At 40.2% G+C, this 137,001-nt stretch overlaps 2 protein-coding genes and 1 long non-coding RNA gene across 6 annotated transcripts; 2 read left to right on the top strand and 1 right to left on the bottom strand.

Moving 5' to 3' along the window:
• The first annotated feature begins 14,147 nt into the window (after nucleotides 1-14,147).
• On the top strand, nucleotides 14,148-20,677 carry LOC134293582 (uncharacterized). The gene is made up of 3 exons (XR_010000536.1): nucleotides 14,148-14,518; nucleotides 17,329-18,631; nucleotides 20,134-20,677. It is a non-coding gene; the product is annotated as an uncharacterized LOC134293582 (long non-coding RNA).
• A 22,800-nt stretch (nucleotides 20,678-43,477) lies between these two features.
• On the top strand, nucleotides 43,478-112,233 carry adarb1 (adenosine deaminase RNA specific B1). Of its 3 annotated transcripts, none has more exons than XM_008109206.3 (11): nucleotides 43,478-43,652; nucleotides 67,066-67,102; nucleotides 68,875-68,949; nucleotides 78,639-79,567; nucleotides 88,012-88,126; nucleotides 91,469-91,637; nucleotides 98,154-98,302; nucleotides 99,700-99,868; nucleotides 104,525-104,706; nucleotides 105,015-105,193; nucleotides 107,139-112,233. In XM_008109206.3, exons 3-11 carry the CDS (start codon nucleotides 68,922-68,924, stop codon nucleotides 107,313-107,315), a joined length of 2,097 nt encoding a protein of 698 aa, XP_008107413.2. In that variant the 5' UTR covers nucleotides 43,478-43,652; nucleotides 67,066-67,102; nucleotides 68,875-68,921; the 3' UTR covers nucleotides 107,316-112,233. The 3 variants fall into 3 exon arrangements, with proteins under 3 accessions (XP_008107413.2, XP_062817697.1, XP_062817686.1); XM_062961616.1 differs by lacking the exon at nucleotides 43,478-43,652 and adding an exon at nucleotides 43,894-44,265; XM_062961627.1 differs by lacking the exon at nucleotides 67,066-67,102.
• A 3,998-nt stretch (nucleotides 112,234-116,231) lies between these two features.
• pofut2 (protein O-fucosyltransferase 2) lies at nucleotides 116,232-135,069 on the bottom strand. Of its 2 annotated transcripts, XM_062961578.1 has the most exons (9): nucleotides 134,859-135,069; nucleotides 132,386-132,636; nucleotides 131,212-131,356; nucleotides 129,869-129,976; nucleotides 128,588-128,654; nucleotides 124,990-125,115; nucleotides 121,088-121,268; nucleotides 118,816-118,939; nucleotides 116,232-117,077 (listed from the first exon to the last, which is right to left on the bottom strand). In XM_062961578.1, exons 1-9 carry the CDS (start codon nucleotides 135,014-135,016, stop codon nucleotides 116,924-116,926), a joined length of 1,314 nt encoding a protein of 437 aa, XP_062817648.1. In that variant the 5' UTR covers nucleotides 135,017-135,069; the 3' UTR covers nucleotides 116,232-116,923. The 2 variants fall into 2 exon arrangements, with proteins under 2 accessions (XP_062817648.1, XP_062817655.1); XM_062961585.1 differs by lacking the exon at nucleotides 132,386-132,636 and having other exon boundaries at nucleotides 134,859-135,068.
• Between the last annotated feature and the right edge of the window lie 1,932 nt (nucleotides 135,070-137,001).

Below are 137,001 nucleotides of genomic sequence, written 5' to 3'. Positions count from 1 at the left end.
CATCTTGCCCTTGGTCAGCCCTTCTTCCTTTTTCCTTCCTTTTCCCCCAGCATCATGATCTTTTCCAAGTTGTCCTGTCTTCTCATGATGTGGCCAAAGTACTTAATCTTTGCCTCTAATATCCTTCCCTACAGTGAGCAGCCAGGCATTATTTCCTGGAGGATGGACTTGTTGGATCTTCTCGTGGTCCAAGGGACTCTCAGAATTTTCCTCCCACACCAGAGTTCAAAAGCGTCTCTCTTCCTTTGCTCAGCCTTCCTTATGGTCCAGCTGTCACATCCATAGGTTACTACGGGGAATTCCATTGCTTTAACTACACAGACCTTTGTTGCCAGTGTGATGTCTCAGCTCTTCACTATTTTATTGAGGTTAGTCATTGCTCTCCTCCCAAGAAGGAAACGTCTTTTGATTTCCTGGCTGCAGTCTGTGTCTGTAGTAATCTTTATTTATTTATTTATTTATTTATTTACAGTATTTATATTCCGCCCTTCTCACCCCGAAGGGGACTCAGGGCGGATTACAATGAACACATATATGGCAAACATTCAATGCCAACAGACAAACATATATAGACAGACACAGAGGCATTTAACATTTTTCCCCAGCTTCATGATTCCGGCCACAGGGGGAGCTGTTGCTTCACTGTCCACTAGTGGCTGTACTTCCTTGTTCCATTCCTCGTGTTTTGCTGGCAGTTTTATGATGTTGTAAATTAATTAAATTAGCCTCCCGCATAAAGCGTACCTAAATTTCCCTAATTGACAGACGCAACAGTCTTTTGGAGCTGCATAGGTCAACAGCAAGCCGGGCTATTTAATGGTCGGGGGCTTAACCCGACCCGGGCTTCGAACTCATGACCTCTCGGTCAGTACTGATTTATTGCAGCTGGTTACTAGCCAGCTGCGCCACAGCTGGCTAGGTGTATTTCTTTGCACCTAGAAATACAAAGTCTGTTACTGCCTCCACATTTTCTCCCTCTGTTTGCCAGTTATCAATCGGTCTGGTTGCCATAATCTTGGTTTTCTTGATGTTTGACTGCAACCCAGCTTTTGCACTTTCTTCTTTCACCTTGGTGATAAGGCTGCTCAGCTCCTCCTCACTTTCAGCCATCAGAGTGGTATCATGTGCATATCTAAGGTTGTTAATGTTTCTTCCAGCAATTTTAACTCCAGCCTTGGATTCATCAAACCCCGCACATCACATAATGTATTCTGTGTACAAGTTGAATAGGTAGGGTGAGAATATACAGTCCTGCCGTACTCCTTTCCCAATCTTAAAAGAATCTGTTGTTCCCTGATCTGTTCTTACTGTGGCTACTTGGTCATTATTCAGATTCCTCAGGAGACAGACAAAGTGACTTGGTATTCCCTTACCACCAAGAACTTGCCACAATTTATTATGATCTACACAGTCGAAGGCTTTAGAATAGTCAATAAACAGAAATAGATGTTTTTTCTGAAACTTTCTGCCTTCCTCCATTATCCAGCGGATATTGGCAATTTCTCATATTATTGGGACTATGTCATCATATTATTATTTAAATCTGGCTCTGGACTTCTGTGGTTTGCCATCTCTGTTGCAAGGTGCACAGCCTTTACCGCAGAAATGTCAATGAAAAATCTGGCATCCTCAGTGTCGCATAAAAATTCTTCTCCAGTGAAGAAAAGGGGGTGCAAGTATCAAGCATACATCTGATTCCTCCACTCTCTAGATTTTTGTCTTCAGATTTGTCCAAAAAGGTCTGATTCGGAGTCACCTTGACATTTCCATTCAGTTTATTACATACAGTTTTATTACATTGACCCATAATGTTGCAGTCAGTTTTTCAAGGTCTTTTGCTTTCCAGAAATGTTTCTGTCACTAGGTTGAAATGCTTCGGGAGCCTTGCTTCCAGCTTTCTCTATTCATATTCAATTCTCTCTCCTCTCTCTTTCTCCCAACTTGTCCTTTTCTTGCTTTTTTTGGTCTACTAATTTTCACCCTAAGACAAACAAACTGCTCAGGTGAGTCATTATTGCTTTGTCTTAGGACCAGCTCTCATTATAGTTACAGGGTGCTAGTTCAATGGTATGATTTCTTATTTAGTTTTCCTGTGTTAAGAATAGCACGCTAAGAGAGCAATCCATCTGATGCACTGTTGGGGCATGCAAAAATCAGTTGGTGTGTGTGTTAACTGAAAATGCAAAGCATGAAGCTGATTGGTTGGGCTACACTTAAGGAGCTAACTGAGCCTGGGATTTTTGGCAACAATTACAGATGGCTTTCTGTGAAGGAGGTTAGCAGAAGAGGTTTTGCTCCTGGGCTGTGTGAGTCAATGCAACTGTTGAAATGTATGTGTGTATGTGTGTGTGTGTGTGTGTATGTATATATATATATATATATATATATATATATATATATATATATTCACATTGCTCTGCATTTTAAACAATAAACTTCTTGTTCTTTATTGATCTGCGTGGCATATCTTTTCTCTGGTAAGACAGTGTGTGGACTGGTCAAACGTGAACTATGCATGATTTTCATTCTGTCACATGCATTATCCTCAGAACAACGCCTTGGGCTAGCCCTACCATGAAATAAACTTGCGTCAAGCAGCAGATATTGAAGGAGGAACAGCAGCATAAAGGTCTTGCAGAAAACAAGTCTGCCCGTGACCTGATGCCCCCAGCTTGTGTGGTAGATAATGTCCCTTTGTTTGTTATGAAGCAAGCTTCGGCTACCAATTTGGTTGGCTTCTGTGCATAGCAGTGCAAACATATCTTTATGGGTGTGCCCACAAACAACATACACTTAATGACTCCTCTTCCCCTTGGGACATCTTTGTTGTAGCCTTTATGACAGTGGTTCTTAACCTGTGGTCCACAGCCCAGCAGTGGGCTGTGAGAACGAAAATCTCTGTGTACCTCCTTCCTCTTTATTTTATTTTCACTCCTTTCTGCAGACCTGGCCACTGCATTGGATTAACCACATCAGCTCTTGATTATTAAATATGGTTTTCTGTGGATGAGCAGATGGCGACTATTGCATGGCACATGTTCTGTATCATAAAATAGAGCTAATGTGGTCTATCCAGTGCAATTTTCTGTATCAGCACCCCAAATAACCAAATCGAATCTAAAGTTGACAAAAACCTGGTCCGTAAGCCTTTTGGTACTGATGTTAGAAAGTGGTCCCTGGTCAAAGTGGGCCCTGGGAACCACTGCTCTATGGTATATGCTAATGTGGTAGGCTGTGCTACTATGGTTAAAATGAAGACAGATTGGCCTTTTGGTCATAACCCCTTGTTGCTCTGTGAGATATTTATGCCCTGGAACAAAAATCCTCCTATTCCAAGCAGTGGTAGAACATTTATTTAAATCAGTTTCAGGGCAGGTATAAATAATATTATTCCATACTAGGGACATTTTACCAACATAAATTCATCCAGCTCACAGACACTTTTATGATTTCAGTGAAAATGAAAGTCTTTTGTGTGTGTATGAATTTCTTCTCAGAAGTTAAAAAAAATCATTTGTAATTTTTAGTGCTGGAGTCTATGCATAGTATGCCATTACCTTATTTTATTATGTTTATTATGCAGGTGAAAAACAGATCTAAGATAATAACAAAGAATCTGGCATGAAGTAAACACAAGTAATGCCAGACTAATTTTTATCTCTCTGGCTTTTATGCAGTTACAAACTTGGTAGATCAGAGGAAGACTGTAGATGTAGTGTGACTTGGCTTTAGTCAGGGTTTCTCATTATGTTCTTGCAGAAGAGGCAACAAAATGCAAACAAGACATTGTTATTGTTAGATGGACTTCCAGTAGGTTGACAGGTCAAACCCCACAGTTGCTCCACAGTGATTTCTCTTCATCTTGGAGGGTGCTGCAAGTTTCCTTGCTTAGATCTACTACTGTTTAACATCTTTATATATTTATTGAATGATGGGACACAGTGTAAGCTGATCAAAACTTCAATAGCATCAAATTAGGAGGGACTGCTAATAAATACCCCATAAAACAGAATCAGGATTTAGACAATTACAGATTGTAGAGATGAACAAAACAAAACAAATGAATTTCATCTAAGATAAATGGAAGGTTCTCCAATTAAGCAGGAAAAATGAACTGCACAAATATAGACAGGTGACACCTTACTTGATAGTACATGTAAAAATCGTGTAGATTCCTGTACTTGGTAGACCACCAGTGAGAAATGAGACAACACTGAGATGCAATGGCAAAAAGCTAATGCAATTCTACACTGTATTAATAGATGTATTCTGTCCGAATCAAGGGAAGTAATATTACTTTATGTTCAGCTTTATTCAGACATAACATGAACTACTGTGGACTTTTAAGATCTCACAATGGGGTTTATATCCTAAGAGGGACAATTATCTCAAACAATTTCAAGCTGTAGTGCAGTGGTTCTCAGCCTGTGGGTCTCCAGCTCCCAGAAATCCTAACAGCTGGTAAACTGGCTGGGATTTCTGGAAGTTACGGCCAAAACACCTGGGGACCCGCAGGTTGAGAACCACTGCTATAGTAGAATATGACAAGGTACATAAATTGTATGAAAACATCATAATTTGAAGAGCATTATAAAGTTATTATTTATTCAGGGAAAGACAAAATGCATTTCTTTGAAAACACTTGGGTTTAACATTTTTGAGAAAACTTGTGTGGGCCCTTGTGCTATAATGAGTTGCGTGTGCCTAGTTTTACCTCTGACAGGTTGAAACCTTTTATCTCCAGACTTTAGGGAGTAAGATTGCTTTTCTTTTGTCTTCCTGTTCTGCTGGCGTGAGTTTACATAATCTTGCTGCCACCAACAGGAGCAACAGCAAACACAAGAAGAATTTATAGGCTGATCATTTGACTTCTTCAGATGAGACGTGGTGGGATTCAATGCCTAGGCTTACTCCATTGCAATAATTTCCCTCTGCCTCTTTCCCAGACAAGACAAGATAAAGGCAGACTCTTTTCTAGTTGTGCTCTTTTCAGATTGCTAACAGAGTAGGCTTTTCGATTCATTGTCACGGTAATAAGGCATCACTGGTTTGAAGTGATTAATCAGCTACTAACATATTTCAATAGGTACCATTTCTGTGGGAAGGTAGCGACACTCCATGCACCCACATGACCTTGGAGGCATCTATGGACAACACAGGCACTTCAGCCTAGAAATGGAGATGAGCACCAACCCCCAGATTCAGGCACAGCTAGACTTAATGTCAGGGGAAACCTTTTACCTTTACCTTACTAACATCTTTCAGTCTGAGGAATGTCTCGAATGGCCTCCATATCAACAGAATTTGCATCCATGGATTCCACCCTCCACAGCTTGAAAATATCCCAGAATTTCACCCCCCACCCCCACCCCTTAAAAAAGCAAGCCTTGATTTCACAATTTTATATAAGGGATGCCATTTTATTACACCATTGTATTACACCATTTATTACACCAGTGTCCACAGATTTTGGATTCTCTGTGAGGTCCTACAACCAGATCCTGGCAAATACCAAGGACACCATATATTGTATATACACATGAATCAATTTTGTTTCCAGAGCATTGCTATGCTGATTTTTCTGCCTGCACATGGTTGTTCTCTGTAGTTAGATCTTACAATAGATCTTCCCAAAAAAGATCCTAAGATAGGCTGTAAGTCAGAGTTGACAAGGAAGTTATATAAAAACAGCAACCATTACAAGTCAATGAAAATACAACAGTATTACATAATCAAGAAGGTCACAGAGAAGTGTAAGGAGTGTGAAAGGTAGTGTGATTATTTTTGTTGTTGTCAAAGCAGCTCACAATACTAAAAACAATACAAATGACAATGTAAAACCTTAAAATAGAATTAAACATAGGACTCGCTTAAAACAAATACAGTAGAATCTCATTTATCTAACATAAATGGGCCGGCAGAACGTTGGATAAGCAAATACGTTGGATAATAAGGAGGGATTAAAGCAAAGTCTATTAAACCTCAAATTAGGTTATGATTTTACAAATTAAGCACCAAAACATTATGTTATACAACAAATTTGACAGAAAAAGTAGTTCAATACGCAGTAATGCTATGTAGCAATTACTGTATTTACGAATTTAGCACCAAAATATCATGATGTATTGAAAACATTGACTACAAAAATGTGTTGGATAATCCAGAACGTTGGATAAGCGAGTCTTGGATAAGTGAGACTCTACTGTAGTTAAAATCACAAAATCCCACCAAATACTGAAAATACTACACGGCACTCCCTGTGTCCTCTTTTAAAAGCCTGTTTGAACAGAAAGGATGAGGCTTGGTGCCAGAAGAACATCAGGGAAGGGACCGTTCTGGTTTCCCTGGGAAGAAGGGAATTCTAAAGTCGAGGAGCAGCCACCAAGAAGGCCAAATCCAGCATTTCAAGGAATGGGTGTAATTGGTGCACAAGTTTAAATGTGAAAAAGCACTCCTCACCACTACAGATACCTGGGCCACCACGTTCAATGTCATGGACCTGTGTCTTTAGGGTGTGTGTGACCCCATCCAGTTTGTTTGCCCTTATCCAGTCTATTACAGATGAGAGACACTAGTTTGGGATCAGGACAGCTTCCTTGGCTTTAGATGGAAAGGAGTAGTAGAGTTGGGTGTCATCTGCATATAGATGTCACTGCACTCGAAAACTCTGGATGATTCTCCCAGCAGTTTCATGTATATGTTAAAAAACTTTTCTGGGTGGGATGATGGATAGGTGTTAGTTTTGGAAAACAGAGAAGCATATGTGGTTTGTTGTTGCTGTTTATTCGTTCAATCGCTTCTGACTCTTCATGACCTCATGGACCAGCCCACACCAGAGCTCCCTGTTAGCTGTTGCCATCCCTATCTCCTTCAAGGTCAAGCCAGTCACTTCCATCCACCTTGCCCTTGGTCAGCCCTTCTTCCTTTTTCCTTCCATTTTTCCCAGCATCAAGATCTTTTCCAAGCTTCCCTGTCTTCTCATTATGTGGCCAAAGTACTTCATCTTTGCCTCTAATATCCTTCCTTCCAGTGAGCAGCTGGGCATTATTTTCTGGAGGATGGACTTGTTGGATCTTCTTGCGGTCCAAGGCACTCTCAGGATTTTCTTATAAAGGACTGGGAGGAAATTCAAAAAGATTATAAGAACATTACATGGCTCCAATACTATCAATTAAAAGAATGTTATAAAAAAGACAAAGCAATAGGCTTTAATACAAATACTAATTTCTGGGATAATTTACTTAAAAGGGAAAAATTATAACAATACTATATAACAAAATATTAGAATGGGACACGGAAACGGAAATTATTAAAGATTCAATGACAAAATGGTCTAGAAATGTGGGCAGACCAATAACAATGGATGAATGGAATATTATTTGGAATAAAAAGACTAAATTGTGCTACTCAATAGAATTAAAGGGAAATTGGCTAAAAACTGTACACAGGTGGCATTTGAGACCAAAAAAATTAGGACTCATGTATAAAGATAGAGATAATATTGGCTGGCACTGTAGAAAACAGGTTGGATCATACTTCCACATGTGGTGGAACTGTAAGGTAATTAAAAAGTTTTGGAGGACAATACATAGGGAATGTAAAAAAATCTTTAAAGTAGAATTTGACTGTAAACCAGAATACTATTTATTAGGATTATATAATTTTAAAAAAGAGAAATAAATAAATTTGGAAAGAGAAAAAGATAATAAAGAGAGAATATTTACTTATGCTATCCCAGCAGCCAGAATAGTATTAGCAAGAAACTGGAAAGATGGGGAAAAACTCACTAAAGAATCGTGGCTGGAGAAGTTAATGGATATTAAAAACATGGATAGGTTGACCTTTTTGCTAAAAAAAAAAAGCCACTGGAAGACCAATGAGAGGAATGAACTGGTCACTTCTAGAAGAATACCTGCAAGAAATGGTGACTTGTTGAAATAATTGAAATGGAAGTTAGAAGATTGGAAGTCTACCCCCCCCCCCTTGTTAGGGCTTTTCTTCCCTGGGAACTTACCCTTCTTTTGATGTCCTATTCTATCCCATTTCCTTTTCTATCTATATCCCCCCTTTCCCTTCTTTTCTCCTAACCAGTGATCCATACTCACCCTTCCCACACAGTTTTCCCTTAGATTACCCTTTTCCCCTGTAACACTGCAAAAACTTAATAAAAATATTTTCAAAAAGAATTTTCCTCCAACACCACAGTTCAAAAGCATCTACCTTCCTTTACTCAGCCTTCCTTATGGTCCAGCTTTCACATCCATAGGTTACTATGGGGAATACCATTGCTTTAACTATGCGGATCTTCATTGCCAGTATGATGTCTCAGGTCTTCACTATTTTATTGAGGTTGGTCATTGCTCTCCTCCCAAGAAATAGACGTGTGGAGCATGGGTAATTTTTATTTGTGTTACTATCTTGATATTGTGCAGTAACATTTCAAATGTGTAAACGAGCAATGTCAAAAAAGGCACACAATATACAAAAGGTTAAGATTAATTGCTTGCACTGTAGCTGCAACCTCTTCTTCAGATCCCCCTCTTGCATTCTCTCAATTTTTCTCTCTTTGCAACCGTAGTCTCTTCTGGTTTCTGATGTCCTATTTCAACATGGAGCCTGCAGCTATTGCACACTCACTGGAATCATATTTTCATCTGGCTATTCTAGTTATCGGGCCTCTTCTGACAACATTACATACATATACTGATTCAGAAATAACAGTTGGAGAGAGTATAGAATCAGTCATTAGAACTAGATGTTGAGATAATCAGGGGAACTGAACTTCCTCATACTCACTGAAAAACGATGGTATGTTGGTAGAAAATGTTTTGCAGAGCTGATGATCCCAGCGATACATGAATAGTGTTTCTTCATATTCACAACTGTCCTGAATTTCATTTTTTTCAGTTTGGAGTGAGGAGGGGGGGGGGGAGTAGTATAATGCTTTGAGTGCTGGACTAGGATTGTGGGAGACCAAGGTTCATCTCCCTGCTTAGCTATAGAAACCCACCTGGGAAAGTCACACCCTCTGAACTTCAGAGGAAGGCAAAGGCGATCCCTTCTGAACAAATCTTGCCCTGAAACTTCTGTGATGAGATCACCTTAGAGTCGCCTCAAGTTGGAAAAGACTTGAAGGCACACAAACAGAGGTTTCTGTTTGAAATTATGGAGGAAATCTGTACCATAGCAAGCCAATCGATACTACTGAGGGTTTGGTTACCAATACTATTTGGAAGCTACCAAATACCGTTCTTTACTAAACAACAGCAGAACAGATTGAAGTAGGAAAATCTACAATTACTGAAACTGTCCCTGAGCTATGCCTTGTAATGGAGTTTGGGTTACTGAGACCTATTGCGTATCAAGGGGATGTTAACAGATGTGACATTTCAACATCTAGCTCACAGATTCGACATTACACAACTGTGCAGAAATAGTGTATCATTTCCCCTCTTATTTTTCAAATAATGGGCGGATTAGGAAAACCTGAATTTCCCTAACTGCATTGCAGATTGCAATGGACAGTAATGGACAGCCCAGTTGGTCTGAAGAGTACTTTACATAGTATGCCTTTGTAGAAAGTTTCCAGTATAACTAACCTTATAAGGACTGTTTTAATACTTTTTTGTATGGTGGCTATGGGGAGGCAACTGTTGTTTTGTGTAATTCAGAATGGTGGCTTGAGGAGCAAGAGTACAGACCATACAATGACATCCCATAGCACCCTGAATGCACTCAGCCTCATAAACCGGAGTAATATGTGTATTAAAGAACAACTGTACACTGGAAAAAGGGAAAATCTGTCTCATGAGTTTGAAGATGGCTAGCACATGTGAACAATCAATATGCTGTATCGTTCAAAGACATAACAATGTTAGTTTGTTCCAGAACAGAGCAATATAAAATAACCTCTAATGCTGAGAAGAATAATTGTCTAGCAAAAGTAGTTGTGGACTCTAGTCTGGCTATCTGATAAAGTGGATTGAAATCTATTAAAGCTTATGCTGGAAAATTCTTCTTGATTAGGGCTTCATTGCACTGCCAACATGTTTAGCTGAAAGCAAGGCAATGAAACAAATCTATTATATTTAGAATATTAAGGGACACTGTGTTCCGCCTGCACTTGTCTAAGGCACATTTCATATTACGTTGCAATGAAATTATGAGTGGAAAAATATGCCCATATATAATGTAACAGTGTTTACAGAATTGCATCCTTACAGTGTTATTATTATAGCATCAACACATTCCATTCTTTCAGGACTAGATAAGTACGTTCCTCAAAAAACTGTTTTCCCTTAACTCTGCAAACATAGACTGGACTATTGCAATGCGCTCTACGTGGGGCTGCCTTTGAAGATGGCCCGGAAATTACAACTAACTAGTACAGCGTTCAGCAGCCAGGCCTCTAACTGGAGCGAATTACAGGGCGCGTTCAACGCCCCTGTTTAAGGAGCTCCACTGGCTGCCGTTTATTTTCCGGGCCCAATTCAAGGTGCAGGTTATCACCTACAAAGCCCTAAACGGTTTGGGACCCACCTACCTTAGAGACCGCATTCCCCCCTATGAACCCACACGTTCTCTTCGCTCGTCGGGGGAGGCCCTCCTCTCACTCCCACCACCCTCGCAGTCGCGGTTGGTGGGGACGAGAGAGAGGGCCTTCTCCGTCGTGGCCACCCGGCTTTGGAATTCGCTTCCTAGAGAGATCAGGCAGGCCCCTACCCTCCTCTCCTTCTGAAGGAGCTTAAAAACCTGGCTCTTCCAAAAGGCCTTTGACACTTAATTTGTTGTTGGACTGATCTATCTGCCCATTTTATAATAGCTCCATTCTTGAGGTGTTGCCAATGTTATTTTGCACTGTATTGTCCATTTCAATCGTGAAATACTTTCCCCATTCCGGCACATTCTGTACTGGGTTTTATGAATTAGTCTTCTGTTTTAATATTGTATGCTTCATGTCGATTTTATCGATTGTTTTACGGATAATTGAGGTTTTATTGGTATAATTGTTTTATTGTTTTATCATTGATATTTGATTGTTTTATCGGGCTAGGCCCCATGTAAGCCGCCCGAATCCCTTCAGGGAGATGGGGTGGGGTATAAAAATAAAGTTATTATTATCAACACAACGACGTTGTATGGCACAGCAAACAAGATAGATATGCTGGATTTCGTTTCGCAAAACCACAAGTCGAACACTTCCCAAGTGTCTAGGACTGTGTGATGTATTTTCTGATGATGTGTGCAGATCCCAGTAGGGTGGCCTTTTGCAGTTGGCAGAAGGTGATTTTGTCAATGTCTATTGTTTCCAAATGCCGGCTGAGATCTTTTGGCACGGCACCCAGTGTGCCCATCACCACCGGGACCACCTGCACTGGTTTCTGCCAGAGTCTTTGAAGTTCAATCTTGAGGTCCTGATAGCGGCTGAGTTTTTCCTGTTGTTTTTCATCTATGCGACTGTCCCCTGGGATGGCGACATCAATGATCCAAACCTTGTTCTTTTCCACAACTGTGATGTCTGGTGTGTTGTGTTCCAGAACTTTGTCAGTCTGGATTCGGAAGTCCCACAGTATCTTTGCGTGCTCATTTTCCAATACTTTTGCAGGTTTATAATTATTATTGTAATAATAATAATAATAATAATAATAATTATTATTATTATTATTATTATTATTATTATTATTATTATTATTATTATTATATGTGCATACTGCTTCGCAACCTCAAATGATTCTGCTCTTTTTAATCTATTCCACTTTCAGGAGTCAAACACTTTTCATTACTAATAATGCCTGATTTTTGTATGTGGCATGTTTAATTTTCAGCAAAAGCCCCCAGATGGCGTAGTGGACTAAGTGACTTGAAGGTTGGGTTGCTGACCTGAAAGCTGCCAGGTTCGAATCCCACCTGGGGAGAGTGTGGATGAGCTCCCTCTATCAGCTCCAGCTCCATGCGGGGACATGAGAGAAGCCTCCCACAAGGATGGTAAAAACATCAAAACATCCGGGCGTCCCCTGGGCAACGTCCTTGCAGACGGCCAATTCTCTCACTCCAGAAGCAACTTCGGTTGCTCCTGACACGAAAAAAAAAAAGCAAAAGCTATAAAAGGTTTCAGGTTGCTAGGTCAGCAACGAGCAGGGGCTATATTTTATTTTTAATTGATGGGTGCTCACCCCGCCACGGGCTGGCCTCGAACTCATGACCTCATGGTCAGAGTGATTTATTGCAGATGCTCAACAGCCTGCACCACAGCCCGGCCCCTCTATATATAGATTTCTATATAGATTTTTTTGCATTAGTTATATTCTTCCTTAAGATAGTCCTCAAAAGCCGTCCAATCAGTTTCCTTCATTGCTCTCCCGTTGTGTTTCTTAATCAAAAAGGTTAATTTGTCCATCTCTTTTATTTCCATGATTTTGTCTATCCAGAGATCTTTTGTAGGTAAATTTTCTGATTTTCATAATCTTGCTAACACCATTCTCGCTGCTGTGATAAAAAAAGTGAAGGGTTTATCAGTATTTGTGTCAATCGAGAGTTGGGGATCGTATAGCCCTAGCAGGAGAAGCTCTGGTCTCATCTCAAATTTAAATTTTTTTTTATTGCATTCCTCATTGATTAATTTCCAGAATTTCCCTATTTTTTTACAGCTCCACCACATGTGGAAATATGATCCACTCCCTATAATTAGCTCCAGTTAGCAACCTGGCTGCTAACCTTTGCACCAGTTGTAGTTTCTGAGCTATCTGTTGATAAGTACATATCTATTTATTGCACAATATAGATGCCCCCTATACAGTTGTTGTCACTTGGAAATGAGGAAGGCACTGATTCTCTACACTGATCTAAAGCCAGCCAACAAAAAAAGCATGTTCCCATTGTTTTACCATTTCCTTTAGAAGTTTTCCAGGATGCTTCCTATTCCTGTTCTAAGTTCATCTTTTTGGTCATAACCTCTTGAGAGGATGGGAAATAAAAATCTTAGTTGGCTGACTGGCTAGCTAGTAAGCCACAATGTTCAACTAAAAGCAGTTGTTCACCTCTGTTTATCCTCCTTGCAAGTGCTGTAGTTCTTCTCTTGGAGTTTCCTCCAACTCTTACAACATTCTGATGGAGTTTAGGATTAAGAAAGAGTTTAGGGAAAGAAATATTGATTACATGGATCAACTCTGCAACTGTTTAGTACCTTTCATCTCCTTGCCTAATTACATAAATGTGTAGGTATATGTACCTTTCAGTTGACTGTCAGTTTATGGCAACCCCATTAATGTCATTGGGTTTTTTTAGGCAAGGAATGCATAGGTGGTTTTGCCATTTCCTTCTTCTAAAATACAGCCCGCAACACCTGGCATTCATTGACAGGCTAACAAGAGTTGAGCCGGTTTATCTTTCAAGAACAGATGGGATCAACTACCTTAAGTGTATTTCTGCTCTTTGGAGACAACACGCTTGTGTTACAAAAAGTTATTCTGCCCTCACTTCTGTCCTTTATGTGACTTTGAACGTTATCCCACACTGCCCTCCAACCCATTTCGAAACACTTAGAAAACAGAGAGATAATGATGGATGATGGAGCCCCTCTTGTCTGAACCCTTGATAAACCCTTAGGAAAATGTCTCAAAAATCCTAGATGGGGAATTGGGTGTTTTAGTGGAGGAATCGGTATATAACTGGAGAAAACAGCAAAAAACATGTGGATGGGATCTATCAAATTTGCCTGTATTGAATCTCTTCAATGATGTGGAGTAAGGGGCTGTCCTGTGGGTGGTCCCCTACCAAGCGTTGACATTTCTCTCCCAAAATCCTGCTTCATGAATCTAGCATGGTAATTTTTTAAGATTAATTTAATCATTAAGGTAAAGGTAAAGGTAAAGGTTTTCCCTTGACATTAAGTTTAGTCGTGTCCTACTCTGGGGGTTGGTGCTCATCTCCATTTCTAAGCCAAAGAGCTGGCATTGTCCGTAGATGCCTCCAAGGTCATGTGGCCAGCGTGACTGCATGGAGTGCCTTTACCTTCCCTCCCAAAGCAGTACTTATTGATCTACTCACATTTGCATGTTTTCAAACTGCTATTGTTGGCAGAAACTGGGGCTAACAGCAGGAGCTCACCCCGCTCCCCAGATTCAAACCGCCGACCTTTTGGTCAGCAATCATGAATGCATTTTCAATGTGGGATGGTTTATGTAGTTTGTTTGTTGCTTAGCAACCTGAGCCAAAGCTGATGGCACCAATTTAGGGGTTTTGCATGTGAAGTGGGAAAGGGGCGTATCTTTCCTGGGGACATACAGGAAGTGACGTACACCTTTAGAATTTGGGGTATATAAGGGGAGACTTTCTTTTGTTCTCTCTCTTGATCCTGCCATGCGGCTTGCTGTTTCTCTCAAACACACGCAGAAGAGATATGTAATATCCTGATAAAGATAGGCCCTACATGATCCTGGCCTACTATATATTTTGTATCCTGAACTATATGCTTTGGAAATAAGATGTTTTACCTGTATGACCATCATCATACAAGATTGTGAGTAACATACTTTTACTATTTTAATTTTGGTGTCTCTGATGTTTATTTTTATGCGCATGACTCTTTAAAGAGAAAGTGAGGCTGGCTATTTTGTTTTTCTCACCTCTGCTCAAATAAACACCTAGTCTTCTGTGTTTTTGGCTACTCTGCACCAATATCTAACCATATTGGTATCATAATTCCAACAGGTTATGAACATATTTTCTAATATCAGCAGTTTAATCTGCTGTGCCATCGGGGACTCGGTAATGTAATCATTAGAAATTCCAAAACTTTGAAATATCTTTCTTTTTCCTGACATTTTCTTCCATGAGTTTGGGAGGGAAAGCCCAGCATCCCCACAGTGGTGTCTCTTTAAGATCAGTGCCTGGAGTCTCCTCAAGAGTGGCAGGATTGGAGGAGAAAGCCCAGTATCCCCAAAGTCTTTTTTCCCAAGGTTTTCTTTAAAAAAAAATGAGTGCCACTCGCTCGTGTGATAAATCTGAAAATGGATGTATTCAGGAGAAAAGGCAAGAAAGAACGTGTGATAAGGAATGACAAGCAGTGCTTAGTAGCGCCACAGGACTAAATGCTGCGGTTATATGATGCTCCCCCCACACACATGAGATAATGTCCTTAGTTTTAACTACATTCCTGTGTAGTTATGATGAGTTCAGTAAACTATGAAATCCTCAGTCTAGAGATCTTCCCTACAAATCATAAGATATTTGAAAAATATTTCACACTCTCAGCTCTCTTGTTCATTCTGATATGATGATACACTGAGCTACTGTACAGGAATTTTATTTCAGGACTGCTAAAGTAACCAAACCCCTGAATAAAAGATGTACAGGAAGGGTAAGGAGGACTGTTTTACCTGTGGTTAGCTGACAATCAGCATCACAGGGTTAGAGTAGATAGATTTCAAGGTCAGTTTTCAAAATGAAAAACCCAGTGGAAGTAGAAAAGAACGCAAGCACCCACCCAGCTTTTAGATGGGCAAAACATTGCATGCAACTTATTTTGCGGCTACTAATTTATTAAATAATAAATGAAGGGTGACAAAAAAATCTGAGGAAGGCATCAAAGATAATTGATAAGTTATCTGGGACAACCTCCTGCTATTTATTTTCCAAAACTGCAGGAAATTATGGTTTTTGTCCTGTTTCCCTGGGAATATCCCCTAATGTTCCCTATTTATGTTTATCTGAATATTTCTATTTCTATCTCTGTGTTGGGAAAATACAAAGGGACAAAGATAGCAGACAGACATAGTCTGAAGTGATCAATGGCCTAAGAAGAAGGCATGCATAGCTGTCTCCACAGCTGAATGTCGGGTGTTGGTAAAATTGATTAGTCTTCGGTAAAACAATAAAATGGGGTATTAGGAGATATTCGGAACATCTTCTATTTTAATAAGATGCATCTCGGCCAGCAGTTCTCAAACTGTGCTCCGGGGAGACCTTGGGGCTCTGTGAAAGGTGCTTGGGCTCCGTGGGCACCTCACCTCCTCTGGGGTTTATGTTGTTGTTGTTGTTGTTACAAAGGCTCGGTGGTCATCTGTTGGGGGTGCCTTGATAGTGTGTTTCTTGCATGACAGAAGGGGGTTAGACTATGTCCCTGGGGGTCTTCCACTGAAATACTGTTAAGTTTATGTTGGATAAAGTGTTCTTCATTTAAAATATTGTATTTCTTTGCACTGTGTGAAGTAGTTTACACAAACACTCTACATCCATCTGTCACTGGCCCAGCCCATGCCTGATATATATACATTATCTATATACGTAAATAAAAATGTAATGTCCATTTGTGGGGGCCTCATATCTTCCAAACTACCAATTGCTACGAAATTTGGACACACGAACTGATGAGCATTTTAAGGTATTCACATGCCTACTACCACAAACCTGTCACACCTGACACAGGTAAAACCATGACCCTTAGCAATGGCCAGTCTCCTCCTCCTCTTAGCAACCATCATAGCAGACGGCTCCTTCCCTTAGCAATGGCTTTACCAGTGGCCAAGCTGTTGCCTCCCTTTAGTAATCGGCATAGGTGGGGCTGCAAGGGACGGCTAGGCCTGCCTCCTTGCCACTCAGTTCGGCTTGACAACTTACATGAAGCTGAGACTGTGGCCTAGCCATTGAAAGGAGGGATATTGAGAGTGAAAATCCTTTTTGTGGGCCCCAGCAAAGTGAACGAGAAATACCACTGCTTATTATATTATTATAATTGTATTACTATTATTATATTTTATTATTATACTTATATATTATAATATTATATTATAATTGTATTGCATCATTATTATATATTATTATAATGTTATAATATATTACAATATATAAGATAAAGGTAAAGGTTTTCCCCTGACATTAAGTCTAGTTGTGTCTGACTCTGGGGGTTAGTGCTCATCTCCATTTCTAAGCTGAAGAGCCGGCATTGTCTATAGACGCCTCCAAGGTGATGTGGCCAGCATGACTGCCAGAGCAGTACCTATTGATGTACTCACATTTGCATGTTTTCAAACTGCTAGGTTGGCCGAAGCTGGGGCTAACAATGGGAGCTCATTCCCACTCCCTGGATTCAAACCACCAACCTTTCGGTCAGCGAGTTCAGCAGCTCAGCCACCGGTGGCTCCATATTACTATATGTAACACTATTATTTTTGCTCCTAGGTTTATCAATGTCATTATTTCCTTAGGGTATCATAAAAACATGGGAAAAGGTTTACTAAGCTGCAAAAACAATTGTCATTGCGGGACGTCCTGCAGCACATTTTATTATTATATTATAATTTATTTTTACTGTATTTTTTTCCGTGTCAGGAGCAACTTCAGAAACTGCAAGTGGCTTCTTTCCCATTGAACCAGACTGGGCCACAGCAACATGTGGCTGGGTACAACTAATATATTATAAACGTAATCCATGTAAGGTGGAATCAGGTGTCAGACAGGGATGTGTTATTTCCCCAACTTTATTTTCCATCTTCATCGCTATGATACTTCATCTTGTTGATGAGAAGCTTCCCACCAGAGTGGAAATAATCTATCAGACAGATGGTAAGCTATTTAACCTCAGCAGACTGAAGGCCAAAACCAAGGTCACAACAACATCTGTTATAGAACTCCAATATGCCGATGACAACGTAGTCTGTGCGCATTCAGAAGAAGACCTACAAGACACTCTAAACTCCTTTGCAGAAGCATACAAGAAGCTCAGCCTGTTATTGAACATCGATAAAACCAAAGTACTGTTCCAGCAGTCACCAGCCAATCCTTCTGCAATGCCAGGAATACAACTTAATGGTGTAACATTAGAAAATGTTGACAATTTCTGCTACCATGGCAGCTACCTCTCCACAAAAGTCAACATTGACGCTGAAACACAACATTGCCTGAGCTCTGCAAATGCATTTTTCCGAATGAAGCAGAGAGTGTTTGAGGATTGGGACATCTGTTGGGATACCAAGGTGCTTGTTTATAAAGCCACTGTTCTCCCAACCTTGTTATATGCCTGCGAAATGTGGACCATCTACAGACGTCACACTCAACTCCTGGAATGATTCCATCAGCGTTGCCTCCGAAAAATCCTGCAAATCTCTTGGTCAGACAGGCAGACAAATGTCAGCATACTGGAAGAAGCAAAGACCACCAGCACTGAAGCTATGCCCCTACATCATCAACTCCGCTGGACTGGCCACGTTGTCCGAATGCCCGATCACCGTCTCCCAAAGCAGTTACTCTACTCTGAACTCAAGAATGGGAAACGGAATGTCGGTGGACAGGAAAAGAGATTTAAAGATGGGCTTAAAGCCAACCTCAAAAACTGTGGCATAGACACCGAGAACTGGGAAGCCCTGGCCCTTGAGTACTCTAGCTGGAGGTCAGCTGTGATCAGTAGTGTTGTGGAATTTGAATAGGTACGAATGGAGGGCGAAAGGGAGAAACGTGCCAAGAGAAAGGCGTGTCAAGCCAACCCTGACTGGGACTGCCTTAAGTCTGGAAACCGATGTCCTCACTGTGGAAGAACGTGCGGGTCAAGAATAGGACTCCACAGTCACCTATGTACCCACCGCCAAGACACTACACTTAGAGGGCCATTGTACTTGGACAACGAGGAATTACCTTAGTAAGTAAGTCAGTAATATATAATATAATGTATAAACATTTATTGGGGCTCCATGAGAAACTTTTGCTTCAAAAAGGGCTCCATGGTTGAAAAAGTTTAAGAACGCCTCATCTAGACTGTAGAATTAATGCAGCTTGACACCACTTTTTGATTCAATGCTATGGAATCTAAAGCTATGAGCCATGTGACAGGACTTCTCTTTTCCCAATACTTTGTGGAGAGGAAGGAAACTGCCCCAACATGCAGGATATCTAAGCCGGATTCCAATGGCATATCAGTCATGACTATCCTGCTGGCTCATCATGGCTGCTGAACAATAAAACTAGTTGAAAAATTAATACAGCAAGACAATCCCATGCTGAAATTAATACCACTCATGGGGGACTCTTTCAGATGACACAGCATGCACTCCTTAGAACAATAATCACAGTGTTTAAGGATATTAAGAGACCTAAGAATTTTCCTTCAGTCTTTCCTTACAATAACAAAGGGGGTGGCCTCGTACCATCTGCCCGGGTGATGGAATGAAGCCACCCAGAGAGAAATAGGTGATTTCTGCTTCCCTAAATGATATCTCAAATAAGCATACATTTGCTGAGTCTGGGCAGCCCCCAAACTGGAAGACCAAGGGTTTAACAAAAGAGCAGAGTGAAGGCAAAACACTTCAAGTATCTAAGTCAGTAGTTCAAGTATCTAAGTCAATCTGTGGGTCCCCAGGTGTTTTGGCCTACAACTCTCAGAAATCCCAGCCAGTTTACCAGCTATTAGGATTCCTGTGGGTTGAAAGCCAAAACATCTAGGGACCCACAGGTTGCGAACCACTGATCTAAGTTAATTAGAGTAGGGCTTCTAAAACCTTTTCCACTCACAACCCCTTTCTTCCATAAAAATATTTATGTGATACAAGGTATATAGGTATTTAAAATAAGTATAAAATCAAACATTTACTGATAAATCAGAATTTGCAAGTCTTGCTAAACAGGGAGATTGTTGTGAAGTACAGCTGAAGCATCTTCTGCAGTCAACTGTAAATGCTTCATGTTGTTACTAAAATTTGTGCAAATGAGTCGTATTCCTAAGCCTTTTAATGCTGCATTTTGGTGACCCCAAAATTGAGTTAAAGGGACCCCATTTGGGGTAGGGACCTACAGTTTAAAAAGCAGCAAACTAGAGGAAGGAAACCGGGGAAGGCAAATGAGTGATGTAAACAGATAATTCCATTCTCAGATCTTCCATTCTACACCATTGTATTGCAGGAGTCAGGTATGTTTCATGCATACTCTGGCAAATCATCTATCAGATGAAAGTAACGTATATAAATATTTAAATAAAAACTGTAATAATGTTCAGCAGTTCTAATACTAACACTTGCTGTTTGCAAAGGCATGTGACAAACCTGAAGCAAAATAGTTTTGATGGAGTCAGAAGTGTAGTAAGTCATCTAACGTTTCCTCGATTCAGACAAACATATCCTGCCTAACAGATACTTTTTCTATTCACAGATCCACTTACAAGTGACTAGCAAATGTCAGGTCTAGTGCATAGTCACTTCATGGGTTCAGGGCTTTCCAGTCTCTTTGCATTGCCTCCATGGAATAGCAAGAGTCATTTCATATTTCCATTCATCTCTGATCGTTTGGCAGAGAGATCACAGACAGATGACAAAGGAAATGACAGATCTACTGAGCTCTGTGGTCTATCTTTTCCATATCTCATTAGCAACCATACATCTTGGAGTCTGCAACTTGGGATGTGAATTGCCATGTGGCCAACATATCAACAGAGTGAAAGGCACATCTTGAAATGCATCAGCTGGGGAATACATCGAATCTTTGAATGATGCTTCTCGAGCTAACACAGTATGTAACATTTTATTTCAAAGCAAGGAACTGCAAGGTTTTTTTAATGTTTGAGGACATGAGATTATAAAAACAGTCATCATCAACTGAGAAATCCTGGAAAACTAAACCAAAAACATACAGCACTCATTGCAAGTTGTAAGGCCTGCCACTATGTTGTCAACCCTGAAATAAAACATGCAAAATACTCCAAAATTGTTCACATGGGTAGCTGAAAGAGCAGTTCAATGTATAGGTAAAGGTTTTCCCCTGACATTAAGTCTAGTCATGTCCGGCGCTTGGCCTTGGTGCTCATCTCCATTTCTAAGCCAAAGAACCAGCGGTGTCCGTAGACACCTCCAAGGTCATGTGGCTGACATGACTGCATGGAGCACTGTTACTTTCCTGTCGGAGTGGTACCTATTGATCTTCTTATATTTGCATGTTTTTGAAGTTCTAGGTTAGCAAAAGCTGGGGCTAACAGCAGGAGCTCACCCCACTCCCTGGATTCAAACCGTCCACCTTTTGGTCAGCAAATTCAGAAGCTGTGGTTTAATCCGCTGTACCATCGGAGGCTCCAGTTTCATGTATATAAACTATATACGTACATTGATCCAAGATGTACATGAAAAATAAACTGATTTTGTGTTTAGAGTTCCATTTCCAAGAGATCTTGTTATGTATAAACAAGTATTCCAAAATCCAGGAAAAAAATCCAAAATACAGTACATCTCTGGTTCCAAGTATTTTGGATAAGGGATGCTCAACGTGTAGATATTAATAGTATTTTTGAATATCATTAAATGCATACTTCCATACATTTACTAACCTACATGCTTCATACTAGTTATCAGGTGTTCTTTTTAGAGCAAATTTTATAGATTTTACATTAATATCTCCAAAATTAAACTAACAGGAAAGCCTCACATTTCGAACAGAGTGGTGATGGATAGAAAAAACAAGAGTCTGAGTGTGGGGAGAGAGTGGCATCAAGTAAGAAATCCTCCTCTGCAATTGCTAGACATCTAGACTCTAGTGTCTTACGCTTTTAGTAAAAATTGTTCAACCAACCATAAAGACTGAAAGCTAGCTGTTATTTTAAAAGCTAAAATAAAATGATCCCAAAGAGGACGTAATCAGTAATTCACAGCAGGCTGATGGACATGCACTCATATATCAATCGTGGGTTATACAAGAGAGCTTGAAGATTATATATAGTCAGGAGTATCCAGAATTATGAAAATGTGACCATTGATGTAAGAATTCTGGAAAATTAATTATTTATCTGTATTAAAATATCTGTTTCTAGTATTTGTATCTAGCCCTATGTTAACCCAGCATGGTATAGTGGTTTAAAAATTGAACTACAACTCTGGAGAACAGGGTTTGAAGTCCTGCTCAGCCATCTATATATATAAAAATGTAATGTAGCAGTTTATTATGGAGTAAACAGCAAAACCACTGAACCAATCACACAAAATTTGGCCACAAAAAACATAGTCATCCAAGGTGTTTTTCAATAAAAAAATCTAGAAAAATAGTCCAAATTACAGAGGATGAGGAAGAGCCTTTCTCCCCCTAACTGCCAGTTAAAAAGGTAGGCTCTGCTGCCTTTAGCCCCCCCCCCCCCGCTGCTTTAGGCACCGCCCCCTTCGTGTCTTAGCAACTCCCTCAGCCAAGATGGCGGCCAGGGCACAGGCAGAGTGCACTTAGGCCAGATCCACACTGCCTATAAATTACAGATTATCTGATTTGAACTGGATTATATGGCAGTGTAGACACAAGGCCCTTCCACACAACTATATTACCCAGAATGCCAAGGCAGGTAATCCACAGTACCTGCTTTGAACTGGATTATCTTGAGTCCACACTGCCATATAATCCAGTTCAGTGTGGATTTTATACAGCCGTGTAGAAGGGGCCTCATATAATCCAATTCTAAGCAAATAATATAAGATTATAAATATAATATGTAATAATTACTGTGGTAGAATTAATACAGAACAATATAATCTCTAAAACCAGGACAATAAATAAAGAGCAACACTCTGAAAGCAGGGAAATTCGGAATTCCAGAAAGGAAACAATCAGGGCCAGCTAACACCTCCCAACAAAGGATTCCCCCAGGCAGGAAGCAGCCATGCTTTGAAGCTGCAGGCCATTAAATGCTAATCAACGTGCCTAATTGCAGCATTCATACCTGCCACACCGAGATTATTAATTCCTATTCAAACTGGCCAACCAAGGATTCCGCAAGGTAGAAAGTGGCCAGGCTTGCAAGCAGCAAGGCTATTCAGTGCTATTCAACCTGAAAAATCTCCAGGCTTTGAAGCCATGAGTCTACTCCATCCCATTCAACCTGGCCTAGAAAGGATGCCCTATGTAGAAAGCGGCCAGGCTTTTAAGCTGCAGGACTATTCAGTGCAATTCAATCTGGCCAAACAAGGATTCCCCTACAAAGGAAGTAGCCAGGCTTCAAAGTGCCTCTTTGATTGAGGGTGCTACTCTAGATACTCCAGGAAACAGCCAGGCTTTGAGGCTGCAAGGCTATTCACTGCTATTCCACCTGGCCAACAAATAACTCCCATAAGCCACAGCAACGCGTGGCCGGGCAAAGCTAGTACATTATATGGACAAGTAATATATTCTTAGCCTCAGAAACCCTTGTGACAATGTTATTGAAAACGACCCCAAAATGATGAACTCCACAGTCTTCTGTTCCATAGGGATGAATCAGTGTGCCTGTATGGAGCTTACTCCTAGTTTTCAGAGTTATAGAATCATAGAATCACAGAGTTGGAAGAGACCTCATGGGCCATCCAGTCCAACCCCCTGCCAAGCAGGAAATTGCATTCAAAGCACCCCCGACAGATGGCCATCTAGCCTCTGCTTAAAAGCTTTCAAAAAAGGAGCCTCCACCACACTCTGGGGCAGAGAGTTCCACTGTTGAACAGCTCGCCTAGTTAGGGAGTTCTTCTTAATGTTCAGGTGGAATTTCCTTTCCTGAAGTTTAAAGCCATTGTTCCGCATCCTAGTCTCCAGGGCAGCAGAAAACAAGCTTGCTCCCTCCTCCCTATGACTTCCCCTCACATCTTTATCCATGGCCCTCATCATGTCTCCTCTCAGCCTTCTCTTCTGCAGGCTAAACATGCCCAACTCTTTCAGCCGCTCCTCACAGGGCTTGTTCTCCAGACCCTTGTTTATTTTAGTCGCCTTTCTTTGGACACATTCAAGCTTGTCAATATCTCCCTTAACTTGTGGCACCTAGAACTGGACACAGTATGATTCTGATCACGTGTAGTCTGACCAAGGCAGAATAGACGGGTAGCATGACTTCACTGGATCTAGATACTAGACTCCTATTGATGCAGGCCAAAATTCCATTGACCTTTTTAGCTACCGCATTACATTGTTGGCTCATGTTAACTTGTTGTCCACGAGGACTCCAAGATCTTTTTCACATGTACTGCTGTCAAGCCAGGCATCCTCCATTCTGTATCTTTGCATTTCATTTTTTCTGTCTAAGTGGAGTATCTTGCATTTGTCCCTGTTAAACTTATTGTGTGTGTGTGTGTGTGTGTGTGTGTGTGTGTGTGTGTGTGTGTGTATATATATATATATATATATATATATATATATATATATATATATATATATATATTCAGTATAGACTCCTGTGCGGTTTGATGGATCTGGACCAAATTTGGTACACATAACCTTCATTATCCAACGTAAATTACTGGTGGGGGTTTACACTAAAATCCACCAATTTGGTTTCCTGCCTTATTTTTAAAACATTATTTTTATCTACATTGGTGGCCCATGGACCTCACGCTGCAGCGCTCAGATGCTTACTTAGTACTTACTTAGGCTACCCCTTGTAGCCCAAGGATGATGGCCCTCCAAATCTTGGAGGTGGATGGACATTCTAAGTCAGGGCTTCTCAGAGGATCAGGCAAATATGGAAGCAAGTTGGAGAAGGGAGAAAGGAAGAGAGTGATTTTTCCATGGAGATGTTTTAAAGCAGTGGTTCTCAACCTATGGGTCCCCAGATGTTTTGACCTTCAACTCCCAGAAATCCTAACAGCTGGTAAACTGGCTGGGATTTCTGGGAGTTGTAGGCCAAAACACCTGGGGACTCACAAGTTGAGAACCACTGTTTTAAAGGAACGCAGTGGACTCTGAGGGGAAGGAAGAAGGGGAGATGGGCCACCGTATTTTTGTCACCTCTATGATTGAATCATTAATCAATTTAAAAAAGGTAGCAATGAATACACAGGCAATGTTGGATAGATATACAGTCAGCAATAAAACAGAATGAAAAATATTATGTGGTTAAAGCATAAAAGTGTTTTAAAAATCAATTTTCCTCTGTAAATGGGATGTAGTAATATTTTAACTATTCAGCTAGTTACACATATAATAGAGGTCAATTTATCCATTCTTACTTGTTGATTTATGTATGCCTGTTGCACCTGGATTTTAATACAAAATACAGTGTTTCCTCACTACTTCACGGTTCACTTTTCGCGGATTCGCTGTTTCTCGGTTTTTCAATAAACTCTAAAAGACTATTATAAATCATAAAAAATTACAATTTACAGCCTAAGGAAGGGAGGGAGGAGAAGCCAAAGGGAGAGAAAAGGGAGGAGAAGGAGGCAATTTATCAACACCCGATTGGTTGATAAAGACTTAAAATAGTGTATAACTACTAAAATAATGTATAAATATTGAAATAAATATAGCGTCCCTACTTCGTGGATTTTCACTTATTGCGGGTGGTCTTGGAACCTAACCCCAGCAATAAGTGAGGGAATATTGTAGTGTGCTGGTGTCGAGAGAGAATTGGGGAGTATGGGGTTCTGCTACTGGAGAGAAATATAGGTGGGATTATTTAATTTGGGGGGGGGGGGGAATGCCCATAGAAACTTCCAGAAAGCATCAACAGTCGACACTATTATAAAAAGACGAGCCCTTATCCATCTGAGCTGTGAGCCGGTTAAACCCTTGTGCCGACAAGACTGCTGACGTGAAGGTTGGGTTGCTGACCTGAAGGTTACCGGTTCGAATCCAGGGAGAGCACAGATGAGCTCCCTATGTCAGCTCCAGCTCCCCATGCAGGGACACGAGAGAAGCCTCCCACAGGATTTTAAAACATCAAAACATCTGGGCATCCCCTGGACAATATCCTTGCAGATGGCCAATTGTCTCACATCAGAAGCGACTTGCGGTCTCTCAAGTCACTCCTGACACACACACACAAATCCATCTGGTCTGGAAATTAGGCTGAAATAATGCAAAGATGTACAACACACGTCTTCCTTGGACATAAAAGGAAATAACCCTCCCAGCCTACCTTCTGTTCCACCACCCAAAAAAACCTCATGGTGGTGCTCGTGCATCCCCCTGTAAAGGTTTAAGAGATCTCCATTTACTCCTCTTGAACAAATAGGTAAAGGTGGGTATAAATCTAGAAAGAGGAGCATACAAAATATCTGTACTTATAATTGAATTGACATTCTTTTATACTGCTCTGAGGTCTTGTGCTATAGCAGTGGTTCTCCACCTGTGGGTCCCCAGATGTTTTGGTCTTCAACTCCCAGAAATCCTAAGAGCTGGTAAACTGGCTGGGATTTCTGGGAGTTGTAGGCCAAAACACCTGGGCACTCACAGGTTGAGAACCACTGTGCTATAGGGTGGAATATACATTTTTTCATAAATATCCTTTACTTCAGTTCCCTACATGTTACTGTTTTACTGAGCTGAGTAAGAGCATATAAAAATGTGTACAGACTTCACTGTGACTAACCTACATTCCGGAAGATGGGATATTTTAGAATAATACTGAAATCATACAGAATCAGAGCTACATGGCAGGTACTTGACATTTTCATCTAAAGTGTTGCAAATAGTATACTTGGACTTCAGCCACCTTTCATGTAGAGTGAACTAATTAACCTGAGCAAACTAACTAGAAATGGCTAGGACAAAAATTGTCCCATAACATCCAAAGCACTCGAAGCAAACATTCCACCTCATGTTCCACACTTACTCCTGTATATATGGGGTATATATGCAACATCCAACATATTGGAATTTTCATTGGGTCACATAATAACCCATTCAACTGATTTGTTAATTTTCTGACATAGTTGTGTTTAATTACAATATATTTAATTGCCTTAAATATTCAGTGTATTCCTTGCCTAAAAGAACCCTGTGGAGTTTGGGGATAGTGTGTCTCTTCTGAATGAATGCCTGGAGAAGGTAATGGGCTGGATGAGGGAAAAGAAATTGAAATCCAGATAAGACAAGGGCCCTATCTTGCTGTCAGGGGTCCTAACCTAAGGATGGAGATGTGTCAACCAGTTCCAGATGGGGTTAGACTCCCCCTGAAAGACTGTGTTTGCGGCTTGGGACTGGTCCTGGATCGATCTCTCTAAATATCAGACCAGGTAGATGTGACGCCCAAGAGTGCTTACTTCCAACTTTGGCTGATACACCAGCTGTGCCCCTTCCTAAGACCTAAAGATGGTAGTGTACACACTGGTAACCTCAAGGTTGGACTTCTGCAATGCTCTTTACATTGGGCTATCTCTGGACCAAGTTGAGAAACTTCAATTAGTTCAAATCATGGCAGTCAGACTAATTACAGGAATATCCAGGAGTGAGCATATTACGTCTTATACTAAAGTCACTCTATTGGCTGCCAATTATTTTCCGGGAAAAATACAAAGTGTTGCTTTTGATCTTTAAAGACCTACAAGATTACCTACAGGATTGCTTTTGCCTGCACAATCTGCCTCTAAGGATACTGAGATCCCCTGGGGGACATTTACTCCAATCAGCCAGAACCCAACTCACAAAACATCACCCAGAAAACCTTTTCATTGGATGCCTCAAGACTGTAATGATTGCCTGGAAGAGAGCCGAGAGTTAAATCAGCTCTCGGAATTTAAGACGCAACTGCAGACCCATTTCGTCTGGCAGGACTACTAGGTCAACTCTGAATCATGAATTTTCAATTTGTATTCTGTTGCTGCTATATGTTGGTTTTTGTACCGTGTTTGGTGTACACTTTTTATAATGATGTGTTTTTATCTATTTTATTGTATTGTTTTATGTTAATATGTTTTGACTTTGTTGTATCCCATCTCAGGCTATTAGGAGAAGCAAATAAAACGTATTATTATTATTATTATTATTATTATTATTATTATTATTATTATTATTATTATTATGAGGTGGGTTTGATTATCTGAAAAGTTGTCACTCCTGATCAATTTCTGGAATACAGATAAGCAGGAAAAAGTAGTTTTTTAAAGAATGTTTTTGGGTAGTAGCATTTCTTTCACTAATATTGTGCAAGTGGTGAACATGGTGGGTATTACCACATCAGACAGTTGGCCAACTTGGGCCAAGGGCATCAGTGAAACGTAATGGTCAATGAAACTTGTTAATCGTTAAGCTGGCACAAGTCTCTTTTGTCATTTTTCCTGCAAAAGACAAAGATAATTACTTGAAAAGGTTTAAAGATGTAATTCGTTGATGAGTTTTAAATATGTTACTTTGTGTAAGGATATATGTCACACACACACAGAGGCATAGAAATTGACAAGTGTAAGATTTCAAAGCATGTCACAATCCTATGTGGCAGACCCATTAACACCATCCTCCCATACATTATTTCCACTTCTTAAAATAAATCCTTCCAGTTCTGTCTCACCCCATGGCTGTATCTTTCTCTCCCACGAATCATATTAAAGTAGGGAGTGAGATTAAATCATAGTTAATGCAAACACATAACTCATATTTTGGTCTATGTGTAAAGGGTTCAGGGACATGTAGAATTAGCCCTTTGAAAATAATGTCATTTATTTATTATTTGCAATTACTTACAAGAAATCCAAGATCCACAGTAAACATCTAACTGAACTTAAACAAGCGTCTCTGTCTATCCATCTGTCTATCATCTCTTCATTCTCTATTTTTAGGAGCCCCCAGTGGCACAGTGGGTTAAACCCTTGTGCCAGCAGGACTGATGACTTGAAGGTTGAGTTGCTGACCTGAAGGTTGTTGGTTTGAATCCAACCCGGGAAGAGTGCAGATGAGTTCCCGCTATCAGCTCCAGCTCCATGAGGGGACATGAGAGAAGCCTCCCACAAGGATGGTAAAACATCAAGACATCAGGGCGTCCCCTGGGAAATGTCCTTGCAGACAGCCAATTCTCTCTCACCAGAAGCGGCTTGCAGTTTCTCAAGTCGCTCTTGACATGAAAAAATCTCTTATTTTGCTTTTTCTCATCTCCTTTCCACCTGAAGTGACAGTTCAGCTCTCATGAAACCTAGGAAAATAAAATTCACATTTTTCTGGAAACCTAATAAAGATTGCCACGTCTTTGAACTGTTTATGGCAATGCTGACACCTCTGTAAGAAAACATTTCTGCTCTTTGCAAAGAGACTAGGTTTTTGTTCCTGCTGTGAAATTTGAGCTTTTACCAGGGAATGATGCTGTGCTACCTTGTTCATTAACAGACACAATAGCAGGCTCTTTATGAAAATGAATCTCTCCTGTTTATGCAGTCAACCTCTGCTTTCCAAAAGACTGGGGACTTACTTTTTGTTTCAGGAAAGTTTAGAATCCTGTCCAGCTAAGCATCCCAGCTGTACTGGGCAGGATGGTTGGAATCTGGATTTTACTTGACTGAACTGGTCACGTGGCACCCTATGCATTCTTAACATGCAAGTGGAAGAGGCTATTATATCCTTTAAATGTGAGAATGGTTGGCTTGCTAGGTAAAATAATGAGTAGTGACACAATTATGTCACAATGGGAGAGTTTGGCTTGCCTCCAAACTGTCGCCAGTTCAAATAACTTGGATAGCCTTGGCAACAGACTTCCTGGGATGAAAATGCATTTGTTCAATTACTGGTTAGTAAATAGAAAAACAGCAGCAATCCAGGACTTGATTGAAGATGAGCACGCAGACCTGGCTTGAAGAGACCTGGATGGCTGAAGTATCAATGGTCATCTGTCTGCTTGGGTTTGCTATGCAGCAGAAGGCAAGGTTGTGTGTGTGTAGAGGTGAGCTTGTAGTGGTGAATTATGAGTGCTCCTCTAGTGCTCCATCTTGTGATCTAATGGATAAAGGCAAGAGGCAGACATGCATAATCTGGATGGCCGAGAGAGTATATTGGGGGTGGGGGTGGGATCCATTGCTAAATGACCTAAAGATATATTGTCTCAATTTGCAGATTTTTTGTGTGTGTCAGGAGCGACTTGAGAAACTGCAAGCCGCTTCTGGTGTGAGAGAATTGGCCATCTGCAAGGAAATTACCCAGGGGACACCTGGATGTTTGATGTTTTACCATCCTGTGGGAAGCTTCTCTCATGGCCTTGCATTTGAAGATGGGTGGCAGGTACAGAACAGACATTCTCTTAATGTACTTGGTGCTCAACAGTTTAGCATTCATTAGTCTTGGCAATAGCGCTGGTATCCTCTTAGCTCATCGTGCTGAGAACATCGTGCTGAGACCACTTTGAAAGGACCACCTCAAGGCTTCAGGTCCTTCTTGATGAGCACAGCTATTTCTCAGCTATTATTGGCTCCATACATGCTGCTGGCCACAGCATGAATGGGGCAAATAGCATGTGAGAAGATCATAGAATCATAGAATAATAGAGTTGGAAGAGACCACATGGACCTTCTAATCCAATCCCCTGCCAGGCAGGAACAGCACAAAGTATCCCTGACAGCTGGCAATCCTCCATGCCCAGATCACTAGCATCCCTCACAGTTTTCTGTTCTGGGTGGGATGCTGGTGATCTCAGTGTCATGAACAGAGCAATACCTGTGGGGTTAAGACCCCTGGAGACTCATGGCATCTGTATAGCAATGATTAAGATGGTCTGTTTTAAAGGGTAGATTGATCCCAGTGATTTCCTATGTCTTTGGCCTTGGGAGGTTTTCCTGTTGAAGCCCTGTCTGAATAGTGAAATGAGCAGGGAGGTAGATACAATCACCTTTTCCACAGAGAAGAGCCTAGGTGACTAGGAAAGTGCTGGTTATTAAACAAAAGCCCATATGATGTCTTACTCTATGTTGGTAGTGATCTGCTGGGTCATTCACTCGAGCTATATTAGATTGTCAAAAACCTTTTGTACTTTGCCTTATGTGAAGATGACACAGACCAGTTGACTGCCAGCAGTAAAGAATTTGCACAACACTTTGAAGGACTTGCTTAGGTCCATTCCTGTAAAAGCATTGGATCACCATGCTGCTATTGCAGTTGACGTTGCTCTGCTTCAAAATGGACCTGTCATCTGACTTGAAGTGCTTTTGTTTGAGAAATGCACGCCAAGTGGCCTTGTGCCATCTAACTAGTTGAGAAGGTCTTTGGATTTTGGCCATGTGTGGAAATAAGTCCAAATGATTTAATGTGTTTAGAATCAGAGAGCCCCCCGGGTGTATTTAAAAGTACAGTAAAGACACATAGCAACTAAACAGCATTATTTATCACCCAACATATATACTAACACTGACAAGGAGTAATTTTCTGGAATCATATCCCATAGTAACTCTAGGATAAGGAGCCATTATATAAACACTTGCAATTCCACATTTAAAAGAAATCTAATTATACAAAGAAACTTCCCATCATGACCACAATCCTACCCATCGCTAGATATACAGTTTTAAACATATGGCAATCAAAGTTATTCAATTCTGGGATGCTTTTGGAAACTGACTGCACGGAGGTATAACTAGAAGATCATTCAACTTTTGGACTATACTCTTATCTTTTATCAGCTGGCATATAATTAACTTGGCCACTGCTATCTTTATATTTCAAATGCTGGAAGTACTGTTTAGATTAAAGTAAGTTAAAGTCTTGCTTTTTCAGTTCTAATACTATTTGATCAAAAACAAACCTGATTATTTAACAGAAATTGAAAATAAATCTCATTCCATTTAATATGTTTTTGAGATTCGATGCACACTGTTTCAGAAAACAAATGCACAGGTAAACAATTATCTGCTATTTAATCAATCATTCTGCCTTTGCAAAAGGGGGTTGAAATGATAAAAAACATCACCCCTTCTGAATTTTCTGTTATGTTCTTGTTACAGCAGAACAACATAACAACAGATGCTTCCTCTTCTAAAGTTTCCAGTAATAATTATCCTCCTATAAAATTTTCTGATATTAGAATATATGTGGCTGCTTTCACCACCTCCAAGCATTCTCTTCCCAAACATATTATTTCAATGAAAAACATTTGTTTAGAAGGAATGTGATTTCCCTCTCACTTAAGCAGAGCGATGGTGGTGATGGGGAAATCATTTTGCTGACTTCATGATTTTGATGTCCATGGACTTGGAGGGGAAAGGGGGGTGGCTTTGGCCTAGTTATGGCAGCACCACCCTCATTTCATCCTCTTTAGATTTTTCAAAAGTTCGAGATGTTATCAGTTCTACAACCACAAAACCATCCAGTTCAATTCCCTGCCATGAAGAAATAAATAACATACATACATACATACATACATACATATCCCTGACAAATGGCCAACCAGCCTTGGCTTAAAAACTTCCAAAGAAGTTAACTCCACCATGCTCCAAGGAGGAAGCATATTCCACTGTTTAACGGCCCTTACCATCAGGAAGATCTTCTTAATGTTTAAGTAGATTCATTTCACAGTTTGAATCCATTGTTTTTTATGATATGAATGGTATGAATGAATTTTATTGATTAGCCCTTAGGCCATATCACAATATCAGACCAAACAACAAGGCTTGATAAAACTTGATTACACTCTATGTAATAAGTTAAAATAAGGCACTTATAACAATGCAGTAAATAAATATGATAAAACTGAATATATACATCATATTTGCTTATCACCCCTACAATTTACCTGGACCAGCCTCACATATGTGGTTATCAAACATATTGTTTTGTTTAAATACAGAGCTGTTTTATATGTTATTTTGGGGTCTTGGCCACACATAAAATACGTTGTGCTGATGTGAGATTCCCAGGACTTTATCTGTTTGATATATGGACCAAGGTAGAAGTCTCTCACCTTCTGATACATTTTACAAATAATATGTGTGCTATATCTTCAATTTCAGGTGCTCCACAGATACAAATCCATTCATTATAGGGGATGCTATTAAATCTCCCATGTCTGACCATTGTTTCAAGCAGATCAAATCTAGCTCGAGTGAATACTTCTCTAATGTTCTGGCATGGTGATACATGGTGAAATAGTTTTTCTCTATTCAGCAAAATGATGTCAGGTATATGTATGAAGAGTGATTGACAAGTATGTCATCCAACAAGGATACCTTCTCCTGCAGAGGGGAGCTAATGGAGAGAAGTGATGTTGGAAATGCAGAGGGAGTGTGAATGTGTTTGTGTTTGCCAATATTTGGCCAAAGAAATATCTCACGGATTGATTTCAGGTGGAGAATTGCCACAATGTTGTTGCCACGCACACACACCCCAACCTCAGACTTAAAGGCATCAATATAAAATTTAAAAACATAAGAATGGTGGATTGTGCCAAATATCTATTTAGCATCACAATTTGATTCCCTCTGCCGACATCTGTACACAGCAATGCAATAGCTTTTTTTTAAAAAGATATTTGTTTGGGAGGTATGTTTCTGCCAAGGAATATGTGTCTTCTCCCACACATTGCTTCTGCCAAAGCAAGGCTTTTTATTGTATAAATGTTGGATAGCTTTGTTTCTGGACCTGCTCTGATGCCGTTAATAGCAACATGATGCACAGATGAAGACAAAATGTTAACCTGTTTAATTTCTCTTTGACAAATGCTGTTTAAACACACAAACACTGTGTTTTATTTTTAAAATCTATCTTTAGAGCTTATTTTAAATGCAACTGTGATTTTCAGTATCAAATGAGAATAGTTTAATAAACATGAATTTTCAGTGCTACCTGAATTCATATTTAAGGTAAAATGTGACAAAATTACAAATAATAAATGTTTTATGAACTTTTGTTTAAATTTCAAGTCAAAAGGGTGACACCATGGAATCAAGTTTCTTAGAATTCTCTTAATAAAGTCTATTCTGCCTGAATGCAACAAAGACCTTCCACATGAAAGTTTTGTGTTGTGGCCTTTATAGCTGGGAACAGTTTTGAGGATAAATTTAAACACTCCAACGTTTTTTAATCTTTATCTATCATAAGCATCTTTATTTATTACATTTCATCTTCTTCCAAGGAAACAAGCAGGAAAGAAGTCCCCCAAACAGGACTTTAAAAAACTCTGAAGGAAATGGCAAAAATGTGAAAAGGAAATCCTTTTGTTCTGTGACTCTTTGTACAAGTGTAAGGCTGCAATATATTGTTTTTGGAACACAGATGGATAGCAATCTGCAACTGTTCAGCAATTTCAAGATTGTTTTGAAGCCCCAGAATTATTATTTTTTGAATGTATGTGTGGGATCCTTGCATAACGAGTACCTTACCAAAATAAAAGGAAAGTAATAGTTTAGTGGCTACTGAACTGGCAGTCTATTTAAAAACACATTTCACTGAAAATGCATCCTGCTGCTTGGCAAGCAGAAAGAAAAATAAACCATAATTGTGAGTTGTTGATCTGGGTCAAAACAAAATTGTTGAAATGTTGGCTACTTAGGGGTGATGGTATTTCCAAACATCAGAAGAAATTATTTCAACAGCTGTAACAAAACACTTAGGAAAATGAAGTGTGGTAGATGTATTACATGAGCTTGTGGGACACAGTTTCATTTATAGCCAAACACCATTGGTAGTTGATCACAGAGTTGCGCTGGAGGCTTAGGCCCCACTGACTCTGCCATATAATGTAGTTTCAAACTGCATTCTATGGTCAGTGTAGACTTATACAAAGCAATTTAACTACATTGAACTGCATTAAATGAGCTTACACTGGCCATATAATGATGTTTGAAACTGCATTATATGGCAGTGTAGATGGGGACAGTTTCTAGGCATTTTCTAGGTCCCTCCAAAATGATTCTATGGTATGGTTCTGTCAGAAGTCCAAAATATCATTATTTTCAGATAAGAAAAAAAGCTCTTGATATTACTCAAAGGGTTTTGGAATGGATTCCTCAAGTAATACACAGGCCTTCACATTGCCAACATAAAAAGGCACATGCAAAGACTAACTACAGATGAAACCATAGCAGTTTGCTTCAAATATTGAGACAATAGAACATAGAAATAGTACGTCTATAAATTATAGACGTACCCATGCAAATTAAGTACTGACTTCAACAGGAAACATACAAGACTTTTAAAAAAATTATAGTTATTAGCTTTGATTGGCATTTATCCTATGGTTTATTACTCAAATGTGTTGTTGTCTTAAACATTAATAAAAATATGTATGCACACCCAGGATATAATTTTTAAGAATGCTTATAGTCTGTACTTTCAATATTCTGTTCTGTGTAACTAGTGAAGCATGGATTAAAGGGATTAGCATATGAAACCAAAAGTGTTAGAATTATATATTTCAGAGAATTGTTGGATGTATTTATGTTCTTCTTTTATGATGTATCAATGTGGCATCACATCGTTACCTTGTCGTGGTGCTGGGGCTTGCAAGCCTCGATGATGCCATGAGCTAAACTGTGCAGGGCCACCCAAGACAGGAAGGTCATGGCAGAGAGGTCAAACCAAGCACGATCCCCGGGGAAGGTAATGGCAACCCACCCCAGTATTCTTGCCATGCAAAGTAAATGGATCAGTACAACCAGAGACATGTCAGTATACCATCAGAAGATGGGATTCCCAGGTCAGAAGATGGTCAAAATGCTACTGGGGAGGAACAGAGGATAAGTTCAACTAGCCCCAGATGTGATGACGCAGTTAGCTCAAAGCTCAAAGGAAGGCTAACGGCTGATGGTGCTCGAGGTGAACGACAAATCCGATGTTCTAAAGATCAACATACTATAGGAACCTGGAATGTAAGATCTATGAGGCAGGGCAAACTGGACGTGGTTATCGTTGAGATGTCAAGGTTAAAGATAGACATTCTGGGAGTCAGTGAACTGAAATGGACTGGAATGGGCCACTTCACAACAGATGACCACCAGATCTACTACTGCGGACAAGAGGAACACCGAAGAAATAGAGTAGCCTTCATAATTAATAATAAAGTTGCGAAAGCAGTGATTGGATACAACCCAAAAAAGGATAGAATGGTCTCAATTCGAGTTCAAGGCAAGCCGTTTAACATCACAGTGATCCAAATATACGCCCCAACCACAGCTGCTGAAGAAGCAGAAGTAGATCAGTTCCATGAGGATCTGCAGCAACTACTGGAAAATACACCAAAAAGAGACATTATTTTCATTGCAGGAGATTGGAATGCTAAGGTGGGCAGTCAAATGACAACCAGGATCACAGGCAAGCATGACTTGGGACAACAAAATGAAGCAGGATGCAGGGTGATAGAATTTTTCCAGGAAAACTCACTGTGCATGACAAACACTCTCTTCCAACAACCCAAAAGACGGCTTTACACATGGACTTCCCCAGATGGTCAACACCAAAATCAAATTGACTACATCCTTTGCAGCCAAAGGTGGCAGACATCCATCCAGTCGGTGAAAACAAAACCTGGTGCTGAGTGTAGTGCAGATCACGAACTTCTTATAACACAATTTATAATCAAACTAAAGAGAATGGGGAAAATACACAGACCAATTACATATGATCTCACAAATATTCCTAGTGAATATGCAGTGGCGGTGAAGAATAGATTTCAGGGACTAGACTTGATAAATAGAAGAACTATGGACAGAAGTCCACAACATTGTTCAGGAGGTGGCAACAAAGTACGGCAAGATTGTTGTCTGCTAAGACACTGGAAGTAGCCCAAGAAAGAAGGAAAGCCAAAGGAAACAGTGAGAGGGGGAGATATGCCCAATTAAATGCACAATTCCAAAGGTTAGTCAGAAGAGACAAGGAACTATTTTTAAACAAGCAATGCATGGAAGTGGAAGAAGACAATAGAATAGAATAGGAAGGACAAGAGACCTCTTCCAGAAAATCAGAAACATCGGAGGTAAATTTCAGGCAAAAATGGGCATGATCAAAAACAAAGATGACAAGGACCTAACAGAAGCCGAAGAGATCAAGAAAAGGTGGCGAGAATATACAGAAGATCTGTATAGGAAAGATAATAATATAGCTTTGACGGTGTGGTGAGTGAATTAGAACCAGACATCTGAGGAGTGAGGTTGAGTGGGCCTTAAGAAGCATTGCTAATAACAAGGCAGCAGGAGATGACGGGATTCCAGCTGAGTTGTTTAAAATCTTGGAAGATGATGCTGTCAAGGTGATGCCAGCAAATATGGAAAAAACAAGAATGGCCATCAGATTGGAAAAAAAAATCAATTTATATCCCCATACCCAAAAAGGGAAACACTAAAGAATGCTCAGACTTCCGTATAGTGGCACTTATTTCCCATGCCAGTAAGGTAATGCTCAAGATCCTGCAAGTCAGACTCCAGCAATACATGGAGCGAGAGTTGCCAGATGTACAAACTGGGTTTAGAAAAGGAAGATGATCGAGAAACCAAATTGCCAATATATGCTGGATAATGGAGGAAGCCAGGGAGTTTCAGAAAAACATCGATTTCTGCTTTATTGACTATTCTAAAGCCTTCGACTGTGTGGATCATAATAAACTGTGGCATGTGCTTGGTGGTATGGGGATACTAAGTCACGTTGTCTGTCTCCTGAGAAATCTGTTTGAAGACCAAGTAGCCACAGTAAGAATAGACCACGGACCAACAGACTGGTTCAAGATTGGGAAAGGAGTACGGCAGGGCTGCATCCTCTCACCCTACCTATTCAACTTGTATGCAGAACACATCATGCAACATGCAAGGCTTGATGAATCTAAGGCTGGAGTTAAAATTGCTGGAAGAAACATTAACAACCTTAGGTATGCAGATGATACCACTCTGATGGCTGAAAGTGAGGAGGAGCTGAGGAGCCTTATCACCAAAGTGAAAGAAGAAAGTGCAAAAGCTGAGCTGCAGTTAGACATCAAGAAAACCAAGATTATGTCAACCAGACCGATTGACAACTAGCAAATAGAGGGTGAAAATGTGGAAGCAGTGACAGACTATATTTCTAGGCATGAAGATCACTGCAGATGCAGACTGCAGCCAGGAAATCAGAATACGTTTACTTCTTGGGAGGAGAGCAATGGCCAACCTCGATAAAATAGTGAAAAGCAGAGACATCACACTGGCAACGAAGGTCCGCAAAGTTAAAGCAATGGTATTCCCCATATTAACCTATGGTTGCGAGAGCTGGACCATAAGGAAGGCTGAGCAAAGGAAGATAGATGCTTTTGAACTTTGGTGCTGAGGAAAATCCTGAGAGTGCTTTGCATCGCAAGAAAATCCAACCAGTCCATCCTCCAGGAAATAATGCCCGGCTGCTCACTGGAGGGAAAGATATTAGAGGCAAAGATGAAGTATTTTGGCCACATCATGAGAAGACAGGAAAGCTTGGAAAAGATCATGATGCTGGGAAAAATGGAAGGAAAAAGGAAGAGAGGCCGACCAAAGGCGAGATGGATGGATGGTATCCTTGAAGTGATTGGCTTGACCTTGAGGGAACTTGGGGCAGCAACGGCCAACAGAGAGCTCTGGCGTGGACTGGTCCATGAGGTCACGAAGAGTCGGAGACAACTGTGTGAATGAAGAAGAGCCCTCCATCAACCAGACTTGCTTAGCATGAAATAAGATTGTTGCATAATTGTGAGCATTCAACATTACTTGATGGAATAACGCGATTTTTGTTCCTGGGTTATAAGTGTCACTTCCTAATTGGTTCTATTATAAAAACATGGAAAACCTTTATTAAACTGTAAAAACTTTGTTTTGGCAGAACATCCAGCACATTTTGGTAGTTTTTGAATGAATATCTCAGAGTCTCGACCGATTCAACATAGTTTGTGGCAGCCAATAAAAAGAAATTTCTGGAGTATAACAACTATTTCCAGAGTAAGTACTGCACAATTAAACAGCAATAACACTTTAAAACCAGAAACAAAATATTTTTCAAATTATGTTACATAGTGTAATCAAGCATCACGGTGAAAGTGCCAGAAGTTCTCATCTTCTTAGAGACATGATTTAAGAAAAAGATTGTTGTAGAAAACAATGATGTTTGGAATGACTGTAAAGATAAGACAACATTGTGAATGAAAGAGTTCAGGGTGCAATCATGTACACGTTAAATAAATGCTTGTGCAATCACAGGGGGTTGTCTGCCCCCTGTAGCCAGCCTCAGTTAGCAACCTGGCTGTAGCTTTTTGGATCAGCTAAGGTTTCCAAGCACTATTCAGAGGCAGCCCCACATAGGCATTATAGTAATCCAGACGGGATGTAACTAAGGCATGTACCACCATGGTCAGATCTGGCTTCACAAGGATCAGACACAGTTGACACACAAGTTTTAATTGTGCAAAGGGCCTCTTGACCATTGCTGATACCTGGACTTCCAGGTTCAATGCTGAGTCCAGGAGGATCCCCTGACTACGAAACCTCCATCCAGCACAGGCTGAATCTCTAGTCCCTGATCTACCTTCCGACTGACCAGGACACCTCTGTCTTGTCTAGATTAAATTTTAATTTGTTTGCCCTCATCCAGCCCCTTACTGATGACAGGCACTGGTTTAGGGCTAGGACAGCTTTCTTGACATGTGGAAAAGAGTAGTAGAGTTGGGTGTCATCTGCATATATGTAGCATCGTACTCCAAAACTCCGAATGACCTCTCCCAGCAGTTTCATGTATATGTTAAACAGCATGAGGGAAAAAACGAAACCCTGGGTTACCCCACAGGATAGTAGTGGTCAAGGGTTTAAATAGGAGTTCCCCAGCAACACATTCTGGGTACAGCCCTCCGGGAAGGACTGGAGCCTCTATAAAACAGTGCCTCCCAGTCCCATCCCAGCATGATGACCCAGAAGGATACCATGGTCTATGGAATCAAAAGCCTCTGAAAGGTAAAGGAGAACCAACAAGGACACACTCCCCTTTTCTAGTTCTCTACAGAGGTTATTCACCAAAGCAACCAAAGCTCTCTGTGTTCCATAGCCAGACCTGAAACAATTATCTGGATCAATTTCAATCTGGTTTCAGGCTTGGCCATGGAACAGAGGGCATTGGTCTCCTTGGTGGATGATGTACGAAGAGAGCTAGACAGGGGAGTGTGTCCTTGCTAGTTCACCTGGATCTCTTAGTGGTGTTCAATACCATCAACCATGGTATCCTTCTGGGTCGCCTCTCCAGGATGGGATTGGGAGGTACTGTTTCATAGTGGTTCCAGTCCTTCCTGGAGGGGTGGTTCCAGATGATGGTGCTGGGGGACGCCTGTTCAAACCCTTGACACCCTGGCCTGTGGCTTGTGGGTTCCTCAGGTTTCATTCTGTCCCCCAAGCAGTTTAATATCTACATGAAATCATTGAGAGAGAGTGGCACAGGCGGGAGAGCAAGCCAGCTGCAATTAACTGCAATGAATCACTCTGACCAGGAGGTCATGAGTTCGAGGCCCGCTCGGAGCCTATGTTTGTTTGTCTTTGTTCTATGTTAAAAGGCATTGAATGTTTGCCTATATGTGTAATGTGATCCGCCCTGAGTCCCCTTCGGGGTGAGAAGGGCGGAATATAAATGCTGTAAATAAATAAATAAATAAATCTAGAGTTTTGTAGTTCAGTGTCAAATATATGCCAATGACACCCAACTCTATTACTCCTTTCCACCGAATACCAAGGATGCCATCCTGCCCCTGAACCGGTACCTGACATCAGTGATGGACTGGATGAGGGCTAATAAGTTAAAAGTAAATCCAGACAAAACAGAGGGACTCCTGGTCAGTTGGAAGGCGGACCAGGGTGTGGGATTGCAGCCTGTGCTGGATGGGGTCACACTCCCTCTGAAGACACAGGTTCGCAGTCTGGGGGTGCTCCTGACTCATCACTCACCCTGGAACCCCAGATGTTGGCGGTGATCAGGAGCACCTTTGCACAACTAAAACTTGTATGCCAGCTGTGCCCATACCTTGAGATGCCAGATCTGGCCTTAGTTACATCCCGCCTGGACTACTGCAACACTCTCTATGTGAGGCTACCTTTGAAGATAGTTCAGAAGTGGCAATTGGTTCAGAAATTGGCAGCCAGGTTACTAACTGGAGCGACATACAGGGAGAGAACCACTCCCATTTTACGGCAGCTCCACTGGCTGTCGGTCTGCTTCAAGGCTAAATATGAAATGCTGGTTATTACCTATAAAGCCCTGAATGGTTTGGGCCCAGGCTATTTGAAAAACCACATCTTCATATATAAACCACCATGAGCACTGCGGTCTGCAGAGGAAGCCCTGCCCTCAGTCCCAACCCCATCTCAAGCGTGACTGGTGGAAATAAGAGAGGGGGCCTTCTCTGTGATCACCTCTCACCTCTGGAACTCCCTCCCTAAAGAAATAAAAATGCCCCCTCTTTTCTCTCTTTTTAAAAAACTTTTGAAAGCCTACCTATGCACCCTAGTATATGGAGAGAAGGACTAGAATATCTTAATACAATCTTGTCTGGATGCTAGAAATCTATCCTGGCTGGGCTGGCAGTTGAAAATCACTCTATATTTTAATCCATTTTAATTGTCCAGATTTCACTGTTCCCATCCCTTCAAACTCCCCCAATGGCTGCAAAGCCTTGCTGACTTGACTCCAGAGGAGAGGCGATAGAGCAGAGTCAAGGGTATGTGCCAGGGCAGGATCCGGGCCCCTTTCTCCTCTTTCCCTGAAAGAAACAGTGTCCAGATTGGTGCTGCTTTTGTAGTTATTTGCAAGGGAAAAGGACCCAGAAGGTACCACTCACCTGTAGGGAGGCTTGTGAGGTGTCGAGGGATCGGGGCCCTGGTTGCCTAATCTTTGCAGGAGCTTTGGTTGCCACCACCGCCTCCCCCTCGCCCTCCTCCCGCCCTCCTCCCTCTGGCTTCTCCTCCTCCCTTGGGTTTGCTGGGTCCCACTGCAGGGTGGCTTACCTGCCTGACTCCATCTTGACTCGCTGGGACACACAGAAGCGCCTGTACATGCACAGAGGAGCCCTTGGTCTAAGACAATGCACTCTACCCATGCACAGATGACCTGGACCTGATTGTTTCCTGTGTGGAATTCCCCTGTTTTCAGTGTTGTTCTATGCCCACATGTGAATACTGTTGGGTTTTGATGGGATTTGAGTGGAGTTGCTGAACGAGAGCGCCCCGAAGCTAAGCACCACCATGCAGCCACCCAGCATAAGCTGCATGAACCCCAAGGAGAGCAAGGGCCTGGCTGGCAGGAGCAGGAGAGGCAGTGGTGGCTCCAAGGAAGTGGGCCTAGCCCAGGGTGGGGAGGCCTTGGCCGGGCAGAGTGGGACCCACAGTGGTGGCGGCTGGAGGAGGGGGCTCCGAGCAGGAGGAGGAGGAGGGCACCAATGCTGGCAGTCGGGACACAGGGCAGCAGAAATGAGTCCGGCGGTGGTGCTAATTTTGGTGAGTGGGGACTGGAGTTGTCAGGAGGATCTGCCGCAGGGATGGGGAGATTGGTTTGAGGGCTCGGGCGGCCCCTCATAGATTGTAAAATTGATGTTGGTAGCGGTCAATAGTGCTTGCTTTAAAGATGGTGGATGGGGTTGCTGCCATCTTGTGTAATGTGGAGTGGTTTGGAGGAGGAGGAGGAAGGAATGTTCTTGCGCTGAGAAGATTGGGGAAAAAGAGCGGCATGAGCAGCCAAAGTGAACAGCCATTCGCTGTTTTGTAAAGGGCCGGATACAGTTTGTGGGCAAACTACCTCAGTAGGTTATTTGTGGAGGCCGGAAGGTTAGGCTGTGCCTGAAGAGAAGCAGGGCCTGTCTTGGGGCCTCATTATTCTCAATAGCATGTCTTTGGGGTTTTTTTTTTCTTTACTCCATGTGCTGGAGGGGGGCAGGGCAAGTGGGAAATTTCTTGTGCACACGCAGAGCGTTTTTTTTGGTAATATTTTTTGGCCTTATCTCCGTTTTTTTAAAAAAATAATAATTTATAGTCACCCCTTGGAAAGTGATTAGTTATGTGGCCAATTTTGGTGTGATTTGGCCCAGTGGTTTTGTTGTTTTTTTCTGTCCTAATTACGCACATCACATTTTTATATATATAGATTATTCAAAGAAACATATATACTGAAGTGGATAAGGTAAAGGTAAAGGTTTCCCCTGACGTTAAGTCCAGTCGTGACCGACTCTGGGAGTTGGTGCTCATCTCAATTTCTAAGCCGAAGAGCCGGCGTTGTCCGTAGGCACCTCCAAGGTCATGTGGCCAGCATGACTGCATGAAGCTCCGTTACCTTCTCGCCAGAGCAGTACCTATTGATCTACTCACATTTGCATGTTTTCAAACTGCTAGGTTGGCAGGAGCTGGGGCTAACAGTGGGCGCTCATTCCGCTCCCGGGATTTGAATCTGGGACCTTTTGGTCCGCAAGTTCAGCAGCTCAGCGCTTTAACACACTGTGCCACCAGGGGTGGATACTCAGGGGTTAAGTCCCACCGGACTTGGGAATCTTCCATTTGCAGGGAGACCCTTATTTCCCCTCTCAAAGCTAGCAGAAAACTCTGGGGTTCCTGCTGACATCTTGCAAAGTGGTCCCTGGTCAAGAAAAGGTTGGAAACCACTGCTCTAGATCCAACCAGTAGAGAGCCCAAAGGGTCTTCCTAGCAGTGGCCAGGCAGAAGGCTTCGGAAATCTCGCCAAAGCCTGGAGACGAGAGCAATAAAACCCCGTTAGGAAGGAGGGAAGAGAGACCGCCCGCCGCGCAGAGACAGACAAGCGCAGCGAGGGGAAAAGCAGAGCCCTCCTCCGCGCATGCGCGCCGCGTGCCTCCCCTTCTTTCTCTCTCTCTCTCTGGCTCCTCCCCTTCCTTGGCTTCCTCCTCCTCCTCATCTGCCAAACCAATCAGTCCCGGCAGCAAGAGCGGAGCGGCGCCACTCGGGGCTCCGGCTAGAGAGAGAGCGAGAGAGAGCCAAGGACGAGGGAGGGATTGAGGGAGGCTGGCCCGAAGCAGCAGCATCGGCGGCGGCAGAGGTCCCTCGCTAGGGTTGGCGGGGAAGGCGCTGCGGGAGGTAAAAGAACCCCCCTCCCCCCTCCTTCCCTTCCCTCAGCCCCTTCCTCCCCTCTCAGGCGACAGGTGCAGGCGGAGCGGGAAGCGCAGCCCCCTCCTCCTCTCCCTCTGCTGCTGTCCAAGGTCTGCTCTTATCTCCCCCCTCCCCCCCCGCAGTGCTGTTGGTACAGGCGAAGGGGCTCGCGCACATGACAGCCCCGCGGAGGCTGAAGCGCTAGGATGGAGGGTGCCTCCACTCCGGGGGCGGGGGGGGGGTGGAGGAAGCTGGGGAGCTTTCGCCGATAAAGAGACACAGACCGTTGGCCGGCGGATCGCGAGGGCTGCGCCCTTCAAGGGCCCGGATGCCCTCGGGGGTCTGTCAAGGCAGGGGATGCCGGGGCCGCTTCGCAGGCGCGCCTAAGCTGCAGTGCTCCCCCTCCCCGCCCCCCTCCGCCGCCTGCGAGGTGGTACAGCCCACTCTGGCGCTCCGGGCTCCGGCTCTGCCAGTCAGGCCTCCTCCCAGGAAGAGGGGAGGCTCTCCCCGCACCCCTCGCCTTCTCCCTCGGGCCCGGTGGCAGTACCTGCTTTGGCATCATTCACATACTTTCAAGCTTATTCTACAGAAGGATGTCCCAGTGAGTTAATTCATTTGAGGCTTCCTTTCAGCAGCTGTGTGTAGGATGGCAACCCAAAGCAGGCAGGCAGGCAGGCAGGCAAGCAGGCAGGCGAGAGAGAGAAGTGAAGTGTATATACTTATCAGTATAACAACAGCAATAATTCTTGTGTTATTTCTATTGTTATATTTATACCCTGCTTTTCTTGCATCACCATAATCATCATCATCATCATCATTACATTTATACCTTGCTTTTTGTGCATCACCATCATCAACATTATTATTATTATATTTATAGCCTGCTTTACTTGCATCACTATCTATAATAATCATCATCATCAGAATCATAATAAATATATTTATATCTTGCTTTTATTGCGTCTCTATCAACATCATCATCATTATTATTAGTATTATTATTAATATCCGGCTTTTCTTGTATTACCACCATCGTCATTATTATATTTATATTTATTCCTTGCTTTTCGTTAATCACCGTCATCAACATTATTATTATTATTATTATTATTATTATTATAGTCTGCTTTATGTGCATCACCATCTATTATTAATATTATTATAAATATTATATTGATATCCTGCTTTTATTGCATTGCTATCAACATCATCATTGTTGTTATTATTATTATTAATATTATTATATTTATACCAGCTTTCCTGACATCACTTTCAGTTATTATTATAATAAATATATATCTATATTCTGCTTTTATTGCATCACTATCAACATCACCATTGTCATTTTTATTATTATTATTAACCCTGATATTTTTTCTAATAATAATATTTATACCCTGCTTTTCTTGTATCACAGTCAACATTATTATTACTATTTTTATTATATTTATATCTTCCTTTTTGTGCATCACCATCATCAACATTATTATTATACCCTGCTTTTCTTGCTTCACAATCTGTTATTACTATTGTTGTTGTTGTTGTTATTTAAACCCTGCTTTTCTTGCATCACCATCAGTATTATTATATTTATACCCTGCTTTTCTTGCATCTCCATCGTCAACACTATTATTATATTTATACCTTGCTTTTCTCCCATCATGAAGATTCAGAGTAGCTCACAACATTTTTTTAAAAAACAATGCAACTTATAATCTACTACACATAGAAATTCAGATAAAATTAAGCCTGTGAGTCATTTCAAATTGCCTAAGTATTAAACATAATTAAAACACCATACCAGAGTTTTCCAGACATTCCATGTTTGTTGCACACCTTTTTAGACAATCATCATTTCCCCGAATGGTAATTCAGTTTTACTAGCAAACCGGAGGTTAAACCAATCCCATATGAGACATACAGACACGTACATAAATTGTAATAATTTCTCATGAAAAGCTTCCAGTGATTTAAAAAAATATGATTTATTGCTTAGCCTCAGAGGTTTTTCGTTAACGTTCTTGTGACACACTTACACTCTGCACTGATACATCAACGTCTTGTGACACACAGTTTGGAAAGCTCTTCCATAGCGACTCCGAGCAGCTCACAACATTAAAAAAATAGTGCAGTTTAAAACCTACAATGTATAAAAATTCAGATAAAATTAAACATATGTTAGTTAAAATCACTTAAAACACTTAGAAACAATTAGTTAAAACACTATACAGTACCTCCCCCCCATTGTTCTTATACACTTTCTTTTTTACAAGCCTGTCTGCATCCCACTTCCCTTGCTGCTGGCTATTTTTCCCTCTGGAGCTGCCAACTGCAGATAGCGCTTAATGTATCACAAAAGTGTGCATTATAATGTATTTGTTAGTCTTTAAGATACAGGTTCAGCGTCCTTTGCTTTCCAATGGCTCAGTGTACACAAACATTGCTTTATGCCCCAAATAATTAAAAACATGCACAGACACACATACTATGTTTATGTGTGTAACACATACATTTATTCTTTTTCTAGACTTGGGCCCCATTTCCAAGATATTTCCTTATGTTTGCATATGCAAATACAGGTATTCTAAAACTTGAAAAAAATTCCAAAACACTGCTGGTCCCAAGCATTTTGGATAAAATATACTCATCCTACCATAATGCTCTCCTTTTACTACAGTAGAGTAAAGCCAATCTGGAGAATGTTTTGCTCTTAAAGCCCACTGTAGGCAGAAAAGGAAGTTGAGTGTGAATCATATCCCTGGGCAAACCCTGCAGTTGGAGGCAAATGGTTGACAATTTATTCCAGCTTCTTTATGTTTCTTCCAATTGCACATAGATTTCTGTTTTTACACATACAAGTTCACCTGCCCAAAAGTAATACTTAAAAACTAATTTGAAGATGGTTTTAGCATTTAAAGCCTTGATAGAGGCCCAATGACTTTTTATTTACTTAGCAAAAAGCAACATGTTTGCAATATGGATTCTAAAAAAAGAGTAACAGTTGGTCAGATTAAACCTACTAAATCTGATACAGATAAGATAAAAAGGTTTAAATTACTTTGATGTTTGGGATTCAAAATGATTTGACTTCCATGATGATGGGTTCAGACAAAAACTGGTTCCTTATCAGAAGTGCGAACTTCCAGCTCATAGAAGCTGGCAGACTTTTAATTTAAGGGTGAGAGAATTGCATACAGCATTTGCTGCCTTTTCTTTTTAAAAACTCTTGTTGGACACACCTGTAGAAACCCACATGAATGGCAAATTGTTTTCCAGAGAGAGATCATTCACAATAGTATCGTTAAAGGGTCTTATAAGTGTAAACTCCCAGGAGTTGTAAAAAAAAGCATACAAAAATGAACAAGAATATATTTTGTAGAGATTTTCAAACTCGGAATAGAAAAGTTTTGGCCTTATTTGGTGATTAGTCAAGTGTTCATAGAATTACAAAATCTTTTCTCTTTCTTTCTTTCTCATGAGGAATGGCAGGGCAACTGAATATATAATGATAACATTGATATATTTGTTTTCCTAGAGAAAATGTGGGAGCTAAATTGTTGGCTGCAGTTTAAAGACTTTGTATCACTAGTCTCGAACCATCTTGCTTCCCGTTTGTTTCAAAGCTCAACTTCGTATGCTGGCTTTGATCTACAGAGTTCTTAATTGGCAAGGTTTCGAAGTTCAGGAAAAAACCATCTCTCACAAATCTTCCTGGAATATGGTCCCTTCACTCCAATAACCTAGATTGTTGAGTACATGGGATTGCATATTATCTTTTACATCTACAGTTTCACTCTTTAACATTAATGGGGGCTATAGATGGTAACTTATCTTACTGTTGGCATAATAGATTTAAGTCTCTGCTTAGAGAGTTTCGATGAAATTTAAGTTTTAAAGAAGCTAAAGATAATCACTACCTTCACTACCATATAACCCAGAATGGCACAGTGTCCAGTGGAAATCTATTCTTGCAACCTTGGCAAAGAAAAAATGTATATGAGACTAAGAGATTGAAAACTTTATTCCGGAAATCTGTTTAAGTAAAAGTGGGATGTCCTTATTTCCAATAACCTTGCTTTTAGCTTGCGTTCATGTTTAAGCCCTTCACACTCTTAATTTTAGTGGTTAAAATTATCAATATCTTACCGTTCTTCTCTATAGTGTTGTATCACTGTATTATTTAATTTCCATTACATATGATGAGCCATCTCTGAGGCAAGTACTTGCCAAAAGTCATTTTAAAGTATATTTTCTTCATTTGTGCATTGTTTTTAATTGCACAATATTTTAACATTAATACTAAAGTGTTTCACAAATAATAATTAATTGGTTTGGTTCAGACTTAGGATGCATCTACACTGTTAAATTAATGCAGTTTGACACCACTTTAACATGATTCAGTGCTATAGAATCCTGGAATCTGTGGTTTGGTGAGGCACCAGCACTCTGTAGCAGGGAAGGCTAAAGACTTTGTAAAACTACAACTTACTGGACTTCATAGCATTGAGCTATGGCAGTTAAAGTGATGCCAAGCTGCATTAATTCTACAGTGTAAATGCATCTTAAAATTTAAGTAGATTAACCTCATTAGCTTCATTGTCTGTTCTGAGCATGAAGATCTGACTTCATGGTTTACTTCTACATTTACTGAAGCATTTACCATATTTACTGAATATTGTAAGCTGCTTTGAGATGCACTTGAGAGGAAAGGTTGGATAAAAATAACATCAGTCAATGAACATGCCACAGGTGGCCTTCTCAAATAAAAGATATGCTACAAATACAAGAATGGGAAGGGGGGAATGCAAATAGTCATACTGCAGTAGTTTGTACCAACTGGTCTGGTAGATGCCCAGATCGTGTTGATAACCATTGTTTACATAGGTTATAGTGTATTCTGTTATTGTCAAGCTGTATAGAACTATTATTATTATATTTATTTATACCCCACTTTATCTCTCCTACAGGACACTCAAAGTGGCTTAACATAAAAACATCAGCATACAATTTAAAATATACAAATATGCAAACATTAAAACAGGATTAAATATAAACAGTTTTTAAAAATTCCCAGTTAAAAACCATTAAAAATATTCAAAGTTAAAAACCACAGGCTCTTCTGAATTGATCTTAAAAACCTTCTTCTTTAAAAGCCTGCCTGAATCAAAAGGTTTTAGCCTGCCGCCAGAATGACAGTATGGAGGGGGCCACTCTGGTTTCCCTAGGAAGAAGAGATTTCCAGAGTCGGGCAGCCACCAAGAAGTCCTGCTCTCTCATTCCCACCAACTGAGCTTGAGATGAAGGTGAGACTGAGAGAAGGGCCTCTCTTGAAAATCTCAGAGCCCGGGCAGGTTCATACAAGGGAATACAGTCAGCCAAATAGCCTGGACCTGAACCATCTAGGGCTTTAAATGTCATGACCAGCACTTTGAATTGTGCTCAGAAACAGACTAGCAGCCAGTAGATCTGCTGCAATAGGGGGGTTGTCTGCTCACTGTAGCCAACCCCAGTGAGCAACCTGACTTCAGCTCTTTAGACCAGCTGAAATTTGCGAACACTCTCCAAAGGCAGCCCTGCATAGAGCGCGTTACATTAATCCAGACAGAATCTAACTAAGTAATCCAGACAACTCCAAAGCTATGGAACTCGCTGCCGGAGGAAATTAGATCAACTCCCACATTGATGTCTTTTAGAAAAGGTGTGAAGACCTTAAGTTTTGAAGCAGCTTTTTACTGAAGCCAGACATTTTAGGGTGGAATGGGGTATTTTAGACTGTTTTAACTTCTATTGTTTTAATATGGGATATCTATTTTAGTTGATGGTTTTATGTTCTACCGTGTTTCCCCGAAAATAAGACAGTTTCTTATATTATTTTTTTCTCCCAAAGATGTGCTATGTCTTATTTTCAGGGGATGTCTTATTTTTCCATGAAGAAGAATTCACATTTATTGTTGAACAAAAAAATGAACATTTATTATATACTGTACAGTAGTTGTCATCACAAACCAACATAACCAGACAAACTGTGAATCCTATCAAGAATTTCTTGTTACTACCATTATTTCCATGTAAAACTGGTATGTACATTTACCAATCCTGCATGCTCTGGTGTTCTGTTTGGCAGGTGCTGGGCCCACTTCCAAACAAAAACTTTGCTAGGTCTTACTTTCGGGGGAGGCCTTATATTTAGCAATTCAGCAAAACTTCTACTAGGTCTTGTTTTTCGGGGATGTCTTATTTTCAGGGAAACAGGGTATGTATGTTTTTAAGATGATGTGAGCCACCTTGAGTCCGCTCTGGAGAAAGGCGACAGAAATCTCCGAAATCAATAAAAGAAATGAAATAATAATGCTAATTGAATTGCAAAGGCTGTCAGAAGGCATTGTTCTGCTTTCACATTAAGTGCTTTGACATTTCAATAGTAAATTACATTCCTAAAAAATAATGTTTTGATTGTTATCACTACCTTATTGACAGGACTTGAAGCTATCACAGATCCTGATAGCCAGGATTTCTGGGACAGAATTCTGCTATCTTGAAGAAACAGGTTAGCAGTGGATGAAGGCTATAATAGATGTGAATTATGTGCAATGACTATGGAACGGCTTTAGAATCCGATTTTTGGATGGCGTGATTTTAATTGATTGTTAGGTTTTAGTGTCACTGTATGAATTTTAATTTGTTAATATTTTAAACTTATGTTTGATATGTATTTTGAAGGCATTGAACAAGTGCCTGTGTAAGTCACCTTGAGTCCTCTCAGAGGTGAGAAAAGCGGGATACAAATGGGATAAATAAATAAATAATAAACTATAATAATTAGGATAACATTTTCTTTGTGCTTCTTAGTTTAAGTCTATAATGTCTTTATGAAATCCTTTACCAAGCAGAATAGGACACTTTCATTATTCAACTAGGAAGTAAGAATGCCTACCCTAAATTGTAAGCAGTACTGAATATTACTCCTCCTTTTATGGAGACTTTATTGACAGAATACTAGTAACATATAAAGCATCTTTGATCATAGTTAAATTATCAAATGAGCTTACAAAATCGAATGAATTACATTAAATCTTGGAGCACATTTAGTAGTGAGAAAGTTTCATTTTGTGGGAGTTACTTCTAATAAAAATGAGTGCCAGGTAAAACTCCAGTACTGCTTACACTTTAAGAGTTAGCGTCTTTGGGCTTATTCAGATTTAATTTCAAATAACAATTGGATTTAGCAGCCTACGTTTCTGAGTTTAATAGCCTGTTTTGTTATTATGTACTGTTAATCTGTACTTTTGGTGACCCTAAGTCTTTGAAACTCAGTATCTGAATTTGGGGTTTGGTTATCGTTGTTACAGCTTGGATGACCTAGTTTATGTAATGCAGAAAATGAAAGGGCATTTGTTAGCTAAAATATTGGCTTTAGACGTCTTAAAGCATTACCCAGCACCTCTTTCAGAGATGCCACATTTTTCAGCACAAATCAATAGGCACAGAATGAATTTCCACAATTTTGTGGTGGGCAAAGCTTTACTGAAGAAGGAAATAACTGTACTAATCATATTTTGAGCCATGATATTTCTCATTCCCCTTGATGGGAAATGTTGGCATTATACACTCAGCAGGAATGGTGGCATAGATGTTGTTTATTGCATATGGAATCCAAGGGAAGGATATTTGTGGGTATTCTGGAAAGACAACTGCTTGCAATGTACTCGAGTCTGTACAATACCATCACAATTCTCCCTTGTGTGCTTTAAGTGTGCCTAGTTTTGTGAAGAGAAAAAGTGCCAGTGTATGTATATACTTGACATCACACATCTGAGTTATCTGAGATTCAGAATTTATAGTGAACATGCAGATTTTGTCTATCTCCTATAATCTTCCGTGGTGTGAATGTGGAATGAGGAGTTGATAGGGCAATGTGTTTTGACTTCAGTGAGTGATTGAATTATTTTCATCTCTTTTTTGGCACAACTGTTCACTGTCGTAAGGGACAGGATACAGATTTTTATGAGTTGACTGTGCCATCTTCAGGCATCCCAGCCCCATTTTTGTCCCTGCCACTGGAGTTGGGATACACCAATGTAGTATTTTATAGGATGTCCATAAGCATTGTGGTTATGGTTAAGTTGATTGCAGCTGGAATTGGCATTGGTTTCAGCTGACACCTGCAGGGCTCCAACTAGCCTAAAAATGAACAGAGGTTTGTACCCTAAAGATAAGATCTACATCACATTATGCATTATTCTGTGATGTTGGCTGTGAACATGCTTTCTTAATATGGAGCTGGGGCAAGGGATGGTGGGGCCATACCTCCTGAGGCAGGGTTGAGAAAAGTGCCAATAAGTTATATGTGGTCTACCTTTTTGAGAGTCTCCAGTTTTTTCTATAATTTTTATTTTATTTTAAAAACTGGCTTCACCACGCATTGCTGTGGTGAAGTATGGTGGTATGGGGAATGAAGTATTGAGGAATTGGTGGTAGTTAAGGTAAAGGGTAAACGTTTTCCCCTGACATTAAGTCTAGTCGTGTCTGACTCTGGGGCTTGGTGCTTATCTCCATTTCTAAGCCAAAGAGCTGGCATTGTCCGCAGACTCCTCCAAGGTCATGTGGCATGACTGCATGGAGCGCCATTACTTTCCCGTTGGAGCAGTACCTATTCATCTACTCACATTTGCATGTTTTTGAACTTCTGGGTTGGCAGAAGCTGGGGCTAACAGTGAGGTCTCACTCTGCTCCCCAATTCAACCTGCGACCCACAAGTTGAGCAACTCAGCGCTTTGACACGCTGCGCCATCAGGGGATATTATTTCCTAAAGGTTGTGAATATACAATATTTCTGTTTGTTCTTTTTTTTTGTCTGTTGGAGGCAAGTATGAATGCTGCAATTAGGCAAAATGATTAGCATGTAATGGCCTTGCAGCTTTAAAGCCTGGGTGCTTCCTTCCTGAGGGAATTTTTTGTTGGGAGGTGTTAGCTGGTCCTGATTGTTTCCTGTCTGGAATTCCCTTGTTTTCACAGAGTGGTGTTCTTTGCGATATTTTATGTGCTTCTACTGTCTGTGTAGATGAAGAAGTACCCATATGCAGTGCTTGAGCGCACACAGTCAAAAAAAAAAAAAAAAGGCCATGGCCCTCAGAAAACAGAGGATTTGCCAGACTTTGGTGATGGGAATACTTTGTTGAGAGGTGTTAGCTGGCCCTGATTGTTTCCTGTGTGGCATTCCCCTGTTTTCAGAGTGCTGTTCTTTATTTAGTGTTCTGATTTTAGAGATTGTATTGTTCTGTTTTATTATACCACAGTAATCTTTATATATTCTGATTTTAGTGTTTTTGAATACTTGGAGTGAGATTGTTTTCATTTTCACGGTTCACAGCAACACAATAATAATAATACGAATAATAATAATAGTAATGATAGTAATAATAATGACTTTGGTAATACACACTGCTTCACTCCCTTCTTAGCTTCCTTTCTGGAAGAATCCTTTCTTGGGAGGTGTTAGCTGGCCCTTATTTCCTCTGTGGAATTCCCAATTTCCCTGCTTTCAGAGTGTTGCTCTTTATTTACTGTCCTGGTTTTAGAGATTATATTGTTCTGTATTATTCTACCACAGTAATTATTCCATATTACAGTATAATTTCACTTATCCAGCATTCACTAATTTGATGTTTAATAGGCTTTTCCTGAATCCCTCGTTATTATCCAACATATTCACTTATGCAACATTGTGCCAGCCTGTTTATGTTGGATAAGTGAGACTCTACTGTATATTTATAATCTTATATTATCTGCTTATATGAGGCCCTTCTACACAGCTGTATAAAATGCACACTGAAGTGGATTATATGTCAGTGTAGACTCAAGATAAGCCAGTTCAAACCAGATAATATAAAATTATAAATGGGTTATATAGCTGTGTGGAAGGGCCTTGAGTCTACACTGCCATATAATCCAGTTCAAATCAGATAATCTGTATTCTATAGGCAGTGGGGGAGAAGCCTGGTTGAAGAGGGCCTGGGCTGAGTGGGTTGCTAGGAGACTAAGTGGGTGGAGCTTAGCCTTCTAACTGGGAGCAGACCCAGTGGGCAGAGCTTAGCCTTCTAACTGTCAGCAATTGGATAAAAACAATTATTCCTCTCCCTCTAATTAGGACTTTATTTTTTTTCTTTTTGTTGTCAGAACCTAGGGGCAAGGATGGGGGGTTGTGTTGCTAAGTTTCATGGTTCTGTAATGTGTAGTTTTGTTGTTTTGCTCACTGCCCAAATTTCATTACCCTTTTATATACAGTAGAGTCTCACTTATCCAACACTCGCTTATCCAACATTCTGGATTATCCAACGCATTTTTGTAGTCAATGTTTTCAATACATCGTGATATTTTGGTGCTAAATTTGTAAATACAGTAATTACTGCATAACATTACTGCGTATTGAACTACTTTTTCTGTCAAATTTGTTGTATAACATGATGTTTTGGTGCTTAATTTGTAAAATCATAACCTAATTTGATGTTTAATAGGCTTTTCTTTAATCCCTCCTTATTATCCAACATATTCGCTTATCCAACATTCTGCCAGCCCGTTTATGTTGGATAAGTGAGACTCTACTGTATATAGATTGTGATGTGTTTGATGCCAAATTTCAGTAGTGAACTACTAAATGCTCCCTATCTGATAAGGAAAAAATGACTGGATGACTAAAAGTCAGTCTCATTCTTTCATTAATTTTTATTCAAAATCAGTAGGTAATAACTGAAATCAGTATTGTATTAGTTACAGTCAACTGAAGTCAATTTGTGGTTAATTCATTTATAAATATATGTATAATAATAACCAAGTAGGTGTGGATGAATTTTATTAGTTAATGTGGAGGTGCTTTGAATGCGATTTCCTGCTTCTTGGCAGGGGGTTGGATTGGATGACCCATGAGGTCTCTTCCAACTCTACTATTCTATGATTCTATGATTCTATGTTGAATGTGACAATTATATTGGGTTCAATATCTAATGAAGATTTAAAAAAAATCAACTAATTTTCATTTATAATCCAACATAGTATCATGATTTGAATGTTGGATTAGGATTCTAGAATATCAGGTTTCAGTTCCCATTCGGTAATGTTGAGCAAGTCACACTCTCTTAGGCTAGGTGGAAGGTAATGTCAAATTTCCTCTGAAGAAATATTTCCAAGAAAATCATATGATAGGTTTGCCATACATTGGAGTTTTCTTATAGACATGTAACAACAGCAAACATTTCAAATATCTATTTAACATATGTCTACATATGTTTTTATGTATTTTAAAACCTATGTAGGAACCAATAAACTGTAGCTCTTGAGCACTTGGTCAGCCAAAAAAGTAGTCCCTTGTCAATGACGGTTCCTCACTTCTGTTATAACGTTTATTTTATTCCTATATATACATTTTTTCTAATACATGGATGATGGCTCATAAAAAAGAGAAAGTAGCCCAAATTAATGTGGATGTTAAGGTTATAACAAGCTATATCATTGGTCCATGTAGCTTTTCAGGCTACATGGAAACAGGGAAACAAGATACAGACCCAAGAACAGAACTCCTAACTTGGAGTTCCTAAACTCCCTTGACACATGAAAATCCAATGTTGATCTTCCCACCGAACATTGATTCCAGTTCCTTAAAAATACTCCTTTTTGCCTCTGACATCACTCTTTCTTACACCTGGGTTCCCTTTGTTTATCTTTCATTCTCTGAGAACAATCAATTTGTCTCTGTTTCGCATTATCCCTTCTGAACTGTAAACACTGGGTTATCTGTAACCCTCCACATACCTTTCAGAGTTAATCCCTGACTGATTCTCATAAAAATCCCTGCCTGTTTCCTCAACAACAGATCTACCCAAAACATTCACATTGTCTCGAAAAACACTTTTGCTTTCCCCCACAGAAACACCAGGCTTAACTAAAAAATCCCCATCGTCATCCTCAAGGCTTCACAGGCCTCATCATGATAGTAGGAGGCGCTTTCTGATTTATTGTGTCCTACAATTCAAAATATACTGTATGCTTGGCCTCAGATTAGTGTATAAGAGAAGATAGCAGTGAGCATTACATGCTTTTATTCAAAAAACATTTCTATTTGACAACTTTATAATGAAGCTGCCTTCTCTAAAAAGTTTATTTCATTTAACAAGGGCACCCCTGAAGTAGTGTTGAGGTAATGTTGTTTGCATTGGTCCATTTATTGGCAAGGAGGAATGCCATTGTGTGCCTACTTACTGCATTTCTGGTGTTAGTGGAACCATGGGTGAAGCTTCTTTTTTTGAAGTTAAAAGACTGAGTGCTACCTTATGGTAAGCCATTTGTCTGCCTGAAAATGTACTTTAAAAGTTCCAACCCCTTGGAAATCTCTGAAAGTACACTCTCATTTGTCGGAGGGTGGGGGGATGGGAGGGCATTTTTAGCTCACAATTATTTCACTCACTAGTATGATGCTTATTTCTAAGTATGGTAGTTAATGCATTTTGTGCTTCGTGTATTTCTGAACCAATTTCAATAGGAACACCATAACAATCCAGCAACAGAGCTCTGAAGTAATGTGTTCCACATAGCAACTTTACCTGCAATATGTTACATTTTGAGGATGATGAGGATGTAATAATGTTACTTTCACAAAGCATGCAGTATTGGTGGTAACAAGATCCAGTATCCTGGTGGATTCAGCCTGTTCCATTTATGACAGTATGTCACGGACTTCCAAACAACACATTACTAATTTAAAGCACATTGATTCTGTAAGGCATTGTGTATTAATTGTGGTGGATGGATAGATTGATTTATATTCCTGGCTCCAACCTTTCGATCATTGCTAAAACTTGCCAGATACATTAATCAATTTTGGTTAGTAATTTAAAGTTTTCCATTTATACTATGTTGGTTTTTGATGGTCTAGAAAGTAGACCTTGAATAATTAATGAATGTTTTGATAATGCTCAACTAAATATAGCATTTCTCTTGTGCTTTTTATTATTATTGGATAGTTCTATCAGTACATTATAAAAAAGGAAGTTAGTCCAGAATGTTTTAAAATGTTGCATGAGGGATCCCTTAAAACAATGGTTCACAGCCTTTGGTCCTCCAAGTGTTTTGGACTTTAGCTTCTTGAATTCCTGACAATTGGTGAGGGTTAGTGAGAGTTAGAGGATTCCAGGGAGGGATGGCAGGCTTTATAGGTTTGTAAGAAATCATTCAGGTAGTAAATGTTTCATGGTAATATTGACTAGCATGAGCTAGTTAAGTACCATTTTATGATGCTTCTGGACCTACACAGAATTATTCTTAGACCCCTTCTACACTTCCATATAATCCAGATTATCAAAGCAGATAATCCACATTATCTGCTTTAAACTGGATTTTATGAGTCTACACTGCCATATCATCCAGTTGAACATAGATAATCTGGATTTTATTTGGCAGTAGAAGGGGCCTAAGAATGAATGTGTGTGTGTGTGTGTGTGTGTGTGCAGTTGCTGGAAATGATCATCCAGAATTTTCAGATGTATTGTTGTGGGGTTTATTACCTCGTCCATTACCTTTCCATAAGGTGTGAAGCTCTGCCTAAACTTTCACTGCCACCAAACATGAAGACTTCCATAAATCTCATGGTATAACCCCTGGAATAAAAGGGTTTTTTTGCTCCACCTCCACCATCAATGTAAGTACCTCCTTCTGCCCTACTGCTCTGGCCACCAACTATGAGGATGCCCGTAAAGTACCTGTGTGGTCTATTGTGCAACTTATATCCCTACTGGGTATGACCCCTTTGTATTCACTGATGCTACCACAGACATCAGACATGTAGCATTCCCAGATGCCGAAAGCATATAAATACAAAAACAGATGTTGAACATGAAAAGAGATAGATTATATTATTTAATATAATATATTAAATATACTTTTACACACTACACTCCCAGCTAATTCGGACTCTTAAACACCACTAATAATTCCTAAACCTGACTGATACTTGTACTGCTTATCCTCATTTCACTCACTCCTTTCTTCTTTCTCACTAATTTTTCTGACTGACCATATCAATTGTAACCGCAGTTGTCTGTCATCAACCTAATTCAGATCCCATCAGGAATTTCACCAATCACAATGCTTAGCTTTCCATTCCCTCCCTCCCAAGAGCTCCTTATCTTATTGCCTCACATAAACAGCACATGTAAATCTCAATTATCATGAATTAAACATTTAAAACTTCCAATTATCTCAATTACCATAAATTAAACAACATTTAAAACCCCATGACATCACAGTTGGCACCAGCAGACAAATGATGTGTAGCAATATTTTCCCCCTTTTATCCAGGAAATCTTAGGGATCACTTCCTCCAGCATCATTTTGCCCATTCAGATCTGAGAGAAAGCAGGATTGGTGCAATTCTCCTCGAAATACTATGAATTTCTTATTTTTGTTTTTCTGTAAAGAGAGATGTGCTGACACCACATCATTTTATACAATGTCTCTGGCAGAGATCAGAGTTAGGTGGGGACAAATGTTCTTTCCTAGATAACAAGGATAAGTACTTCAGTGTAGTAATATTCTTTCCCTACTCTGTGATCAGAAATGTTGTAGGAGCTTGGCTGTACTGTAGTTTATGAGGTGGGCATAGATGATTTGTTTAAGATGTGTTCCTTAGAAGAAGAAAGTCCTGCAATGCTCAGATCTGTATCAAATGCTACATGCTGCTGACTGCTTCTTAGAGCCCAGACAGGCTAGAGCAGCATGATGATTAGCCACTGTAGGAATAGCCATTGGCATCCACACATTTCTTTGAAAATTATACTGATGGTAGCAGTAATCAATGAATTGCTCTGCTGACACCCAAAGCAGTGTCAACAAGCAGTGGAATTACAATTTAGGGGGGAGGGCATTCTTAAAGCTTCCTAGCAGATGTATCGGAAAAATGAGTGTGGTTTTAGATATGTAAACATTTGGCACAGTTTGAAACAGCATGATGCATGATGATCTTTACTGATTTCTAGACAAGGTTTGGTGTATCTATGAAGAAGTATTTAAATTTGCTCTCTTGTGGGTGATACACACCAGTCAGTTGCTTGAATTAATTTTTTACTTGTGTCAGTCTAAAGCCATTGGGAACCATTAAATAGTTTTTCTTCAAAAGATTTGAAGGAATTTTTATCTTCAAGATAGAAGAGTCAGCTAATGTAATGCTAAGGCAATGGACTTTTGGGGTGATGTTTTCTAGAATTACTCTCTGAACACTCTTCTCATGGCTCCTTCATGTAGTAGGGGCAAGTGCTCCTCACATGAAGTTCAACAAGGGAACCCTCCAGTTCCCTTGTTAACCAAAACAGGAAAATATACTATCATATATACATAAAGAGGCAAATATCACATGCCTGTTTTGGATAACAAGGGAACTTGAGGGTTCCAGTGGCAACATCACTGGGGAGGGAGGGAAAAGGTCCTCCTGACCAGAGCGCCCCCCCCCCCGCATCTTGTCCCAGTTGCCTGGCACACCACTTTCTCTCCCTTCCCCATTCCTTAGACTTTTTTCTGGGAAAGGAGGAGTCCTTGGCAGCCACTGGTACTTCTTCTAGCTTTGTCACCAGTCCTGGCAGACCTGAAAGGGACTGGTAGGTGGCATCCCATTCCTAGAAGTGGCTGGCCAGCAGAATTGCCCAGATGCATACAGCAGAGCAGCCCCATGACAGGCAATACTTGTACCCAGTCAGCCAGCCAGTCAGCCTTTGCTTTAGCTCCTGACAGATGGCCACTCCATCATGTGAACAGCCATCAAGTCTTCACAGACTATTGTAAAGACATTGCAGCCCCCTGGGAGGGTCTGTAGAACACAGGTTTAGAACCGCTGCTCTAACATATTTGTTTCTGGTGTCACAGAACTCTGTGTATTTAGAATAGTTCAGATTTACTGGTTTTAAATAATTATTTGCATGTATAGCACAGTGTTGCCATAGCATGGGATCATGACAATAAACCTAGTGGAGCCTAGATGGTGCAGTCTATCATTTTTCTACCTTATTATTGTACATATGTGTTTAAATCTCTTCCTCTGCCATCTCCCCTCTTGACTTTTTATCACAATATATAGTTTATTTCTGTATCCATATATAATAATATTAATAAACATAAACATTTCTTATCATGTATATATATGTGTGTGTGTGTGTATGTGTATATGTACACACATATATACATGTGTACCTATATGTGTGTGTGTGTGTGTGTGTGTATGTGTGTATATATATATATATATATATAATATAGTTTACAATAATATATATAGTATTATAATATATTGTATATGCATATAATATTAATATTATTTTGTAATACAATATAATACTAATAATACAATTTAATAATGTTAATTATATATTATATATTACATATAATATTATTAATAATATTACAATATATTGATATAGTACAATATAGTAATTTATTGCCAGTATTGTGCTATGCTAATAATATAATATTGTATGTAAATTTAATTTGTAAGCTGCTCTGAGTCTCCTTCGGGGTGAGAAGGGCGGGATATAAATGTATTAAATAAATAAATAAATAAATAATAAATTATCATCTGTTGCTGCCAGAAAGGCAGCTACAGAATACAGATCCTGGAAGGAAGCAAGGGACTTCCTGGTTACTGATGGTCATCACTGCTTTTTTTTCTTTTCCCTGTCAAAACAGGAAAAAACATAAACTCTACAACAAGTTCTTATGTTCACACTTAGTAAGATATAAACATAAAATGGAATAATTATGGGGGGGGGGGTACACGAAAAGTTATTGATATATGAAAACTCTTCATTTGGGGCTTCTAAAGTAACAAGAAGAGAGGATTTCATTTTCACAAGGGACAGTGCTGTTTTCATGTTGCTTTACAATTCAAAGAACACAGCGTCTTTTTTCCTACCCCTCCCTCCTTTTCCTAAACCATCAGTTAAAATTGGAGATGAGGCTTTTGTTGCTGTGGCTGATGGCACACTCAGTTTCTATAAAAGTCTGTGGCTTTGGGGCAGGGCTACAGTCCTGAGTTGGGGGGTAGTGAGAAAAGCCAAACTGCAACACGGTCTTCTCTTTCCTGTGAAGGAACCTGCTGAAATGAGCAAATAGTGTAGGGTTGAATGGTAATTTGGCATTAAAATGAAGGTTTAAGGGAAATGGCATTTCATATTGCACAGCTACAGTGCTATGATCCCACTGTAACTGATGTGATTCCAATCTGGGATTTGCAGTTTGAAGAGATGGTTTAGAATTCTCAGTCAGAGAAGAATTCTAGTGCTTCTGACAAAACTACAAACTCATAGAAGATGGCCATGATGGTTCAAGTGGAATCATGGTGCTATAATTGTGCAGTATAAAAGGGCTCCTGGGGTGAGTTATTCCATTATCCTGTAGGGTGAGTGAAGAGAACAAGAACTACATGGAAGTTGGCAGCTATCTTGGAAGAGATGGTGATGGGACTTGAAGCATGTCTCTGTATCCTTTAACTGATCAGAGAGTACATGTTTTAGATGAGAGGCAGCAGAAACACCTCTCATATCAGAAAGAGGAGGTTTCTAAGGAAGAGGAAGAAAAAGGAGCAAAGGTAAGAGAGTGGAAGAAAGTGACACAGAAGAACAGGAGGATCATTAATCATGTTGACTCATGTAAGTGTGTGGGAGGAATTTAGCCACCAATCTAAGAAAAGCAAATGCATTATAGAGATTAAGATTCCCCATGATAGAATTAAAGACACACCAAAGTACTATTTTTAGGCTACTGATGGTCACCAGATCAGCTGACTAGATATGGTGCCGACCCATGAACAAACAATTCAGCCAGGAGAAGTACTGAGTGAATCCTTGAAGAATATGAGACTCTCATTAGCAGAATGATGGAAATGGCAACAGAAGGGTCTTCATCATTGAAGGACAGGGTAATGATTAGGAAAATAGAAATACCCACATTGCACTGCTTCTTAGGCAGCTGGTGACATCAGAAAACGGTTTTGCATGTGCAGCATCACCTATGGTAATATTATGAAGGACTCCTTGCTGGTGATTTGGTATTCCACATGATCATCAATAGTGTTTTTGGCAAGAACCTTACAAACCTGATGAAGAAGAATTTTCAACTAATTCTTGAAGAGTTACAAAAGCCCAGACCTAGTTGTTGAACTGTCCTTATCTAAATAGCCTAAGATCTTACCTGATCATAGAAGCTAAGTAGGGACGAGATTGATGTTACTACTCAGATAGAGAACTGCCAAGGAACTCCAGGTGCTGCTAGCCATCTTTAGAGGAGAGTAATGACAGACCAAGTCTGAATATTCCTTAACTAAGAAAAGGAGGATGGCAGTGGTAGAACTGGATGGAGTCCAGTAATTTGTAGATAAATGCAGTGGGAAAATCGGGAAGATGCAACACCTATTTGTCTCTCTTGGTATACTAACACATACATAAAACTACAGTGGTGTGTAGCTATGGAGAGGAGAGGGGTGTTGTAGTACATAATAAGATGGTGTGTGTGTGTGTAGAATTGACCCCCCGGACCTCTCTGAATTGCCCATCCTCATCCTAGTGCCCTCATCAGGTCCCTCTGTTACTGAGAAGAACAAAAAGCTACAGAATGTTTGATGCCTGTCTTAAGAAACAGTCCTTGTTTTCCAGGTATTAAAATATATAGTGCTATTTAGATCTAATTGCAATATATAGCATTCAGAAGAGAGGGTATTACCGGTATTCTCCCCTGTGGACTCCGTGGAAGGGCAGCAGTTGAACCAAACACATCTTTGGCAGATGGAGCAATATGTAAGGCCTGAATGGTAGATGCTTTCCATTGTCATTCTTCTAGAGCCTTCATTTGGAAAGGATCGGAAACTTAGATGTTTTTATTGTTTCTTACTGTCACAGGCATGGAAGCCTGTTGTTTAGCCAGAACGGTAAGGTGTATATATTTAAAACAAAAATAAATGCAAAACCTCCTCCCTTGTGGTGACTTCTATCCTTCAAAAACTATATGTGCATGAGTGTGTATATAAGTATTTTTTTTAAAAAACCCTATACAGAATATGTTAGACAGGTCTGTTTTTTAATACTTCATACAGTTGGGTGCTTCCACACTCCATTTCTTTGTGAGAAATTTTAATAATAATACTAATAGTTTTATTTCTTGCTCACCTCTCCTCATGGCTCAAGGGAGGTTACAGTATTACTATTACTAAAACATAAACGATCATACAATCATTTTAAAACACTTCGTAAAATACACATATTAAAACATACCTTTATAAAAGGTATGAAAATACACAAAACAAAAACCAGGCATACAGTGTAGTTTAAAATAATGTAAAGTGCTTTGAATCTCCTTGTGGGGAGAAAAAGTGGGGTATAAATAAACACAACAACAACAACAACAACAACAACAACAACAACATGAATCATTTTGCTTCACCGCATTGGAATGTCTGACCAATATTCCTTCTAACACAATCTCATGTTTTATTTCTCAATAATAGTAAATTTGTCTGCATTCATTATAGGTTTTTGCTCTTGTATTTCAGCTGTTCAGAATGTAGCTATTTCTATTCTGCTTGCTTCCTGTCTTACAAGTTATTCTAAAACATTACATGTTTTGGTCGCAGCCATTATTTGGTCTATTCACCTTTTGTCTTGGAAGCTCTTGCTGTGGAGTCTCAACTGCTCTAAATGCAGCCATCTCCACCCTGTTTGCTGCTCTGTGGTCTCATTTACTTTTCCTGCAGCTTTTGTTAGTAGCTTTTTTGTCAAACTTGCTTCCTGTAGAATCTGTTCTTTTAATAGGAGCCATTATACTGAATAATAGATGTGTTCTGTCCAAGGAAGTCTGCTGTCTAGTGAGTAAACACATTACTGTAGGCAACAGGCAGATTAAAATTGATTATCCTTCCCCATAGAGATTGACAATGGTACTGCAGGTTACAGAGGTATTTAAATTGATCAAATTTTAGTACAGTAATTTTTTTTAAATAATTAAAAACCTTGAAGTGATTGTCACAGTTGCCTCTCTAGTGTCTACATCATGCTTCATGTGTCTTGGTTTCACAGCATTGGAGCTATTATGCATGAAAGACACTGTATGCATCACTCTATCCATTTTCTTATTATATACTGTACAAACTATGACACAAAAGAGAAAAAGGGAGGATTTTTTGCATGCTAGAGTGCTTAGTTGAATGAAAGTGACAGCATATTGAAGATTTGCACTCAGGGGAATTTTCTAATATCAAAATATTGTGTCTAAGGCTTGAGCTTTAGTGTGGATGAAGAAGAATAAATGTTCACGCTCCATTTTAGGCAGAAAAATAAGAAGAGGTGGCAATCTTTGGTAAGGACCATCAAGGATCACACAAAATTGCAGTGGAGGCGAGTTATATAGTTATCAAACTGTTCTTATATTTATTTCTATCCTACCTTTTCCTCAGTTGGCCTTCTGAATCCACAGATTCTGTATCCATGGAGCCAACTATTCATGACTTGAACATATTTTTTTAGCACTGTATAAGATGGAACTTAGACATCCACAGACTCTGGTATTTACAAGGTGTGGTGGAATAAAGCTGCAGTGGGACTGTACATCAAATTAAAAATATTATTAAAATCCCCAAGATACATAAGTCAAAGTTAAATTAAACATTAAAAAACTATATACCATTAAACATGTACATGTTCACAAGTACAACAATTAGCAATTTACAGTACATTAATTTGGTAGTATGTGTCTTATATAGTCATCAAAATCCTGTGTAAGCAGAAAGGTCTTTACTTTTCTGTGAAAAGAAAGCAGGGAGCTTCTCTGGGGCTGGATCTACAATGTCATATAATTCAGTTTCTGAATCCAGATTATCTTTGAATTGGATTATATGAGAATACACTGCCTTGTAATCCAGTTCAAAATAGATAATCTGAATTCAGAAACAGGTAGTGTAGATGGTGCCTGGGAAGGGGCTCTGGATCCTGGGGACAACCACTAAGAGGCTGCTCGCCTGTATCCCCACTAAATGTGAGGATGATGGGACAAAGAGAAGAAACTAGCACTTAATCACCTGTTCCATTTAATATTGAGGGAAAAATTGATTCAATGCAACTATTTTACTAAAGGATGTATGTGAGTCTGGGGATACAGGCAACTTACTGCATTTTTGTCTTCACTGCTTGTGCAGCATGGGCCAGAAGTCACAGAGGGGTTTCAATATTTCATAACTTCTTTATTTATTTAATTTCAAATACCATAGCATCATATACCATGTGTATAGCAAATAAAATCACATTACGTGTAGAATGTTTAAAAACATTTCCTAAAAGTTATTAAAACATCAGATGCCTTTCTGACTTTGGTTCCACCCTGCACGCGTGACTATGTTGGCAGTGCGCTCATGCATTAATCGAATTCTCTTTACTATAGGGCTTATCAATTCTTAACTCTATAAAATTTCTTTTTCAAAAACATTTTTTGCCTAAGTTTTCTAGAGGGCTTTCTGGGGGCCCTCGGATGAAATGGGAACAATTTCATCTTATTTTGATCCCACCATGGGCATATTTAGGCCCAAGAGAGGCCCCGTTTGAAACAGGAAGCAAACAGGTAGTAACTTCTGCTTAATTTGTTTGTTGGTTTAAAAAAAAAAAAGGTCTACCCTTGTCCTATAATGGTCCAGGAAATCCCCAAAACATGATGAAAATGCCCTGGAGCAGGTGGTCCTCCAAGGTCTTTTGCAGGGGCTAATGTAGCCCCTTTCCCTTCTAATTTGGCTATGCCTACAGTAAAAGAATAACGGGAAATTCATGTGTATATTTATCCTGTATAACTCGATAGATTGTAATACAACCGCCCAGCACGCACACAGACACAGGAGAAAAATAAACAAATATTAGATGGCGTGGTTTCAGCAGAAGAATTTCTATATGTATATGTGTGTATGTGCATACAGGCTCCTGCTTTTTTACTTGTGTAGCTGATTTTATAATCTTGGAGTAGCAATCTTAAAACATTGTTTGGGTCTTAATTATGGACAAAGCCCCTTTTATGGTAAACAAATCCCTGCCACATGTGTAGCTGGGCAAAGATCTGAATTCCCAAGGAGGCACAAGGAAGGGGGTGGTCTGGCTCTTGCCTTGTCGACTGTATGTCCAGCTTCACTATTTTATTCAAGGAGTTGCAGTTTAAAGCAAAAGTGAGACAGAGGAAGATATGCGTGGAATTTATAGTGCTGCTGTACCAGTTCCAGAATTGATCTTTGCCTTGTCATTGTAGGTGTATTGGGGAGCACAAGCAGTGAGACTCAGCACATTGTGCTTTCTTATGCAGACCTCTATATTTCGGAAGTGGGCAGAAAGTGGGTGTTTCTACTCCTCACAACTGGAAAGATGAACAAAAGCAGAACAGGGTAGGCGGCCAAGGCAAGGAGAAGAAAGGGAACTAGAGATGAGATCATTCTGGGGGAAGGTAGAACAAAATGTCTCCCAGGGCTTTTTCTTCTTCTTATCTACATTAAATGACATTGCTGCCTTCTTACTATCCTAACAGCTGTAGTATATGTAGTGACCCCTCCACATCCGCAGATTCTGTGTCCACAGCCTTAATGAATATGTATAGAGTTGTGTATGTATATATAATCACACGCACACACACACACATATACATGCATGCATATATATATATATATATATACACACACACACACACAGAGAGAGAGAGAGAGAGAGAGAGAGAGAGAGAGAGAGAAATAAAAGGCAAACCTTGGTTTTGCCATTTTATATACCTTTATACAACACCATGGTATATAATGAGGCATTTATTTTCCCCAGAAACAAAACCCATTGATTCCCAAGGGCCTGCCTTACTTTTCAGACTTAAATTATAGACTCAACCTAATAGTTAAAGTGCTACTAATTAATAGATTTTTGGTATTAAGTATATTGCTTTGAATCATTTTATATGTAGTGCTTTCCCTTCTGTTGAACTGAATGGGAAGCTATGGCAGAAGAATTCTATACACTGTAGAAGAAATTAGAAAGCAGGTGAAAACAAGCAAATTGGTTAATCAATCTAACTGTAAAGTTGTTCAATTTTATTTTCAGGAATTCATTAAATAACCATGTTCTTAGTGGTTTAGAATTAGGGTACTCATTGTAGTTTCTCTTATCTGTATTCCTTAATTAGTGAAATTTTTATGAGAAGAGCAGCACCATCTTGTGGACAAAAATAAGATATACTGGACACAGTTCTGTAAAAGTTTAAAACTGGTTTGGTTCCAGGACCCCAGGAAAAAATTAACAAATGTGACTTTGTTCTTTTATTTCCTCATTTTTACAATAATCTTTTTATATTCTAAAAGTATTCAATTTCTCCATAGGTTACAAGATTTGTGTGCGCATTTAGACTTAGAGAAGGTAAGCAATTGTTATGTGTGTTCAGTACTATTCTTCTACAAAGGATGCTGTAAGAAAGGAAAACACACAACAGAGTGCTCTTATAAGAGAGGCTTTCTTTTGGCCTAAGAAAGTTCATTTTAAAATATTTGTTTTGTTCAGTATTAGAGTTTAACTCTCCCTGACATGAGCCAGCCTTTACCTCAACAGGGAGGTTATACAATTTGATTTGGTAAATTTAATTGTAAAACTAGGAATTGAAATAGATAACAATGTGCTTTTTTCCTTTTCTGTTCTAGTTAGGAAGATTAAACACCAGCATTATGGTTATGTATTAGCTTTCTTCCCCAGTGCTTGTCTTTATTCGTTGTGCCACCTTTGCTGGACCAGGGAAAGAAAATCTGTGTACTTAATTCTCACACAAACAGATTGGACATTTGTAGTACAGAATTCACAGAGAACAAGACCTGCAGTATAGATGACATACTACATTGTCCTTTGAAGTTCACTTATCTGCTCTGTACAAACTTTTAAAAAGTAGACCAGACAACAATTTGTAGAAAAATTTTCCCAAATAATCAATTGGATATGTGTTAGTCGCTTTATTTTTGAAAAAATGTCTAGTAACCACAGTCACATCAAACATATATGTGAAGATATATAATCTAACTCTGGGTATTTGTATATTATGGAATATCCTTAATTCTGCACTCATGAATGCTTTTGTGGATATGGGTTGATCTGCACTATATCACTGTTCTTATTGAGGACAAAACAATACATTTTATACATGAAGGACTTTTAGAAAAATCTCTGTGGATCTGCGGGGTAAATGTAGATGTTGGACTGGAGTTTGATGTAGTTGACAAAAATAATTAATCAAGTGGGAAAATGAAGAACAGCCCTCCTGCCCTCTGCTTATCTTTCCGCACCAATTTTGACTGGGCAACTTAGGAGGTGAAAAGGATGCTTGTGCTATGATGAAAGCTTTTAAGAACAGCAGAGTGGATTCAAACCATTGGGCCTGGCCCCCATGCTGCAATCCACTCTCATGGAATTGAAAGACTCACTTCTGCTCCCCTTTTTATTCCAGTGATTCTAAACAGGATCACTGCTTTGTTGCAATGTCGAAAAGCCAGTTTCTTACTGGTCCCAACTCAAGGGGTTGGTTTTAACCTTTAAAATCCTAACTGGTTGTTGCATGACTTGTAGAATCATAAAATACTATAATAGAGTGGGAAGAGACCACATGAGCCATCTAGTCTAACCCCCTGCCATGCAGGAAAAGCACAATTAATGTATGCCTACCAGATGTCCATCCAGCCTCTGTTTAAAAGTCTCCAAGGAAGGGTTTGTCTTCAGGAAAGGCCCCCTTGGCAGGCCCAAGAGAAAAGGCTCTCTCCTGTGTTGTCCTGGTCTGTGACATGCATTCTACTCAAATATGTATGTAATGTGTGAGAACAAAAACACCATTTCTTTTTACTTTTTATTGTTTATTGTAGACTTTTTTTAGGGGGATGAAAAATACATTTTGCACATTTTGTGCAAAATCTTTTTTATTGTGCAGATTTTTTTGCAGAGAAGTTTCTAAATGTGATAACCCTTTGAAAAATGCACAGACCACTTACAATCTTGCTCAAAAGAGAGGGGGAAATTATTTGCTTTAGTGAGAATAAAATAACCTCAGATTTTCATCTCTGTCTCTTCCTGCTCTGTTCTGTTTTAAAGAAAATGCATGCCTAAATAATTTCTCTTCCAATGTTTTTAACTATTTCACTTTATTTCACTTCCAGAAACAAACCACCTACAGGACTCTAGATACCTGAAGAACTGTTTCACAATGGACATAGATGATGAAGAGAACATGAGTAAGATGTGTATATTATGTGGTGCTAAAAACCATTTCCATTTCTGCAGAGTATCGGTGCTAGCCCAATAATCATTTGCTTCATGCCAGAGTAAAATCATTAGTGTTTCCTTGCTTTTGTTGTTTAAAATGTGATATCTTAAAATAGTATGAACATGTTTAAAAAGTTAAAGAAACATTTAGGCAATCCTGTGAAAAGGACAATTTAGTACTGTTGAAACTGACAGAATTTTAATACTTAATTTCCTTGTTTGGTGCTCTTAATTTTAATGCATTTGTTACATGAATATGTAGAAAGATGTCACACTGAGTTCAGCCTGTTTTAGTATTTTGCATAGGTACCTGGGAATTAATGCTTATTTCTAGGTAGCCATCCATAGGATTGCAATATTTACTTTGTTTACATTTCTGTGATTTAATTGTTGTGATTTTACAGATCTTTTTCAACCCTGCTGCCCTTGTTTTTCTGCTTGCTTTCTTGTTTATCTTTTTTGGATTTCAAGTAAATACAGGTTGTAGAATCCTTTAATCTGAGTATCATTTATGATCATTCTTAGATACAAGATGAGAAAAGAAATTGGTGATCATCATATGTGGAATTTCATACAATATGACCCTGAAGATATATTCCAAGACCTCCCTATAGATCCCAGAAGCTATAGATAATAGTCAACTTTGTGTTTTGAGTGTATTTGAGCCAGATCCAAACCATAAAACTTACTGGAAATTTTAGAAGCACCCCCACACACTTCTTGGGGAATGTGATTTGTTTTTGGAATTTGGCTGGTCTCAGCAAATTTTGGCATGAATAGCTGTGATTTTTACCACAGTTGTTTCCATTCTATTCATTTTAACTTTTATTCTGTTCATTTTGATTACTTGCAGTACTGAAGTGTTTATAAGCTGTAACTGCATATAAAGAAAGAGAAAGGGAGCACATTCCATTAGAATATGTGAGCTCCTAGGATGTACATTATTATGCTGGGGCCATGCTGACAGTTTCTTGAAATTGTTCTTGTGCTATAATAAACGTTAAGCCAAAGCAGGACCGAAGGCAGATAACACTGGCCAACATGCATTTTGGTGCCTCAATCGTTAGTCCTGTTTCTGGGTATATTTGAACAGCTGATTCCAAAAATGGTGCCAGTTTTCCCCATCAGCTCTAGTTTTTGAGATACAGAACATATGCCATAAACCAGTCTTTACCTGCTCGTCCATAAGAAAATTATGATAACCATATCTAAGAAACTAGGGCTAATGCGGTCTTTCCAAAGTAATTTTCTGAATCAGTGCCCCAAATAACTCCAGGAACAGTCCTATAAACCAAAATACTAAGTCAAGAACATAGTCAGGAATTGACTCTTGTGTGAATGGTTGCTTCATTCATGCAGGGAAAACCTAAAAAACAACTTCATATGTCATCAGGAAAGCTCACTTCTAAAATCTGAAAACCTGGATGTAATATCCTTTATGAGCCAATTTCTGGTGTTTTTTAAGCCCTGCTATCTCCTCATGTGTTGGTAAGGAATGTACACCAATTTCTTTTCTCATCTTGTATCTAAGAAAATTGTTTTTTTTTTAAATTCTTCCAAACTGTGCTGATCTTATGTTGTCGAAGGCTTTCATGGATGAAATCACTAGTTGTGAGTTTTTTGAGCTCAACAAACCCCTGAGGATGCCTGCCATAGATGCAGGTGAAACATCAGGAGAGAATGCTATTGGAACATAACCATACAGCCCAAAAACTCACAGCTACCCTGTGCAGATCTTGTTTGTCACAAATTAATGCTATGAGCAGCATACAGCAGTGTGGCATACTTTAGCATGCCATGCCATCTTCAGTCCTCTGGAAAATAAGTTGTCTGTATTCTTTGCAGCTTATTGCCTCACGTTTACTCAGTGATATATTTTTGCCCAGGATCCAAAGAAACATGAAACTTATTCAGTATGCCAGAATGAATCTTAAACACTCCCTTTGTAATTTGGGATGTTTCGAAATGAGTTTGCAGTAATGTTATGAAATCCAGTGTTCAGATCAAAACAGCAAGAGCAGCCAAACCCTTGGATGTGTCAGAAATACTTCTTTGTATCCTGCCCATTGCATCCATCATGTTACACATTTTTAAAAACTAAAGTACTTAGTACTTGTAGATATGGGGTTTTTTTGTATTTGTGTACAATAGTACCCTTGAGATGCTGAATTAAAACAATACAAAAACTGAAAACCAGCATCAAAACCCAAGTGAAACTTCTTCCACACCATACTTTAATGGTATTATATATTCATAGATTGCTTCTGAAGTGGGATCCAATTTATCCAATTTGCCTGATGTCAGCAGCAGAATTACAGGAAGGTTCTGGATAGTAAAAGAATATCAATGTAAACTTTTTATGAGTAATCAATAAAGCTGGTGGCATTTATGGCACCATTTGCATTTATCCCAAAACACTTTTGCCAATTTGTGTATTTCCAATATTTTATTTTACCATTATTAATCTGTGAATGTCCTTGTTGATTTTAGTAATGTGTTTCATTTAATTGCTTACTCTTCATGTATAATAATGCCACAAATGAAACATGCTATTTAACAATTGGCCTTTTTTTTTTTTTTTGCCTGATGCCAATTCATAAATTATTGGGTCAGAAAAATACTTTTACTGGGATTTAATAAAGTTCACATACAAACAGAGGTACTTGTTTTTTCTTTTAAAATAATGTGTTATTGTTGTTTTTAAATGGAGTTTTATAATAACGCTGTTATTGACTACTACTTTTGGCAAAAAGTGTTACAAGAAGTGTCAGTGTTTCAAAGTTCCTAAGTTACTTCTTCCAGCCCTGTTTTCATATTTCTCCTGAGCTGTAACTAGTGAAATACAATATGTTGACAACCGCTTGGCTTCTATTTAAGGCCCAAGCAATGACTCACAGTGAAAAAGGAAATATTCTTGATGTAATAGACCAAAACAATCACCTTGGCATAGTTTGAAAACATTACCGTTTATGTTGACAGTTCAGTGATTTAGCACTTAAAAATTCAGATCACTAAACAGATGACAGGCACTAGTTATAAATGAAGTAATCAAGGACATAAAATTGTTTCTTTTGGAAAGATTAGCTTCTGACCTTAACATTTAAGAAAAAATAAATAAAGGAGTAGTTCTAAACCTATAATGCTTAATTTTACATTTTTAAAGATAATGCTTATGTTTAAGCATTAAAAAGTCACAACATTTACAAGACTGAATGATGGAGTTTTATTTTTCTTAATTTCTTTCAAGGGCAATCCTTTGTTTGAGTATTTGAAAGATGTTATGGGATGTATTATTTAAAATTCAGTAAAGAGTTTGTATTACTCTGATTGCTTTTTGTGGCCATGGTAATCTCCATGTAAGTATAAATCTGAAACTAAAAGTCAGCATCCAGAGTTCTCCTGGTGGAATGTCAAAATACAGCAGATTCAGAATTGGGTGACCCTCTCCTCTATGATACAGCTCCCTTTGCACCCCAACACTAATTCTGGGGACTGAGACATACCAAGCAGTCTTGGGAATGGCACAGATGGGAAGAAGCTTCCAAAACAGCTCCCAGTAGACCATTATAGTCAGCCTATAATCTTTACATTTCTCTTCTAAATACATTGACCCCAAATCCTAGACCCTTTTAGACTAAATCTATATCTGTTTGGTAGGTAGCTGTTGAATGTTACATAGATAGATCAACTTTTGTGCAAAATATCAGTTTTCAAACATGTTAACTTCTTATGGACATGCCAATGCAGAATAGCTTCCTTATACCTTGCTCTGTTCCTTGTATGAACAATTATAGGCACAAGAGTGATTGTCCAGCGTACTAGGCTGTAATTAAATTTTATTTGAGTCTAAAGGAATTAAGTGCTCAATTGTATGGTTGTGCCCTTTTGATATGATAAGGGCATTTTGGATTCTTCTCAGTTATGAGGAAGAATCCTATATGTCCTATCATATCATAATTATGCCAAAGGAGCATGGCACACACTTCTGAAAAATCTATGTTACAGAAACCTGAGGAACACAGAAGCAAAAACCATCCCCCACCCCCTTGATGCAGGCTGCAAATAGACCAGAAGTGTTCTCATTTCAAGTGCCCTCACTCTGAATTGGCTTTATTGGTTTCTTAGGTTACTAGATTTGACTGGTCACATATTGTGGTATCACATAACTCATGATTTGTTTGTATTGCCCAGGGAAGTAGGATACATATGAGGCAAGAGTGATGCGATTAGAAGCAGTAGAGAAGGGAAACAACTTCTGTGAACAGCAGAGTCTATAGAAATGAGAGATAAAAAGCTTTTAATTTAGTTCCAGCCAACTACATATTTATAGTAAACTTAATTACAGGAAAATGTTTGATGCCCTCCTCCCCCTTTCCTGTATTTTAATCTCTTGGTACCTTAGAAATATATGAAGATCTTCTCATACATGTTCATGCTAATTATAGTGTCCTTCTTATGCTTTGTCCACCTGCCATTTGGAAGTGCTCAGAGGTTTGCGTGTTATTAGAAAAACTTGAGGATGAACCAAGGAATTATTTTTTCAAATAGCTGCCACATTTCCTTAGAAACATCATTTGGTCCTGAATTCTAATAATTTGCTTTCACTATGGTGGTTTTCAATAGAGGTTGTCCAGTACTTGCTCTAATTATTCATGCTTAAACTTCACTATTATGGTTTAACTGTGTATAGTTAGCATCTTAGACATTTGGTAATATTTATTGCTTTTATTTTATTTTATTTGCCACTATTGTACAAGTGCATATTTTTTGTCATTTTAACCTGTGTGTTTCTACCCAGTCTCTTCTAATTTTCTGTTCTTTTGAGCACCGAAAGGAGTAACCTATCAAGCTTTTGCTGGAGGATGTTATAAATGAAAATTTAATTACTGTTCCATCAACTTTGTTAACTGGCTGAAGTGGTGTGTGCGTGCTTCTAATTGATGAGTTTAAGATAAATGGAAAACACACTAATCTAGAACAGCAAATTTTGAATTCCAGTCGGACCTCCTTAAATGTTTTAAATATATTCCAGGCATCTTAACACTTCTAGTTTGGAAATTTCGGTTGTGCAAAATAGAATTGTATTTTTCCTTTTCTTGCTTCATAAGCAACAGCATGTTTAACATATTTAAAGAAATTCTTGATATTTGTACCAAAACGTTTAGAAGCTATATTTCTGCATTATTGTTAAGGCTTCAGTTCTCAAACATACAGTATTATGTTAAATGTTTTGTGTTAGCGTGTATTCTAAAGCCTCTAGTTTGTTGATAGACTAATTTGAATCCTTTTAAGGTAAAGAAGAATTGGAAGGTTACTTGTGTGGCTTTATTTGTTGAAGTAGTATATGATATGTTTAGTGGAAGACGGGGGAACAGTCTGGATCTCTAGCTTTTGACTGGCTGGATCTCTAGCCAGAAGAATCAGCAGTGAGGGCTGAAGTGATCTGCAGCAGGGGGGAAATCATCAGCCATGATTCAGTATCCCATGTTTGACCCCAAAGGAGCTCACATCATTTTATGAAATGCAGAACATGCATAACCAATCAAAAACATCCTTCTGGAGCAGCTGCCTTGCTCGTGCTTGGTCATTCTTACAGGAGCAGTTGATGTTAAATGACCCTGTGAGGTGAGAAGTGACACTTCAGATGGAGCAGGGACAGAAAACCTGATGATGTGGCATCTAGACCTAATTCCTGATTTTGAAAGGTCGCTGAACAGCTTTCCTTCCACTGCCAGCCAGGCCTCATCAGCAGTGGGGCTGCTGTGCTTGACAGTCTATTCCTTGTGTAAGTGGGTATCTCTAACAAACGTAGCCCTGTGTTTTGGTGGGGAGCTGAGCAACAAATTTGGTTTCTGGTAAACAGGAGCGGAAGCCTGATGACCAGAGAAAGGTAATCAAGGTTGGGGGGCAGGATGCTATTGAATATTGGGAAGCCAGGCAAGGGAAAGCATTAGCTCTGGTGGGGACTGATAGATGATTTCAGGCTTAGCAATTGTCGCAGTATACTAGATGCTGACACCTGGTTGTTTCTTCCCTCTTACCCTCTCTTCCCTGTCCAGGTATGCCTAACAGGGAGTGCTCTTGTCCTCAAAAAGTACATCAAATTTTGTTGGTCTATTTCAAGAGAATAATTGAAAAGCTTCTCAGTTTTATATAGATTGAAAGTATTCAAACGATTTAGCCAATCCATGGTTACAACTTTTTCCAGAATCCTCAGTTCTTCCATATGAAAAATTGTACTTGCCCACTCCCTTAGTTCCAAGTTCTCTGTTGACTCACCCTTACAAACTCCCTATTTTCTTAGAGGTTTCCTGCTAGGAATGCTTCTAGAAGACAGATCCAGTTAGTCAAAAGGCACAGTTCATGCTTTCTTTCCTTCTGTGTGGATTTTTTTCTGGTAAGAAAAAAGATGGACCAATTACTGGCAACAGCTAGGAAAGTTCCACCTAGATGCCATGTAAGATTGCACATATGAGGGCATTGTGGTTGCCCAGTAGGAACTGTGTCTGGGAGCTACTCTTGCTTTGGACTCTTAGCACTGTTTATTTTCTTGTCTTCTTTAGATGAAGGACCACTTTTTGTTTTTGTAGTTTTATTTTATGTAACTTTAAAAACAACATTCAAACTCTCCAATGTTTGGAAAATATGTGTGTATAAGGTCATGCAGACCTCTTGCGGAAAGAGGACAGCTTAGTTGTTGATCTTTTTCCTTCCTCTTTCTGGAGTTTCTCTCTTTTGCTGCCCCAAATCAAAAATACATGACAGGATTGAGAAGTCCACTTAAAACACACTCCCATCCCTGCAGCCGCTGCCATCTTTACCAATCCAACTGTAGTGGTGGTGGGCAGGGAGGTCAGTTTTGTGTGACTGGTTCAGATCTTGAATAATTACTTTTAAGAAGAATGAATTTAATGACATATTTAAGCCATAGCCGGGCAGGGGTGAAATGATGCTCACTTAGGGGAGCTTCGACACATCTCTGTATTCATTCACCTTGACAGCTTTCCAATCTCAATGTTCTGCTGCTTCACAAAGAGCTCCCTTGGTATGACGATCCTTCATGGCTCTGAATTTAGCAGAGTTCCTTTCAAGTATGTTTTCCTTGCACCAAGCCTTAAAGACCCTTCAACATCTGGGAGTGCCAGCTGTTCCTTAGATATATCCCTTTACCCCATCACTTGCCTTTCACTTGGGTTCCTGGCCCTCTGTTTACATCTGTTGGCCATCTGCCTTATATGTTGAATCCATTTATGCCATTGCGTCGAGTCTTTCTGTGTTTTTCCTTTTAAATGATTTTAGTAGTCAAATATTTAATTTGCTAAAGTATTGACACTGTTGTCTTAAGCGGTTTCTAATGACAGAAGTGTGGCGTGCTTTACCACTGATCAGCATGCCTTTATTCGCTTATTTGTAAATGTTGAAAGGATTTTTATTTTGTAAAAACCATCTCATCATTGGAAGGACAGCTGAAAGTGAAAATGAGGCTATGTCGAAATAGATCTACTCACAGCTCAGCTGACCCAAAACGATTTTCACTAACCATTTCTTTTCCATTTCCCAGCAAAATAGGCTGTTCTTACTGCTTTCACTATGCCCAGCTCCCTATTATTTCTATATTTTGACATTATTAAAACAATTTAACCATTAGTAATATTAATAGGAACTACAATTTTGGAAATAAATATTGGTCTGTAGGAATTCTTTCGGGCTTTTTTTTTGCAGGCAGATTACTTTCCATCAGGAGACGTCAGGATAGAATACTTCTGGAACATGGCCACACAGCCCGAAAGACATACAACAACCCTACTTTCCATATCGTTTGTGTGGATGCTATTTTACTTCCACTATATTCTAGCAACTCCAGTGTGTTTCTCTCATTATAACATATAGAATAATAGAACTATCCTATAATAGTGATTCTGTTTCCATTATGTTGTCTTGAACATATAATGAGCATTGCTACAGTTTTGTGTGTTCCATTAGTGTGTCTTACTACACTATCTGTTCTTCTCATAATAGCATGCTAGATCAGAGGTGGAAGAATATCCCAATTTCTTTTCTGATAGTATACTTGATGACTATGGTCCATGCTGTGAGCAATTTGTAATATTTATAAAAACAGTTTTCCATGCATAGGATATATTTCAGACGTCAGTAAATGCAACCTCATGTGTCTGAAATTATAAAAATTAATAAGAGGAATAACAGGTTTAAAGTACTCATTTTCTGTTTTTGCTCCTTCCTCTTTTTTCTGCAGTAAACCGATTATTTGGCAGCAAGCAGAGACCAACTAAACAGTAACAGCACTTTGATATCTCTGTGACTGCCATGGCTCCTTACTATGAAATCCTGGGGTTTGTTCTTTGACTTCTTTGCCTTCATGACTCCTGGGCTGTTGTCCTAGGAATTTTGTAGGATGGCGCCATGGAAGTTATGGTGGTATTAAGTTGCTGTAACTCTATATTATACATATATGTTAGCACACTGAAGCAATTGAGTTGCAATGGTGGGCAAAAAGAATTTTGTGAACCCAGGGGGCTCCAGACCAATTGTTTCTCCTTCTGTCAGCAAAATTCCCAGTCCTTCTGGTAGGAATAGTCCCTAGTGATATGAATTACACATACATGTGCAGTTTTTTCCTCTATCAGTTTTGCAGATAGCCTGTGGCAACTCCTGGATTTTCCTGCAAAGTATTTTTTATTATTGGGGAAAGATGCTCTGCTACTCTGCCTTCTCTCTCAGTTTGGTATCTTAGATCTGGTTGTTCTCTCTCAGCCAAATATCAGTGCACCCCTTAGTCCAGTGGTTCTCAACCTGTGGATCCCCAGATATTTTTGCCTTCAACTCCCAGAAATCCTAACAGCTGGTAAACTGGCTGGGATTTCTGGGAGTTGTAGGTCAAAACACCTGGGGACCCACAGGTTGAGAACCACTGCTTTAGTCCCTTCTCCACAATTAGTCTGAAGAGCAAAAATTAACCAGCGACTACACTTGAATGGAATAGTCACTGTACACTGGCACATGCTGTCATCATCTGGCACTCACAAACTAAAGCCAAGTGCCCATGTGTAGTGATCCTGATGGCAGTGGCTGGTCAATTTGGAAGGCATGCCTAGTATGTATGGTCATTCTTCCACTGATGTATAAAATTTATTCTAGGAAATAACACTAGAATAGTTAATGACAGTTCAAGCTCCTGTTTTCTTAATGGTGGTAGAAGTTAATGGGCAGATCTTTGAATGGATGAATATTCCTCCTTGAAAACATACAAGCATGTGTCTGGTACAGGAGTAGACCTAGGCGGCTGTCATCTAGATTCAGATGCTTGAGGGGAATCAGATATGAAATGAACTGTTTTCTGCTACTTGGTTAGTTTTCGTTTTAGAATGATGGAAATAATATAGCATATTGATTTTAATAGCTGTTCCTGAATGCAACATTATAATCACATCTGAGTATCAAGTATTATCTAAATACTTCATCAATGTGTCTCTTTGGAATATATAATCTATAATTAGTAATATATTGAATACAGTTCTAAAAATCTAAGCACACATCACTTAACCAGTTGCAAAGATAGATAAAGGAATCTGTAAATTTTACATTTACAAGGTCCTGCAACGAAGGCATTGTAAGTTACTCTTTCTGGGCACCACAGGTTCAGGCAGCACTGATGTTAAAGAGAACCGCAACATGGACAACATTTCATCTAAAGATGGGAGTGTGCAAGGTATCGGGGAGGGGAATCAGCTCTCCAATGGTGGTGGCTCTGGCAGCAGGAAGCGACCTTTGGAAGAGGGGAACAATGGCCACTCCAAGTTCCGCCCAAAGAAGAGGAAGAAAACACCTGGCCCCGTCCTGCCCAAGAACGCCCTGATGCAACTGAATGAGATCAAGCCTGGATTGCAGTACAAGCTGATTTCCCAGACAGGACCAGTTCACGCTCCTGTTTTTGTGATGGCAGTAGAAGTGAATGGGCAGGCGTTTGAAGGCTCTGGCCCTACAAAAAAGAAAGCGAAGCTCCATGCTGCAGAGAAGGCCCTGAGGTCCTTTGTTCAGTTCCCAAATGCCTCTGAAGCACACCTAGCAATGGGTAGAACTCTTTCAGTTAATACAGACTTCACCTCTGACCAGGCAGATTTCCCAGACACGCTTTTCAATGGCTTTGAAAACCCAGCTCACCCAGATCATTCCTTTTATTTGGATTCCAATGGAGACGGTTCCTTTAGCTCTACTGCTGATTACGGCTTATCATCTGCTGGGGTTAGTAGCCTTAGTCAGTCCTCTCTCCCTGCCCCATCACCATACCCATCAACAAGCGGAAAGAATCCAGTCATGATACTGAATGAACTCCGGCCAGGGCTGAAGTATGACTTCCTTTCAGAAAGCGGAGAAAGCCACGCTAAGAATTTTGTGATGGCTGTGTCAGTGGATGGCCACACATTTGAAGGGTCTGGAAGAAACAAAAAACTTGCCAAGGCCCGGGCAGCTCAGTCAGCACTGGCATCCTTGTTTAACATGCAGCTGGATCAAACTCCTTCTCATCAGCCTATTCCTAGTGAGGGATTGCAGTTACACCTACCACAGGTGAGAAAATAAAACTATTTACCTTTACCATGTTTTTTTGTATAGAGAACCTATATTCTTACTGTGTGTGTGTGTTTAATTAGACACACTATATGGATAGTTTTTGTTTTAATTGTTTTAGCTCATAATTTCTGACAAAGCTAAAACTTTTATCTACCATATATACTCATGTATAATTCAACCTTATGTATAAATTGAGATCAGGTTTGAGGGCTGAAATTATGGATTAGAACCTGTATAAATCAAAAGTCAGTCTGCAGAGAGGGGGAAAGTTCACACTGCTTCAGGGGGCACACTATCTCTGGTTCCTATTGCCAATATTTTTTTCTGCCCAGATATTCAAAAAGTCAAAGAAAAGAGGGGAATAGGTGCTTCTTTCAGATTCTTCTGGGACATACTAAGATCTCTCCTTTGAACACTACTCAGGGAGAGAAATTGTTCCTTTTTTGTGGATAGCAGTTGAGGTACAGTGTTTACACTGACCCATCAGTAAATTGACCCAGGATTTTTGGGTCAATTATTTGACATTTTAAAAATTTATACATGAGTATATGTAGTACTTCAAATACTCCCAGTTCTTTTTAATAACATTAGTATTGAAGTGCAGTGCAGTTTATATCTTTGAGAAAATAGAAAATTGTGTGATTGAACCAAAGTAGAGTCTGATTAGTGGATTTCTGGAGGTAAGGGGAAAAGTGTATGAGAGAGGGTTGAAAGAACTGTGTCAGTGCTTTGTACTGCCAGTATGAGCTGGTTAATATGGTTATGGAAAAACTCTCTACATGAGTGGTTTCTAACAGCTGGTAAACTGACTGGGATTTCTGGGAGCTGAAGTCCAAAACGAGAGGACGAAAGGTTGGGAACCACTGTTCTATATAGAACAATACAATTGTTCTATAATAAAGGTAAACCCAAGTCATACAGGTTTTCCTGGTATCTTGGGTTAACTTGATCCTAACTGTAATTCCTTTTGTGTATCTCTCTGGCAAACTTCCTATGGCTGGTGAAAGCCGATACAGCTGTTATGACTAAGACTATAATTCACTTTTCAGATTAAGAGAACTTCAGAAATGATAAATGGTGCCAACAGGAATGACTTCCATACAACGAGCTGGAAGCATTATATAAATTTTATTGCTCACTTAATCAGTTGTGTTTTAATCCTTCACCCGAAATACAGATAATCAGGGCTTAAAATAAATTATCCAACATATTACAATCACTCCTTTTCTACTGTACACATCTGTAACCATTGCAATTATTTTTATCCTTTTAAGAAAATATATATAGTGTGTTCCAGACAGATCATAGATGGTTGGCAGTTCAGAAAGTAGCCCAATGCTTAAAGTTGGTGCTTTTCTGAGATTACCTTCTCCTGAAAACTGAATTGTGATCTTATTACAGCATCTACAACAAGTATTACTATGCAATAATTGATTAATTCAGGCATGGGCAAACTTTGACCCTTCAGGTGTTTTAGACTTCAACTCACGATACCTAACAGCTGGTACACAATTCTTAACAGCTGGTAAGATGGCTGGGATTTCTGGATTTGAATTCTAAAATACCTGGAGGGCAAAAGTTTGCCCATGACTGACTCAAATGCTCAGGTCATATAGTAAAAGCACTCCTTCTGAGACATGAAATTACGGTTCCAAACAATTATTAGAAATAAATATCTTTTTCGCATTGTAGATTCCTGTAATTTTCCTACCCAACAATTTCCATTATTCAAGTGCATTTACAGAGGATGCGATTTCCCTAAAAGCCAATTTCTATCCATTAATGTATTTCAGACTGTTAAGATTATGACACCAGTACTTCTTCTGAACTTGTGTGAAAATACATGCTAAAAGAAATAAAGTTAAAGGACTTTGACTATATATCATATATATAATTTCAGGACATATCATATTTCATTGCCTAATAGTCACCATTGCATAATGGTCACGTACCCTTTCAGGGGTCCCAGTTGTGGTATTTTATGATTCCTTGCATAATAGTCGCACCGCCTGCCTGTGCACCTGCCACTTGGAGTTACGGGGCTTCCCAGACATAGCTCTGAGGGGCAGATGTTCAGTTGCTGCTAGCTGAGGGAGGCCTTGCAGTTCTCTCCAGCAGGCAGCTGAGAGAGGTCTCATAACTCTTGCTGGCAGGTGTGTGGGCTGCAAACAATTTTCCTCATGTAATAGTTGCATCCCCTTTTTTAACCAAAAGTGACTACTATGCGAAGGAATACAATATATTGCTAATAGTTATAAAACTGGCCACATACACCACTGTTTTGACTCTCAGTGAGGAGCAAACATCCAAAGATAACTCAGCAAATTACTTCCTATTAAACACCCAAATAACACCTTGTTGTTTTACTGGAGGAGCTAAAACTGATTATAATTATTTAAATCACTGAAAACTGTATTTTGTACAGCACTATACAATGAATTATACTAGGGTTGTATAGGTTGGATGTCACTTATCTAAAATTCTGATATCAGAAATACTGAGATAGAAACATCTTTGCTTTCTGATTGTTCAGTGTCTACGAACTTTGTTTCAAGTAGAAAATTTAAAATAATGTATAGATCTCAACCTTTTGTAGGCTAAAATATTTTTTAGGTAGATATTAAGGCAGAGGAGCCCCTGTTGGCACAGTGTGTTAAAGCGCTGAGCTGCTGAACTTGCGGACCAAAATATCCCAGGTTCAAATCCCGGGAGCGGAATGAGCTCCCGCTGTTAGCCCCAGTTCCTGCCAACCTAGCAGTTCGAAAACATGCAAATGTGAGTAGATCAATAGGTACCGCTCCGGCAGGAAGATAACGGCACTCCATGCAGTCATGCCGGCCACATAACCTTGGAGGTGTCTATGGACAACACCGGCTCTTCGGCTTAGAAATGGAGATGAGCACCAACCCCCAGAGTTGGTCACGACTGGACTTAACGTCAGGGGAAACCTTTACCTTTATTAAGGCAGAAAGCTTTAAAAATGTGCCAGGGGCAGCTATATAGGGTTTTAATTATTTAATGATTTTAGGTGATTTTAACTTATATGTTTTAACAAATCTAGGTTTAATTCTGTTTTAATATTTTATATGAGTATTTTCAAGATATCTTATTATATGTGTATACACAAGAACAAGTATTCAAAAATCCAAAAAAAAACTGAAATCCAAAGTACTTCTGGTCCAAGGCATTTTGGATAAGTGATACTTAACCTGTTGTTCCCAGTGCCTTGATAGATATCATCAAAATTTTTGTGGCTCCTAATTTCTGTTTAAAAATAAAAGTTAATTCTTACATTTGTGGTGATCATACTTCTCTCCTTTCACTTGTGGTCAAAGGCCTTTTTGTTTATGGAGCAATTTTATGAATTAATGTTTGTGTGGAAGAGCCATTTTATGTGTCGGGTGCTTTGCTGTATTTTTGTCTTTATTGTTATTTTTTAACAATATATTTTCTAAAATTAATTGTTTTGTGGGTTCTTCCATTGTGTTTTACATTTTTAGAATCAGGTTTTAGCTTTCTCTTATTTTAGCTTTGTCAGAAGAAATTAGACTTTTACTACTTTATTTTATTGGGATTTACTATCTAGTATAATTCCAAGTTTTTAATTTTGTTTGTGTGTTTTTAAAATACGTTATAACTATTTGTATCAATTCTCTACTGACATGGTAAATAAATTAATTGGGATCTACTAATTAAACAAGGAAATAAAATAATTGTTGGAGGCATGGTATTTGAAAATACAGAAAACAGAATACAGGCGTTATGTGTTTTAGTTTTGGGATGTATTTTAAAAAGACCATAAGAGAATGTTCTTTCCCTAAATGAGTTGACAGATCCAGCAAGGTCTTTCCAGGACAGACAGTGACCAGACAGAGAAAGATGTCTAGAAGATCTAAAAGTGATATATTAAAGTTATAGGAAATTTTCCCCAGCCCCATCCAGCAGCTAGTAGTGGTCAGAGGCCTCTAAAATCTGTTATTCCTTCGCACTTTCATGTCTTCATATCACCTCCCCCTGACCTCTCTGGTTTTCAGTGTCAGAATTCCTTCAATGTTTTCCACTTGTGACCTCTTTCTACCCAAGAATTTGTTATGTGATCCCAAGTGTATAATTATCAAAAATACAAACAGGCTGATTTTTTCTTTTTGAGGAGTACAGCTGAAGCATTTTCTGCAGAGTCCATTGTAAACACCATATGCTGTTGCTAACAGATTTATGTAAATGGACAGCATTCAGAAATCTTTCACTCTTGCCAAAATTTTTGGGATGCCAACATTGAGCTAAGGGTATACCATTTGGGGTTGGGACCACAGTTTAAGAAACAGTGCTCTACACCTTTGGCCATCACTACAGTTTATGGTAACAGGGGCTTTTCTTAGATTTCCAAGAACTGTGTCAAGGTTGTACCTTATAGATTATGAGTACATTGTAACATGTCTGTAAAATGATGTCAAATTGCAGTCAGGCATCTCATGGTGCAGAAATACAATTTATGTTAAAATGGCTCCTTCTACACTGTCTTTAGATCCCAGGATCTGATCCCAGGTTATCTGTTTACCCCAGATTATATAACAGTTCAAAGGAGATAATCCAGGATCAGATCCTGGGATATAGGGACAGTGTAGAAGGGGCCAACATGGAGTTAGTTCAAGCTACAGGAGTTACAGCTGCCTTCCTTGTGATGCTTGCTTGCAACACGGGCTTCTTGAAATTCAGGAGCTCGTCATAATCTCCCAGCCTTTTCCCACCCTCCCATCTTCCTCCTCCAAATCTACAGAATGAAGTGAGGATCTTTCATCTCTTTCATCTTGTGGAGAATTCCAAATTAGGATATGTCCCATCTGGGCCTTTCAATTGAATGGATTTTTTTTTCCTCTTTGAGTGTCAAACGGACCTTCTTGAACCACCTACCTCCACAAGAAATAACCTCTAAACTCCCAGGAGTAGTCAAGATTTTTGAAACCAGAAATTGAACTATCTTTTCATCAATTTACACATTCTTAAATTTTGTATTCTTTATGTTAAAATTGTTACTGATGGGCATTTTTTTCATCAGCTAAACAAAATACCAAATTATTGCAATTGCATCACACTAACTCCATTTACTGGACTCCAAGAGAAACAAAAGAGAAGGGACAAGAACCAAGAACTCATACTTAAAAAAATGTAACTAATGAAACAGCTAGAACAAATAAATGAAACTGTATGCAATAAATAAAATTGTATTTAAAATAGTGACCCAGTGTGATAATAACAAAAATGTAACATATAAGCTTGAATAAAACAAAATAGTGATTCCACATGTCACATGTGTAATGAACCACAGCAATAGATGAGTACGACAATGACACCTAAACAGGGTTGTTGTATGTTTTCCGATCTGTACAGCCCGGAAAACATACAACAACCCTGTGATCCCGGCCATGAAAGCCTTCGACAACACATTGGACACCTAAACAGCTAGGATGAGTAAGACATTTATTTGTTTAACTGGCTTGAGACGAGAGTCAGCGTAATTAGGATTGTTGTTGTTGTTTGCCTTCAAGTCATTTCAGACGTAGGGTGATTCTAAGTCTAAAGTTTAGGGTGCGGGCCAAGTGAATGACCTTGAAGTGCTGCATCTGGCCCATTGACCTTAGTTTGGAGATCTCTGGCATAGACTTTAAATTGCCATATGAGAAGCTAGCCTTACTATTCACAACTTGTTCTGGAGGAACATCAATTCAAAACCATATGAAAACAATATCTGAATTGTGCAAAATCTTCCAGAGATATTATGTGTTGCTGTTTAGTGTGCATTCTTTCATGTACTAGACTAAATATGAGACCACAATGTAGGCTGGAATCCTGGAGGTTACATGTTATAATATAACCAATTGTTACTGAAACTGGATAACAGTAAACCCTATATTTAAGCCAAAAGCTTGGCATGGCACCACACTGGAAGACCTAGGCCCCATCTACACTGCCATATTGAATCAAGATTATCTGCCTTGAACTGGATTATATGGCAGTGTAGACTCATATAATCCTGTTCAAAGTAGATAATCTGGGATCAGAAACTGGATTATATGGCAGTGTTAGAAGGGGCCTTAGATTGAATCTACACTGGAGGGCCATAGGTTGTGAGGGCCTGGGCTAGATGATCCTTGTGATCTCTTCCAACTCTACGATTCTATGAAGAGCTAATCTGCTTTCTCTGAAGGTCTGGGATGGCAGCAGCTGCTCCTTTTCCCCAGCTGTGTAATTGCAGCTGGATGAAGCCAGAAGCCTCATGCCTTTGACGTAGTTACTGCTAAACAACATCATGCAGCCAATAATAGCAGAAGCCCAGCAAATGTTCTCTTGGCATTTACATGCTGTCAGTAATAATATTGGGGCTTGGATGTGGACGGCAATCTGCCATATACTTAACTGAGAGTAAATCCCATTGCATTTATTGAGGTTTTCTTCTGCCTCACATCTTACTTGAGATGTACAGAAATCTCTGTTTGTTTGCAAAACAGCAAATCAGCCTTAACAGCTTTTTAAAAGACTCTCGAGATCGAGAGTAAAATCTGTTAACAGACTGATGATTATTAAGAACAGGCTTAATGGCAGTCTGACCCCTTTGCAGTGAAATACGTTGGGTCTCCTTCTCATAGACCTCTCACTTCTCAATAACCTTTGATTTATTGAGTGCTATTATTGGGTGCTATTATTGTAATATAATTGTTTTATTAGGTGCTATTATTGTATTGCTTTGTGGAGTCCGAAGGGCTCTGTGGAGCACAGTTTTAGAACTGCTGATTTAGGCTGAAAGGTGGTTTTTAATATATCTGTCACTTATACGCTCCCACTTATTGAGATTATTTTTAAAATTTAATTTTGCTTATGTCTACTCCCCACTTGAATAGATCCCATTAAAAGGGGGGATTAACATAAACGTACCCTGACAGTTGATTCAGTGAGTCTATCCTAGGGCACATCTACACTGACTATATAATCTGGTCTCAAGCTGGCTTCAAAATGCATTGGCTACAAAATGTGTGACATCAAAGCACATTGCAGCACAAAACATAAACCACATCAAGCAAAGGCGGGGGAAAGTCCAAGTTAAACCCCTTAATGCACTTCAGAGAGTAGCATATCTAAACTAAATCACATGGAGAAAATGGCTCTGCAGAATGCAAAGCACTTTATAGACACCTGCCTGCACTGGAGCACATCTTCAAGTTAAAAGGGCATCAGGAGAGTAATTGAGCCCCTCCCCCCTCCCCCCCACACACAGATAATTGATTGCCTCCACTGTTAACTATCACTTTCCCCCCTTTTCCTGCCTCATATGCCTCTGGAGCACTAGTGTGGAAATAGAAACAACCTCCACATTCTCCAGCTGCTATGATTCCGCAGATACAGCAGATTCTGGACCCAGTTTTAGGCCACCTTCCATGGTTAATGTAAACACCTTCCTGGCCTCAAAACAGTTCCAGACATGTCAGTCTAATCATCCCCACAGGTAAACTGATTTCTCTCAAACCTATTGAAGTGCTCAGTGTAGATAAGTGTGTGTATGTGAGTGCAATTCAATTTTGTCTGCTGAAGCATTTGCAGTTCCTTAACATTGGACATTATCTACAGCAGAACTTTTCAAGCATGTCATGTTGATGACACATTTTTTAGACATGCATCATTTTGTGTAACTGGAAACCAAAGGTTAAACCAACCCCTTATAAGAAATATGAACACATACATAAATTGTAATAACAAAATGTATGGGTTCATAAATTTATCACAAACATATCACATAAAGCATATCTCATGAAAACCTTCATTTATATTTTTAAAATATGATTTATTTCTTATTTCACATAATTTCAAAGGTTTCTGATTATGTTCACTTAACACATCTGCACATTGCACCTGACACACTAACACAGAGTTTGGAAAGCTCTGCTTTAAAGATTTTTTCATTTATCATCCTTCTGTCTCAGTCACTAATAAATGGGCCTTGGACTGACCTCTGTGGAACACTACTTTTTGCTACCATATGGTCTGAAATCAATTAAACATTTACCTTTTGAATTTGCTTTTCAGTTCAGTGATGTTCATTCTCTATAGTAATTTCTTTTCATTGGATTTTTGTCATAAAGAACCTGATTAAAATTTGAATGTTATGTGAGTTATTACATTTGAGATAATTGGTTCCATGATGGGTACTATGTTCTGCCACAGAAACCAGAGTGATATGACAAAAGCCCTAAAGCATGGGGCTTCACACTGTTTAACGTTCTAAATTAGTGGAGCTTAAAAACAATAGTATTTATTAGTTGTGGCAGGTGTATTATACTGGTTTAAAAATCCATTTTTAATGTTTAAAGAGGTAGTTTCAAAGCTGATTCTTTACAGTCGGTACCAACAGATCTGTTCGAGTATTCAATGTATTTTTGTGTTTTTTGCAGGTTTTAGCTGATGCTGTTGCACGCTTGGTGGTAGATAAATTCAGCAGTTTGACAGATAATTTTACATCACCCCATGCACGTAGAAAAGTACTAGCTGGTGTCGTCATGACAACAGGTAAAAACCAATGTTCACCCATGCTGATATGGTGTGTTGTTGCTTGTTGGCATGTGAAATATCCTTTCATATGTAGTTTACCTTTGTTTAATATAGGATGGATCTACACTACCATATAATTCAGTTTCTGAATCCAGATTATCTGCTTTGAACTGGATTATACGACTCTACATATGGCAGTGTAGATGGAGCCATAGTGAAATACCTGTATATAATTGACAACTGTTTTCCCCCCTTAAATTTATTTATTGGTTTGTTTGTTTGTCACCCTGCCTTTCTTTCAATATGGCATCCAAGGCATCTTATAATATAAAATCAAAACATTAATTTGACATATCCAAAAAATGAAGAATTCTGTTAAAATATTTAAAGCAGTCTTAATTTTTTTTTAATATAATAGATAAAAGCATAGCACACCCCATTAAAATACTCTTCTTGCCAAGCTCAGTTAAAAATTGAAGACCTGTTGAAATAAAAAATATATTTACCTGCCAGTGAAAAGAGATGAAAGAGAAGAACCAATTTTGCATCCCATGAGAAGGAATGAGCAGTCTCTAAAAACCTCTCCTCTATAATCTTTCAGATAATTTGGGACTAAGTCATACAGAGGTCTTTGGATCACAATCAAAACTTTAAATTGTGCATAAAAATGTACTGATAGCCACTGAATCTGTTTCTACAAGAAAATAATATGTTATTTGTAATCAGTTGTAGTAAGCAGTCCAGGTGCAACATTTTGGTCCTTCTGTGGTTCCTGAACAGTTTCCAAAGATCATTCCAAAAAGAGCACATTTGTTGTTGTTATCAGCCTTGAAGTCAAATTTGACTAATGATGATACTATTGAATGAGAGATCTCCAAATCTTCAAAAGCCATGCTCGGGTCTTTCAGATTCAGGGCAGTGGCTTCATTGGTTGCATTTATCCATCTGGAATGCCCCCTTCTGCCTCACCAAGCATTATTTTGTAGAGAGCTACGCCTTCTTATGATGTATCCAAAGTACAACAGTCTCTGTTTAGTCATCTTCACTTTTAGGGACAGGCCAGGCTTTCTTTTTTCTAAGACAGTGATTCCCAATCTTTAAGAGACCACGGACAAATGAGGCAAAATTGGATACATCATAGACCATCAACCCATCTCCTCATCGAGCCCACATGCTCCCCTCCTCATGAGGAGCCAGTGATGGAGCTCCTGCCTTCACTGATCTGCTGGCTTCTGCTGGCTCAGCCTGCAAATGGGCTTCCTTCCTGTCTCAAAAGCAGGTAGGGAATGAATGACACCCCTCCTGCTCCCTCCCTTTGCCCAGCATTGGGCCCTTCCTTCTTTGTCTGGAATTGAGGAGGTTGTTGCTGCCACAGCCTCCATTTGTAGGCCAGGCAACACGAGAGGGTGGCTGGGTTGAAAGAAGGAGACTGCAAGCGGGGCTTTGGCAGAGCAACCTCCTCACACAGACAATAAATAAATATAAATATATAAACTTCTCCCTATAACCAGATCCAGTTAGTAATCTGGCTGTTGATCTTTGCACTGACTGCAGTGTCCAAGCCACCTTCAAATGCAGCCCCACATAGAGCTGCAGTAGTCAATTCTAGATGTAACTAAGGTGTGGACCACCATGGCCAATTCAAGCCATGAGGTATGGGTCCAGCTGGCGCACAAGTTTTAATTGTGTGAAGGCCCTCCCAGCCATTGCTGACACCTGAGCCTCAAGCATCAGCGCTGAGTTCAAGAGGACCCCTAGACTGCGGACCTATGTCTTCAGGGGGAATGTAACCCCTTCAAGCACAGGTTGCCATCCTAAATCCTGATCAACCCCTCGACAGAACAGGAGGACCTCTTTCTTGTCTGGATTAAGCTTCATATGGCCCTCATCCAGTCCATCACAGCTGCCAGGCACTGGTCCAGGATCCAGGGAGCTTCCTTGAAATGAGGTGGAAAAGAGTAGTAGAGTTTTGTGTCATCTGCGTAGAGATGGCACCCAACTCCAAAACTCCGAATGACCTCATCCAGCAGTTTCATGTAGATGTTAAAAATCATGGAGGAAATAATCAAACTTTGTGGGACTCCACAGGTCAATGGCCAGGGGTCTGAGCAGGTGTTTTCCAGCATCACCAACTGGGTACGATTCTTCAGGAAGGATCCTCCAAGACCCATTCCAGAGAGCCAGCCCAGAAGGATATCATCGTCGATGGTATCAAAAGCCACCCTCCTTTCCTTACGTACTCTTGAGGAGGCTGCTGCCAGAGCCTAGTTTGTAGTCTCCTCCTTGCAACCCAGCCCCCCGCTGCATGGGCCTGCAAAGAAGAAAGGATCTAACATCTAGCAATGGGACGGGGAAGAATGATAGCATTTGAGACTTTCTTCCTTGCCTGGGTTTGACGCTGGTGCTGTCAGAGTCCCATTTGCAGACCCAGGTTGTGGGAAGCTGGGTTGCAAGGAGCAGTTTATTATTATTTATTTATTACAATATTTATATCCCACCCTTCTCACCCAATAGGGGACTCAGGACGGCTTACAATAAAACTCATATATAAAAATTGTATAATACACTATAAAACAGTTAAAATTATTAACTAACTTAGTTTGCAAGTAGGGCTCTGACAGCAGCAGCCTCTTCAAGAGTAAGTACGGAAGGAAGGCTCCAACATTGGGCAAAAGGAGGGGGGTTGTATCCTCCATTCCCTATCTGCTCTTGAGGCAAAAGAAAAGGAAGCATGTGGGGGCTCTTCTCTCTCTTTGGCTGGACAGTGAGGGAGTGCTAACAAGAGCCAGGGATCTGCTTGGAACAAAGGGAAAGGGAAAGGCCAGCAAGAGAAGAAATGTGTGTGTGTGGGGGGGGGGGGGGAGGGATTATGCCTGCAAATCCCTTTCCTCAATAGCCACACTCAGATTTTCTGTAAAAGACTCTCACAGACCACTTTTCTGTTTCTTGCAGACTTCCTGTGGTCCACGGTTGAGAATCACTGTATAAGATGTATTTATTTTTCATTTTAGCAGTCAACGGTATCTTTAGAACTCTTCTCCAGCACCACATTTCAAGTGGGAAATTAATGCAATGGTCCTGATTGCTATTTGCTACAATCCCTGGTCTCTCTTTTCTTTGGGATTGGGGTGCAGATTGAATGATTTTGGTCTATCCTGTATGGATTCTAGAAGTTGTAGTAAAAAGTATCTTCTTCAAATACTTCATCAAGGTCATCAAGGTCAATATGTTGTGCTTAAGCAAGATTTTCCCAAGCTACACATTCAAGCAAATCATGACATGACTTTTGTATTTCAGGAAGCAAGTCCTCTGGAAAAAAAAAACTTTATTGGTTTTTTTGTCTTGAATTTTATTTTCTAGGCACTGATGTGAAAGATGCTCAGGTTATAAGTGTTTCTACAGGAACCAAATGTATAAACGGAGAATATATGAGTGATCGTGGCCTTGCACTGAATGACTGCCATGCAGAAATTATAGCTCGGAGATGCCTACTTAAATTTCTCTACACACAACTTGAACTGCTCTTAAGGTACGTTTTCTCAAACCCAGGTGTTTAGCACAGAAGCAAGGCCCATTGACCACAGTTGTGTTTAAAACCACAGGTTACTGACGACAATAAGGTGCTGTGCTGATGCAGCAAACCAAAATGTGAGTTCCATGCTGGAATAATTTCCATGCCCTAACATTTTGATTTGGCACCTGAAATGGTTGAAAAAGTAACTGTATTAGGGCTTTTTCTTTTTCTTTTCTTTTTTGAATTTAAATGTTTATTTGTAAAGACATTGACATACTGCCTTTGAGGATCACCTCCATAAATAAGTGCCCTCAAAATGGTTTACAACAATTACACAAAATACAGGAAAGAAAAGCGGGACCATAGAAACCAACAGATGCTTGTGCCAATGTTAGAGAAAGGAAGATGATTTCTTCCTGTTTGCTCTTTTAATTTAATGGCAGTCAGTACCCACGGAGTCTTGTGAAGCAAGAAATGCAGGGCAGAATTACAGACCTAAAGTAGCCAGAGCCACAAACTGAGTCATACAGGTTCATGGCAAAGGCATCATGGAAAGTTCAAAGCAGACGTGTGTGTTTGTCTTTGTGTGTATTTGCTCTTCCCCCATATTATGTCACAATAGAAATAATTGGAGCCCAAACAAATGTAAAAGTAATCCTTTGAAATCATCATTGTATACTTCACAACAACCCACTATCTCAAAAGAACTACTTAGGCACCTCAAGCTGTATCCACACTGTAGAATTATAGGAGTTTAACACCTTAACCGCTATGGCTCAATGCAATTGGAATTCCAGGGTGTATAGTTTTATGAGATATATACCTTTCTCTTCAGAGAACAAACTAATTACGTCACTGAAAGCTGGAAATATTGTATAGTATATAATTGAAATATTTAACCTCCACCATTTACCTACTGTCCCACAGAGGTGAGAGTAGCTGAAGGATTCACATGTATTTCTGCAACTATTCATGCTTATTTCCAGATAGCAAATTCCTTGAGTGCTAACTCTACTGGGAAGCCTGTCTCTTTTCTCTGGGGAGAGAAGTGGAGAGAAGCAACTGAAGCCCAGCTGTATTTCTCTCCCCAGAGAAAGAAGTTTCTTTTTTCAGCAGACTGAAATACAGCCAGTCATCAATTGCTTCTATCTGCTGAGAAAGTAACAGAGTCCTTTTTCAGTGGACAGACTTCCATTGCTACTGTCTGCTGTGAAAGGAGTCCATCTCCTTTCTTTTGAAGAGAAGTGACAGAGAAAGGAGTACATCTTTCTTGATGGAGAGAAGTGGCTGAAGCCTGATGTGACAGTATTTCCTTTCTTGCTCAATTATTTACCAAAGAAATGGCCAAGTCCAGAATGAGTTAATGCCTGGGTCCCAGCAGCTAGGGAGAGTTATTCCCTCCCTCCATTTTCCATTACTGTGGCCTCTGGCAGAGAGAAGGACAGAGAAGAAGATATCTACTGTGTCCCTTTTCCCAGCAGCTGGTGATATTCCTACCATCATGGCTCTGTTTGTGGAAAAAGAAGAACAGGCATCATGGTTTAATCCCCTCTCCCAGTGGCTGTCACTTTTCCTGGATGTCCTACATTAGGATTATAAGCCTGAGGGCAAGGAATTGTCAAATTAACCATTTATAAGCCTTTCTGGGAGTCTTTTTCAGCCAAAGAGGTATAACTACTTCAAATAAATAGATAGTTTCAAAGAAAAACATGGAGAAAAGATGCAGTATTAATGATTAAGGTGGTAACTTTTGATTTGTTTTCTAAAGAGTACAACCATTGTAAGATTACTTTTTAAAAAAACTGATTTTTTTTGGGCATCAACTATTTAAATCCAATTCAATACAAAAATATGGATTTTCCTTACTGATGCTGGATATGTAAAACCCTCATGCCATGACCTACAGGCAGATTACCCCATTAAGATGCCATTCTTGGAAGTCTTTGAGGGAACCTCTCATGGTATAACACATGCAGCTAACTTGGTACGCATCTACACATGCCACTTAATCTGAGATTTTCCAGAGTAGGAATACTCTGAACCTGCCCCCAAGGGTTGGCTGCACTGACCATATCTGTCCTGCAGCAACAGCAGGGCCTTCCAGATCATCCAGTGTGAGTGAACTGGTCCCCTTACCTTTGATGACAATGTCATCATTGGCAGACTGTCACAAAGCTTTGGGAGAGCTCCTGGCCATCATTGGGCACCTTTGCTGACGTTGCCAAGGGCACCCGCACAACCATGGAGAAGGAGAGGGGCAATCCTCCCTCTTTTTCTCTGGTTGCACAGGTACCTTTGCTGATGTCAACAAAGGTGCCCAGTGATGGCAACGAGATCTCGGAGCTCCAGGGCCGCCTGCTACATTAATGGGAGGATGCCATGGGTCTGATCCATCCCTTTTCCCATATATCTACAAAGTGTGGGGCTGCTTTGGAATTTTGCCAAAATTCCAGAGAATCCCCTGACTTCTTGTACTGTAAGACTGGATTTACCTGTTTTACCGTGCATTACAGACTAGAAGTCTCTGGCTTTTGTCTGGATGTCCAGATTTGATTTCTGGTGTAGAGAACTGGGACTAATGTAGAGAAGACCTCAGTTAGCATTAAGTATTTGAATTCCTTTCAAAGACAAAATGGAACAAGTTTCTATGCTGCTATGGAAATAAAGAATACCAGTACTAATATGAGTACTAATATAGCCTAATTGTGTAAATGTAGATGTATGTGTGTGCGTGCGCCATTGTCTTTCTCACTCATTCATTACAACTTCTGCTACCTTAATCCCTGAAAATCTATTCCAGGGAATTACAGGATCTTTCAGAATAGTTTGGAATGAGTTGCTGGGAATGGGGTGGGGGCACTGTAGAAGGGTAGGGCTTTGAAAGAAAATAGTTTCCCTTTCTTTTACATTAGCAGAGGTATCTGCTGAATCACACAGTCCATTCCGTGAGTGGAGCAGCAACACTAGATTCCACTATTGATTTTTAATGTACCACACAAACATTTGTAGTTTTTGCTGCAGGAGACATAATAGGACCTTTCTGAAAACAATCTGAAGCATGTCAGCCCTTTCCCTTAGAAAGTTATTGCCTACCAAATTTGGGATGAGTGTCCTTCAAAGAAATCTGAAGTCAGATCTGATCATACCTTGATGTTACCCCTTGTCATTCTAAACTTTCTGTTTTTAAGCTATATAATGGTTATATTCTCTCAAATACCTAAAGATGTTGTTTTAAAGATTATTTTTAACTAGCTGTGCCCGGCCACGCGTTGCTGTGGCGTTGTCTGGTGGTGTTGGTGAGAAATTTGAGTTAGTGGTGGTATTGAATGTCTGTTGTATGGTTGTCTTTATGTTTAGTATGTATTTGGTTGTTTGTGTAATGTGAAAGTGGTGGGAGTAGAGGGGGTCTTTGTCGCTGTGTAGTATTATATAGTATGCATACGTTGTCCAAGTGTTGTGAATGGTTAGATTGTGTCTTGGTGCACAGTAGAAAGGGTTGGGGTGGATGGCCGTTAGGGGTGTCTCCAAATTATTGGATGGTATAGTTCTATGATTATTATTATTATTATTATTATTATTATTATTATTATTATTGCTGTTATCATCATGATTATTATCTTTATTATCATCATTATTATTATATAGTGGGTGGATGGCCAGATGTCAGAAGTGTTTGGATTGTGTGGTCTTGCATGGTAGAAGGAGGTTGTACTGGATGATTCTTAGGGTTGTCTGCAAACATAAGGATTCCGTGATATTAGTATAGTTATTATCAAGAGGCTGTATGGCCTCTTGTATGGAATGTTTGGATTGTGTTCTCCATGGCAGGAAGGGGTTGGACTGGATGGCCTTTAGGGGTCTCTGCTATCTGTGTGACTGTAGGATTCTATTATTATTTTTATGGTGGCGATTGTGGAGATATTGGATGGCCATCTGTCAGGAGTGTTTGGATTGTGTGGTCTTGCATGGTAGAAGGAGGTTGTACTGGATGATTCTTAGGGCTGTCTGGAAACATGAGGATTCCATGATATTGTTATTAGCATTATCATTCTCAAGAGGCTGTATGGCCATCTGTTGGGAATGTTTGGATTGTGTTCTCCATGGCAGGAAGGGGTTGGACTGGATGGCCTTTAGGGGTCTCTCCTATCTGTGTGACTGTAGGATTCTATTATTATTTTTATGGTGGAGATTGTGGAGATAAGCACCAAAACATCATGTTAGACAACACATTTGGTAGAAAAAGTAGTTCAATATGCAGTAATGTTATGTTGTAATTACTGTATTTACGAATTTAGCACCAAAATATCATGATATATTGAAAACATTGACTCCAAAAATGGCTTGGATAATCCAGAAACTTGGATAAGCGAGGCTTGGATAAGTGAGACTCTACTGTAAATAATTTGGCTGATGGGCGGGCGCTAGGACCCAGGGGACAGCTTTTTCCCATTGCCTGCCTTTCCTCTTCCCTGCCGGCCATGAGGGCTTCTCTTTCCCTCCGGCATGGCTCCCGATGGTGCGTTGTGGGTTCTGTCCATGTGGAGGTGCGTGACGTGATTTTGTGTTGTTTCAACCTTAAGGCATAGATGATGGGTTGTGTTATCAAATTTGGAGGTTGGGAGGCCTTTACTTTTGTTGCTTTGCTCGGTGCCGCGATTCTATTAGCCTTTTATATATATAGATATGATTAAACTATGTAAGGTGATGGGTTGCTGTGAGTTTTCCGGCTGTATGGCCATGTTTCAGAAGCATTCTCTCCTGACATTTCACCTACATCTGTAGCAGGCATCCTCAGAGGTTGTGAGGTCTGGTGAAAACTAGGCAAGGGAGGTTTATATATCTGTGGAAGGCCCAGGTTGGGAGAAAAAAACTTTTGTCTGTTGAAGGCAAGTGTGGATATTGTGATTAATCACCTTGATTAGCATTTGATGGCCTTGCAGCTTCCAGGCCTGGCTGATTCCTGCCTGGGGGAATCCTTTGTTGGGAAGTGCTAGCTGGCCCTGATTGTTTCATGCCTGGAATTATCCTGTTTTCAGAGTGTTGTTCTTTATTTACTGTCCAGATTTTAGAGGGTTTTTAATACTGCTAGCCAGATTTTGTTCATTTTCATGGTTCCCCCTTTCTGTTGAAATAGTCCACATGCTTGTGGATTTCAGTGGCTTCTCTTTGTAGTCTGACGTTAGAGTGGTCCAGCATTTCTGTGTTCTCAAATAATATGCAGTGTCCAGGTTGGTTCATCAGGTGCTCTGCTATGGCTGCCTTCTCTGGTTGAGTTAGTCTGCAGTGCCTTTCATGTTCCTTGATTCGTGTTTGGGCAATGTTGCGTTTGGTGATCCCTATGTATATGACGACACATATGTAAGACGATCTTTGTTCCTGAGTTATAAATGTAATTTCCTAATTTGTTTTATCATAAAAACATGGAAAAAGTTTATTAAACTGCAAAAAAATTGTTTTTGCGGGACATCATGCAGCACATTTTACTATAGTTTTTCAATAAATATCTTAGGAGTCTCAACCAATTCAACCTAGTTTGTGGCAGCCACAAAAATGAAGTTTCTGGAGTATAAAGTGTTTTCTGTACCTTTCAAACAACCATGTAGTACTTTATGTGTAGTCAAAAATAGGAAGCTGATTTACTATTTAATTGATTTGTTAGGACTATATATTTCATATTGCTTCCAGATGAAAATTTAGAAAGCTACCATGAGTTAGTAATGTAACAGCAGATATAGTTTGTTAGCAATGAACGATTTCAGATAATTCCCACGTGTATTGCATTTTTAAACAAGGAGCTTCATTTTCTAGTAAGTAAGTAAAACTTTATTTCTATTCCTCCCTATCTCCCCATGGGCACTCAGGGCGGTTCACAACATAAAAGCAAACATTCAATGCCTTAATATATAACAATAGACTTAACAATTCCAAATGAATAAAATAGAACATTCAGCAGTAAATCAAATCAAAAGAGGACAATAATTACAGATTGCACAATGCTAAAACAGGGATTAAAACCATTTTCAAATTCCATCCCTTAATTCATAAAGCCGGATCTTTAAACATTCCCTACATTTTCTACATTTTACTGAATATGAAAATGTCTTTGTAGGTGGTCAGTTAGATTTTGTGGGTTTTTTTAAAGTGAGTATTTGAGTCCCACTGTGAGATTGCACTTCCTTCTGTTGAAAATGAAAATGTCATTATATTGCTGTCATATACTATTTTGTGTATTTATTTAATTCCAGTCTCTTTTCTTTTCTTTTTGCCTTTTCTGTGTGTGAGGGAGTCTTCTTTGTCTGTATTATATGTAGAATTGCTTAAAAAAAAGACTCTGCAGGGGGAAAATGCAATTATGTGAAGGACGGAATGATCATTAAGCCTCTAAATTCAATATATCTTTTAATTTATTGTAGCAGGCATACTATTCTGGCTCAGCATCTAAATCCATTTGAATTAATTCTTGGTTATGTGGAGTTTTTTTTTCTTTTCAAAAGATCTCACTCCCAAATATTATTTCTCTCTTTGTTCCAGTAATAAGGAAGAGCAACAAAAATCCATTTTTATCAGGTCAGAACAAGGTGGTTTTAAATTGAAAGAAAATGTCCAGTTTCATCTCTACATCAGCACCTCTCCTTGTGGCGATGCTCGGATTTTTTCACCCCATGAAGCAGCCCAAGAAGGTAAGATCCATTGTTCTTACCAGTAAAGATGTTTGAGATATAAAAACAACAGTGGCCACTTCAGTAGTTCATGTGAATCTGAGTTTTCTTTTCTTAAAAAAAATTAAATTCCACTATGAAAGCAGGGCTTTATAGCAGAGTTGTTCAAACTGCTCCTCCAGATGTTTTGGACTTCAGCTTCCACAATTCCTAACAACTGGTAAGCTGGCTGGGATTTCTGGGAGCTGAAATCCAAAACATCTGGAGGAGCACAGTTTGAGAAACTGCTTTAGAAAAGGTGGATACCATTTACTGCCATTTCATCTATACACATAATAAAAGTGTATTGTATGTATATATGTGGCACATATGTATGGCACTGTATGTATATATGTGGCACACAGACAGCCTCTGGTCTCCACAAACAGGCTATAGTTCCCAGTGCTGAGGAGCCACGAAGTCACTCTCTCTGAGGACATTGCAGGATACAGCGAGGACGTCCCAGTGTTCCTTTCTCTCTCTATTTGCATGACCCTACCCAGGGCCTCTCTCTTAACCCTTTCCTATTCTTTTCTATGGCACACAGCAATCAGAGAAATTGATCAGCAACTGAACATACTAGGGAGAGAGGTTTGGGGAGAATTAACCATGATTTATAGGAGTTGTAGGAACTGGGATGTATAGTTCACCTGCAATCTATGAACACTGAACCACACCAACAATGGGCCTGGAACTAACTTGGCACACAGATCCAACATGGCCAACTGTGAATACCGGTGGGGTTTGGGTAGGATTGACCCAACATTTTTGGGAATTGCAATTCACCCACATCCTTATGCATTTTCTAATGGGAGCATACATAAAAAACAAAAGCAAAGATTGAGTTATTTTCTAAGATATAGCGTAACATATGGCCAAACTGATTTGGCCTAACACCAAAAACAAATCAGGCCCTTTTCAAATAACCCGGGCATCGCAAGCTAGTACATGATAAAAACTGCATAGAAACACATGTATTATTCTTATACAGATCATAATCTGTGGCAATGTTGTGTTGTACACTATGTACATGGCATTTCTACCTTACTGTTCTATCTTTGCTTGTAAGCTGCTTTGGAAAAATTTTCAGTGCACAGTTGGTCCATTACAAGAATTATAGAATGTATGAAGAAAATGTTAGTGAAGAAGTCTTGATTGTGAATTTGCATGGATGAGATGTTTATAACATTTCTTAATGTATATCCCTGCTCTGTCAATACCTGTAATCTTTGTGTTGTTTCTGCTGCTTTTGTTTGCCCTTCTTTGTCTCTAGTAAGTAGCAGAAAACAGTACTAAACTTTCTTAACAGTTATCCACATTAACATGAGTAATCACCTTCTGTTTTATGATCAGTAATGTTGGCCCCTTCTGTCACTTAGATCAGGGAGACAGACATCCAAACCGGAAGGCAAGGGGGCAGCTACGGACGAAAATCGAATCTGGGGAAGGAACCATCCCTGTTCGATCTACCACAACTATTCAGACTTGGGATGGAGTACTGCAGGGAGAGAGACTGCTCACTATGTCATGCAGCGATAAGATAGCTCGGTAAGCTCTTTCTCTCCTGCTGAACTGACAGCTTTTGCACATGGCTGAATCCTAGATGATTCAGCAGTGCAATTCATGCTGTTTGTACTGAGTTCTGTTGAATGTTTTATCCTGGGAAGTTGGCTGACAACATGTTTGTTTATTTGACTGGTTTATTTTTCCTTTTATAGTATTTCTCAATTGTACATATTCTAAATAGGAAAACTAAGGTTTTTTTTTTAAAATAAACACCAAGTGTCCATTTATAGTCCTAATGTTCATAACAGGAAATACAAATAATGTGAGATCTGCATACAAACATATTGTCCACCATTGCATCCCACTTGTTTCAGCTCATGTTAAATCTAATCCCTATGCTGCTTTCTCAATTTGGGAGAGTTTGCAGAGCCATTCTTGGGTTTGAGGTTAACAGCTGAAAGGGAGACACTAAGACAATGCTCCCTTTGTAAAATGTAAAATAGATATGCACAGAATATCTACATATCCCTCATAGAACCTTTCTAGCTTTAAAATACATATATATACTATTTTGCACAAAGTGAAAGGTTGGCTATACAATTAATATTTTTTTAAAATTCCCCTCCATGTTTTGTTGAGCTAAATCCTAGCACTGATATGGCCTAGGCTGGCATTGTTACCATCCTTAGCACTTGGTATATTTGACAAAATATTTTATTGCCGCATGAAAGCACAGAGTACACCAAAACAATCTAATATTTATTGATTGCTTTTAATATTCACTCCCCTGAGCAAATGTTCAGTAGAAGCCCCTTTGGCAGCAATTACATTACAAGTTTTGTTGGCTTAGCCTCTATCAGCTTTGTGCATCTGGATTTTTGTTTATTCCTCTTGGTAAACCTTCAATACATTCAGGATCATTCAAGACATTCAGGATCATTCAAGACATGGAGGCATGGTTTTCAAAACCATTCAGGTCTTTCTTGAGCTAAGAGTTTAGGGTAGAGATGTCAAACTTGTGCCCTCCAGATGTTTAGGCCTCCAACTCGCAAAAGCCCTCGTCAGCTTGTCCAGGAATTTTGGCAGCTGAAGTCCAAAATGCCTGGAGGGCCACAAATGTGACACCACTAGTTTAGGGTCATCATCCTGCTGGAAAGTAAACCACCATGTCTCTTGCAGAACAAAACAGCATCTCCTCCAGAATTGCCTTGCATTTGGCTCCATCCATCTTGCTCATAGTCCAGACCACTGTCCCAGGGCCTTTCCACACAGTTATATAACCCAGAATATCAAGGCAGACAATCACACAATATCTGCTTTGAACCGGGTTGTCTGAGTTCACACTGCCATATATTCCAGTTCAAAGCAGAAAACGTGGGATTTTATTCTACTGTGTGGAAGGGCCCTCAGTCACTGCTAAGAATAAGCATCCCCATGCTATGATACTGCCACCACCGTGCTTCATTGTGGGGATGATGCTCTGAGGGCAGCGTTTCCTTGTGCATTTGCGCCCCATGTAACATATGGTGGCACGGTCAAATCATTTGTTTTGCAGTTACTGGGTAAATTAAGAGACTGGTGATCAGCTGGATGTTTGAAAGGATTTTTTAAAAGGCAGGTGAATATGACAATTAGTCAGAGTGGGAGTTTGGCAAGTTTAGGATATTGCTAGAGGTCATCAAAGATAGACATTAGTTAGATTCATGGTCAGAGATCTCTGTTATATTGCCCTATATCCCAGGATCTGATGCCAGACTATCTGCTTTAAACTGGATTATATGAGTCTCCACTGCTAGATAATCTAGGATAAGAAGATAATCTTAGAATTATGTAATAGAGTTGGAAGAGAACACATGAGACATTTACTCCAATCCCCTGCCATGCAGGAAAAGCACAGTCAAAGCACCCCCAACAGATGACAATCCAGCCTCTGTTTAAAAACTCCCAAGGAAGGAGCTTCCACCACACTCCGAAGCAGAGAGTTCCTCTGCTGAACAGCTCTTACAGTCAGGAAGTTCTTCCTAATGTTCAGGTGGAAACTCCTTTCCTGCCATTTGAACCCATTGCTCCATTGAGTCCTGGTCTCCAGGGCAGTAGAAAACAAGCCTGCTCCCTCTTCCTTATGACAGCCTTTCAAATATTTAAACATGGCTATCATGTCTCTTCTCAACCTTCTCTTCTGCAGGCTAAGCATGCCCAGCTCTTTAAGCCGTTCCTCATAGGGATTCATGGTCTCCAGAACTTTGGTCATTTTAGTTGTCCTCCTCTGGACATCTTCCAGCTTGTCAATATCCCTTTTGAATTGGGGTGCCTAGAGTGGGACACAGTTTTCCCAGTGAGGTCTGATCAAAGCAGAATAGAGAGACGCCATTACATCCCTTGATCTAGACACTATACTCCTTACTACATGAAGGCACATACACATGTACAAAGATGGAAGTCAAGGGGCGTGCAGGTCTAGGTCTACAGCAGCCAAAATCCCTCAGTATTGGCTATTCTGAATAAAACTGTTGTGACATGCAGTCCATCAGCATAAGTACTGTGCCTATGTTAAAAGTAAGCACATTTGCACTGAATTGAGCTTGGAAGGAAGGAGACAGCCAGGGCAGCTGTTTCAGGACCGGTGTAGAAATAACTCCATCTGTTTCACTTGATAACATTTCAGTCTATTTTGTTTTTCCAGTTCTTTTAATCTGATTTAATGCATTATTTATTATACAGGGATTTTAGCTCAGCTGGTTGCTTTTATGCTGCTTTGTATTTGTTTTATCTTTGTCAATTGCTTTGTGCTGCTTTTAAAAATTCTGTTTGTCTTTCATGTTGTTGTTTTAAATTGCTTTTATTGTAATGCTGATTCCTTGTAATCCGGCCTGGAAACTTGTTGAAGGGAAGGATAAAAATCTCTATATCATACTATAGAAATGAATAGGAATCTCAGATTCATCAGTACAAACTGGCTTCACATATTTTTGGAACTGTTACATAATGCTGCAGATGAACCTTGATGCTTTCTGATTATATTTCCAATTATATTTTCGATTGTGATGTCAGCCTTTCTTTAGAGATAAAGGCAGCAAATAGGCTGCACTGAAATGAATTTGAGATTCAGGGATGTGTTTTAATTCTTGGGATCTCTTGATGATTTGATCCATGCCTTCTGAAATCATTTCTGGCCTTCAGTCCTTGACCCCTAACAAACCAAGGTATGTACACTAGTGGCGTGCATTTGTATGGAATCACTAACCATTTCTATTTGTACCATTCATATGGCCCTGTTTCCATGCGCTGCTTATAGAAATGGGTGCCTATACAAATGAGCTTTTCTGTTCAAGGTCTGGAAAACAAAGATTTTTCGGGCCTTGGATGGCAAAGCCCAAGGACCTGCCAGCCAGGGCCTACATCCGAGTGCTTGACGCTCGTAGACCCGGCAGGCAGGGCCTACAGGCACTGATGCTCGATGGTTTGTAGGCCCTGCCCGCCGGGTCTACAAGCATCAAGTGCTTGGCGCTCAACTGTAGGTCCTGTGAGCTGGGCCTATGAGTGTTGAGTGCCTAGCGCTTGACTGTAAGCCCTGGTAGTCAAGGCCTGCAGCCAAGCACTGAAAATCAGCCAACCAAACGGCTACTGTTCCCTCCTTTTTTTCATTTCACTGGTTCTTTCTTTCGGGAGGGGGTTGTACCATTCCGAACCATGCGAATGGATGGAACGGTACAAAACCTCGAAAGAAACAGATGAAACAGGATTCAGGCCCAACTCTAATAATGTACACAGATGATCCAGACACAGATTCCAAGAAGATTCTTGTTTTTGTGACTATTCATTCTTATTCTGCATTCTTCAAACAGATTTGGTTCATAGGAATTCCACGGGTGCATTGGAAAAGGAAAGAAAATGTATGACACTATTTCTCACTTGCTTTCCATTTATAGTTTTCAAACAAATCTTCATATTTTCTTCACACATTTGCAAGCTGCATATGACCGCTAGACCCACTGAATACCATACAGATAAGCCGCATGCAGTCAAACTTTTACAGCCCTTGGTCTTCAAACCATACTTACAGCCATGATCAATGGCAGATATTCTCAACCCCCCTAGCCCTTCATTTGTGAGGTCCCAGAAATAAATAATTTGCCACGTTATTTGCGCTTTAGCTTCATTATATTCAGAACCAAGAACCAAACTCTTTGAATCTATTCTTAGTTACAGTCCAATAAGGCGTCAGAAAAGATTTCCTACCTTCGGTGTGATACCAATTCCACAGTACCTCATAAAGTTTCTCTTTTCATCCTGGCAGCAAGGAAAATTCGAGCAAAAGTTCTTGCCAATATTGAAGTTGGTTGCTCTGGAGATGCTCTTATCTAATATCATTTTATCTAATCTAAATTTTAACAATGACATTTATATTTATTGTGCTTTATTGTATTTCAGTTGTATTGATTGTAATGTACAAGATCCATATGTTAGTTCTATTATGAAATACTTCTGTATTTTTTCATATTGTTGCACTTTTCTATTGTGTTTATTTATTTTGTATGCCAGAGGCCTCTGGTCTAAGCATAAACTACTGTTGCTGCTGCAGCGGCTGTAAAGAGTGGTTGGAGGGAGCCACTCTACTCTCTTATATAATTTTATCTTTTTGCCTTTTGCTGGTAGACATTCTGTACCTAATTCAAGGGGTCATTTGTTTCACTTTAGATGGAATGTGCTTGGTATTCAAGGAGCATTACTTAGCCTTTTTGTGGAGCCAATTTACTTCTCTAGCATTATCTTGGGGAGCTTATACCATGGAGACCACCTATCCAGAGCAGTGTATCAGCGGATAGCAGAGATAGAAGATTTACCACCTCTCTATGTGCTTAACAGACCTTTACTCAGTGGTAAGTTTGCAATGAAAGATAAACTGAATTTTTGCTGGCATATTTTTTTCAATACTGCAAATTGATAAGTTGATTTCAGCTGTATTCAGATATTTAGCTTGAACAGGGTAAAATAACTGTGTGAGCAGGGCATGTGGCATGTTTAATGTTTTAATTTGCATGTTATCTAATAGTTTTAATCACATATAGTTTTTGTATATGCTTTTAACTTGCATTGTTTTAGTATGTTGTTAGCCATCTTGAATCCCTTTCTTGCAAAAAAAGGCAGTGTATCAATGAATAAAATAGTAATAATTTACTTCTTTCAGGTATCAGCAATGCTGAAGCCCGCCAACCAGGTAAAGCACCAAATTTCAGTGTGAACTGGACAGTAGGAGATGCTGGCCTTGAAGTTATTAATGCCACAACTGGCAAAGATGAGATGGGTCGTGCGTCTCGTCTTTGTAAACAAGCCCTGTATAGCCGCTGGATGCGCATTTATGGAAAGGTATGTCTCAATAAGTGGGTGGTCTAGCACTATAATTACCAGGCACAATCACTGGGGCTTTGAGCCTGTCTTTTGTTGGCAAGCAATTTTCTCCAGAGTCAAAGGCATAAGGTTTTCAAAATGCAATTAAAACTAGATAGCGAGTGATGGTGCATTGAAACATGATTGCCATTTGACACCACTTTCAATTGCCATAACTCAATGCCATGGAATCATGGGAGCTGCAGTTTTACAAGGTCTTCAGCCACCTCTGCCAAATAATGCTAGTGCCTCATGCAACTACAAATCCCAGGATTTCATCTCATTGATCCATGGGAGTTAAATTATCAAACTTCATTAATTCTACAACTTCAGACGTCCTTGGAAAGGATAACATCTTGTCTCATCCCGTGAATGTATACAGTGTGCTTCATGCTTGTGCAGGCTGGGCTGGACCTTCTCATAGGCACTGTGGAATTGAGGGGTATGTCTTGTGAACTGATTGCTTTATTTCAGGACAAGTTTCCTCATCATTCAGCCTGGGATGTGGCTATTTTTCTCCCTTTCAGGGGAAGCTGTGGGATGGTGGACTTCAAAAATCTCTCCTTGCCAAATCCACCTTTGTGTGGTTAAGCATAGCTCAAGATTGTTCTGTTTTCAACAGCTGACTCTAAAAGTACGCTGGCTTATTCTAGACCAGGGGACCTCAAACTTTTTAAGTCGAGGGCTGGTTCATGGTTGGTCCTTCAGACTGTTGGGGTTGTCAGACTATAGAGTGAAAAAAATGTGAACAAATCTCTGATCATACTGCTCATATCTTATTTGTAGTGCAGAAAAACCATGAAAGAACAATGTGGTATTTAAAATGAAGAACAGTTTTAACCAACATAAACTTACCAGTATTTCAGTGGGAGATGTGGGCTTGCTTTTGGCTGAGTCAAGTTAATTAGTATTGTTTTTGTTCATGTGTGCCTTTAAGTCGTTTCAGACTTAGGGCAACCCTAAGTCTAAAGCAGTGATTCCCAAAGTGGGCGCTACCGCCCCCTGGTGGGCGCTGCAGCGATCCAGGGGGCTAGTGATGACACCTATTAGGACACGGGGCAGGGCCGAGGAGGGGCGGGGCCTCTTCCCAAGCGCCGGAGACAGGGCTGAGCACTTGAGGTTCCAGTTAGGACACAAGGGGTGGAGCTAGAAGAGTGGGCGTGCCTTCTTCCCAAGAGCCTGAGACAGGGTTGAGAATCTATACCTCTCCTGAGGTGCTTGTTGGGACAGAGGGCGGAGCTAGGGAAGGGGGCGGGGCTTCCGTCCAAGAGCTCGAAACAGGGCTAAGCCTCAATACCTCTCCTGAGAGGCCTTTTAGGACTAAAGGGCGGGGCTGGGGTGGGGGCGGGGCCTCTTCCCAAGAGCGCGAGACAGGGCTGAGCCTCTGCATACCTCCCCTGAGGCGCTTGTTATAACATGGGGGCGGGTAGAGGTTCAGTCCCGTCAGGCACTTGGGAAGAAGCCCCACCTCCTCCTCTAGCCCCACCCCCTGTGTCCTGGCAGGTGCCGCAGGACAGGGATAGAAGCTCAGCCCTGCTTCAGAGCTCATAACTCCGCCCATCCCAGCCCTGGCCGCCCATTTGTGGCCCTGCCCAGCTCCCCCGTCCAGCCCTGCATCTTGGACTAGGGGAGAGACTCAGCCCCACCCTCTTGAGCAGAAGCCACGCCCACCCCTCTATGCCACGCCCCCCTTTCCAGGGGGTGCTGAGTAATATTTTTTCTGCAAAGGGGGCGGTAGGCCAAATAAGTTTGGGAACCACTGGTCTAAAGTTTAGGGCGGAGGGCTGGGTAAATGACCCTGGAGGGGTGCATCTGGCCCACTGGCCTTAAGTTGGGAACCCCAGTGCTAAACTCTGTTGTTTTATATACTAGTGGTTTTATTTTATAGGTAAGCAAACTCTCTTTTTTCCTGTTTTTCCCCCAGCTTTCCTCCAACCTCCGTTCGAAAGTCAACAAGCCAAACATATATCATGAGACTAAGCAAGTAGCTGCGGAATATCAAGCTGCCAAAGAATGTTTGTTCAAAGCATTTTTGAAGGTGGGTCTTGGAGCCTGGGTGGAGAAGCCCATTGAACAGGATCAGTTTTCGCTCACAGTTTGATCTCTGGATTGCATTTCACCTGGAACAAGGACTGTGGTGGAAACTACAATGGAAACTACATCAGCACTTCACTTGTACCATTATAACAGCAGCTTTTAAACTTTTTTTTGGTGGGAGGACTAACTTGTGACCAATTTTTGTTTTGTTTGTTTTACAGAAGTATTAAAACTGATGGGAATCTGATGACATAAAATTAGTTTGGACTCAAACAGAGTTGATTACCTTCTCAAGAACTTTAGTCTGCAGGGAAAATCACAGTGAACTCTCTTCAGATGATTCATCTGAAGAGTTTACAAATTATTTTACCTACTTTGTTGACGGGTGCATGATTAATGTGAATCACATAGGAAGTTACACTAAAGTTTGACTATGTGGTTTGAATTTATGTTCTTTTAGAGCTAAAAGACAGCTAATTTATGTGCTGCTTTTAGATTTTTATTTTTTAATGGATTAAACATATAGGAAAGATACAGAATAGAAAAATGAGACTGGAGTTTGAATAGCTAGTTTTCCCTGCTTCCTTGATCTTTAAAAACAGCTGCTGAAAACTTTGTCTTTGATGTATGTATTTATTAATCTGTGATCCAATTTTTAACATGCCACTTTTTATTCTATTTTAAAGTTCCTGTCTTCTCTCCTCACTTACACATATTGTGTAGTTATTTTTTTTAACCATTGTAAACTGGAAACAAAAATATTTGTAATCTAACACATTTTAGACTTCAGTGTACCAAAAAAAACCCCACCTTTAGATATACATGGTTTGTGTTTCACAGGAACTCATTGGAGTATAACAGTAATATTACCAGTGATGTGGCAATTTCAAACACTTGTTCGTTTGTGAGGAAATCTGCTGTCTTGCCAAAAACCAACCCAGATCCAAACATCGCAACTGCTAAGGGTTATTTCATGGACAAAATTGTGTTAAAGTGAGAGCTTTTCTGAGCCCTAACATATTTTCAGCCAAACTGTCGTGTCCATCTGAAAAGCTATTGCCTGAGACACACATTTTAAATGATCTGGAGTTTTATTCTGTAGTTCGGTTTTCTTTGACCTTCATTTAACAGGTGTAAATTACTAGAAGATCCTCATGTTGGTTTGCATTATCCTTGCTCCACAAGCACGTACAGGTCTGGATCTCTCAGGGACGTCAATTTTGGCTGAGGGAGTTAGTAGCCCTAGTGAGTAGCATTATGCCCACATCTCTGTTGGTTGTACCCCTGAGCACCCTCTGTGTGTGTGTTGCAGACCATGGGCTACAGAAGGGTTCCCACTAATGTGCAGTGTGCATAGTCCTGTAACTAGGTAATCTACAAAGCCAGTAGTCACATGTAGCTCTCCTGTCCACTGCCAATGTTTCAGAATTATCTCTTTCTTATTGTTCTGCCTGGTATGGAGATGAGGATGACCATGGAATCAGGTGGGCAAGCTCAATACCTCAGTTTCTGTATCAAGCCCCACCAGCTAGACATAAACATGAAATCCTCTTAGGAAATTACTTCCACAGTTAATGAATCTCATTTTAAATGAAAGAGGAAATTCTTAGCAATCATAATAGAAATTTGGGCCTGATCTTCTCAATTGCATTCCACAAAGCATGCCGTATAGGTTTAGCAAATTCTGCTCATCTGCTTAGAGCTAAATGATGCTTACATGTTTTGCTAAACCAGTGACAGGAAGTCAAGTTGTAATACTAGATATATATCATATATATATTGGCCTCTGCTTGATGTGATGTCCATATCGAAGATATCACACCAGCTAAAAGTATTTAAACTATTTGTGTGGCTATGTATAGTAGATAGAAAAGGTAGCTAGCTCCTCACTTTTAAGTATTGTCCAGATACTACTGCCTACATAGTGTTGTGGTGATAGATGCAAAAACTATACAAGGTTATATGCATGTCCAAGAAAGTCCTATACTGTAATTGGTTTATATCTTTGTTTTAAAGGAGAGAAAACTATGTTCACTTTTTTAAAAAAATGGCTAAGAGGCATGATAGCAATAACTTAATACAGATATTGATAGAATAAATCAAGAGTTTTATTATGTGAAAGCTCATAATGTATATGGCATCTTTAAACATTAATGAACAAATTTGTACTATTAAAGAAACACACCCAAAGTTGGCCACTTAAATAATCTCACTGCAGCTTATTCCAGCATAGAGGATCGATGCCAAATTATGACCACTCTAAAATGAAATAGATAGTTGCCAAGACGGATAGCTATGAAAAGGAAACTCTTTGGTCTCTAGATATGGCTTGGGCATTGGCTCCTATGGCTCATGAGGTGGAGCCTAAGCTGGAGGGTGAAATGAGGGCAAAGGCCAAAGGTGTTTGGTAGGTCTGAGAACAGAGCTTGAGCTAACGATTCTTGTCATAAGGCAAGCATGGGCAAACTAAGGCCCGGGGGCCGGATGTGACCCCCCCCCCCCCGGGGCCCTCCTCATTTTTCCTGTCCTTATGTCAAAAAGATGGGGGAGGAAGGCATGTAGCAGCTGAGAATCCTCTGGAGTGCTCTCAGCCACTGTGTGTTATATCCTCCACCTGGTATAAGAACAGTGCGAGCGGCCCCATCCTTATGCCAGAAGGATGGCTCAAGAGAGGCATGCAGTGGCTGAGAGCCCTCGGAGCAGACTTAGTTGCCATCCGTCTCGCCCTTCTCCTGGCATAATGTCAAGAGGACAGCCCGAGGATCGGGGGAGGAAAGTGGGAAGGACGATTGGAGCAGTTGCCACATGTCTTGCCTTCCTCCCAACATAAGGATGGGAAGATTAGCCCCATCCTTATACTGGGAGAACAACCTGAGGATAACCCGGGCCCTACCCTGCTCCCTCCTGGCCCTGTCCTCTTCTGGGTCCTCCCTACCCAGTGTGTGCCTGACCCCTGTCCCTACTGGCTGGGCCCACAATGCGGCCCCAAGGCAAAAAAGTTTGTCCTTACCTATTATAAGGTATATAGCTTTCAATGGGAGGGGGGAGGGACAGCTCAAGCACAAAACTAATAGGATTGTTTTGTCCTTTGCTTTGATGGTCATAGGTGCAAAAGCAACACAAAATATTAGCTGGGCTAGTATTTTCCCTCCTAATGATTGACAACCTCATTGTGAACCTTCCTATGATTCTCACTGTGGTGGTTTTTACAGGCAAAAGTCACGTTTGAAGATTAGCACAGTTTATGGTCAATCCTTTGAAACAGATAGCTTGAACGGAACATGTTACATGTTTTTGAGAGTGTCCAGTGTAGGACACTGTGCTGAATCATATTCTAGTGTAATGTGAGGCAGCAGGACCAAGTTGTGGGCTCAGCACCCCTTCTCCTGATCAAGAGACCATAGCAACGGCTTCTCTTTTGATCTAGGCAGGCACAGACTATTTGTGGCTTTCCAAATGTTGTTGGACTGTCCTGTCCCATCAGATTAGCCAATGGTGAGGGAAGATGACATTGCAGTTCATGATATTTGGAGGGCCAGCTTTTGCCTTGTTTATTTATTATATCTCAAGTTAAATTTGGTTAAAGTTTGTTTTCTTTAAATAAGCCACGATCAAATTGGCTTATGATCTTGGTTTGATAGCAAATCATAATTTTCACTAGCCAGTTTTTTCAGTCTAGACACAGCAATAAATCTTCAATTATGAATAGAAAAAAGCTAGTTTCTTTTTGAAAGGACATTTTTAAAAAGATATCTTCCCCAAAGCTATGTCAGAGATACGTTTATTCAATCTCACTAACAATTTAGTGTTACAGCTTAGGAGTCTCTTTCCTTTGCCCTCAAAAACATTCAGTATTTCTTTCTCCTTACTCCACATCCCACATTCGTACCTCACAGCCCTGCACTGTCAAAAGCAATAAAAACGTGACATGGCAAATTGACACTTAATGGATGCAGAGTGCATTTGGATTAATGTCATGGCCCTGTAACAGTATACTTTCCTATGTAGATCAAAGCATGAGAAAGCTAGCAACAAACATCTTTCATGATATTATTCCTGTGTTCCATGCCAATCATTAAATGATTTAGGCTTGTTTTATTTTGAGACAATTTCTTATTTTGCATGCTGATACTTCTAGCTTGGATGATGTGTGTGGTTTATACTGCAGTACAGTTGATATGAATGATGCGAGCAAAATATTAATTTTCTATATGGTTCATTGCCTCCCAATAGGATTGAGAATGATGTGCCTGTATTTGTATAGAGGAGAGTCAGCACCATGTAGTACTTTGAGCGTTGGACTAGGACCAGGGATCAAATTCTGGATTGATCATGGCAGTGCCCTGAATTATCTTGGGCACCCCACTCTCTCAACCACAGAGGAAAGCCATTGCAAAGCTCCTCTGGGTAAATCTCCCCAAGAAGACCCCATAAGAGGTTGCCTTAAGGCTGATATAAGTCCGAGTTAAAGGCATATAACAACAAACTCGTATAGAACTGTGCTTGCAAATGGATTCTTACATAAGCCAAATGCCCTTGTGGTTTGGCTGAATGACTCCTATAACTTTACCTGCTTTGTGTTTTAATTTTCTTGTGACTGGGAGGTAAACAAGTCACAGTATCACTATAAGGTGCTTTTACATCACAGACAGAAAGGCACAGAATCCCTTTGTTTCTCTGCCTCTAAATTCCCTGCTCTTTTCCTCTAACAATGAGGACTGAATGACTGGAAATACCTCGTTTTAGTGTTGCTTTAGAAGTGCAGTGGGAGTTTTAGTTTGTATGAGAAAAGTTCTCTAAAGCTTTGGAAACCCTGTCTTTCCCTCAAAGGAAGCTCTTTTTATGTCTTTGCAGATTAAGCACAAACTTCTGGTTGTTAAAACTAAAATCTCCTGATACTGTTCTATAAGAAAGAAAGATATGTGGTCAAAATCCAAATGTTTCAATGAAGCGGGTCCACCAATAAAATGGACGCAACTATCCTTGGAGCCTGGGTATTGTTTTAAATGTCAAAGGTATTCTAAAAGATTATTCAAAGAGGGTGAGGCATACAATTATGGTATTGGAGTGAGGCACTCAGTTGGAAAAGGGTTTTTGCAACATCACTCTTCCATGCATTATTTCAGCTTTTATAGCGACCAGCTTCTGCTTGACTTTCTCCAGAGAAGAGGTCCCCCACAACTTCAGAATAACTCTGTTCCTCTCAGATGGCATGAATTTAGGATGTTTGTGATCGTGTTAACATGGAAACTTCTTCCCGGAAATTCCCACCCTAGTCCAGTCCACTGGAAAGAAAATTGAAACAGAAAAGCCTCTTTCACCTTAGGCATAAAAGCCCTTTAGGCACCAAAACTTGCTGTCATATCTCTTTTTAATCTTCAAACCAAATGCTCTCTTCACACTAAAAATACATATTTTCAACTGCTATTCATCAGTTTCACTGCCTGATTATACCCCAACCTTCTGTCATTGTTACATGGTCTGATTGCTTAAGATCTTTCTTGCCATCCAAAATTGGAGAGTACTCCAGGAACAGCACCCATTGAAGAATCAAGGCTCTTCACAAGACACATTCATATGAACTGCCTGGCTGCTTTATGGGAGGAGGGGATGGGGACACACAACATTTTTGTTCCAGCTTTTTTCAATTTTTTAGAAAGCCCTAATAATAGCTAGAGGAGAGGGACTGAGATGGTGTGTGATGGACTTCTTTACCTGCGTGTTTCTGCCATGGTGTTGACCGGATATGCAAGTGTTTGCAGAGTTTGAATCTCTTTCTCAGTCTCTCATTCACAGACAGTTTTATATATACTAGTGTTTTCTCTTAATTCAGTGGTTCTCAAGCTGTGGGTCTCAAGATGTTTTGGCCTTCAACTCCCAGAAATTCTAACAGATGGTAAACTGGCTGGGATTTCTGGGAGTTGGGGGCCAAAACACCTGGGGACCCACAGCTTGAGAACCACTGTCTTCCTTCCTTCCCTTTTTCTTCCTTCCCTTCCCTTCCTTTCCTTTCCTTCTTTTTCTTCCTTTCCTTTCCCTTTCTCCCTTCTCCAGCTCTAAAAGGGCCTCACAACATCTCCATGGCAACATGACACTCTACGGCTCTTTCCTTCCTCCTTACATGTGACCCTTCTTTCTCAGTGACATCACAGAGGGCCACACTGCCTGGCAATAGCAGATCCAGTGACATCACAAACGGCCACTGGATTGAAACCTTGAAACAACCATTGTAGACAGACAGACAGACAGAAACAACAGAATGGTCTTTCAGATACAATGATGTTAACACTGGGAATATGTGATCACTCTGGGGTGGTGTTTATCCTTCAAAATGCTGTTAAATTGTAATGGTCAACATTCCTGATCTTTTGCTATGCTAGCATACAGGGGGCCACCCTTCCCTTGAATAGTTGATTTTTGCTTTCCCAGGTATTGTTGCCCAAGGTGCAATTTTTAAAACCGTATGTAAAAGAGGGGAAGATGTTATATAGTGAGACAAGTGATTTAGAAAAGTTCTGCTATAGCAGACCAGTGGTCCTTCTCATAACAGCCAACAGGATAAGGGGGGGGGGGGGGAGGATAGTTTCTGATAGTTTTATAACATTCTATTTCATCCCCCTTTTAAAACAGTGCAAGCACTTTGACATTTCTCATAGGAAAGAGTTCCAGTTTCTTGACATTTTGCGTTTTCGAGGTCTGCACCTTCTCTAGGGTGCTGTATAATACTTTATTAAATGATGATGAAAGAAGAGCTAGGTTAAGCTCCTTTAAAAGACCATATGCCACCAACAAAAAGGTATTTCTTATGGGTCCACAACTGCCCACTTCTGCTCCCTGGGCAATTCCAAGGAGCAGAAGGTAATTTTACTTTGTTAAGGCAAATTGGTGAAGGGGGTCGAACAAGTATCTGGGTCCCAAGCTATGCACTTCCTGCACTCTTAAGCTCAGCAGCAAACTGGAGTAGTTGCAGGAACCTCAATATGACCGGACCACTTTTCGTGGGCAGTTCTAATTATAGCCCAAAAGTGAATGATGCAGAGCAAATCTCATGATGACAGGACATTAACAAATGCAAGGTAAGGAAGAGCAAGAAGCTTGGGAGAAGAGCCAGTTGCAGTGGTAAAGATGGACCCTCCTACATTTGATATGTAATAGAGGCCATTATTGCATACCATAGTTAGGGGAAGCTAGTGCAGGGGTCAAGCTTTTAAAACAGAGGGCCAGTTCAGTCCCCCAGACTGTGGGGCCCCCAGATTAGTTTGAAAAAAAAAATCCTATGCACACTACACATATCTAGTGCAACAAACATGGAAGAATACAATACTTAAAATGAAGAACTATTTTAGCCAACATAAATTAACCAGGATTTCAATGGGAAGTGTGGGCCTGGGTTTGGCTGATGAGATAGTTCGGCTAATTAGGATTAGTGTTGTATGCCTTTGAGTCATTGCAGACTTAGGACAATCCTAAGTCTAAAGCAGTGATTCCCAAAGTGGGCTCTACCGCCCCACGGTGGGCGCTGGCGCGATCCAGGGGGGCAGTGATGGCACCTATTATGAGACGGGGGCGGGGCCAGAGGAGGGGCGGGGCCTCTTCCCAAGTGCCAGAAACAGGGCTGAGCCCCTGAGGCACCTGTTAGGACACACAGGGGGCGGAGCTAGAGGAGTGGGCGTGGCTTCTTCCCAAGAGCCCGAGACAGGGCTGAGAATCTATACCTATCCTGAGGCTCTTGTTGGGACACAGAGGGTGGAGCTAAGGAACGAGGCGGGGCCTCCTTCCAAGAACCTGAGACAGGGCTGAGCCTCTCTACCTCTCCTGAGAGGCCATTTAGGACTAAAAGGTGGGGTGGGGGTCTCTTCCCAAGAGCATGAGACAGGGCTGAGCCTCTGTATACCTTTCCTGAGGCGCTTGTTAGAACATGGGGGCGGGGTATAGAGGTTCAGCTATCAGGCACTTGGAAGAGGCCCCGTCCCTTCTTCTAGCCCCGCCTCCTGTGTCCTGGAAGGTGCCTCTCCTGAGAGGCCTATTAGGACTAAAGGGCGGGGCTGGGGTGGGGGCGGGGTCTCTTCCCAAGAGCGTGAGACAGGGATGAGCCTCTGTATACCTCCCCTGAGGCGCTTGTTAGAACATGGGGGCAGGGTATAGAGGTTCAGCCCCGTCAGGCACTTGGGAAGAGGCCCCGCCCCCTCCTCTAGCCCCACCCCCTGTGTCCTGGCAGGTGCTGCAGGGCAGGGATAGAAGCTCAGCCCTGCTTCAGAGCTCATAACTCCGCCCATCCCAGTCCTGGCCGCCCATTTGTGGCCCCGCCCACCTCCCCTCGCAGCCCTGCATCTTGGACTAGGGAGAGGCTCAGCCCAGCCCTCTTGAGCAGGAGCCACGCCCACCCCTCTAAGCCACATCCCCTTTCCAGGGGGCGCTTGAGTCATGTTTTTTCTGGAAAGGGGGCGGTAGGCCAAATAAGTTTAGGAACCACCGGTCTAAAGCTTAGGGTGAGGGGGTGGGGTGGTAAATTACCTTGGAGGGTCGCATCTGCTCCGTGGGCCTTGGTTTGGGGAGCCCTGATCTAGCGCATCTGGTATCTTGCTTTTCCCATTCACAATTTGGCTTACACAATTTTGACCGTCCTATATAACATGGTGTCCTATCATCCAAATATTGTAAGCTATTAATTCATGGCTATACTGCACCTGTACAATGCATTGTTTGGAAGCTTCTGGAGCAAATAAGTAAGCATTGTGGCAGTAGCCCCTCTACTGGTACACGAGATCAGTGCAGTTCCCACAGTCCCTCAGTTGCACCACAAAGAACAACAAAAACAGTGCATTTTCTACAACACGTTTCGTGTGATTCGTAGGACAAAAGAGCTTATAGCATTTCAGATATGGAGTTCATGGTCAATATGGACGTATTCTTGGTAAGCTACAGGCCGAGAAATAGATATATGCTTATAAAAGTATATGTCGAACTAGGAAACTAACAATTTAAAAAAGTGAATTATTTTATTCATAATCAGCTGGTAAATCTATTTTTGGTTACAGCAGACAACTCTTGGAAACAAAAATAAACAAGGCAGATATTTAATAAGGAACGAAAATGACAATACAAGTGAGCAGAATATTACACAGACATGTCAGCTTTCCTATACAACAACTTTGGCTAGAAAAGCTACCTTGAAGGCTACCTATGGTAGATCTGTTACTCAAGGGATCCCTGTGTAGTCACACTCTGAATTATTATCAATGCCTATTCAGAAAAAATAATAATAGAAGGCCTTTGTGAAGAACCAGAAATTTTATAAACAAGACCTTACAAAATTAGGGTTATATCTTTAAAAAATCCTTGTAAACATACAAAGTAAATCACAATCAGAGGAAAGGCTCTATTAATCTGAAGAATATAATACAAGCTGGTATTATATTACCAGAAAACATGGCAGCTGTTGAAAATATGAACTGATCAAATCCAAAAAGAGAGACCCTTGATATTTTCTAAGAAAACCTGTCCATAATGCTGCCATACTGAATCAACCGTGTATGAGTGAAGAAGGGATTTACTACCATTAGTTTGTGCTTAGCATGAAAAATGAAAGACAAACCAGCATTAAAAACATCCCCATGATTGTTTCATTGCTTTGGTGAACCCAAAGATTGTAGTCCTACAGATGGAGATAGTTTAATATATGATTTTCCAGTGAGTCGGTTGTTCGCATGATTTCTCTTCATCGCCACAAAATCTGTTGTAAGTTGTTTTGGGGTCAAAACCAAGAATCTCCCTTTCCTCGTGAATGCGGAAGGAAAATGTTGAGACTGAGGTACCTATAAAATACCTGAGAATACAAAAACAAGTAAGTGGAGATGGGAACAGGCATCTGGTAAGAAAACGCTCAGTTTCGCACCAGCTCCAACTTTTTCTCAGATGGACTGTATATTGGAGACGTTCTCATAGCTTGGAGAGAGAATAAACAGAACGGCCCTTGGGTCCAGTGTGTTTCTGAATCAATGGAAGAGCATAATGGGGTCTTGCAAGGCAAGGAGGACCATGGGATGACTCAGCTGCGGATCAGGGCAGTACTACCCTAACAGGCCATTTCAGAGTCCCAAATTGGTGGGATTACAGAGTAGACCAACCCCAATGGGGACATCTGGTATCCGTTTTAAGAGTCCTGAATTGTGAAAGATTACCTTTTATGGGCCTACTGAGTTCATTTAATTCAGAGAAATAACTCAAACAAAATGAACAGAACAAAAAAAAAATCCCAACACAATATTACTGTCCTGATCTGCGGCTGAGCTGCCCCATGATCTGCCCTGCTATAAGACCCCATCACACTCTTTAGCAGCACACACCAGACTTAAGGACTGTTTGGTGTCTCTCATACATAGCCCAGTCCAGCACAAACTCCTCATTAGAAGATGGGTGCACTTGTAATCCTCTGAGACTGACTGTCATCTTTAGGGCGGTAAAGCTCAAACAAATGTAGGAGTTAAATGCTGATCCCCAGAGCGTGAAACTCTTTCCTGTTTCAAGTGGAGGCAGGACAGAACTGGGAAAGTGTGACTGTCTCTCCCCTTTAGCTTGGTAAGGGTGATTGGCAGATTGTAGCCCTACTTATCTCGCATGGGGGGAAAGCCAGATCCAGTGTGACGGATTCCCTCCCTACTACTGCAGAAGAGAAAACTTCACAGTGAATACAGCTAGTTCTGTTTTGCCTGGACAAAGGAACCAAATTAATTAAGGGCATCGAAGGCGAAAGTAGCAAGTAGAATGCTCCATGCATACTGTTTCACAATGACAAGAGCAAGTGGAGTGAAAAAGTGATGCCTTTAGAGCCATGTATCATCTAAATAATTTAGCAAGGGTATGAGAAATATGCCTCAGAAATCTGTCAAATATAACTATAGTGCTTTGAGAGGCCCATCTAATGCAGAAACCAGATCTGAATCTGTCACATCTGGTTCTACTACAGAGTTATAGCAGTTTAACATTGCTTGGGATTTGTAGTAGCTCTCTGACAGGGAAGGCTAAGTATCTCTCAATGCTACAAATCTCATACTTCCATAGCAGTAAGCTGTGGCAATTTAAGTGGCATCAAACTGGTTTAATTCTGCAATATACTGAAAATCTCTTTTCTGTTTCAGGAAAGCCTTTTATGACATAAAGACACGTACTGTATATGCTCATGTGTAAGTCAAAGGAAAGTTCTGGAGGGAAAGCACCAGCACCACCTTAAGCAGCTAACCACCTCTGGTGTCATTTACTTATCCAGGAAGGCTAGAAGCAGTGCCACGGTGGAGAACAGAGGGGATTGGTGCTGCATTTAGATTCCACCAAGATGGACTAAGGTCTCATCTTTCGCCACTCAGAGAATTGTGAAGTACTTACATTAATTAGTGATTACACTGACCCATAGATAAGTCAATCCAGGATTTTTGAGGCTGATTTTTGACCAAAAGTTTTAGACTTATACATGAGTATGTAACGTAACTTTGATCTTCAGGAGATCAACATATAGATATACCTGCAGACTGTTCAAGCAGAAATCTAATAAAAAGCAACATAGTTACCTGGCATGTGCGCATATCCATTGGTCAATAACAGCAATTCCTCCGTCTTTATACTGTTCTACCTCCTCCCAAGTGGGTTCAAACCTCACCATTTGTGGAAGCAATCTCTTTAGCTCTTCAGTCTCTGAAAAGGAACACCAAATCAATTGTCCTGTCAGCTAAGGGCTGTAATGTGTACATGCTTTGAGGTCACCTGCTGATTTATGACAACTCTATGAATTTCACAGGATTTGGTTAAGTAAAATATAGCCTACAGCACCTGGTATTCACCTGCATTCTCCCATCCAAGTACTAACCAGAGCTAGATCCAGTATAGCTTCCAAAATCAGCTAGGATCTGGTGCCTTTAAGCCAGTGGTTCTCAACCTATGGGTCCCCAGATGTTTTGGCTTACAACTCCCAGAAATCCTAACAGCTGGTAAATTAGCTGGGATTTCTGGGGATTGTAGGCTGAAACACCTTGAGAACCACTGTTTTAAGGGATTGTTATTGTTGTGTTTATACCCCACTTTTTATCTCCATAAAGGAGACTTACATTAAAAGCATTTCAGTACAATTTAAATTCTACAACTATATAAACATTAACACAGAATTAAACATCACTGGTATTTTAAAAAACCAGTTAAATTCAATATATACATATTTAAAAGTAAAAACCACAGCAACCCCTGACTTAATCTTTAAAAAACTGTCTTTTTTAAAAGCCTGTCTGAATAAAAAGGTTGGCTGTACAACCACCATAACCACAATTTCTTAGGCAATTGTGCTTTTTTTTTTTTAAGAGTAGACAGAATGAGTAAAAGGGGGGGAAAGGGAAGGAGGGAGAAACAGGCAAAAGATTTAGTCTTTTTGAAGACTAAAGTATATTATTGTCCATTAAAGCATTTATTCAGTTCACAGATTTGTTTATAATGTAGTGAAATCATGGGAACAGGAAAAGAAAATTTGCACAGGCAACTGATGAGCCCTTAAGAGTTAAACTGAAAGACCAGCATCCAATCTAAAGTCAGAAGAGTGTGAAGACTTACCAACGGGTTTAGAAGGGATTGTGCATTGTTAGAGGAAGACCGAGACGTATAACCAAACTGCAATGTGAGCATTTCTAGTATCTGGCTGGGAATTTCCCAGCATACCCTGCATGCCAGTCACTGGCTAATTTTATCTTGAAAGGAAGGGTGGGAATTCTGACCAGGATTTGGGTCTAGTTCCCAAGTTAGCAACTGTGGTGCTGGGCAAATGGAAGGGACCACTCTCACAATGAATTACTGGATATGCCTCCTTACTCCAGGATGAAACAGAACAAGCTCTATTTGCGTGGATACAATACCTATCAAGGTTTCAAGGCTTCCCAGTTCTATAGTACATCAAGTCCACTATGGAATACTAGTCTAGATCTTCCTCTTAATGAGTCAGCAATGGGAAACTATGACAATGGTTAATTTTTGTTCCCACACCCCTCCAAGCAGGTTACATTATTTCGCTGTTAATTCTGACTTCCAGTTTGAGGGGACTCTACAGAGTTTAGAGAGAGGCTTTAATAAATTTGCTGATTTTGGAGGCATTTGAGAGCAACAACAAAACTTTGGGGGAAATTTGGAAAAAGTTCCAAATAACAAAGGTGGTTTCATGAATCCTAGGCCATAGGTATACATACACATAGGCAGGTAGTCCCTAGTTACAAACATCCAACTTACAAACAACTCTTAGTTAAAAAGAGGGGTGAGACAACAGGAAGTTAGAAAATGGAAATTCACTCCTGGAAGAGTTATCATGGGGAAAGGTGTCTCCACTGAAGCTTTATCACGAATCCTTGACTCCACAACAAGTCAAAATTTTCAAAATCCAATGATCACAGGGGCAGAAAGTGAGGTGAAATCCTTTGAACAGGGACAAAGACAGCAAAACAAACACCACGGGGGGTGTTAACCCTTCCCTATGCTATCTAAAGCAAAAGTTTATACATATTTGGCTGGAGTTACACTTTATAATGTACCATCTCCAACTTACAAACAAATTCAACTTCAGAACAAACCTATAGAACCTATCTTGTTTGTATACATATACGTCTATATCTCCATGGGCACACAATAAGCAGTCTACACAATCACTTCCTCCACTGTCCTCCTGGAAGCAACAGAAATGGGGAAGTTACTCTGAGGTAAAAGGGAACTTAAATATATCCCATACTTCTCTACTTGGCATAATGGTAAAATGATTTTTTGGGAGAGGGGGGATGCAAAGTAATAAATTGATCAGTAAAAAATAATACATACCCTCCACAACGGCATCAGTGGCTACAAAAACTCTCTCAAGTTTATGTAACTTTAAAAGGCTGTGGATTTTCTTAACAGCGCCTTGGATGCTAGGTACATCACTTCTGTGACCCCAGATGAAGTCTTTCCGCCTGAGGTGAACTGCAAGGTATGGGCCACCTATGGCCGTGCCCAGCTTTACCTAGCACAGAAGAACAGGCTGAAACTGAAATAAAATGGCATGGATTCAGTGGAAAAATAGCAAGCTCAAGTTCTTGATTTGCAATTCTCAATGTAAATTGTCAATTAGCATATTTAAAAGAATTTTAATCGAATTGAATACTCATCAACAGTTTTAATTAGGCATAATTAAGATACCTTGGTTTAAAGGAGTTTTTAAATTGGAGAGTGTGTATTTTCCTACAAGGATAGCCTCCTTTAGGACAATGTACCCATAACATCATTCAAATACACAGGCCCTACTTCATTGTACACACACTACAGCTTATGCAAGGATTACACGCCAAGAAGAAGCAGCCACATTAAAAAAAATACACATAGAACAGACTTCAATTTGCTTGTTATGCTTGATTCCCATCATATTTGTAAATGATGTTTCCTCTATGGATCTTTCTAAATACTGTATTTCTTCAACTGTAAGGCACCATCAATTGTAAGATGCATCCTAATTTCAGTACCGTCATCACCAACAAAAATACATAAGATACACCTGCAGTTCTAAGATGCACCCCATTTTTAGAAATCTTTGTATAGGAACAAAGTGTGTCTTAGAATTAAAAAAACACAGTAGTATTTCAAATGCTTGGATAATTATTATGGAAAATGTGTTATTTGTTGCTATAGATACTAAATGTTTTGTCTTAAAATACGATTTAAACACATTTATAGTTGTTATAACAAGAGATCTATGGGTTGCTCACTTCCAGATTTGTTAATAAGACTATCAGTCTTCTTCCAGCTTTTCTTGATAGTTATATATTGGCCCTTTGATTTGTTTTTGCTGCTCCTGTAATAGATACTATCATCATCCATTGGAGAGCCTTGTTATAACCACTAGTTATTATTAACCTGATTTATTTTTGCTTCATTACTATTGCTTGAGATTTTATTATGCAAGTTCCACTGAGAGGACAACTTAAAGCGAGGCCTAAAATGATTTCAAATTTTATTTAAAATAAAGTAGGAAAAGTGTTCGATCCTGGTACTGTGAATGTATTCTTACTTCCATTCATTTCAAAAGCACAGCCATGGAGAAAGGCTAATGAGATAAAGGTCTCAATCTACCTAGAAGGAATGTTTATGCTTTAAAGGTAGTATGGGAAGATACAGGCTACTGCATCTACTATTGGGTTTGTGTTTAAGAAATTCACATCTTTGTGATTTACAAAGGTCCAGAATATGCTATTGCTTTTTCCTTTTGATGCTTACCATTTCTGACAAAAATATATTACAACTGCTTCTTGTGCCACGTGAACAAAAGACAGACACATAGTATAAAAGGATCTGACTAGCGCACCACAATGTTTCCATGGAATGTGCAATCTATTCATAGAACATAGAATCAAAGGAGTTGGAAGAAACTAAAGGGGACATTCAGACCAATCCCTTTCCATGCAGGAAAAACATAATCAAAGCAGCCCCACAGATGACCATGGCTTCCATCACATTCTGAGGCAGTGAGCTCTTAAGGTGAGGAAGTTCAGCTGAAATCTCCTTTCCTGTCATTTGAAACCATTGCTCTATTGAGTCCTAGTCTCCAGGACAGCAGAAAACAAGCCTGCTCCCTCTTCCATATGATATCCTTTCCCATATTTAGACATGGCTATCATGTCTCCTCTCAACCTTCTCTTCTGCAGACTAAACATACCCATTTGTTTAAGCCGCTCCTCATAGGGATTCATGATCTCCAGGCCTTTAATCCTTTTAGTCACCCTGCTCTGGACACCTTCGGCTTAGAGTCTTGAATAGTGGTGCCCAGAATTGGACACAGTGTTATTCCAAGTGAAGTCTGACCAAAGCCGAATAGAGGAGCACCATTGCTCTCCTTGATCTAGACCAGGCATAGGCAAACTTATATTAGGAATTGTGGGAGTTGAAGTCTAAAACACCTGGAGGGCTGAAGTTTGCCCATGATCTAGACCAGGGGTCCCCAAACTAAGGCCCGGGGGCCACATGAGGCCCATCGACGCCATTTATCCGGCTCCCGATGCAGCGGCAGCTCCCTCCTCCTTCTCCGAGGAAGGCGCATGTAGCCTGGTGCGCGCTTTCCAAAGCTGTGCTTGTTTATAATGGTACTTTCATTATTATTTAATTCATTATTAATTATTAAGGGGTGCTTTGCTAGTGCTTTTGGTGCACAAAGGCAGAAGGGGGTTGGACTAAATGGTCCAAGGGGTCTCTTCCAACCTTCTTTGCTATTATTATTATTATTATTATTATTATTGACAGAAGGACACAGTATAACACAGCAAACGAGATATATATGCTGGATTTTGTATCACAAAATTACAAGTCGAACACTTCCCAAGCATTTAGGACTGTGTGATATATTATTATTAACAACAACAACAACAACAACAACAACATTGAGGCTGGGAGGCCATCTGCCAGGGGTGCTTTGCTTGTGCTTTTGGTGCACAAAGGTAAAAGGGGGTTGGACTAAATAGCCCAAGGGGTATCTTCCAATCCTCTTTATTATTTTTATTATGATTATGATTAATATTTAGGCTGTATTTGTTCCACTTTTGTTTTTTTACTTCAAAATAAGATATGTGCCGTGTGCATGGGAATTTGTTCATAGTTTTTTAAAACAACTATAGTCTGGCCCTCCAATGGTCTGAGGGACTGTGAACTGGCCCCCTGTTTAAAACGTTTGGGGACCCCTGATCTAGACACTATACGCCCTTTCGATGCAGGTGCAAATCCCATTGGCTTTCTTAGCTACCACACCACAGTACTGACTCATGTTCAGCTTGTGTCACCCATCCTATATCTTTGCTTTTTTTTGGCAAAGTGTAGTATCCTATGTTTTTCTTTGTTGAAATTCGTTTTGTTAGTTTTAGCCCAGCTCTCTAATCTGTTAAGATCATTTTGATTTTGTCGTCTGGAGACAGAATCCCTCCTAATTTGGTGTCATCTGCAAACTTGATAAGCATGCCTTCTAAACCTTCATTCAAGTCATTAATAAAGATGTTGGACAGCACTGGGTCTAGGACTGAATGCTGCAGCACTCCACGAGTCACTTCTCTGCAGGATGAAGAGGAGCCATTGGTGACCACCCTTTGGGTTCAGTCGCTTAACCAATCATAAATCCACCTAACAGTAGTATTATTTAACCCACCTTTATCATGGTTTCTGCATATTTGGACTGGCTAACTGGTATAGAGGGTTTGCTTTCATGAGACAATACACATTATGGAGATATATGCCGTCCAGTACTATATTTGTAGACAGGGCTTCCTGACTTTACATCCTTTGATTAGCAATGTGTCTGTGTAGCAAGATGACCCACCCAAGGTGACAAATGGGCTGAATGGCCAGAATCCCATCTAAGAATCCCATCTTTTAGTGACAGAGAAATTAAAATGGCTGTTATTCTTGCTTTTCGTGGATAAAAAACATATCTTGATTTGGCTGATTAGGATTTGGCTGTCAGAAATGTCAGTGAAGAATACTTTGAGTTTTCAAGTTGACTTGCTGCCTTATCTTTCCCCTTAACAGTTGGGATTTCTTGACAGTGTATTTAAACCAATTTTCTTGAAGTTTATTGAAACCCTTTCTTTAAAAAACAAAACCTTGCACTACTTTACTGTGTCCCAAAATAGTTCTTCACAGCAACCAAAACAATTAACAGCAAAGGCCTGCAAGGAAATGAATGAAACAGGTCTGTAGCATTACTTTACCTTCATTTTTGTCCAGTCCTCAACATACTGTGTCCTGTCCTTCTCATCAGTAGAGTTTAAGTACTGGGCTCTAAACAGGTCCCCCACCACACGAAGGTGTTTAGCAAATACCATACTTCTCCGAGTCTATTAAAAAAAGAAGAAAGATACCAAGAACTAGATTAGACTCATTTCGACATCATTATAGGAATAAAACTACAGAGCTCAATAGCAATGACAATACCAATGGAATGGCATAAAACAGATATTTAAGAGAAAATAGGGTTCAACTGAGAATGACAAGAAAGAGCATAGAATTTTACCAAACTTCATTATGTTTGCATTAAGACAAACGTATTAAGAGGCTGTAAGTAAGTCGAACAAATCATTACCCTCAATGTTGTTAAACATGTGAGATGCATCTGTTACTTCACTGAGATCTCAGGACGACTAGCAAAGTACATTTTATAGGATAAGGTTAGGGACTAATTAGAATTACCATCAATTACTAAAGGAAAAGAATTTTCAATCTTCCCGTAACTATAAAAGAAGTGAGAATCTCAACACTAAAAGCAGGGTGGGGTGGGGGGTTTGAGGGGCAGCTTTGGATGGAGATGGTTCAGTTTTACAGACTATACATTTGGACTAGCTAGATTATACATATACAGTGGGCGGGGGGGGGGGGGGGGGGAGTATTTAGTCAGATACCAATTGTACAAGTTCCCCCACTTAAAAAGATGAGAGAGGCCTGTAATTGACATCATAGGTAGACCTCAACTATGAGAGACAACATGAGAAAACACATCCAGAAAATCACATCGTCTGATTACAGGCCTCTCTCATACTCCCCCCCCCCCCCCCCCCCCCCACTGTACATATTTTTGAAGATGGTGGGAAAGCTAAGGTCATTATTATTTATATAAAAGATATACCTGCAGTGGAGGTGGGCTTTTATGAGCATCTGCCACAATCAGACTATGAGTTTAGTAGGAATTTTAGATAAGCACTACCACTTATTTCAGACGAAGGAAAACCCAATCTGAAATCTACATCTTTCTGGGTGACTTGGGAAAGCTGCATCTGCTTGGATTACTCCCTAAAGTAATCCCTGAAGGAAAGGGGAGGACAGGGAAAGTCTTAACTCACTGTTCTGCTCATGGAATGCTTCCATGAACACAACTCACCTGCAAGCATTCCTGTGAATGGAACAAAAAGGATCAAGCCAGTAAATCTGATTACTGTATTTATTCACATCTAACGTTGATCTTGTTTGGTTAAATTACCTTGCCAAAATTAGGGTGCACATTAGATTTGCGTAACAGGGTAATCTTAATGCTTAGCCAAAGCAATAGGGGAAGCTTCTTCAGGAGCACATGGAGCTTCTATTTGACGGATGTCATCTATAATTTAAATTGTCATAGCTCAATGCTATGTAATTCTGGTATTTGTAGTTTGATGAGGCATCTGCACTCTTTGGCAGAGGAAGTTCAAGGCCTTGTAAAACTACAGCCCCCATGATTACATTGCACTGAACCAATGCAGTTAAAGTGGACTCATTCTACAGTATAGATGCACCCAAGGTTCCTTTTCCACTGCTGAAAGCTTTGGTGTTCCAACAAAACTGTTTTGAAAGAAGAAATTCTAAGCAGGCAGTAATGGGCATACTGTATATACAAAGAGTGCACCTTTTGCTGCTGCGCATTACATTCGTCAGTAAATACTTTTTTGGTTTCAGCGTTTTGAAAATTGAGGTACACATTAGATTTGATGGCGCATTAGTCTCGTGTAAATACAGGTAGTAATGAGGAAATGAGAAGAACCCTTAGATAAACTGGAGCATTGTTGAAATTGCTTTCTAGAGGTTCAAAACAGGGTTTAGATACACCAGTATTGATAGGTTTTGAATATGGGTATTATTTTGGACAAGAACTGTAAAAAAACTTCAAATAAGAGAATTAAAACAAAGGATCTAAGGCTCTGAGGGCCCATCTACACTGCCATTATAATGCAGATTGGGCCGCATTACATGGTCACTGCAGACTTATATAATCCAGTTTAACTGCATTTAACTACAATAGTCTTGTTTACCCAACGTTCTGGATTATCCAAAGCAGTGTGCATCCTGCCCAGATCCACAGCTGTTTCTCTAGACAGCAAGACCTGAACTTTTTACGGATTTAACTTCCAACAATGTTGTTACTGCAAGTTCATTTTATGCAGTTCTATATTTATTTGAAGTCAATTTTTTAGTAGTCAATGTGTTCAATACATGTGATCTTTTGGAGCTAAATTCGTAAATACAATAATTCCTACATAACGTTACCATGTACTGAACTGCTTTTTCTGTCAATTTGTTGTAAAATATTATGTTTTGGTGCTTAATTTGTAAAATAATAACATAATTTGACGTTTAAAATGCTTTTCCTTAATCCCTCCTTATTATCCAACATTTTCGCTTATTCAATGTTCTGCCGGCCCGTTTATGTTGGATAAGCGAGACTCTACTGTAGATGATATGAGTCTACACTGACCACATAAAGCAGTTGATCTGCACTCGAATGGCAGTGTAGATGGGACCTAAAGTGTACTGTAACAAGATAAAAAAGAAACAAGTAGCACAATGCTTTGTTAGTGTCAATTGTGAGTTTGGGTTAACAATGGCTGGTACAGTGTTCCCTCACTACTTCGCGGTTCACTTTTTGCAGATTCGCTGTTTCACGGTTTTTCAATAAACTCTAAAAGACTATTAGAAATCATACAAAATTACAATTTACAGCCTAAGGAAGGGAGAAAGAAGAAGCCGAAGAGAGAGAAAAGGAGCCCAAGCAGCAACGGGAGGAGAAGGAGGCGATTTATCAACACATGATTGGTTGATAAAGACTTAAAATAGTGTATAACTACTAAAATAATGTATAAATATTAAAATAAATATAACGTCCCTACATCATGGATTTTCACTTATTGCAGGTGGACCTGGAACCTAACCCCAGTGATAAGTGAGGGAACACTGTATATAGTGCTAGTGTTGTGCTGTGCTAGTGATATAATACACAGTATGTAAATATTATTTGTAAGTCGCTCTGAGTTCCCTTCAGGGCAAGAAGGGCCGGATATAAATGTAGTAAATAAATAATAAATAAATTAACTGATTTGCATTAAATGGTATTTTTATTAGATTTAAATAATCCATGATCCGATATAAAATAAAATGGAGTCCCTAGTGCACTAAAAGCTGTTTTGTGATTGATAGGAGAAAAGCTGCAAGTGAAGTTAGTTTTGCTTAATTTATTTTGTTTTATTTGTGAGTATACTCAGCAATAAAATCAACATGGTATCAGAATTGGTATGATCCTTTTAATATTCTGGGATTGCAGACAACCAAATGTGGTAAAGGCTGTAAATGTGAAACCTGATAAAATGGTTGAATGGTTGAACAAAGGGGGCCCACTCAGAAAATGCATAATAACAGAGTCTCTTTATATGATAAGCATTCTGTTGGGGAGTTCATCAAGATGAAAGAGAATGGCACGATACAAAATACAGGGCATTATATAACTGTTAGCTTTGAGGAAATTTTTCCAAGTGATAAATTCTTAACAGAACAGGATACAATACTTACATTCCAGTAGTCCTTCCCTCCATAGTGGTCGTGCAGAAGATTTTCAGCTCTGTCTAGCATCACTGACCTACCAAAATGGATGAAACAGCTAGTCAGTTTAATACAGCAGCTAACTGATAAAACTGAGTATATACTGCCAAGCAGTTTTGAATTAGTTATCCAATGAACTACAGTAAACTGAGACTCACTCCAGGATGCCTGAGCCCTGAGTTTGCAAGACTCAAGCAGGACTGTTAATAACAGGATCTTTCGGATGTCTTCAGTTCAGATAATCATTGTAAGCCAAAGTTAACAATGGAAAATAACAGCAACAACAATAGTGTGGGTGTGTATATTTGAGGTAGGGCAGGCTTCATAGTGAAGGAATGAGCAAAGTACTGCCCTCATGGTTTCTGTTGATTGGCAGAAATTACAATCCTCCCTTTTCTAAGCACCTGGAAGTGATGGGAAAATTAATCCAGCAACTGGGGAGATGGCTAGGCATGTATTAAGGTAAGCAGGGAACTGACTGAACTGAGCACAAGTTTAATGATGCTACTACAAGGTCTACTCTATGTAGGTGATGATGGCAAGATTTTCCTACCTTTTCAGCCAACACTGCATCAACATAATGTGGGATTGTTTAGTGGGATTGTTACGAGTAGTGAAGGACTCCTCTTAACATTTGAGAAAGATAGGACTTTGATGCTCTGCTCTGCTTAATTTGTACAACACTTTACTTTTAAAACCACTTGTAGATCTCACACAAACTCTGCGACAAAATGACTTAGTAACATCTGTGTTATAGAACTGCAACAAATTGCCTTCAAAATAGTTTGAAATTTTCTGTTCCTCCAAATGCAGCAGCCAAGTTGTTTCCAGGATCTACATCAGGGAACATATTACACCAATGTTGTGCAAGCTATCTCAGTTTGCAATTCATTCTGGTTCTAGTTCAATGTACTGTGATAAGTTGTAACTGGTTTGGAGCCAACCTATTTGAAGAACCATGTTCTTCCATGTGATGTTGTCTGCCTTTTATTGTTCTCATCAGACATTTCACAATAAAAAGAATGGGATAAAAGCAGGATCCATAGTGACGCCAAGTGATCTAAACTGAGCTTCAACTGTGCCCGTATCCTTTTTTGTGGTATTGGGAAAGATTTTAGATTGAGGGCACACAATGCTCACACAAAAACACTTCAAATTATATAAATGTATTAGAATATGATACTTGTTTTCTTCTTTTTAAATTTAAAAGTAATTTTGCTAACAACTGCTATAAAACAGAAAGTATCTCACCTAGCAGAGATGTTCAAAAGCAGTGGTGCTATGACAGAGGCAGAGCCCTGGACAGATAAACAGGTCACGTTAAGGCCTCGGGTTTCTTCATAACCCCAGAACCATCCCCTACAAATGTAGATGAAGAGATTGAAATATTAGCATATGTAAACAACTACTAATAAAAATACTGAACATTCATTTTTTTAAATAAAAAAATCTATATGATTTCTTAGTATAAAATATTTTTATTTGACTTTCAACAATAACACTATGTAACAACATTTGGAAAAAAAAAAGTTCTGCTCCTGATTTGAAAGTGTTTTCTTGTTCAAATTGTGTGGTATTTACTTTGAAAGTAGCTGTTAAGCTCCAGAAACGTTGTTTTTGTGGCTTCCACAAACTTTATTTATTTGTTTACGTCATTTCTATCTCACCTTTCTCATCCGAGGGGACTCAAGCCGGCTTACAGAACTGGCAAGATTCAATGCCAAGAAAACAACAATATAGTACAGTAAAAACATCAAGCAATAAAAACAATTAGGCATAAAACACATAAAACAATATACAAAACTTAAGACATATAAAGTGGATAAATCCATTCATCCAAAAACCTTGCGCATAATCCATGACACAGGCCAAGTCAAAGCCGTGAAATTTATTGGTTGAACGCTTGTGCGCATAACCAGGTTTTTAGCTTCTTTCTAAAGCCCAGAAGGGATGGAGCCTGCCGGATGTTGCTGGGGAGGGAGTTCCACAGCCAAGGAGCCACCACTGAGAAGGCCCTGTCTCTCGTCCCCACCAGTCGCGCTTGCGAAGCAGGTGGACTGAGAGCAGGGCCTCCCCAGATGATCTTAAAGTTCTAGTAGGCTCATAGGAGGAGATACGTTTGATCAGGTAAGTTGGACCAATAGCTAACCCTTTCTTTTCCACAACTATAGACAATCATAACTTTGTTAGGTAGATCACAAGTTTGTTAACATCACATGGCTTGCACAATTATCTAACAACTATTATTATTATTAATAATAATTTTTATTTATTATTAACTATCTAACAACTATTAACACAATAAATTTATTTTAACTTTATAAAGAAGTTTGCAAATAGAAAGCAAACAAATGAGGAACCAATATAAGCAGCAACAACATAGAAAAGGTGGAGCTGAACAAAAATAATGGAGCAGAAAAAAACCATAGAGCTTAACTAACTCTTAAGTGCTGTTCCTTCAATAATAAATAGCCAAGTAAGGAAAAGTAGCTGTCTACAACAAACTCACAAACTCTCAGAAAATGAGCCTACAAAAAAGAAGGTGCTTTTAGCCCAGTTCTTAACACAACTGCTGCATTATTATAGAAAATTACCTGTAGTATTTATGTTTGTCCATAGAATACATGAGTTGGTCAATGCATGGTCTTTCATCTATTTTCTCTTCCCAAGTCCCCTCTTTCCATCCTTCAGCATAGTTTTGCAGGACATACACCTGGTCAATAAAGGGCCCACCAGCCTCTGAATAACAAAGAAACAAAGATCAGGCATGACTATATGTATTTTATTTTTTAAAGTAGATATGAAAGAGTCCTACAGTGCAGCCAATTTATCTAGCTTTCAAACAATGTATATACAGAAACTAATATGGAAGTTACTAGAATGGGGTGGTGGTGGAATGGAGTAGTTTTCTGATTGTGGTTGCTGGATTTTCAGAAACAGAAAAATATTATGAAGAGGAGGCAGAGAAGAACTGTATACTATCTGAAAAGTTGAAGAAAACTACATTTTAATGCTATCATTACATGGTTTGTAAGTGTACATGTGCAGTAACAAAGATATTTGATCTTTGAGTTTGATATGGACTGTGCCTTTCAGCAAGGCAAAGTAAAGGTAAAGGTTTTCCCCTAACATTAAGTCTAGTCGTGTCCGACTCTGGGGGTTGGTGCTCATCTCCATTTCTAAGCCAAAAAGCCAGCATTGTCCATAGATGCCTCTGATGTCATGTGGCCGGTATGACTGCATGGAGCGCTGCTACCTTCCCGCCAGATCTACTCACATTTGCATGTTTTCGAACTGCTAGGTTGGCAGAAGCTGAGGCTAACAGCAGGAGCTCACCCTGCTTCCTGGATTCGAACCTCTGACCTTTCGGAGAGCAAGGTCAGCAGCTAAGCGGTTTAAGCCGCTGTGCCACTGGGGGCTCAGCAAGGCAAACTCACAGATATATGTATTTAAAAGGACATGGTGATGGTGAGAAATTTAACCAATTGCAATTTTTCAAAAGGTGTGCATATTACCAAAATAAATACATTCAACGGAAAGCACACTGAAAAGGTGTGAAGTGAAATGACTTCAAGACTGCTCAGGTTTTGGAAAGGTTTCTCTATCCATTCCAAAAATACAGCTATTCCTATTCTTCTCTGATACAGCTGTAGTTGTAAATGTTATTCCTGTCGGTTCACTAAATAGATAATCTCAGATGTATTGTAAATTTTAAAAATAAATATTATATTAAAAAATCCATCCTTCTATTTTTCTAGTATATTTTACCTGAAATAAATTCTTCATATTCAATGACAGGTATGTTTTTATTGAGGCTTGGAACATCAAAAAACTCAAACCAAGGAATCCGAACTTGATGGATGTCAGGACTCTGCCAGTGATACAGCCGTCCCCAGGGAGGCAAAACCAACACCCATGCTTCACTTTTCAGCAAAGTCTTTATGAGAGAGGCCACGCGTATATAGACATCTCTACGAAGGTTAAAACCTTCAGGTGGGTTCACATCATATAAAAGATACCTAGGATAACAAAACAAATATTATCACTCACAAATCTATTCAGACGTTTGGTTCTCAACCTGTGGTTCCCCAGGTGTTTTGGCCTACAACTCCCAGAAAGCCCAGCCAGTTTACCAGCTGTTAGGATTTCTGGGAGTTGAAGGCCAAAACATCTGGGGACCCACAGGTTGAGAACCACTGGTTTAAGCCAAGGTTCGCAATCACGTCTGAGAGAAATGGATTTTGAAAATCAGTATTTTGTAACAAATAAGGACAATTTCCAGAGATAAATTTAGTTATTACAGCAGCGCTTCTCAACCTGGGCTTGCGAGGAGGCTTCAGAAGGGTTGCCGAAGACCATCAGAAAACACATATTTCTGATGGTCTTAGGCAACCCCTTTGGCAGAGAAGACTGAAGATCTCTCCACCTGTCCTTTGACCCAATTCTATCATTGGTGGGGTTCAAGGGACTCTTTGATTATGGGTGAACTATAAATTCCAGCAAGTACAACTCCCAAATGTCAAAGTCTATTTTCCTCAAACTGCACCAGTGTTCAAATTTGGGCATGTTCCATCAAGTTTAGTCCAGATCCATCACTGTTTGAGTCCACAGTGGATGTAGGTGAACTACAACTCCCAAATTCAAGATCAATGCCCACCAAACCCTTCCAGTATTTCCTGTTGGTCATGGGAGTTCTGTGTGCCAAGACTGGTTCAATTCCAGCATTGGTGGAGTTCAGAATCTCTTTGATTGTAGGTGAAATATAAAACCCAGCAACTACAACCCCCGAATGACAAAATCAATCCCCCTCCCAACCCTATCAGTATTCAAATTTAGGCGTATTAGGTATTTGTGCCAAATTTGGTCCAGTGAATGAAAATACATCCTGTATATCAGATATTTACAAGATGATTCATAACAGTAGCAAAATTACAGTTATGAAGTCATAGAATCATAGAATCGTAGAGTTGGAAGAGACCTCATGGGCCATCCAGTCCAACCCCCTGCCAAGTAGCAATGAAAATAATTTTATGGTTGGGGGTCACCACAACATGAGGAAATGTATGTATGTATTTATTTATTTACATCATTTTTACCCTGCCTTTCTCCCCCCCCCCCCGGGGGGGGGGGGGGAGACTCAAGGCGGCTTATAATAAATAGGCTAAAATTCAATGCCTAAAAAGTGTACAAAACAACAATATAAAAGCAGATACCGTTACAAAATAAAATCACATTATATAAAATTTTAAACATATCCAAGATTAAAATCCATTCATCCAGAATCCTCAACATAAGTCTTGGTACAGGTCATGTAAAGTCCATGTTCTCATTCATTAAAAGCTTGTGTGCACAACTATGTCTTTAAGGCTTTCCTGAAGCTTAGGGGAGTTGGTATCTGCCGTATGTTGCTGGGGAGGGTGTTCCACAGCCGAGGAGCCACCACCGAGAAGGCCCTGTCCCTCGTTCCCACCAGCCGTGCCTGTGAGGCTGGTGGGACCGAGAGCAGGGCCTCCCCCGATGATCTAAGAGTTCTAGAAGGCTCATAGGGGGAGATACGTTCGGACAGGTAAGATGGGCCAGAACCATTTAGGGCTTTGTAGGTCAAAACAAGCGCTTTGAATTCGGCTCGGTAGCATATTGGCAGCCAGTGGAGCTGGCTTAACAAGGGAGTAGTGCGCTCCCTGTAAGCCCCTCTGGTTATTAATCTGGCTGCCGCCCATTGTACTAGTTGGAGCTTCCGGGCCGTTTTCAAAGGCAACCCCATGTAGAGCATGTTGCAGTAGTCCAAACGGGATGTATTAAACGTATTAAGGGGTTGCGGCATTAGGAACCTCATCACACTAGAGCTTGGATCCACTTTAAATCCATTTCATGGAGGGGGCTTTAAACAACTCAGCCAGACAGGTCCTGGGCCTCACCAAACTACAAACCCCAGAATTCTGCAGGAGGCAGAAACCGGATTTAAAGTGGATTCATGCTCTAGTGTGGTGAGGCAGTAGGAAGGTTGAGAACCACTGGATTACAGGATCAGATCCTGGGATATCAGGCCTGCCTGGAAGACCCAGAGAGAAGAGGAGGAGGGGAGAGAGACAGACCGTGTTAAATTCGTCTACTTCAGACCTGCTGAAGTAGACGCTCCCTCCCGCCCGACATCCCTTTTCTGTCCCTAAAGGCCAACTCAAGCCTTCTGAGGCGAGCCCAGGCTTAGCCGAGGGAAGGAGGCCCGGCCCGTTTTCCTCACCGTCGGAGAGGCGCCACGCCGGCGGTAGGGAGGGAGGAGGCGCTGTGCCCCGCCTGGAAGGCCTCGGAAGGGGGCGGCTGGGCCAAGGAGAGCCCCAGGAGGGCGGCCAGGAGCGGCCAGGGGAGAAGGAAGGCGCCATGCCTCGACTCCGCCGCCATCTGCGGCCTCGCTCGGAGGAGGAAGGAAGAGGGGGCGGGGCCAGTGGAAGCGCTGCCCAGGCCCCTCCATCGTAGAGCTTTTACTTGAGGGCTTAAGAGGGATGGGACTCGGCGGGGGAGGCTGGGCTGCAAGTCTCAGCAGGCCTTGGCAGGCCAGTCAGTGCTCTCCACCGAGGCCTCTAGCATGAGCAGCCATCTCTGCCTTGAAGGCAACCAGGCCCCACCTTTGCATTAGTTGCGGGAGGGAAGGAGGGACTCCTTATCTTCTATCTAACTATCTATCTATACTAGGCATGGGCAAACTTTGGCCCTCCAAGTGTTTTGGACTTCAACTCCCACAATTCCTAACAGCCTCAGGCTACCTCTATGCACGTAACCTCATATTGATTTTGCAGCTGCAAAATTCTCCCACCCTGGTTCACAGAGGGTGCCTCCAGGCAACATGCGCCAGGCCACCTATATGCATAATCTCACATTGACTTTGCAGCTGCAAGGCTATTCAATGCTATTCAAGCTGGCCAAGGGCAACATTGCCTCCAACAGATAAGAGTTCTTTCTCCCACCCTGGACATTATTCCACAGAGGGTGCCTCCAGGCAACATACGCCAGGCCACCTATATTCATACTCTCACATTGACTTTGCAGCTGCAAGGCTATTCAATGCTATTCAAGCTGGCCAAGGGCAACATTGCCTCCAACAGATAAGAGTTCTTTCTCCCACCCTGGACATTATTCCACAGAGGGTGCCTCCAGGCAACATACGCCAGGCCACCTATATTCATACTCTCACATTGACTTTGCAGCTGCAAGGCTATTCAATGCTATTCAAGCTGGCCAAGGGCAACATTGCCTCCAACAGAGAAGAGTTCTTTCTCCCACCCTGGACATTATTCCACAGAGGGCGCCTCAAGGCAACATACGCCAGGCCACCTATATGCATAATCTCACATTGACTTTGCAGCTGCAAGGCTATTCAATGCTATTCAAGCTGGCCAAGGGCAACATTGCCTCCAACAGATAAGAGTTCTTTCTCCCACCCTGGACATTATTCCACAGAGGGTGCCTCCAGGCAACATACGCCAGGCCACCTATATTCATACTCTCACATTGACTTTGCAGCTGCAAGGCTATTCAATGCTATTCAAGCTGGCCAAGGGCAACATTGCCTCCAACAGATAAGAGTTCTTTCTCCCACCCTGGACATTATTCCACAGAGGGTGCCTCCAGGCAACATACGCCAGGCCACCTATATTCATACTCTCACATTGACTTTGCAGCTGCAAGGCTATTCAATGCTATTCAAGCTGGTCAAGGGCAACATTGCCTCCAACAGAGAAGAGTTCTTTCTCCCACCCTGGACATTATTCCACAGAGGATGCCTCAAGGCAACATACGCCAGGCCACCTATATGCATACTCTCACATTGACTTTGCAGCTGCAAGGCTATTCAATGCTATTCAAGCTGGCCAAGGGCAACATTGCCTCCAACAGAGAAGAGTTCTTTCTCCCACCCTGGACATTATTCCACAGAGGGTGCCTCCAGGCAACATACGCCAGGCCACCTATATTCATACTCTCACATTGAATTTGCAGCTGCAAGGCTATTCAATGCTATTCAAGCTGGCCAAGGGCAACATTGCCTCCAACAGATAAGAGTTCTTTCTCCCACCCTGGACATTATTCCACAGAGGGTGCCTCCAGGCAACATACGCCAGGCCACCTATATTCATACTCTCACATTGACTTTGCAGCTGCAAGGCTATTCAATGCTATTCAAGCTGGCCAAGGGCAACATTGCCTCCAACAGAGAAGAGTTCTTTCTCCCACCCTGGACATTATTCCACAGATGGCGCCTCCAAGCAACAAATGCCAGGCTACCTCTAGGCACATACACTTACATTGACTTTGCAGCTGCAAGGCTATTCAATGCTAATCAAGCTAGCCAATGGCAAGATTTTTTTAAAAAAAAATAGTTTATTATTTTA

The sequence above is a fragment of the Anolis carolinensis genome, chromosome 1 (genome assembly GCF_035594765.1).
Source record: "Anolis carolinensis isolate JA03-04 chromosome 1, rAnoCar3.1.pri, whole genome shotgun sequence".
NCBI classification, from domain to species: Eukaryota; Metazoa; Chordata; class Lepidosauria; order Squamata; family Dactyloidae; genus Anolis; species Anolis carolinensis.
The sequence above is the reverse complement of the archived record's forward strand: the minus strand, read 5'-3'. Positions and strand labels throughout refer to the sequence as shown.

Coding starts and splice junctions, on each gene's coding strand:
- adarb1 (XM_062961616.1), top strand. CDS start 43,993: ATGCCCTCGGGGGTCTGTCAAGGCAGGGGATGCCGGGGCCGCTTCGCA. Junction 79,568..88,011: donor TGCAGTTACACCTACCACAG/GTGAGAAAATAA, acceptor TGTTTTTTGCAG/GTTTTAGCTGATGCTGTTGC. Junction 104,707..105,014: donor TAACAGACCTTTACTCAGTG/GTAAGTTTGCAA, acceptor TACTTCTTTCAG/GTATCAGCAATGCTGAAGCC.
- pofut2 (XM_062961578.1), bottom strand. CDS start 135,016: ATGGCGGCGGAGTCGAGGCATGGCGCCTTCCTTCTCCCCTGGCCGCTC. Junction 132,637..134,858: donor GGCGTGGCGCCTCTCCGACG/GTGAGGAAAACG, acceptor TTGTTATCCTAG/GTATCTTTTATATGATGTGA. Junction 118,940..121,087: donor CACTGATGCCGTTGTGGAGG/GTATGTATTATT, acceptor GTTCCTTTTCAG/AGACTGAAGAGCTAAAGAGA.